At 37.4% G+C, this 144,179-nt stretch overlaps 2 protein-coding genes across 2 annotated transcripts; one reads left to right on the top strand and one right to left on the bottom strand.

The window, feature by feature from the left end:
- Nucleotides 1–3,966: 3,966 nt before the first annotated feature.
- On the bottom strand, nucleotides 3,967–11,344 carry LOC138334330 (max-interacting protein 1-like). The gene is made up of 6 exons (XM_069282979.1): nucleotides 11,178–11,344; nucleotides 10,972–11,059; nucleotides 9,845–9,874; nucleotides 8,895–9,009; nucleotides 8,078–8,258; nucleotides 3,967–7,819 (listed from the first exon to the last, which is right to left on the bottom strand). The coding sequence occupies exons 1-6, from the start codon at nucleotides 11,236–11,238 to the stop codon at nucleotides 7,683–7,685; spliced, it is 612 nt and encodes a 203-aa protein (XP_069139080.1). The 5' UTR covers nucleotides 11,239–11,344; the 3' UTR covers nucleotides 3,967–7,682.
- Nucleotides 11,345–84,293: 72,949 nt separating this feature from the next.
- On the top strand, nucleotides 84,294–143,191 carry LOC138334329 (acid-sensing ion channel 1A-like). Its single transcript, XM_069282978.1, has 12 exons — nucleotides 84,294–84,638; nucleotides 131,894–132,075; nucleotides 132,536–132,750; nucleotides 134,655–134,758; nucleotides 135,069–135,232; nucleotides 135,569–135,688; nucleotides 138,906–139,056; nucleotides 139,726–139,804; nucleotides 140,235–140,292; nucleotides 141,008–141,102; nucleotides 141,604–141,679; nucleotides 142,368–143,191. Exons 1-12 carry the CDS (start codon nucleotides 84,371–84,373, stop codon nucleotides 142,548–142,550), a joined length of 1,695 nt encoding a protein of 564 aa, XP_069139079.1. The 5' UTR covers nucleotides 84,294–84,370; the 3' UTR covers nucleotides 142,551–143,191.
- The last annotated feature ends 988 nt before the right edge of the window (nucleotides 143,192–144,179 follow it).

Raw genomic sequence — 144,179 nt, 5'->3', positions numbered from 1 at the left:
TAATTTAGAATATTATGCTTTAAGACCGATAGATGTTCGTACATGACAAAGCAATAATAATCTCTTAAGTTACAATGATGTGTTCGAGTATAAAATAGACAAAATCTTATTATTATACTACAGTAATATGTGTATGACAAAGCAATACGAATCTTTCTTTTAGAACGATATTTTTCGTGTATTTGATATTGCGTGTGTAGACTACAAGGTCAACTGCCCGGAGTGTCATCTGGCCGAAGGTTATCACTTACCGAATACAATAAACAAAATCTGGATAACTACTACACAATGGCGGTGGTGTTCTGTCCCATAAATATCAAACGAGGTGGGACAGTCTTAGATATTTTTCACGTGTATGTGTACACATTTCTTATATATTTTTGATCACTGGAGCGTATCCATGAGACAGGTGCGTGCACAAATTGGTATTTATGCTCGCCAGCTTGTTTGGGACCATCATTCTGTTCAGATTTGGCAAGGAATCAATCGAACCTGTCATTTACTGATCAGGTATCGATATGTATCAATAGTTGAATGTATGTTCTAGTATAAGCCAGTGTCTGATATATAATCGGTAACCTGGTTAGGTAGTAATCTGGCCCAACACTCGCTGGTACATATTTGTCCCTGATGGTACCGAAAGATTTAAATCACTCATAGCAAATATTGATATCCTTCGTGTATATGGAAACACACGTTCTAAAATGATATAGCATCTGTAACCATCTCCTACTGTTTTAATCAAGCAACAAAGTAATATGACACCGGATATTGTCTTGGAGGCATATGTCAATAAATGTACAAAACCTTCGATCTGTTCTAATCAAAATGATAAAAATATTTGAGTTTCGGTTGTCTAATTACCATCTCTGACGACAGACGGTTTAACTAATACGGTATTCCCGTCCCCAGTTCATGCACATTAACACCCGAACACATTCATGCATGATCACTGGTATCAAAAGATGATGCATTTTAGCAACAATGGTGCTCTTTATTTTAAGAAGAGTTTCCCTGTCGGCCAGAAAGAGTTTGAGAAAGAATAATCTTCAAATTTGTCGACATTGTGATCTAATCGTATGTAAAGACCTGTACTAATTACCGGCTGTCATAATCAGCCTATGACAACGTTACTGCGTGCTTACCAGATTCGATACCTGGATCTAAAATTGAAGGCTAATTGTAATAAAACACATATATAAACACTCCTAGGACTTGTCCCCCTCGATTCGGTGAGGAGATTGGTGAAAATTATGACGTTGACGACAATGTTTGGCCTGTTTCTGTGAAAGTGTTGATTTGTAGAGAATGCACCTTCATACTTTTTTTCTGATCTCATCATATAAATTATGGTATCGCTTCCTGTTTTTTGTTTGTTTCACTCTGTGTTTACTATCCAGTTAATTGGGCGCGAAACGACCAGTGATTCAGTGATCATTACCGTTAGTGCACCGAGGCGCGCGCCAATACCGTCAACCGTGGACAATAGACAAAGGACAAGGGTACGTAAATCTCCTAAAATGTGCTGTGTTCGCGAAAATGAAGCACTGAAAGCTCATCAATTGTCATCTGTTTATAAAATAGAAAACATTTAAATTTTCGTTTAAAATTCATGAACAAAGACGTTAGAACGGGAGAGTAACTGATGATCAACAGTTCGCTGTACAGTTACCTTTTGTCCCGTTATAGAGAGGGGCCGGCCCTTTGTTGGGCGGGCCGAGCAGGCCATATGGACCAGGTGCTCGAAAATAACAGGTTTGGGAGCACCCGCAATACGACCCCAAAACGGCTATTAAGGGAACACATCCAAGCTTGAAATTGATCCTAAGGGGACAATCACTGACCAGTGGAAAGGGCAGTCAATGTCCTGGGGGTGATTCGATGGAAACCCTTTAATTTGAAATGAAAATTTTGAAGTTTTAGAAGTGTTTGTTATTGTTTCATGAATCTCTGGTTGTATAGGCTGCACGCGCGCGTTGTTTGTGGCCCGAAGCAGCTGTTCCCTCCTTAAGGGCCACGTGAGTCCCATTAAAGGGCTATGGTATGGGGTTCGCAAATATTTAAACAAAGTCTTACTTGTGTTCACAATATTTGGTCTAAGGATAAGGTCGCGTGCTGGACTGTCAGGTCATTTTGGACATTGGCTGGTCATTCACCAGACTGTCCAGTGCCCAGGGCTGAGGATGACCAGTCGGCGATGTCACCGAGTGATGGGTGTTAATATGTTTACAACGTGACTCAATACAATCTATGATAAGAATTACAGCATATTGACTATATGCGATGGTTATATACCGCCGGGGATCTGAGGTACAGTCACACTATATCAGATCAGTAGGAATTCAACCCGTCTAGATGCGATAATTCAAGGTCTACTTCTAAGGGATAGTTATTAATATGAATATCTGATTTTAAATGACATTGATATTGGGCACGATTTCAGATTTTTATTCTCCTTGATTAGCCTGTGACGTCATTACATATGATATGAAACTTTTTTATCTGTTCCAATTGAGCGTCCGGCATCAATGAATAGGATTATTTCCAAATTGCACTGACAATGCACATTAAACCTGTGCTATTTAGGAGTAAATCACATTCCTTCTGTACTATTCTCCTTTCCATTTTGGACACTATGTACACTTGTACAGTATACGTAATAACCACCTGTCAGACTGTTGTATCACGGTATAGCCTTCATACCTAAAACCTGCTGCCATTAACTTGAGTAATACTGTTATCAGAGATTTTAGATAAGTCTCTGCTATCATTGCCATGTTTATATAACATTGATGAACAAAGATTTTAACTATTTTGGTCAATGAAGGATCATTAAAAAAAATTAAAGTCAGTGCTAAAGATTGTTACTATATAATGCCATCATCAATACTCCACGGATTGACGTAGTGATAGTAACCCCTGGAGAATCGAGGATGTGATAACGCCGAACTGTACATCTCACTATCGTGTATCGTTTATTAATCTGAAGTCAGAACGACAGGTTGGTAGGCTGGTCAAACTTGGTATCTTCTGACTATTGCTTTCTATACTAATTAAGTGTCGGTATAAAGTCTATACGGTGGAAGGACGATTTCACGAACGGCGTGATCCATGTCAGTAGTAGTTTGTATCTACCGATATTAAATCTTGATTTCAGCACTAGGATTTATCATCCGCGATATTCTAAGTGTTACGATAATTGTCATTATAGATCTCCCTGAAATATGACATAGTGCAAAAACTGAACGCTCTGTATGCGACAACTGATGGGCAGGTGTTTTGGTGTACAATATACATTAAAATAATCTAATAACGGTGCATTGTGGGCCTGAAGTTTGGCGACAATCTCTGCCTCTGCATACCTGTGATTGCCCAGCTTTGTTTTGTTCTGAGCTGCCTACAGTTCTACAATGACATTGTCCAGGGGTTTACAAGGGGTGATAGTAACCCGTTGTATTAACATTAAGCAAATGTATGACAGGTGGACTTCAAAGCTTTTCTGATGATCATAGATTGTAGTCGTGGTTATAAAATGGAGTCAACTTCAAACAAATCTCAATATTAGTTACCGGAACTTAAGATTTCCTCATCTGAGCAATCAAGGTCATACAGGGTAATCCATCAATCTTAGGGATATAAAGTTGTCAATGGTTCAAGTCACGCATAACCACTCATGGTAGTTACATGTATTGTCATTTGGAGGAAGTCACTGTAGTAGCTGGTGGCTAGTGCATGACGCCTAACATGACAGGAGGATATTGGCCACATCTACCGTCAACGTCATTTACAGCATGTAGTAGCTGGAGGCTACATCATCACATGTAGTGTTTTCATGGATTGTAATATACAATGATAAATATCAGTAACCGTTCTTGTATACAGATGTCTGTAGAGGCTCCAGCACTGCTACAAGAATACCATCCTAGCTTGTTACCATATCTCGTTAAATAACACAAAAACGACAGATTAAAATATTCATCACACTTTAATCTCCTTGGAGAGTAGTGAAACAATACTTTGAAGACAGATTTACATCCTAGGTGATCTATCCTCTCACACTGGATAGTGGACCGTGTCCTACCATACAATGAGGACACATGCCAATATAGATTTTTTTTCTCCATTTTGGTTTAACATTTCGTCATTTGTTCCTCTTGCAACAACATTCATGCAAAAATATTAAAACAAGAAAAAATCTCGCTCACTTCTACTTTGTCATAAATAACTTCCATTAGAAACAGTTAAAATTGCATTTACACAAACCTTTGTTAATACAATTATATCTCGGATCACTTTTTCTCCGTGCTTCCAGGGGAAAAAGCAACAAAAAATATTCAGGTATACATTCACAAGGTGAATATTTCCACATATCAAACAGTTGTTAAAAACATATTGGCCTATTTGGAATTATCTCGATTTTTCAGCTATGATGCAAGATTTAAAACTGGATGATGTTATCTTGCTTTATCAATGGAATATTCTTTAACATATCAGCTGTATAAAACAACCTTCAGAAGTAACCATCAAGCATTACTTTCACACCATTATGCTTTGCATATTGTTTTTTTTATGACTTTTAACCCCAACATTTAGACCATTTCAAACTTGCGTGACTGTTTAATGCACCATACAGAAATCTACTCCATTATGTTTTATAGTAGATGCACCGGGAAGTCGATACCGAACATCAAGTTGTCTCTAGTGATGGCAAATTACAGCTGTATCAATAATGTTTTACAGAGAATTCTACAGCTTACCATGCTGATAGTCACAGGAAGCTCGTCATAGTTAGACAATATAAAGCTAACATGTGTTTCTGAGATAAGGAGCAGATCAATCCATGAAATAATTTCATTAAATCAAAGATGTCGGCCCCAGAAAAAGACATTCACATAATATACAAAACTGACACAAACTGTTTTTGATCGACATTTTATACATCAGATCAAGCCAGAGGGCAATGTTAATTAAAAACAGATTTTGATCTTAATTTTCAAAACTTTTTACAAGCCAGGTGGGGCGCTTTCTCCACCTCTTTAAGTAGAACATGACCATTCTGTCACTAATTGACCAGTACCATGGTAATATCAATTTTTCTTGCACTTTTCCGCACATATCACAGATGTAGCTAAACTATAACGCAGTAAAATTACCCTTGTCAACCGAAACACGAACTGCTACTCACAAAATACAATTTCCATTGGAATACATAGCTGCTCCACTTAGTGTTGAAGTTCGTGTCTCAGTTAACAGAAGCAATCAAGGACAGGTTTGGAATAATTTTTCAAAGAAAATATTTTCATAAATTGGCAACGTCATTTACAAAACACCTAAGCATTTTCTAAACATGATGCAAAAGCTAGCCCTACGATTCTCATTTTGTTTACTAGAGAAGCATCAATTCATGTCAATACATTGTTAGGAAACAAGGCACTAGAAAATGACAGGGAAATAGCTGTAGGACGGCTCAACCTATTTTATTGATTAAAGTCTTTAAGTTTCAACAGAAATTGTCTTCCCTTTTATCTCCAAAACAAGTCCTTGACAGTGTGCCTGGGTAATCGTCTCTCAACCTGTGAAAGTTGTCAGCGAGACATTATGCATTATACAAAGGACAAATATTAACACACTATATATTATTTTTTCTTGTAATAAATATATTGGTCCTAAGATAGGATTAATTAAATAAACAAATTAACATAGACTAACAACAGCAAGGGAAAAATTCTATTTCAAATATCTTGCAAAAAATGATGAGAAAACTTTTGGCAATTTGCACGACATTAACACAGGGGTCATACATTTTGCTATATGTCCCAACAATTTGCTAGATAGTGAAGTGACGATGAGCCCCCAAATGTGTAGGCCCTCCCCACCGATATATTAAAACTTCCCCATCACACCAGTGAAATTACTTAAAATTATCTGACCGACTCCTTGTCTCGGGACAGTGTAACATAGTGTGGATTGCACATAAAAATTAATACCAGATTTAATACATATGTAAAATATTTGTGAGATCAGTATATACATTCCTGGTCTTTCATTTTTTTGCCAATTCATCGTCTCTCCCAAAAATGGTAAAAACATGACTTTTCCAACACAGTTCTAGTTCTAATTCACAAATTAGCACTTTTTAAGTCCTGGTAGGCTTCAAAACCTCGGATGTCCCTTGCATTCAATATTTGGTACTTTTAATTTCCAGCAATGGTCTGGTTCCTCTCAGTAACTTTTAGCCCATTGTAAACGTCACAGGTACAAGCCTGCTTCTGGGCAAGGAAAGATACAAAAGGCAACAAAGACCTCCAAAATTTGTACTAATAAAACATCACCAAAACACATTATTTTTAATCCTTGCTTGAAGGAGCTGCCACGGAATCTCTAAAAAATACCCCTTAATATTATCTTTAATTCACATCTATCAGAATGACACGACTAACACACAGTTGGACTTCCTAGGGCATACACATTCCATCAAAATCTCAAACGCAAGTAAGCACTTAACATACATAACTCTTTCTTTGGTTTTATTAAGTGGAATTTTCATTTCAAGACTTTTTTGTAGAATTTCATGACTGTAAATTTACACTGTCTAGTTTTCTATTTTGGGTTTTTATCTTCAGAACTGAATTTCTCCTCCATGAGCTGTTTAATTCACTTAATTGTAATGATGTATCGACAAGTTTATGGCATTTACTGAAAATGAGTATTCTTGGTATTTCTATAATCACATACTATAGCAAGCACTGTTTATGCTGAAAAAATATTTACATTTTTCTATTGTTTCTTTCAAGTAAGAAATTTGGATTATTTCGTACCATGTGACAAAACAATAATATCTTTGTAACATAATTGAGGTTAATAATCACCTTGAGAGGAATTCGGTTAAGATATCTATACAGATTACCATCTGTAGCGTTAAAATTGTATCCCTTAGGCATCCTTCTTAATTTACATATCGTGAAATAATTTTGTGAAAATTCCAAGAAAATAATATCTTCCACTCTTTTTAAGTCAACTTCAAATATCATTCAGATTATAAAGATAATTTCCATGAAAACCTTGTTGAAAATAAAGATATGCTGCCTTTTTAAAAAGATGTTTTTTTGCTTCTTGCTCCAAACAAATTGGTTTTTAAGGTAAAGGAATGATTTTCTCTCAGATATATCCTCAAAATACTAATAGCATTCAGTTTTATACAAATATCCATTTTCTATTAAGTCTATTTACTTGTGAATTGTGTACACATGGAGAATTTTACTCCGATAACTTACTTAGATATTACAACAGGTAAGCCAGTTTCTACCATTTTTTTTTTCATATATTAACACTGGTACTTTTCCATTTTTCTCAATTTCACAAAAAAAAAGAGATATTTTAAAAATTACATGGTATAAGACATCAACAACAGTTAAAATAGGGACACACGCCATTCTCACAAACTAAATTGCATTCCTCTGCAGTCAGAATGTGTCAATCAACATTCAGCAAATTTTCGTAACAGATCTGTGGACAATAATTGGACACTACTTCACTTCCTTTCACAAACAGACTTACAACAAAATTGTTACGACATTCTTTCGCCCATAATTTCTAACACCCAATCAATCCCAGTTAGCAACAATAAGCCTGGTTAACTGTGCAACATTCTCCAGGTCAGTCAACCAAGGCGCCTGTCATTTTCATAGGGATCCGAATGGTGAGGCTGTGTAACCTAGGGGTTTAGAATTAGTATAATAATCGCTGCCACTACTCTCGATACTACTATGGTCATCTGTGTCACTCTGACCACTGCCATAGCCCAAGATGTCAATTTCATCTGAAAATAAACAGGAGAAAATTATTAATCACAAATATCAACATTTTAACAAAGTCACAAAATAAATTGACTTTCATTCTAAATTTGTTACGATAGAAAATGCCATAGTATCAAACCCTATATAAACCTTCAAAGTAAGAACATTCTCTTTGCCTCAAAATGAGTGAAATTTCAAATTTCTTTCAAAAATAAAATCAGAATATGAACTACAAAATAAATAAAACTCGTGAAATACTTGGATGCTATTGGAAAGCTTACCTGACTCTGATGTAGAAGAGGTAGTTGAATTTGTCGATGTGCTGCACTCGCTGATACTCCTTTCCTGTCGCACACGATACTGGCCTTCTAACAAAGCTTCTAAACGACGCTGCAGAAATCTCTTTTCTCTCTTTAATTGTTCTTTTACATGCACCTTTTTCTTTTCACCTTCTTCTAAATTCTGAAAACAAAAAGTTTTCCTACAAGTTGAGACTTAATTTCCCCAAAACCTAAGGGAGATAACTCATGCAGCACTGTATGACTTGATTGAATGTCAACATTGATGCAGTTTTACAAATCAATATCAATCAATTCATTACTTTAACTTAAATTGAATTACCCATATTAATTATGTAATCAATATTATTTTTCATTATTTAAATAAAGGATTTTTTTAATGGTTGGATTAAATCCGAGAATAAAAATATTTAAAGTGTACACATTGTGAACAAAGTTTTGTGATTTGTAAAATATATTAAGATTTTTAATTACCAAAGCTCAGAAATATGGAGGACCATTACTATCAATTAAACAGAGTATGAACACTAATATTTATTGACAGACTGGTCAGTTCATTATCATAACTACATAAACCACATTGTATAAGACAGCAGAGAAGAAGATCGAGAATTCATGACCAATTACAGAGAAATGGCTTTCTCTCTTTTTACCAAATCTTGTTGCAAGAAATCATTTTTGATATCTTACATTTTATGTTTAATTCTTCATCTTATAAATCATAAACAAAACACAATAAGAATTTTCTCCTATGAAAGAATGTATAAGAATTAGTAAAGAAATATGTAGACTTACTCACCCTGATAAAGCATTTGGTTTTTGTTAACAGTCCCAACGTTGTGTGTCGCGATGTATCAGAACCAACAGGAACCACATCTTTTAATTTTTCAAGGCAGTAACGTAATTGGGCTCTCCTGCAATATCAATTAATTCCATGTTAACCATCAAGAAGTTAAATTTAGAAAAGCACTTGAGTTGTAAACAATTTTGAAAAACATTCATATTTTCTTTTTGCATATAATTCCATAAAAATTTATTTTTTTTCAAACGATCACGTTGCTTCATCACATACAAGGTAAGATGTACCTTTTATGTTCCATTTATAAGATACAACAGCAAAATGTATTGTGAATAAGAACAATCTTCTCCACAAGCTTCCTTCTGCATGTTTCTATTCCTGTAATTTTATTCCTGTTCAGAAAGATTATTCAGAATACATATAGCCCTGCCGGTTTGGGCCAGATTCACTGATAGCTTTACTCCTGCAAGCTTCAGTGGGACTGGTTGGTGTGTTGAAAATAAACACATTCCTGGTAACACGCCCACTTGCTGATCGAGGTCAAGTTCAGAGGCTAAACTTATTACACACACATAGCACTGTGTTACACCGTCATGTGACTATCGTAGATACACACTACGGTATGTATACACACAACCTGCCACAGTGTATACATGTACACAATCATGGCCGCCCTGCCCTAATATTACATCGAATATAAAGAAACACATTTACCACTTCCACAAGAAATTATCGAATAAATCACTAAAGGCACAGTGTACGTGAGCGTCCCGTTAAGAATCGATCATCCGCTTTTGTTGTGATTGGGTTCTCCTGCAGAACCTATTACACGGTGCTGTTTCATCCTTCACAAAATCAATACACTCCGCTATTGGTAATGGATTTTTATAATAAGGCGATATATTTGATCCAAGAAAAAAGGAAAAAATATGATGTATAAATCAACTTACCTGTTTTTCTCTAACTCGTTGTGGGTAGATCTGGAAGAGAACAAAAAACATGACTTGACACATTCTCCTTAAGACATTTGTTTACAAATATATCACTATTTCAAATGCAAGCAAATGGAAATAATGCACATTTTTTTCGATTTATTCGCGAAAAACATATTAAATATCGGAATAGAAGATTGTTGGATATTTTATTACAGCTAAATCTTAAATCGAAACAAAGACCTCCGGCGTATACAAAGGTATCCAAGAGTCGACACATGTCTTTTGGCACGGGTTCAGAAATTCATGCCGTTTCCACGTGCACATTTATCTGCCTACTAGGTTCGATACAAGTATTGAGACCAAACAATAAATCAACGAATATATGCTTATCATGAAAAATATTGTGTAGAACCTTGAAAAGTCAAATGTATTCAGGATATATTCCAAATCCATTTCCCACCTAAAATCAACTGAAATTTGCCCGCCTAAAGTCGAAACGATGAACCAACAGGCGTAACAAGTTCAAACCAACGAGATCGACGATTATCGAAAGTAACATTCATTTTTTATTTGAGCAAAAATCAAATTATATATTCTCTGAACATCATAATAAACTGTTTTAGAAATATAAACATTCCTCTTTGAAATTCCTCAGCAAGGCCTACAGGAAGGGGTGGTAGCAAACGCTGCAGAAAATATGAAGACGAAAGAATGCATCGTTTCCAAAATTCGCTTAAATCCTTTTGAATTATGCTAATAAAACAAAATTTATTATGCACTTGCTGCAAACAACAAGATATCATGCAAATTCCTGGTGAATCTTTTCTTTGTTTTGTTTCTAGAATGAGGGTTTCAAAATGGCGGACATTTTTCTGGTCAACCAACCTGCCGCGGCAGAGCCTAGAAAAATTTCTGGTGGTGCTTATCAAAAAGCGATCGACACAAAATAATGGACAAAAATTGCGTGGAAATGTTTGTTTTATCAGAAACCGCAACAATATTTCACTAAACTATTTAAATGATGGAGTATTCAATGAACAAAAAACATCAACAAACCCTGTTGATCAGCTGATTCCAATATGGCCGACATCACGAAGCGACACGTGAAAACAAAATAATCAACAGAACAGAATAAAACGTACCTATTTCCCTGAGATTTCTTGGGTTTGGACTTTTTCTTGCTCAAATATTCAGGCATAGGGGCTGTAGATGCGTAGCCATGTTCAGCTTCTGAAAAATCAAAGGAGAAAATTGATCACTAGTGCAGGTTTCTCAGCTGTCAAAGTCATGCCGTTGCAACGTGGCATAGGAAACGACACAGAAAAAATCTGTATAAAATCAAGATTACCTCTTTCTCTTCTGTCTAAGAACTCAGCAGCTTGGATAAGTTGAGATATGTTAAATGCCATATTAACAGAATAACTAAATATTTGAATTAAAATAAAATCTAAGGTGGGAGCTGCCAACCTAGCACCCCGGCTGTCAAAATTTGTTTTGCCTAGCGCACGTTGAGGCAAGCGGGACAAGGTTTGTTTACCTTGCGTTTGAATCATCGGGTAAACCACGATGATCTGATTGGTCGATTCGATTAGTGACCTAGTATCTCGACTAATGAAAATGCCTGTTACAAACGACTGTTCGGATCGTTCTCGTGTCAATCAAATTTTGTCACGCCCATATGTTGAGTTGTAAACAGCGTACGTGTGTGACACATAGGTCCTAGTTATTTCCACTCAAGAGTGCTTGCGAGGCTATATATTGAAAGTTATGTAAACTTTTGAAGTGCACAATCAAGATAGACTATTTTCTGGAATCACGATTATAAAGAAATATTTCACTATACACAACCCTGACCACAATAAAGCTTATGCAAGGAGTAAAAATAGACAAATGTTGATAACGAAAGCATTTTTATCTTAATCAGATCTCTAAGGCCTATCGAGTATGTTTCGACATCTTTAAACATTTAGAATCAAATACTTATATATCTTGCAACGGTTATCCATATGGTAAGTTAACATAACAATTAACTTCTAAAAAATAAAATAGGATCTATTGAATTAGGCCTATATATCCATAAATAGACAGTGTAGTGTAGACCTACATAATCCATTTAGCTCGGGGTTAAAGCACACAATCTGTCTTCGGATCTCTCTTTGACACATTTATAACCATGCCCTGTACAATTATATGTAATGCTTAAATTGAGCCGAGGATATATGTGATTTTAATTGGAGCAGTTCCTTTAGAAGATGATCGAGATATTTAGGTCAAATTGGCCGATTAAAATGTCCTGTGGGACACAGAAAATGACCCATGGCTATCGCCACATGTCTATAAAATCGCGGTTAATTTGATATTAGCAACACCTTAAAACTATCATTGGATAGTATTAAATACGCGTTATATGTAATTGCATGTAATTTACAAAAATGAAAGGATCCTCCATATTCAATGTAAAGAGTCCTTAAAAGTTCAAGATGAATTCTTTGTAATGATATCAGTTTATACTTGGATATCACTATAAGATATAGTATAAGATATATATGTAGCTTAATCGGAGTTCACTTTATGTGTTATTCAGCCAAGCCGTGCTCAGCTCCAGCCAGACCACCAGGTGCGAGCGGACATCCTCTTTATCAACTATTTAAACATGCTTTATTTTTAAATATTTATTAGAAACAAAACAGTATGAAGTCGTGACAAACGTAGTCCTATTTGAGAAAGTAACACATGCAATCAAACACAAGACACTACATCCTTTAGAGAAGTACATGTACAAGGTTAAAAGAAGGAAACCATTGTCCAGAAATTCCACTGAAGAAATATTTCGAGGATTTTAGCCAAATATTTAATAAGAATTGCACGTGGATGTAATATTAGTATTTATAGCACCATCTCGTCTATCCGCCTACATTAGTACCTTCTCTATAACCATACTCATTTACACCACCCCTTCATACATAAGTTTCCAGTTTTAATTATACGATGTATAGTCACAAGAAAGTAGAATATTTCACGATCTTTACCATAAATAGCCCTATAAAGTTAGTGGCCATGATTAGAAATGTTGTAAATTCTAAGTGATTTAACATTTTTTCGAATAGCTATTTATTATTATATTTACAAGCTAACCGATATTTATATAATAGACTATATGTAATTCATTTTTCGATAATTTGGACATGACGTACAATTTGCGTACCCCTGTGGTTGGGCTGGCTGAGGTGACCAAGATTACGTTTTATTGTCCCGGAATAGCAGTTGAGATGGGATGTTTTTATCTTGCACACACGTTCCTTCCACATACTCATAAACATAAAGCTGTCAAAGCAGAAGTATCTGGATCAAATAGTCGATGAAAAGTTACATAACACCACGATCGAGTGCATCGTGGGTAGTCCGCTAAACCTGCCTATATTATTAGGCTTTTTTAATTAATTTTTTTTGCCTAATATTGGGCAAAAAAAATATTAAAAAAGCCTAATAATATAGGCAGGTTTAGCGGACTACATCGTGGGTAGCGATAGGCATAGGACGTCTCCTTGCAGGCGGTGTATGGAATTTGCAAACTATTGTTTGTCTAGGTGAAATAAATAATTTTGTTTTAATTACTGGTTTACGTAAATAATGAATACGTAAACCCATATTTAAAACGTTTCATATTTTTATTTTACTGTAAACAATATCGATGCTAGTATTGTTTGTGCCATGAGATGATGAGATTATGAAGTTTGGCGTCAAAACGCTTGTTTTCAACGAGAACTAACACCGTATTGATAAATGCCTTCCAAGTGAATATTTGCACTGGGGGAACAGGGACATAAAAAGTTGACTTTCTCCAAAGGTAAGTAAGTTAAAATATATAAATTTTGCTGGAACACTAAAAACACCATTCTGATTTCAGAACGGTTGGATTATGAAGATACCTCAAACAGTATTTTTATGATTATAACCATATATTATGGAAAGCAATTATATGCAATTTCCAAACCAGGCTACATGTCTTTTCGTTACAATTTATTTGATATATGAGCGATTATATCCTCACATTCAATATCGTCGTCCTTTTTCTTCTTGGTCCTAGTAATAAAGCGATAATACAATAAAAGGCGTGTGCATTTGTACGTTTTTTTTCATACGTACGTGTTTCTTTATTTGTATGTGTTCTTCATTTGAATGTGTTCTTTATTTTTATGTGTTTTTTATTTGTATGTGTTCTTTATTTGTATATATTCTTTATTTGTATGTGTTCATTTGTAAGCGTTCTTTATTTGTATGTGTTCTTTATTTGTATGTGTTCTTTATTTGTATGTGTTCATTTGTAAGCGTTATTTATTTGTATGTGTTCTTTATTCGTATGTGTTCTTTATTTGTATGTGTTCTTTATTGTGTTCTTCATTTAGCTTTGTTCATGTTCTATATTTGTATGTGTTCATTTGGTCGTGTTCTTTATTTGTATGTGTTCATTTGGTCGTGTTCTTTATTTGTATGTGTTCATTTGTATGTGTTCTTTATTTGTATGTGTTCTTTATTTGTATGTGTTCTTTATTTGTATGTGTTCTTTATTTGTATGTGTTCTTTATTGCGTTCTTCATTTGGCTTTGTTCATATGTTCATGTTCTATATTTGTATGTGTTCATTTATTACGTATTACGTGTTCTTTATTTGTATGTGTTCATTTGGTCGTGTTCTTTATTTGTATGTGTTCATTTGGTCGTGTTCTATATTTGTATGTGTTCATTTGGTACGTGTTCTTTATTTGTATGTGTTCATTTGGCCGTGTTCTTTATTTGTATGTGTTCTTTATTTGTATGTGTTTATTTGTAAGCGTTCTTTATTTGTATGTGTTCTTTATTTGTATGTATTCTTTATTTGTATGTGTTCTTTATTTGTATGTGTTCTTTATTTGTATGTGTTCTTTATTTGTATGTGTTCTTTATTTGTAAATGTTCTTTATTTTTATGTGTTCATTTGCATTTGTATTTTATTTGCATGTGCTCATTTGTATGTGTTCATTTGGTCGTGTTCTTTATTTGTATGTGTTCATTTGGTCGTGTTCTTTATTTGTATGTGTTCATTTGGTCGTGTTCTTTATTTGTATGTGTTCATTTGGTCGTGTTCTTTATTTGTATGTGTTCATTTGGTCGTGTTCTTTATTTGTATGTGTTCTTTATTTGTATGTGTTCATTTGCATTTGTATTTTATTTGCATGTGCTCATTTGTATGTGTTCATTTGGTCGTGTTCTTTATTTGTATGTGTTCATTTGGTCGTGTTCTTTATTTGTATGTGTTCATTTGGTCGTGTTCTTTATTTGTATGTGTTCATTTGGTCGTGTTCTTTATTTGTATGTGTTCATTTGGTCGTGTTCTTTATTTGTATGTGTTCTTTATTTGTATGTGTTCATTTGCATTTGTATTTTATTTGCATGTGCTCATTTGTATGTGTTCATTTGGTCGTGTTCTTTATTTGTATGTGTTCATTTGGTCGTGTTCTTTATTTGTATGTGTTCATTTGGTCGTGTTCTTTATTTGTATGTGTTCATTTGGTCGTGTTCTTTATTTGTATGTATTCTTTATTTGTATGTGTTCATTTGGTCGTGTTCTTTATTTGTATGTGTTCTTTATTTGTATGTGTTCATTTAATACGTGTTCTTTATTTGTATGTGTTCATTTGGTCGTGTTCTTTATTTGTATGTGTTCATTTGGTCGTGTTCTTTATTTGTATGTGTTCATTTGGTCGTGTTCTTTATTTGTATGTGTTCATTTGGTCGTGTTCTTTATTTGTATGTGTTCATTTGGTCGTGTTCTTTATTTGTATGTGTTCATTTGGTCGTGTTCTTTATTTGTATGTGTTCATTTGGTCGTGTTCTTTATTTGTATGTGTTCATTTGGTCGTGTTCTTTATTTGTATGTGTTCTTTATTTGTATGTGTTCATTTGCATTTGTATTTTATTTGCATGTGCTCATTTGTATGTGTTCATTTGGTCGTGTTCTTTATTTGTATGTGTTCATTTGGTCGTGTTCTTTATTTGTATGTGTTCATTTGGTCGTGTTCTTTATTTGTATGTGTTCATTTGGTCGTGTTCTTTATTTGTATGTGTTCATTTGGTCGTGTTCTTTATTTGTATGTGTTCTTTATTTGTATGTGTTCATTTAATACGTGTTCTTTATTTGTATGTGTTCATTTGGTCGTGTTCTTTATTTGTATGTGTTCTTTATTTGTATGTGTTCTTTATTTGTATGTGTTCATTTAATACGTGTTCTTTATTTGTATGTGTTCATTTGGTCGTGTTCTTTATTTGTATGTGTTCATTTGGTCGTGTTCTTTATTTGTATGTGTTCATTTGGTCGTGTTCTTTATTTGTATGTGTTCATTTGGTCGTGTTCTTTATTTGTATGTGTTCTTTATTTGTATGTGTTTATTTATATGTGTTCTTTATTTGTATGTGTTCATTTGGTCGTGTTCTTTATTTGTATGTGTTCATTTGGTCGTGTTCTTTATTTGTATGTGTTCTTTATTTGTATGTGTTTATTTATATGTGTTCTTTATTCATATATGTTCATTTGTACGCGTTCTTCATTTGTCTTCATTGTACATGTTCTTCATTTCACATTTTACCTCGCACCATAATAATTTCCAGATCAAATAAAAATTCATTTCAATAATTTTTGCTGTATTGTTGATATATTCAAATTACAGTTTATGTAGCAGAAGAAAAGAAAATAAGGAAGGGAATTTCTCTGTGACCATACACTACCTTGGCATTAATGGTAGTTATGGCAATTTGTGCCGTCATTTCCAAAACCGCCTTGTAGCTATGGAAACTGTGCCACTTTCAATTTACACGTATATTTGTGAAATCTGTAGTAGCATTTTTCAGCAACAGGCGATACCTATCAGTACATCACGAGAGAGTTCCATCACACCATGTATATATGTTATAACTAATTGATGTACACGTGTATACTTGGATTTCCATCACACCATGCATATATGTTATAACTAATTGATGTACACGTGTATACTTGGGGATTTCCATCACACCATGTATATATGTTATAACTAATTGATATACACGTGTATACTTGGGGAGTTCCATCACACCATGTATATATGTTATAACTAATTGATGTACACGTGTATACTTTGGGAGTTCCATCACACCATGTATATATGTTATAACTAATTGATGTACACGTGTATACTTGGATTTCCATCACACCATGTATGTATATATGTTATAACTAATTCATATACACGTGTATACTTTGGGAATTCCATCACACCATGTATATATGTTATAACTAATTGATATACACGTGTATACTTTGGGAGTTCCATCACACCATGTATATATATTATAACTAATTGATATACACGTGTATACTTTGGGAGTTCTATCACACCATGTATATATGTTATAACTAATTGATGTACACGTGTATACTTTGGGAGTTCCATCACACCATGTATATATATTATAACTAATTGATATACACGTGTATACTTGGGGAGTTCCATCACACCATGTATATATGTTATAACTAATTAATGTACACGTGTATACTTTGGGAGTTCTATAACACCATGTATATATATTATAACTAATTGATGTACACGTGTATACTTTGGGAGTTCTATCACACCATGTGTATATATTATAACTAATTGATATACACGTGTATACTTGGGGAGTTCCATCACACCAAGTATATATGTTATAACTAATTGATATACACGTGTATACTTTGGGAGTTCCATCACACCAAGTATATATGTTATAACTAATTGATATACACGTGTATACTTTGGGAGTTCCATCACACCATGTATATATGTTATAACTAATTGATATACACGTGTATACTTGGGGTATAACTAATTGATATACGCGTGTATACTTTGGGAGTTCCATCACACCATGTATATATGTTATAACTAATTGATGTACACGTGTATACTTTGGGAGTTCCATCACACCATGTATATATGTTATAACTAATTGATATACACGTGTATACTTGGGGTATAACTAATTGATATACACGTGTATACTTTGGGAGTTCCATCACACCATGTATATATGTTATAACTAATTGATGTACACGTGTATACTTTGGGAGTTCCATCACACCATGTATATATGTTATAACTAATTGATGTACACGTGTATACTTTGGGAGTTCCATCACACCATGTATATATGTTATAACTAATTGATATACACGTGTATACTTGGGGAGTTCCATCACACCATGTATATATATTATAACTAATTGATGTACACGTGTATACTTTGGGAGTTCCATCACACCATGTATATATGTTATAACTAATTGATGTACACGTGTATACTTTGGGAGTTCTATCACACCATGTATATATATTATAACTAATTGATATACACGTGTATACTTGGATTTCCATCACACCATGTATATATGTTATAACTATTTGATATACACGTGTATACTTGGATTTCCATCACACCATGTATATATGTTATAACTAATTGATGTACACGTGTATACTTTGGGAGTTCCATCACACCATGTATATATGTTATAACTAATTGATATACACGTGTATACTTTGGGAGTTCCATCACACCATGTATATATGTTATAACTAATTGATGTACACGTGTATACTTTGGGAGTTCCATCACACCATGTATATATATTATAACTAATTGATATACACGTGTATACTTGGATTTCCATCACACCATGTATATATGTTATAACTAATTGATATACACGTGTATACTTTGGGAGTTCCATCACACCATGTATATATGTTATAACTAATTGATGTACACGTGTATACTTTGGGAGTTCTATCACACCATGTATATATATTATAACTAATTGATGTACACGTGTATACTTTGGGAGTTCTATCACACCATGTATATATGTTATAACTAATTGATATACACGTGTATACTTGGGGTATAACTAATTGATATACACGTGTATACTTTGGGAGTTCCATCACACCATGTATATATATTATAACTAATTGATGTACACGTGTATACTTTGGGAGTTCCATCACACCATGTATATATGTTATAACTAATTGATATACACGTGTATACTTGGGGTATAACTAATTGATATACACGTGTATACTTTGGGAGTTCCATCACACCATGTATATATGTTATAACTAATTGATGTACACGTGTATACTTTGGGAGTTCCATCACACCATGTATATATGTTATAACTAATTGATGTACACGTGTATACTTTGGGAGTTCTATCACACCATATATATATAACTAATTGATATACACGTGTATACTTTGGGAGTTCCATCACACCATGTATATATGTTATAACTAATTGATATTACACGTGTATACTTAACTAATTGATATACACCATGTATATATATTATAACTAATTGATATACACGTGTATACTTTGGGAGTTCCATCACACCATGTATATATATTATAACTAATTGATATACACGTGTATACTTGGGGTATAACTAATTGATATACACGTGTATACTTGGGGAGTTCCATCACACCATGTATATATATTATAACTAATTGATGTACACGTGTATACTTTGGGAGTTCCATCACACCATGTATATATATTATAACTAATTGATGTACACGTGTATACTTTGGGAGTTCCATCACACCAAGTATATATATTATAACTAATTGATATACACGTGTATACTTTGGGAGTTCTATCACACCATGTATATATATATTATAACTAATTGATGTACACGTGTATACTTGGGGAGTTCCATCACACCATGTATATATATTATAACTAATTGATATACACGTGTATACTTGGGGTATAACTAATTGATATACACGTGTATACTTTGGAAGTTCTATCACACCATGTATATATATTATAACTAATTGATGTACACGTGTATACTTTGGGAGTTCCATCACACCATGTATATATATATTATGACTAATTGATGTACACGTGTATACTTGGATTTCCATCTCACCATGTATATATGTTATAACTAATTGATGTACACGTGTATACTTTGGGAGTTCCATCACACCATGTATATATATTATAACTAATTGATGTACACGTGTATACTTTGGGAGTTCCATCACACCATGTATATATGTTATAACTAATTGATGTACACGTGTATACTTTGGGAGTTCCATCACACCATGTATATATATTATAACTAATTGATGTACACGTGTATACTTTGGGAGTTCCATCACACCATGTATATATATTATAACTAATTGATATACACGTGTATACTTTGGGAGTTCCATCACACCATGTATATATATTATAACTAATTGATATACACGTGTATACTTGGGGAGTTCCATCACACCATGTATATATATTATAACTAATTGATGTACACGTGTATACTTTGGGAGTTCCATCACACCATGTATATATGTTATAACTAATTGATATACACGTGTATACTTTGGGAGTTCCATCACACCATGTATATATGTTATAACTAATTGATGTACACGTGTATACTTTGGGAGTTCCATCACACCATGTATATATGTTATAACTAATTGATGTACACGTGTATACTTTGGGAGTTCCATCACACCATGTATATATGTTATAACTAATTGATGTACACGTGTATACTTTGGGAGTTCTATCACACCATGTAGATATATTATAACTAATTGATGTACACGTGTATACTTTGGGAGTTCTATCACACCATGTATATATGTTATAACTAATTGATGTACACGTGTATACTTTGGGAGTTCTATCACACCATGTATATATATTATAACTAATTGATATACACGTGTATACTTTGGGAGTTCCATCACACCATGTATATATGTTATAACTAATTGATATACACGTGTATACTTTGGGAGTTCCATCACACCATGTATATATGTTATAACTAATTGATGTACACGTGTATACTTTGGGAGTTCTATCACACCATGTATATATATTATATAACTAATTGATGTACACGTGTATACTTTGGGAGTTCTATCACACCATGTATATATGTTATAACTAATTGATTACACGTGTATACTTTGGGAGTTCCATCACACCATGTATATATATTATAACTAATTGATATACACGTGTATACTTTGGGAGTTCCATCACACCATGTATATATATTATAACTAATTGATGTACACGTGTATACTTTGGGAGTTCCATCACACCATGTATATATGTTATAACTAATTGATGTACACGTGTATACTTTGGAGTTCCATCACACCATGTATATATGTTATAACTAATTGATGTACACGTGTATACTTTGGGAGTTCCATCACACCATGTATATATATTATAATTAATTGATATACACGTGTATACTTTGGGAGTTCCATCACACCATGTATATATATTATAACTAATTGATTACACGTGTATACTTTGGGAGTTCCATCACACCAAGTTATTTTATAACTAATTGATACACGTGTATACTTTGGGAGTTCCATCACACCATGTGTATATGTTATAACTAATTGATATACACGTGTATACTTTGGGAGTTCCATCACACCATGTATATATGTTATAACTAATTGATATACACGTGTATACTTGGGGTATAACTAATTGATATACACGTGTATACTTTGGGAGTTCCATCACACCATGTATATATGTTATAACTAATTGATATACACGTGTATACGTGGGAAGTTCCACCACAACATGTATTTATGTATGTAATAACACACCACGTACATGAATATAATCACTAATTAAAACGCATGTGTACTTGCGGAGAGCTCCTCCTTGCTACAAGTAAGACATCATAAACTGCGAGTTACCCAGTTCATCTCACAGATGGACATACAACTCCGTTATCAAAATATTTTTTTCTATCCAGTATTTATAAATATATTTTATTGAATTAGTTCCAAACTAGACTAAAATTCTCTTCAGTACACTCCAGTACATGTACTCGAGAAATAATATACTAGCTTTATACCGTTTTTCCTCATTATGAAACATTTTGATGGAATATAGATTATCACCATGTGTAGTATGCGGATAGATTACTGGTCCGTATGATTTATAACAACCAGGCGAAGTGAACGTTTGTCTGCTCGAATTATAGACAGGTAGTAAGCGTACCATTATCAGTGTTAATGTAAATTAGGTCATAGTCCACAATTGTACACACATACATGTACATATCACGAAACTGAAAGTAGAAGTTTGTGTATATTTCATCAGGTGTATTTTTAGATTTTCAGAACTACATGTTTATACATGAATACTACGTGGAGCGTTGCCAATGTCCTTGGTACTGCAGGTGAAGCATAGAAACATAATTAATTAGTGCAGTATTAATTATCCTTATTATGTACATTGCACGTACGTAATACAATGCCATTGAACGTCATAGATCAGCCAGGAAAAAAGGTTTCTTTGATCATATTACCACTGCTACCTAGGGTATCAAAAATAGCACCCTAGGGAGTCACGACCGAAAATAGTTAGCCGAATGTTGGTGGGGGTGGGTGACAGTGGCGGGTCCAGAGGGTTTTGGGACACTTGGGACACCCTCTCCCAGTTCGCAGAAAAAAAGTAATTTTCGCCTTTCTCCTCGAATGTTAAACTCATGAAAACTCCCCCGGGGACATTTGGACCCGACCCCCAGCCCCTCCTCCCCCGCGCCCACCTAATATAGTTCTCTGGATCTGAAACCCAAGTACAGTGTAATAATCACTAAACACCCATATTTATTCCTGCAGGCTGTTATAAACCAATACATTAACATCCTCGATAATTCATGGGTTACTATCACTGTCATTATATCCGCCTTGGAGAAAAACTGATGGCAATACAACATCAACATGTAATTTGGCAAAATAATGTTTAGTCCAGGGATGGATATATGACCGTCAGTGATAGTACCACCCCTGTAGCATCAAGGATGGTAGATTATCTGAGCTTGAAATAGAACACGACGTGCCAATTAACTAACTTCATTTAATAATTGATATCACTTAATTACTAGTTGTACATCATGGATATTATTTCATTGTATTTCATTGTATGAGATATGGACATAGAGGCATGTTACTTGCCTGCGTCCATAAAATATCTTATTTTTTCTGGTTTAACAAATAAACATCACTATATCACACAATAGTTCATGTGAATGTATTTCTCACTATATCAATAACATGTTTTTTTATTCCCATTTTTTTCATGATTGAGTTTATGTATATTATTATATGCGTTTCATCAGCTGTATTTTTAGACGTTCTAAATAATACGCTTCTTACGTTATACGTAGATATAGTTATATCTATGTGCCCTATAAATACAGTCCAGTATGACATATAACAGACTCATACACAGCTGGTGTACGATAAGTCATTTAATATAATATCTACTTCCTAGTTAGAAATGAAGACGAAGTCCATCACGACATAACGCAAAAAATCATATTATACTTCAGACAGGTACCGAGCACTACGGCTTTTCCAATATTTTCTACAACTCCTAAATGATTCTGGCGTTTAGCACAATGTCAAACTGAAACAAAGTTTCTTTCCTCTACAAGTTACCCGGATGTTACAATCATCCTCGTGTATCCAGTGGTTACAGTCACTGACTTTATATCCACCCCTTGACTATAATTATCATAGTAAAACTGGAGACATACCAGGCAAAACAATTAGACTAATCACAGGTTACAGAGACGTTCTTTACAGATTACAGAGAGAAAGCCTGCCCGACATTAAAGCCTTTCAGCTAACCACAGTGTACCATTATTCGATTATTTTGATGTAGATCAAACGACCAAATTATCTGTGTCGTATGTTCCCTTCAGATTCCCTATGACATACTATAACGACAGTGGCATTAATCCCTAGACAATCGAGGATGTGTTACGATATAATTATAGTAACGATCCAGGTTCATGAATATCATGATTTTGTGAACGAATACACCGGGAACAATTTCGGTGACACTTGGCATACATTGCTTGTGTAATTTATCCAAAAGAGCTACATTTTGGAGTGTGACTTGTTTACTATATAACGTTATCTAAGGCATTCGGTTGGCCTCGAGACGGCCAAAGTGTCCTACGATAATACAATAGGTATGTGTCTTTGTTGTGAGATAACGGTCTATTAGTTTGACAGCATGTCCTGACCTTCATCATGTAAAACGCTACAGTCATCAAAATCTATGTCCCTTCTAGATCTACATAACGCTATTAAAACTCATTAGGTTTACACGAATTTTTACAATACTGTTTTATAACATGTATTGACATAATATATTATATAAATAGCTTACGAGTTTTGATGTCTACCACCCCTGATTTGACCTAGTTTTATATGTCGATAGAACATGTGACCCTGATTTGACCTAATGGGTTATGGCGGGTAAGCTGAGAACGCTCACCCTTCCGGAACCCTCTGTACACATTTATTTGCTTAAACCGAGTGCAGTTTAAGTCGTAATTGCATGGGTATCATATAACATCACACCTTGGGTGTTCAATGGAAATAATGATAGATTTTCATCCCGAAAGAAAGATGTTTGGCAGAAGTTTAATATCCTGATTTATCCGATTTACTAGTCATAGTCTCTAATGATATAGCACTATAAAAAAGGCAAGAGTCCCACTATTGCAGGAGGTCATAACACGAATATACCGCAGCCTCCCAAAACATACAGATATTCAAAAACGAAACACATTGCACACAGGAGAGACCGTTCAAAATAATTGTAGCTGTTAATATGACATTTAGCTCGATCAACCAGTCAATCGTAGGGGCTTGTAAAAAAAAACCTTCATATATACACTCAGCAGACTCCCAACTTATGTTACAAGTCCCTGTGTAACCCATGAACAAGATCTGAGAGAGGGGACCTGTTGCTGACTTATCACTACATCAAACACTGTTCTGATACAGCGTTATCGTCACCAGGTGCTTTTTTGTCGTTATCACGTGGCCTTCAGAAGCACGTGCACTCTATAATGTCTAGAGTGTATACGACATCTATTAAAGGTGGTGTTCATTACATGTTGTCTCCTACCGGAGATGTGATCGGTTAATGAAGTGTATGTACATGTAAGTATGTACACATATACATCAAAGTGAGAACGGCACACTTGTGACACTTCCCGACCACATAAAAAAGCTGTTCTCGAAAGATTGGTTAACTTCACTCGCTGTTGTTGACTTGTAATTAATCTAGAAAACAAATTGTGATACTTGTATCAATATATTTTCCAAGAATATCAGAAATTTTGGTGTATTTGCCAGAACTGGGCCCACGTTCACCAACTTAAAATTCATTAATTACTACATTGTATATAGACCAATCGATATCAAATAACCTACAATGTCATTAGCAAACAGCACTGTTTGATAATCTTCATATTGGCATGGTTGATCAAAATGACGACAAAAACTTATCGTGAAACTCCAGCAAAGCTACTTAACCGAATCCATGACCTCACCGGTTTGAGAAGCAAAATTGTCCTCTCCCGCTTTATAATTAAGAACGAATTCACATGAACTTGGTGGCGTTGAAAGGATTTGTGGCGCGAGCATCCACATGTGTACAGTTGCTATTGGCGGTATCGCCGGTCGAGGCCAGAGACCTTTACGGCTGACCGCGCGCGAAATGTGGGTTTCCGACCGTATATGTGATCAATATGCTTTAAATACATGTAATATGCATGTTTTGTAACTATCTCGCTCCAACATGGGTGACAGGATTAAAGATTGCTTTTATCGGTGTCACGACTCTTTCGTGCCACGTCTGTTACAAAGTACTGTATGTGGGTCTTATATTAATTGAGGAGATATTCACATCAGAACCAATAATCCTGCCCTGTATTCACTCCGTTCCCGGTAGAAATCTCCCCCGGATGTCTTCCAGATGAGACTACATATGTAAGTGACCGCAGCCATATTGACAATAAGATATTTATATATTTGGAGTTTGAAAGCGAGCTGTGACTATTTACGCCGGGAATATCCACTCTCAAATTGACACAGGCAACGTGTGACATAGAAACGTGCAATATGAAGAATAAAATATTTCATTTATTTTATAGTAATTAAAATAATATAGTATACATATGTATATTGTTTCCCCTACCCCAGCCCAACAACGTACATCGTAATACGGGCGCATACATAGCGTTAGTAGATTCCTTTTCTCCATTCCACTTCCCTGTGCGTCACCCTCCCAGTGTACAGTTCAGAGAGACAGCACTGTACTCTCCACATTAAGAAGACACATGCAGTAGCCATAGGTTGTTTCAGATTTGGTCACCAAGTTCCCCGACATCAATTCTGCTGGCCGCGATCAGATTCTAGTTTGTCACGAAATGTGGTCTTACACAGAGATGTTCCCATTTATATCCATTAATTGTCTCCCTTTATTTAGCACGGTCACGCATGACTTTTCTGTATAAATTACACATTGTATAGTCTCACCCTGCAATTTTCACGTTTTTCTGTAGCAGACACACGACCCCACCACGCGAAACAGCACGCGATTTTAAAGGCATCGACTCTACACTGCATATCTGAGTACCGCAGGAACGCCATTAATTTTAATGCATTCTTAGGATGTTAATGGAGGTGTTTTGTTACTCATCAAAATTAGCGCATTAATAATTCATTCGATTGGAAAATTCAGTGCTATGTTTAGAAATGCATTGTTTGTTTGGCAAATTTGACTCCTCCGTTAATTTAGGCATTTGAATAACAGAGGTAAGCTTGGCATGCTTGGCGGGTATTTTGTCGGTAATCGATGTTTTGATCAGCGATGAACGTATCGATTGTGATTTATTAACACAATGTATCTAGTCTCCGTTTGTGTTTTGTTTACAGTCTGTTGTCTCTTGTGCCAGAAAAATCGTAGGTGATAAATATTTAATATACAGTTGTCACACGCATAACCACCACACAACCAAGGCGATGCCGGTCGGCTTTGTTACGGTTAGCGTTTTTGTCGGGTTTGAATACTTTCTTTGTAAGGAAGGCGTAAAATCAAATGGCTAACAGTCATTAACTGTTCATAAAAAGTACAAATCACCAGCGTTAGATATCTGTGATCCTGATCGACCAGCTAAAACGGGATATCGATTAAGACTCCCTTTGATCATTTCCCAATCACAACATTTTAAATGTGTTTGATCCATCGAATATACCGTTATATACCTAACATCAAAAGATGACTGTTTTAGAATGAAGCGACGGCAGATGGCAGTATACTCCGAGTGTACCCCGTCCTCGCTACCGCAATTCTAGCAACATGGCGGCGTCCGAATGAGGTGACCTGATGGTATTTATTTTGTTGTACAATTAATTGTTCTACAAGACCTCCAATGAGAGTCTCACCTCGATGTTGTTGTGTAAGATGAACGGCTGTGTTTTGGGAGGCTGCGGTATATTTATATTGTGTTTCCTTGTAATAGTTGAGCTATTGTTTTAACTGATCGAAAAAATACCAGATCACAGGATAACAGTTGTTCCTCGGCCAGGGAACAGAACTCAGAGCCCTCACTACAAGAGAGAGCGCTCAACAAGTCCGAAATCGAGGCGAGACAAGAGAGACTTCGAACAAGTTGTCAATGATCAGTATGCTATTTTTACATCTTCTATGTAGACTTTTGGTAGCGGATATTTCCTGAACTTTAATTTGGATGTTTCCTTTCATAATTTTTGTTAAGGTTACCAGACGAAAAGTTTCAGTTTAAAAAAGAATAATTGATCATTGGACCTTTTGAAGATCAGTCCAATCATTGCGTATAATTACCGACGAAGAATAGTCGGGGAATCCCTCCTGACACTCACTACAATTAATAATTAATAAATCAGTATCTATGTTAACATGTGTTCTGTTACTCTCCCCTACAAAGCCAAGTTTGAGCGACAGGTCCGTGTAATGGCGTGTTCATTTCCCCTGTGTGGTTGTGTGTTACACGGTTCCGAGGTACCCGCCACACTTTAGAGGTCTAGTACTGACAAAACGTGATGGATAAACTGTGTTCCGTGATACCGTATCCTAAACTGTGTATCAACCGTCCCTATCGTATTAGTGTGCTTTTTGTGTTTAGTATTTGCTGGGAGGGATTGTGATGTATTCAGCCTCACCGAGACCATGTCAATGGCTATGCAAACAACAAACACACGAACATTATTTGTAACGTTAAACAATTCTATTGCGAATTAAATTGCAACGAAGTAGCTCAGAATGTTGCAATTGCTAACCAAAGAAATGTTGGTTTACCATCGGTTCGATGCCTTAGAAATGTTGGTTTACCATCGGTTCGATGCCTTAGAAATGTTGGTTTACCATCAGTTCGATGCCTTAGAAATGTTTACTTACCATCGGTTCGATGCCTTAGAAATGTTGGTTTACCATCGGTTCGATGCCTTGGAAATGTTGGCTTACCATCGGTTCGATGCCTTAGAAATGTTGGCTTACCATCGGTTCGATGCCTTAGAAATGTTGGCTTACCATCGGTTCGATGCCTTAGAAATGTTGACTTACCATCGGTTCGATGCCTTAGAAATGTTGACTTACCATCGGTTCGATGCCTTAGAAATGTTGGCTTACCATCGGTTCGATGCCTTAGAAATGTTGGCTTACCATCGGTTCGATGCCTTAGAAATGTTGACTTACCATCGGTTCGATGCCTTAGAAATGTTGACTTACCATCGGTTCGATGTCTTAGAAATATTGACTTACCATCGGTTTGACACCTTAGAAATGTTGACTTACCATCGGTTCGATGCCTTAGAAATGTTGGCTTACCATCGGTTCGATGCCTTGGAAATGTTGGCTTACCATCGGTTCGATGCCTTAGAAATGTTGGCTTACCATCGGTTCGATGCCTTAGAAATGTTGGCTTACCATCGGTTCGATGCCTTAGAAATGTTGGCTTACCATCGGTTCGATGCCTTAGAAATGTTGAAATGTTGGCTTACCATCGTTTTCGATGCCTTGGAAATGTTCGATGCTTACTTACATCGGTTCGATGCCTTAGAAATATGTTGGTTACCATCGGTTCGATGCCTTAAAATTTCTTACCATCGTTCGATGCCTTAGAAATGTTGACTTACCATCGGTTCGATGCCTTAGAAATGTTGGCTTACCATCGGTTCGATGCCTTAGAAATGTTGGCTTACCATCGGTTCGATGCCTTAGAAATGTTGGCTTACCATCGGTTCGATGCCTTAGAAATGTTGGCTTACCATCGGTTCGATGCCTTAGAAATGTTGGCTTACCATCGGTTCGATGCCTTAGAAATGTTGGCTTACCATCGGTTCGATGCCTTAGAAATGTTGGCTTACCATCGGTTCGATGCCTTAGAAATGTTGGCTTACCATCGGTTCGATGCCTTGGAAATGTTGGCTTACCATCGGTTCGATGCCTTAGAAATGTTGGCTTACCATCGGTTCGATGCCTTAGAAATGTTGGCTTACCATCGGTTCGATGCCTTGGAAATGTTGGCTTACCATCGGTTCGATGCCTTGGAAATGTTGGCTTACCATCGCTTCGATGCCTTAGAAATGTTGGCTTACCATCGGTTCGATGCCTTAGAAATGTTGACTTACCACCGATTCGATGCCTTAGAAATCTTGACTTACCATCGGTTCGATACCTTAGAAATGTTGACTTACCATCGGTTCGATGTCTTAGAAATGTTGACTTACCATCGGTTCGATGCCTTAGAAATGTTGGCTTACCATCGGTTCGATGCCTTAGAAATGTTGGCTTACCATCGGTTCGATGCCTTAGAAATGTTGACTTACCATCGGTTCGATGCCTTGGAAATGTTGGCTTACCATCGGTTCGATGCCTTAGAAATGTTGGCTTACCATCGGTTCGATGCCTTAGAAATGTTGACTTACCATCGGTTCGATGCCTTAGAAATGTTGACTTACCATCGGTTCGATGCCTTAGAAATGTTGACTTACCATCGGTTCGATGCCTTAGAAATGTTGGCTTACCATCGGTTCGATGCCATAGAAATGTTGACTTACCATCGGTTCGATGCCTTAGAAATGTTGACTTACCATCGGTTCGATGTCTTAGAAATATTGGCTTACCATCGGTTTGACACCTTAGAAATGTTGACTTACCATCGGTTCGATGCCTTAGAAATGTTGGCTTACCATCGGTTCGATGTCTTAGAAATGTTGGCTTACCATCGGTTCGATGCCTTAGAAATGTTGGCTTACCATCGGTTCGATGTCTTAGAAATGTTGGCTTACCATCGGTTCGATGCCTTAGAAATGTTGGCTTACCATCGGTTCAAACTGATGGTATGCCAATTATTCTGAGCTACAGTGTCGTTGCAATTCAACTCGCAATATGTTGTCTTAGAAATGTTGGCCTATCATCGGTTCGTTTGTCGTACTACGGGGCGCTGGTTGGGACTTTATCTTTTTGTAATCAAAAACAATTTTGTGTACACAAAATTGAATTCTGTCACAACGAAATCATTTTCGTCTTACAAAATTATCGTCCCGCACATAAAATTAATTTTTGTCTAAACAAAATCTATTTCTGTCATGACAAAATTAACTTTTGTGGACGAAACTGAGTTTTGTTAGACAAAAGTAAAAATTGAACACAAAATTCAATTTTGTAACGAATTTTGTGTTACAAAAGTCAATTTTGTCACCGAATCCAAATATGGATATATGCAAATGAACTGTCTCATCACGATTTTGTAACGTGGCCTCTCATTGGATATAGTGACCGTTGGTATGGCACGCGGAACGCCAACATTTTGGATTTACCTGTGGGGTAGTTTGTTGTGACAGTGGTTATAGTCTTTTTCCTAAAAGCAGTCCCAATGCCAACAGGTAAATTTACCTGTAAAAGTTACCTGTGTTGATACTTATCTAAATGTATATTGATTTATTTTTACTTCAATAAGTGTTCAGATTTAATATCAGATACATATATACATAATATATGTTTCTGGTAATATCTATGAAAATATAACAATAGAATCTATGAATGAAATTGAATTAAATTCGCAATGATTTTATTTCAAGAATTTTAAAGATTTCCTTGATATATCTAAAATCTCTGGTATCAATCTCATTAGATTTTCAATAGATTGATACTAAAATCAAGCAAAATTCATTGAAACTTATTTCACATGGAAGTAACTTTCCCATTCAGTAATATCAAAGAAAAAAATCCAAAAAGGAATTATCCTATTTCAACTTAGTTTTACACCAATTCGATTAAAAGTTTGAAATAATATAAGCCTTTGCCAGTTGAAACGTGATATTTTTCAACAAGGTCTTCCATATATGTCTGTTAAGTGACCTTATATAATATAAAGTACATGTAACATCTGCGTTAATTACCTACCAAAGAGTAAGGGAATTTATGTCAAATATGATTTCAAAACTTTAAAAATGTATTACTTGTACTTGACTGACCTTTTTAAGTTAACAGAACATACAATATATTTTGAAAGTTGCATTAGGATGAATAATTTATCATAATTATATAATTTTCCTGCTTTCTTATCCTAAGATGGTATGTCTAGATCAGCGTGATGTTACATTATAATGTAAATGTATGTCATTATAGCATAAGAGCACCCAATAATTAAACTCTTGTCGGTTAACAGTGAAGTAATATTATATATTTTTTGTGCATGTTAGAAATAATTTATAAATTTCTTTCCTATGGTTGATTTTCGGTCAAACATTGTTGCTAGATACAAATTGGTATATGTACTGTAATCTTTAAATAGAAAAAAAAATAAGAAAACTGTTAATTTGGTATTCTGAGCACTAAAAGTTTGCAACATTTCGAGAATTACAAGACTTACAACATTTCGACTTGAAATAATTTTGCCAGTATTGCAACATTATATTAACATCAATAATGTGTATTAAAATGAATATGGTTAAGACCCTAAGTAACAGTCTTCAATTTCATTTCATTTGGTATTTTTATTAAGTTACTTCTAAAAATATTTTGTATCTAAAATACATTTAGCAATGATATATTATTACCAATGTTTATAAAACATCATATATGTGTGTTTGTGTCGGCTTTAATAGATTACCAACTGAAACTATAATAAACAGGTCAAAATTTCCAACAAAATTAATTTAAACTTTTATGATATTGTTTTTCTCCACTCATTTTCAAACCAAATACTTAAAGGTGTATGTCTCTGCGATAAAAGAAATCAACTATGCACGGTCACAAGAAATGAAAGTTGGCTAAGAATGTAGCCCTGGAGAACTCCTATGTCAATACAGAATACTATTACATTAGAATATACATTGATCAAGAAACCTGTTTTTCTGATAAAATTGAGATATGGTTTTTGTAAAAAAATATTTCACCTGGAACTTAAAATGCATTGTTCTTAATAATCCGCATGTAGCTCCTTATTAATTCTTAGCATTTGCAATGTTTATGATTTTATGTATATTAAAGCACCGATTATCTTTAATTAATAGTTTACATTGTATATTGTACAGAATATATTGAAGGAATTATTTTCCAAAATCCACAAATGTTACCTATAATACTGATTGAAATACAGGTAAATCTCAGGTGACTTTACAGGTGAAAACAAAGACAGCTTATATGAAACAGTATATAATTGCCTTCCTATTGTTTCCTAAAACAACACCTACCTATTGTTGATAAATATGTTGGCGTTCAGAGAACACCCCCAGGATATAGTGACCGTTGGTATGGCACGCGCACACGGTGTTTAACCAATGTGTCATTACATAATGGATATACTGCAAGAGCTTTCAAAGCAAATGCAAATTGACATGAATTGTCATAAACGTAATGATTACATACGTATTCAACAAATATTCGTTTACTATCACAACTTCTAAGTCTGATTACCCTTCGCCAAAGATTGAGCGAACTGTAAGACTGGTTCCCTTCCCTTAGTTCTCTACTCTCCGCCAGGCTGCGCTCCGCTCACTAGGGACCGGTAGCGAGTAACCATGATGATTTTTTTGATTGGTCAATCTACATATCCGGTTCGCTGGCATCACTTTTTTTAGGCGTGGGAAACCCCTTTACGCACGAAGCGACGGATTTTAACGTAAAGAATAAATAATTTATCTGAACGATATATAAACAAAAGTAAATAAGATCTTAAGTTTTGAAATCATTTCGTGCAAACAGAGTTTAGAGTGTTCATAGGAACGACGTTAATGACGTTATTTTCTCTTAACGGAAGTAGCCGTCTCCATGATGACATATCATGCGCGGAAATGATGCGCACTACTCTGGAGTTGGAATTCCCACTCAAGATGGCTACTCGCTACCGGTCCTCAGTGAAGCGTACGCAAGGGAGGTAACCCTTCGCCAAAGATTGAGCGAACTGTAAGCGTTTCAACCAATCGGTTAGCAGCTTACAAGTAAAGGTCAAAAATGGACTCATTTACATACTTAACTGACGAAAATGAATTCTGTCGAGACGAAAATGAAATTTGTCCACTGAAAGTTAATTTTTTAACAAAATTTATTTTTGTCATTACGGAAATGAAGCTATTATAAAAAAACCCATTTGTGTTCACAAAAAATTTTGTCTACAAAATTGAATTTTGTCTTGACTTTTGTCCACTGAAAGATTGTTTGTCCACTGAAAGATTGTTTGTATAACAAAAATTATTTTTTGTAATATGTCATAAATTTTGTTAATCTGAACTCATTTCTGTTGAACAAAATTCATTTTTGTCTACACAAAATTGGGTTTCGTGTACAAAATCACAAGTGTCCCATTTGGCGCCCCGTACATGCTGCCCCTCTTGCATTATCGTAAAAGGCGACTAAAGTTAGGATAGTATCTTTTCCTTTTTCCTACAAACACATCCCACCCGGTTACATTGTACAGACAATGTGTATCGGCCAGTAACAGACCTTAAAGACTTCCTCACAGAGTTGAGCACTCAACTGAAGGCTTAAACTGAGCAGTGTCACGGGTGACGTTATGAAGAGGACAGAAGAGAAGATCCGAAATTTAGTCGCCTTTTACGATATCTTTCGTTTGTTTGATTATTTCAACCACAGGTTTACGACGCGCGCAAAAAAAAAATATACTAAAAATACTGAAAGGTTGTTTACTTAGCCCTGTATCGCATTTCCAGAAAATGGGGTAATTAATTTTAAAATGCCCTGAACACCAATCTCCGATTTGATACAGCTCTCTGATTGACTCCTAGGAACGAGAGGACCAATCAGAGAGCTTATAACAAATCGGAGACGACAGACAAAAAATGGCCGAGATCGGTGATCATCTGTTCTGCATGACAATAAATGGAGCGTGGGGATCGTTAAGGGATATTTATGTGCAATTTTTATAAGTAAGTGAGATTATATTGAGGAAATGCACTTCAGGGATTCATTCGTTGAATAGATGGCGATTTTATTCGGTCTGTGCTCATTAGGGAATCGTGACCTGGGGATGTAGCGTGTACTTTTCTGACTAACGATTTTTACACGAATCCTCGTAACTCAACTTTCGATATGAAATAAAATTCGCCCATAATCCCATCATATCATATACCATAGTGACAGTAAGGAATTGTCCTCAATGTAAGCTAAAACATATTCAGATCGGATGATTTTTGTGGTGTTTAGGGCATTTTAAAATTAATGACCCCATTTTCTGGAAATGGGATGCAGGGCTAAGTAAACAACCTTTCAGTATTTTTAGTATTTTTTTTGCGCGTCGTAAACCTGTGGTTTCAACGTCCTATTAACAGCCAGGGTCATGTAAGGACGGCCTTTCATGTATGCGATGTTTAGCGTGTATGAAGTGCGAGGTGCGTGTTTTGGAAGACTGCGGTATGTTCGTGTTATGTGTTCTTGTATAGTGGAACTGTTGTCCTTTATATAGTGCTATATCACTGAAGCATACCGCCGAAGACACCAAGCAATACATCCCATCCTGTTACATTATACTGACAACTGGCGAACCTTCCTTAAAATCCGCAATGCTTTTCTATTGAGAATGTTAAGCTAAGGGATTCCTTAAATGTAAGGAATGTTTATGAAACTCGACCCTGGGAAGTCATTGATTTAAAATTCAGTCGAATTGTTGATGAACTTGATTGTCTCTTTTTCAACTTTCAATGGACATTAACCGCCTCATTCAAATAGTTCCATCACCAGTCAATCAGTGGATTGGTCTATTGTTGTCTTGAACATCGAGATCTGTATATGTGTTTTCAAAAGTTCTGGTTGTACTGACTTCAGATATTTAAGAGAAATTTATGGTATTATGACGGTGTATTGAAAAGATCTGTTTATTCTGACCCGTAAGAGGGCGTTATAATTGTACCCGTATGCTGCTCATGTTGCATGATCGTAAAGAGTGACTGAATTAAGGAGAGTGTCAATGCTCGTATTCTTAACTTGCTTTCTTTGTAACGCCTTCCTTGACACCGCCTCACTTTTGGCCTCTGCTTAGCGTTCGTCCTTGTCAGGAAGGCTCTGGATTCTGTCTCCTGGCCGAGACACACCAAAATTTATAAATGTGGTAGTTTCTGCTCCTGCTTAGCATAAAGGGAGTGGGACGACTGGTTCGCCCGTTATTAGTATGTGACCGAGTGGGGTGTGCTTGTTCGCTGCCCTTTGTGGTATGCTTCATTGAAATTGCACAATAAAAAGGACAAGAGTTCCATAGAATATTACAAGGATACACATCACAAACATACGGCAGCCTCCCAAAACAGTCAGACATCAATACATCGCACACATGGAAGGTCGTCCTTTTGTGCGATCACAGGGGCTGTTATCACGGGTCAAAATTTTCACGAATTGATCTAAAAACACAAAAAATAATATTTAAGCGGTATGAATTATTTCCGTGATCTGGCCGTAGGTTATTTCACGGATCAAATTTTCGCGATTATAGTATCGTCCCGCGAAAATATTATCCCGAGAACATATACAGGTGTACTTTTGGAAGTAGCCGTGTCAGGAAAGAATGTATATATATTGGATATACCTGTTTCTCTAATTGGTCGCGAGTTTTCGTTAGTACATATATTTATACGCCCATAAGATTACCGGAAGTGCCCGAAGGTGGCCGAACTCTATTTGGTTTCTCCCTATGACCTTGCACACACTTTTCGTTGACTTCCGAGTTTGTCTGTCTGTCTGTCGTCATCACAGTATACTAAAATATAGGTTGGTGGACGGGTCGAGTGTACTACACACAACCGTGTCTAATATACTACTAATAGGCAGGGCAGATTATATCAAATATGTATTTAATATTCTATTATTGATCATTGAACGTAAATGTACTATAATATTTTAAGGTCTTTGTTTGTATTTATGAATCTATGTTGTAAAAGATATCTATCTGTAAAGAATTTGCACCTTTTCACATTAATTTGAAATCATAATACACACAAATACAGAATTTAATAAAATAGGTATTAAAACGGAACTTGAAACACAAGAGTACCTAAAATGATCTGAAAATACATTAGTCGGAGTAAATGACAAGACATACTTTTAATATTTAATGGGTTTTGTAGTCTTAAAACATGATGGTTGAGTGAATTGATCAGAAAGTTTTGAGATGCAGGTGACAGTAATGTGAAATTATTTATTAATTGGTATTCTCGAGGGTGACATTGTGCACATAAAATGCCTAGTAAATACTGGATATGTCGGTGAATTAAAATAGTATGTTCAATATTCCTGTAACAAGTCAGCAGTTTACTGCCGATCAGTGTTACACATGGACAGCCAAGCACACCTATATATTGAGATACTGATATCTCATTATACAGGACCAGAGGGCCTGCTAACATCAAATATTTATCAGTTTAGGTGATCGGGTGTCTAGTTGATAAGCCACTTGCTTTTCACCTAGACGGCCGGGGTTCGATCCCCGGCACGGGCGTGAAGAGTTCATGGGTCACTTGCCCGATCACGTGGGTATTCCTAGGGCATCCCCCCACTTTAAGACCCCTCGCGTGCTTTCGTCCGGGGGATCGAAAATTATTTTTATCAGTTGTATACTTTGTTTCCCAATCGATGTAAAATATTTTTTTATGAATTTGACGTCTCCGAATTCCCAGTACTGTATGTTGGCTACTGAAATGAACACTGACCATTCTGCGTTCAATCTTACTTCGTATCCTCCTTTAGTCATTTTCTTTAACTTAAATTTAACTTCTGTGATTGCCGACTCCGTCGACTAAACTTTAGTGCTGGAGAAGAAATACATGAAGATCAAGGAAATGTCGTTTTAGAATCAGGATTAGAAATGTATTATGAAATTATTAAAATAGTCCAACACAATGGAAATAGCACAAAGAAATTATTTTTGTGTTTTATCGCTAGAAAAAGTCTACTTTTACTTTTGCAAAACTATGAGAATTTTCAATATTCCATGGTGGCATTTGGTTAAGGAAGAAATGAAATATCCATGATGTTGCTTGCTTTCTAAATATCAAATCCAATAAATGTTGTTTTTTTTTCATGTGAAAAAAAGTAAAATTGCAAACCTGAGAAGTATTATTTCCACTCAATGTGCGATAAAAGACGTGTTATTCAATGGTAATGAGTTAAACATTGACAAAATAGTCTCTCCTGTGATGCTAAAACGACATTCTTACCACCCTGTAGAAGTCTGCAGTTTTAGTGTTGGTCTATAGAGCACACTACTAAGTCAACGGTCATGGAAGAGAAAGGGAAATGCGATTGATGCGCAACAGCATAGCGATCGGAGCCATACAGTAGGAAATGTATAATTGAATAACAAGGGCATGGTAGATACAGCCCACTTTTGATATTTGTAAACCCCGACAACAAAAAACAGCAACAACAAACAATCACCTCAAGAAACAAACCAAACAAAAGCCAATACAGTGTTCATTAGTCTTTGTACCAGGTTTCGACGGTAAAAAGATAAAACCTTATATGATATTCATTCTAAGTCGTAGTTGATGTAAGAATCTGGCACCTCAGGACAATCGCGATAATTTTCACATAGGCCTTGTTCGACAAACAGCCATTATCAGATATAATATCATGTGTTGGGCACCTGTGAGTATTAAAGCGTATTATTTACCCATCACTTCATACAAGATAGCGCGCTAGGTATCACAAACTTTGTCGCATTGCCATTGCTTATAGAGACCTGATAGGGCATAATCGATGACGTCTGACCGCCCTGCTCATATAAGTGACGTCATTACCATAGTAATAGCCTCGATACACACAAATCGAGATGGTGTACACACACTTGAGGCTAATGAGACGCACAGAATCTCTTTGAGATGTTCTACATTTACCTATTGTTGATTTCTCCCGGCATTATCAATAATAAACTGTATGACGCGGCTCCCTTTATTTAGATCGGCCGTACCGATTGTACCGTTTGGCGTCACGATAAACTTCTTACTGGGGTTTCTCTTTCATCTGTGAAGATAGAAACCTGATTCACGTTCATTTGTCTCCTCGCATGACACGATGTCAAACACTGAGGTTTAAACATGCCTACATGATTGGGTGGTTGATTGCCTTTACCTATGGTCCTCTTAACATCACCAGGATGTTTGTCTGTTTGGTTTTAGAAGGCTGCGGTATTTGGTCCTATTGTGATGGTGGGAACTGTTGCCCATTTCATGATGCTATCTCATTGAAGCACACTCATAAAGTCTTTAAATAACACAACGCACTCGATCACATTATAATTACAACGGACAAACAATTCGTCCCAATCCCTTTCAGGGGATGTAAAACAGAAACAAAAAGTATTACTTTCGTTTTCTGTCCTGTGTCTCCGCCATGGGACAGATTTGTTTGTTTGATTCAATTAATGTCATATTAACAGTCAGCTGTCATGTAAGGACGACCTCCCATGTATGCGGTATGTTGCATGTATGAAGTGCGGGAGTGTGCGGGAATGTGCTTTGGGAGACTGTGGTATATTCGTGTTGTTTCTTCTTGTATAGTGTAACACTTGACCTTTTTGTATTGTTATATTAATGAAGCATGCCGCCGAAGACACCATACTGACGTACCAACCAGTCGTTCCAATCCCTTTATGCTAAAAGCTAGGCATAAAACCGAGCAGAAACTACCACTTTGATTGATTTTTGAGTGTCTCCAGAACATTCCTTACGCAGGGCGAACGTTCAACTCGAGGCCAAAAATGATGAGAATTGCATTAAAACGCATATATAATTATCATCGACTTATGATTTCGGAAGAAGTAAGCATGACCCCCTCGAGGACCTCGAAAGTCAGAAGTACTCTCCGCACCATAGTCGTAGTAAATGGGAGGCCGTCAATATAGCCTCATTATGAACGCAATGACAAGACAAACAGTGGCGTCAAACGGGTGTCGCAGTAGCCATGATAACAAGTCAATGGGCAGGCTTTGTACTCTATTGTCACTTCTCCATCAAAACAAAGAAATGTTTAGTTGAGCGAGTGTTTTAGTTATTAAAGACTCTAACCGAAGTGATAGTCATGCGAGTGTAAGTGCTAATTTCTGGGATTGTTTTCCGTCTGTGAGAAAGACGTTAGGAAGAAGAAAGTTTGTTACGAAGAAAGAAAAGATAATATCCTAAATTTAGTCGCCTCTTACGCTTATGCCATACCTGCCGGGACAAATTAAATATGGTCAGCGTTTTGCAAATTCTGAAATAGCTATATCAGAGATGATTCTATCTGCTAAACCTCGGTCAATTTGTTAAAGGTCACACAAGGTCAAACTGAATCACTTTTAGGAAGGTATAAGGTTTAATGCTAAAAGAACAAAGTGATGATCCCAAGATACACTCATCGAGATATGGACATGAAACAATTAACTATGTTTGCATTGGTTTTAGAAAATGTTTTTTCTTCATAGGCCAATAATCTTATGATCTTGTATGGTACAGTTCTTGATAAGAGTCTTCAATGAACAACACAAACCCTGCTCATAAGAAAGCACCGTGCTTCATAACTGTTAATAACGTACTGCAACAGATGCCCTCTAATTACAGTAATTGATCACGTCGTTTGAATAATGAGATTCTTTTGACCTGATCTTTTTTGGGGAGGAACAATTGTTTTGTACCCTTTCTAGCAACCGAAGGTCACATAAAACATCATTGTCTATATTTGCTAGTCAGAGTCGATCAATTTGGTATGAGATTATTATATTCATATTCATTGGTAAATTCCCTTCATGTTAAATATAATACGTTGATAAAAAAACCCTCATTTGTTGTATTGGCATCACTATCAGATCTAGATGAAAAATTAGAAGAAAGTTTGGCTTATGTGGCAACGATTATAAGAAATAGATTTTTATAACTGTTGTTTAATACAATCATGTTTTCAGATTCTTAAGTATTCATTGAAGAGCAAAAGTACTAGTGTTCCTGTAGCATTCTCGTAAATCGACGTAAGGTAATCTATAAATAGAGTGTTATCTATGTGGTTTATTAGACAAATTATTGACCCTAGGCAGACCTGGGGAAACTTAAAACTTTGATGATGAGTGATTTAATAATGAGTCTGCACTTTCCTAACTATCAAGAGACAATTTGTTTTTTCTCTCTCAAAGTTTTCATTTTCATCTCTTCCCATTTATTATCAATACCTCTAATCAATAATCACTGACGAATCCTCGATTGACGAAAAATTGAATACAATTGATGACTTTTCTTGCGACCACTTGATGTAAACGTTAGTTGTGGTTGGGAAGTGAAGGGATCGGTAACCCTGTTATTTCAGCTTTCATCGAAGTATCAAAGGTGATATACGATGCCATGTTAGCGGCCGAGACAGAACAGACAGAAGACTACCATAAATAGTCGCCGGTAGTTTAGTTCTCAGAAATTAATTTAACCGCGAATAGAGCTTTAATGAAATCTAAAAATAATTGTAGAAATATGTAGATACGTCTAAGTCTGAGGTAAAGCCACGACATACAAACCGTTGATGATTAAAGAAACGTCCGATAATTGATAGCTCATCGCCTTGCTGTAAGGAAAAGCAACATGAAACAAACTTTTGAAGCTTTAGAGAATTGATGAAATATGTTAACTAGCGAACAGGATTTCTCTCCGTGAAAGGCTGTTGATTGTCCCGGGAAGTTTAATAATTCCGCCATCCATAATCTAATTCATCTACGCGGTCAGCATCTCTGCCTAAGATGAGGTCGATGATCGAATCGTAACGAGAAGTCCAGTTCTAAGCCTGTTGCTATGATGCGGGGTTTACACTTAGGCTGCTAAGCGACGCAGTTTATCTATTGCTGTCTTGGAAAGGATGATGCTTTATATGAATGGAACTGTCAGTTGATCGAACAGCAACCAACTGTCGTGACGTCATCGCAAGTATTTCCTTGTCTGTTTACATCCAGGCGAACGCACAAGTTTCTGTGTGTACGTGTGCCACTGATACGGACATAGAAATGGGTCAATATCTACATTTTGGATAGCTATAAATAGAACTGCTGCTACAGAATTACTCGCCTTTATGTTTCTGTAAGAAGGGCTTCCATTGGTCAGACATTTTAATATCAAACATTTCTATTGGTAACCAATTTTCGGATGCACTTTGTACCCCGTAATAACTTATGACGCAAACTATGCAGAGAAAATGCTAATTTAGCTACTATCTGAAGCGGGAGCGAATGCAAATCCAATCGTATAAAAACATGGTTTGTTTTGAACGTGGAACCGTTACTTGACCTTCCTGTTGGATGATGTCCAATCGCATCTGTACCAGAAGATTGTTGATTTAGCTTGTTGGCACACGACATGCAAAGGAATTTCTATTTTTTTATCAGCTGACAATAACACTTTTCGGGTAAACCAGCCCCATATTTACCAATGTTTTCTGCCATCCACACCGAATAGGTACTACTATAAAACAATAATCAGGTCGATATTAAAACAAGTCTGGGGTGTCAAAAGATCCAGGTCAAAGGTCACAAAGGCCTCAATCAAAACCATTTTTTTAAAAAGACAATATAACTTCATGTGTCTTTCACGTGAATCGGAGCTTAAAAGTGAATTTCACTTGAAAATTGTCATATGCATTTCATGTGATTTTTTTCCACGTGAACTTCACGCGAAGAAGTATTGTTTTTGCCAAACACGTCCGGGGTTTTACTTTGGCATTTCGCTTAATTTCTTTTGTTGTTGTTTTTCTTAACTTGGTTGATTGTGTTTATTTTCATTTTGTTGGTATTAGCAGACACTGGATATTGCTAAAACCAAATGGAGATCAGGGTCTACTTTCAAAGTGATATTAATTATCTCAAATTGAAATGCACTCATTTCGATGCATGGTCTTGAAATATCTACAGTGACAAATATTCCTGGGTGCAGGAATATTTCCAGAGGCGATATGCGTCTGGAAACTATAAATAATCCATTTTCTTCGAACATATGTCATCATTTGGAACGCAGTGGCATGTCTCCATCTGGAATGCTTATAACTAATGCTTTACAGCGACAATTTAAGGGACACATTTGATCATTTACACATTTATATATAAGTACATATATCGTACAGATGTAATGAATCTTACCTGCCACTTAGGGTATAAATAATGATTAAAACAGAAAGTAGTGTTCGATGAATTAAATTTTCATTTTTATGGAAACAAATTTATATAAAAATGATTATAAACTGCATAGCTACTTCTCATTTCGTTAAAAATAACATTAGAATTAAGAACTAGTGTAAATTCATGGGATAATCTTATAAAACGTAGGAAGACAATATGTTATTCGAATCCCGAATTGTGCTTTGAGGAATCGGTCGCGTTGTTATTCTGTGGTGTTCCTGACACTAAGTATTGAGTGATGTTACAATGTTTGTGATGTATACTATAACACATACAGCGCTGAACTTCTAACATTACGTAATAGAGATAATAACTAGCGTACAAAGTGCTCAGATACGTCATAAAGATATATATATATATTGTTTGTGTAGTTTAAAGTGTTTACATAATCATTATGTGGGTTATTTTAGCAGTATATATCTCACCATATCCTATACAACTATCTTTGTTACAAATGCTTTTATAAATTAGTTCAATCTAACTCATATTACCTTATTGGACAATACACAAAAATGAGAAGACCAATAATCCTCTCACTGGCCACCTCGCTGCATTAATCAACGAATCAGTATAGTATAAAATAGATATAATTATTAAAATATCCAGAGCAATGCGAGTTACTTGTTATCATTTTCATGTGTGAATCTCAAGGAGCAGAGAAATCATATTTCATGGTTTGAGACAGCGGAGGTGAAAAGTTTATTATTATGTAAAGCTTTGGGGGTTAACATTTCGGAAACTTGTATTTTGGTGATGGGTTTGAAAAAATGGGCTTAGTAAGTCTATTCTTTCCTACGTTCTTTAAAACTTGTATGGAAGGTTTAACATATTCCATTAATCGAGATGAGTTCAGAGAGTGGGGTATGTTTGATGGTTCACAATATGTGTAACGTCCTATTAACATGTAATTATTTTTATGTATTTTTAGTGCGTCTCCAGCAAGCCACTGTTTTATACACGGAACCAGATAATTAGTGTGAAAATTACTTTCTGCATGGAATATAAATGCTACCGGTATATTTCATTTTGGTACCATTTTCTGGCCCCGTGAAAACATAAATCAACTCAAATTAGGCCACGGGTCTCTTTTATTCCATATAGTAATAAGGTAGAATTAGTGCATTTTCCCTTAATAATGCGGGAATGTGATTTTTTTTTAGTTATCAATAACAACGACAAACCATATTAAATCAAAGCTTTTATGCTTGGCTCAATAGAAGAAATTAGGGTGAAAATATCATACATGATATATGAGTTCTTTCATTGGGTTTTGGTTCATTATGATATAAATATATATACATGTGTTGCTGGAAATCAGAAAAAGATAGATTCATGTCTGTAATGATGTTGTTTCGAATTTTTATTGACACATATTTGCTGATGACACCTCATCTTTGGTACAAAGGGGAAACAAATGAACGCCGATTTCGCGAAATGAACACACGTAGAAATAAACATGAAATGTAAACATAGAATGCGAAATTGCCCGAGAATAATAAATGATTTCGGCCATAGTGATGTGGCACACGTGGGGTCAGGAAATCGATTTACCAAAACCACGTTGGTCACCACAGGAATCTCATCGGACCAAACCACGGTAATTTATGTTTACGTTCTATAGTAAGTAAGGTTTAAGTGACCTAGCATTTGTTTTTATGTTTATATTTTGTGAAATAGTCTAGTAGTTATGGCAACGTTGGGTTGTTCTATTTTAGATGGCAGAGTCCATTATAAATAATGTATATAATCAGTTTGTCGATAGAAGCCCGTAGATCGTATCAGCAGAGGAAGATGATGTTCTGACAGAGCGGGGAAGATATATTACACCAAATCTTCTAACCTCTTGTGATTCGGTTAATACGCGCGTGCGGAACAGATTATATTCAATTAAGCAGAATCCCTCTCCAAACAACTTAATATGTCAGTATAGAACACATTGCGTTAATTAACGAGACAGTATATGTGGTGTACCCTGTTTCTTACAAACACAGCTGTTCCTGGACTGATTTTACTCAAGACATGTACCGAAAATAACATGTTTTATGTACATAACATAAAACAAACGGTGGTCGTAGATAATGGCTAGAATGCACCTTGGCGGTTTATTGTTTTCGTAAATAGTTTTCAACAATATCATATTCAGGTCTGTCTTTCGAAGTAAAAAAAAAGCTAACTCGTCCCCAATCATCTGTTTGTCCAAAATCAGATCTGTATTTTGACCTTGTCACAGGGACTCGAGATATCACAGAACAATGAGCGGTATTAACATTAAATTACTGTATCAGAGGCCTTTATCTCACGGCGAAAGGTACATGATAATGGGCCTTACTGTGGAGTATGATCCAGTGATAACGACGATAAACAAGTGATAGTATTGGTACCCATATCATACAGGTCTATCAATCCTACTTACATTTCACAGATAACATATGCTTATCAGATGCATACATTAAAATAGAATTGACACCTTATACGGCATGCATTCACGGAGAATATTGATACGGGTCGATTTATTTATACCATTGGGTGGCGGATTAAGCCTGTGATTTCCTTAGTATACGAAGCACATGCGTACTCACCGAAATATATTCCAGTAATGAATGAGAACGAGTTAATTAAATACAATTATTAAACGAGCACCATGCGCTTCAACACATTGTATGTGTATTCATATGTGAACACATAATGATATTGACAATATAAAAGAAAATCTGAGAGAAGTGTCATAAAAGCGTCACATAAAAAGGATTATAAATGAGTAATAAATATAAAGACAACACAAAGTAAATAGCGTTTGGACTAAGCCAGTGGAAACATTGATCCAGAAATCGATCTGTGTGAAGACCGAGTCAGTACCGGGGGCCCTACAGATGAACACATAACGGCCATAAAGGTGGTACTATTGACTATGATGGTGAGGGCCAGCTCTGATTCTGTTCACTGCCATTTGATTTATTCACAATAAAAGGCATATTTTACTATGCAAAATATTTATGTAAGAGCAGGTCCTCTTTACCGACATGCAAAATACAATTCATGCAAGCGTAATATAAATTCATTAGTTACAGCGCATATACTACCTTGCAAAATGACATAAAACTACTCCTAGATAAATACAATATGGTCAAACTTTCGGAAGACTTTTGTGAACTGATGTGAAGGCTATAAACGTCCAATTATTATGAACATTAAATACATTTCTGATGTCAAAAATGATGAAAAACAACTCTCCATGTACGGCGTGTATGAGACGAAGACCATCCTGCAGGTATCGATAGAACGGTAACTGTACTGTTGCCATTACAAGATGGTAAAAAGAGACTTATGTTGGGATCTTATCTTTTATCTTTTTATAGGCACACTTTTCACAAATTAATAAATTCAAATTGAATAGTTTGATGAAAACATGAAACATATGAAACAATGCAACAGGTTTTTGAACTCACGAGGTTAATTTGAGATGAAGAAACATTTCAAAAACGTTTTTGGAAACCGTTGAATATCATGGGTGGAGTCCCTAACTAATAGTTTAACGATGTATTTATAGTAACAATGCCTCTTCCGAGGGTATTATATAAAGATTAATAACATCTATACAAACATATCGATTATCCATATGCCTCGGCGCCCTTGTGTCAATTTGCCTATTATACGTACAGACGACAATAGGAATGTACCGGACTGGAAATGTCATTACTAAAGTAATTATTTCGATTATGAAACGAGATGTGACACACATTCATCTGAACCTGTGACCATCCTCCGTCACAAGTAGCAGGCGGAACTGGCGATAAATGGGCTGATGGCCTGTAGCTAGTGGGATTCAGAGAAATTGGATCTTCGACATAATTAATCAACTTAGGCAGAACATATACAGATAACACACGCATGCGTAATTTTGCCAGGAGTAATGATACTATTGATTGTGCTCTTATTGCATTGCATCAAAATATAAATAGCACTTGCATTATTAATTTTGATATTGAAAGATAGAACGCATCAATAATTATTAACAATATACATATTATTGGATGAAAAATAGCTTATTGATACAAAAAATGTTTTATTACATAGTCATGTGTTTATTAACTCATATGAAGGAAGGAAGGTTTAAGTTACGTCTTCTGAATCAGCGTTAGACTTAAAACTAATGCTGAATATTTCTACAGTGTGTGGTATCAGGTGTCGGGTGATGTAGACAATGACAGAAATGTACCAGTGGTTACATAGGGTAATTAGCAACAGAATGAGATACTTAACTTGAATGTAAATATTACTAATCATCCAACGATACGAGCATATCATCAATATAATTGTCTACCGTAGGAATGATTCAACAAAAATGTTTATCAATTTATGTGATATATATATGTATAATGCATTAAACATTAGACTGTTTAGGGATTGTCGTTAAAGGTAAACTGGTAACCCGGGAAAATGCCAGTTGTTCAAAATCGATTGTCATCACTGGGAGGTCAAGTGTTCCTGGCGATCGATTAGCTAGGTAACTAAGAAACACAAACAACTACATGTGCTAAGTATGTCGTTAATACTAATATTAGCCTCTCAGCACCTCTAAAAGGACGGATGTTGTTAATTGCTCTGAATTAAAATATTAGCAATTCAAACGTCCAAAGAGTACTTTCTAAACAAAGTAATGAAAATCTTATCCCCGCAACGTCCAGACCTTTTCATTTGCTGGTTAGGTCATTTTAAGGACAGTCTCAAGTATATACGGTGCGCGCCTGCTTTGGGAGACTACAGTATGTGGTACTCTCGCTCTTTTTTGTACTGCTATCATACTGATTCATGCTGCCAAAGACATCAAACAATACATTTTACCCGCTAACATTATACCGAAAATGGACTCACCAGTTCCAGTTGATTTATGTTAAGCGCTAAACAGGAGAAGAAACTGTACACTTTTATTGACTAATATAATCTTTCACCTCCTTTGGGAGGATACGATTCTAAGTTAACTAACGAATATTATTTCATGGGTTGCAGTATCTTGTCTTAGTCTGAAGAGGACGTAGGACTCTCTTTCTCTTACCCTGTGCACCACTTTGTGTCTCGAATAATGACGATTTAATATTTGGTTTGGTTTTTTGCCCAGCAGGTAGGGCTTTATAATTGTATATATTGTCACTATTGCATAATTGTAAAATGCAACTAAATTTAGGATATTATCTATTCTCTTCTTCCAAACCAACTTTGTTCTTCCTAACGTATCCCTTGACACCGCCTCACTTCTGGCCTTCTGTTAAACGCTCGCTCTGTGAGGTAGGGTTTGTTCTGTCCCCTGGCTAAGAAAAGACACACCAAAGTCTATAAAAGTAGTAGTTTCTGCTCCTGTTTAGCGCTCAGTACACAGGGAGGAGGACGATTGGTTCGCCCAACGTCAGTATGATGTGACCGCGTGGCATGTGTTGTTTGTTGTCTTCGTCAGCTTTCGGAGCTTTCTAGACTTATAGACAAAGGCAATAAAAAAACCTAAAAATGTCCAAACACGTTCTATCTACACAAAGTCGACATGTCAACAAAATTGCTTTTTTGCCTGCCCCCGTGGGAGTACTACGTTACGGTGTCACGTGCTAGCACTACATGTACTTATGATGAGATGAACAAAGGTCTCGCCATTTTTCCCCGGAAGCAAAGACGACTACCGCGCGAAAGCCGTATCCGTTTCCATTATTTCATTAGGCAAAACGCTTTTATTCACATTTACAAATAATTCATTTATTCCCAGGTGGGTTCATTGACATATAGTACTCTGTAAAATGATTTACACACAAAACACAACCAATTACCGTTATTGCTAGATACTTTAACGATGTTTCATCAAAATTAAAAATTGATATATTTACACGGACACGGTTTCCATTGTTACCCTGTAACTACGCTGTGTGAGGCCGAGTGCATTGGGCGGTCATCGTTGAACATAAACAAAGGATTTGATGGAGAGTGGAGTCAAGGGAAAAAACTGTCATCAAGAAATACAAATTGATCGAGTTCTGCCTTTCGCGATCATTTGATTTTTACAATATTTACCACACACGGACACTTACCAGTCTTGCAACGCTCCAATATAAATAGTTTCCATGACTCCCTAAAACGACCATACCAAAAATAAACGTTGTATTTCTGAAATATTTTCTACCTTTCCTGATTTATTTTCTACCTTTTTCTGATTTATTTAAACCTCTATTTCTCAAAATAGGAACAAAAAGTATTGTTCTAAATCCAAAACAAGTTCATATATAGTTCTAAAACGAAAATTGAGAAAATCGCATTTTTTAGATTATTTCTCACTTTTCATGCGATGATGTTTATTTTGGCGATCGCCAATTTTGTGATTTGCCGTCAGACGTCTTCTGCTCATATTCAAATTATGGATCTGGTAAGCGAACTTTTTTATTGACCCTGATATTGTTGCTCCTGTTCGAGCACCGGTCAGGTGAGTCTACAGAGGACGGTTAAATCTGATTGAAAAATGACTCATGAAACGCATTTATAGGTATACTCAATACTCGGCATTGTATTTTTTTTTTAATTTTTCAAAGTCTTTGTCGACACGAAAAAAGTTTGCCATTGTCCACATCACTAGCTTTCTGTATACAAATAGTACCACCATTGTCTCGTTGGATACCACAGGTTGGTTATTTTTCAACATCGTTTAACGTCCAGACTTTAAAAGCAGGGTGTATGAAGTGTACCTGCTGCATCTATTGCATAAAATCGTAGGTGACTAAATTTAGGACCGATCGTATGCAAACGTTCAGACACTTGTGGCCCGGACAAAAATCTGTCTTATAATTGGGTCGTGCAAAACGGCTCTTTTATCCTGGATACGCAGTGCCATCGATGTAGAGAACATGCCACCGGTAGAACTACAAAAGAAAAATATGACATATATCGATATATCGTAGTACCTTTGTTTGCTATCCTGTAGCATGAATCTTCTTTTTGTTTGTTTGTTGGTAATAGGAGAATTACTATTATACAACGAACAAACGGATTTATCTTGGTGTTTTTTGTTCAAAGAATTTTCTAATTGATTGTGTCTTGTTAAAATGCGCCATGACCTGGGTCTTGTCATTACAGTAGATTCATGTTGCGCACCGGACAGCAGACGGACATGTCAATCTTATTTACGTCTGAACCGTTTGACCTGACGTTCGGGCCAAAAAAATAAGATCAAGCAGAAAATCCGAGAAGGGACAAAAGATCGTCTTAAGTCAAGTGTTTTGTCTGAAACGTAAGAAAAACGGATTATCATCACACTGAAGGGGATTACGGATTTACAAAGTCAATTTGAAAAGAAAAGTTGGATAATTAATCCTGTGCCATGACCTACACGTCTGGTATTAAAGTGTCTGACCGATAGACTAGTCATATTGTACTGTGAAAATGGACCAAATATCGCCCAAACAGCACAGATACGGAATTATAAATAGAATTCGTTGTTGTTGCCCTTGTTCTTAGCTAATGATCTCATTCTTAAGCTTGTAATGTCTTGAATCCCGAAAACTCCTTCTGTTTTTTAACGACAACATTAACAAATATCGCCCAACTGATAAAAAATGTTGGAACTGTACTTAATAATAAAAATATGTGAAAAGGACATTTAATGATAAATTGGTCAGTACTGTTGTTAAGTTTAGAGTAATTAATAGACATTGTCTCAATTTCTATTACTTAATTATTTTGAAGATCAGACTCATTACATAGCAAGTTAAAGAGATGATCGAAGTTTGAAGTATGCTCACCAAGCGGTATATGCCGATGGTATCGATAATTTGATTATATAAGGAGTGTAGAAACGACTACATCCGTAAGGTAGGGATCTTCCCCATATTTACTCATACAGTTTTCCGTATGTAGGCACCAGTGGAAATTAAATGTAAATTGATACCGCTACGTGGCGCATGTAGTCACGCGACTGGAAATTCTGCTGATCTCAGTCAGTAAAACGCTTGATAATGATTAAGGGAAGAAGATTCAGTTTAATTTGTGAAAAGAGGCTCTAATTTAAACCACATGCTTCCCCGATAAGACTACAGTTAAAATGCTGTGAAGAATCTTCAAAACCTCGTAATGTTTAAGAGAGCGCTTAATGGGTTTTTGAACATTGCACACGTGTGCGAAAATCACAAGACAGACAGTGCCGAGATTTCACTAGATAAAAAAACATGGCGCGTCGTATAGATGATACCTGCTTATAAAGGAAATCTGTCAGCAGTTCTGATGTTTTATAAACAAACACTATATCGAAACAAATATATTCAGAAAATATGTGGTCTTAGAGTTGCAGTAAATTAAAATTGACGTGGAAGAAAGTGGGGTTGTTTGGGTTTTTACGAATAGGATAGTCCAGCCTTATTATTGCCATTGAGAGTATGAAGAGGGGTTTACCTTGGGGGATACCGATACAGGAGGATGTAATGATCGTGTGATGAAATAGTTAAAAAAAATCGGCCACGGATTCCAGGCACAAATATACAGAGGAATAGTAATTCTCAGAATCACAGCTAGGTGATATTCTATTTCAATGCACAAGGAGCACAGGCCATGCATGTATAAACGATCTTGAGTTTGCCCGCTGCGTCCTGTTCAACAGCACAATATTGATATCGATACAAAGCAGGGAAAGTCACAGGAAAGTTACTTCCGGTGCAAGCACAACAACAGCCTAATGGTGCGGGATTGTCTCCGCTCTACTTCCTGTTTGTATGAAACTTCCGATGTCGTCAGCATTTTTGTTAAAGTAATTGCCATTCAATATAAATTAATAAGCAAAGCCATTGGCTAAAGTAACACTGGCCAAAACGAGTTGATTTCATCGGCAAGCATTTATTGTGCTGTCGTACTAGTTCAATAGATCCTATTGATGCATTGCTTTAAATCTTCTGAATTATTGAACGACATCAAACGTGTATTTTATATACATACACTTGTCTACTTTATTTTGATTTTTTCTTCTTCTGAAAATCAGCTGATGTCAAAAATACAAAATTACAGCGTATGTAACATTTTTAAGTGATTATGATTTAAAACGTATATCATTATATTGTGGTCAGTGACAGAAACCGGGGTCAATGACAGGAACCGGACATCAGTCAGCTGATGTGAAGTCACTCTCAGTAATGGGTAACGTGTACTATCCTATATCTAAAATTCATATGATCTAAAACTCATGATCTCAGTCTGTTAAAATCTAAGTCGTATTAGTTTGTCAAACTTTCACGAATTGACTAGAATGCATTGTCACTTCCTCATTTCATTGTTTTCGTGACAATAACCACATCTACGTATCAAAAAGTTTTGTTTTGCACTCTCTAGCAGAGAGCGACAATTACCAGTATGAAATAAGGCAAATATTAGACTATCCAACAAAATCCTTTTATGCTAAAAATGTTTTTTTTTTTTTTTTTTTAAATTCAAAACCGAGAAAAAAAAACACTCTAAAAACTTGATCAGTGACTCATAAACAGCGCGTGGGTGACCTACACAAATTTCGTACATGTGGTTGCGGAAGTTAGTCAAACATAACACAGTAAGCTTCAGAGTGGATATGTAGTATCATGCGTAAGGCTAATTGGTTCATGCGTGCTGGTTCTTTTCATGCAGATTCTATATATGTAACAATTTCTTTGGGAATATATTGTTTCATAAAATATATTTATACACGAATTTCAATAAGCAATTTCTCGTTCGATATTTATCATTTTATCAATAAAACAATATTGCTTATTTCCAATCTTCAAATTATAAATTGTCACAATATTATACTTTAACAGGTTATTTACACCAATATTAATACAAATATTATATAATCTAAAATTTACAAAGGTCATTTAGTTGTGCTATTTTGGGCATATGAAATAATAAATCTGGATAGCATAAGAATGACGTTAGCAGTAATACCGGTATATGTACATTGTACGATAAGTCCTGCCGTACTATGGTATTAAATGTTCCTTATATAGTAACTTACGTATAACGAGACTGTCTTACGGGTACATATTGTTGAACCATTGTTTTTCAGTATTGGAACAAAAGATAGATACTCGATTGATTGATTTCTGACGTCATACAGGTAAACACTTATCACGAGTGTAGAAATTACAGGTATACCAGTTCTTTGGTATACACCCACAGCTGTAAGTGTGAATCATTAGCAGTGTTATATTCAGGGACAGATAACAATATATCTCTGATAAAAATGAAATGAATAATAAATCTTGAAATAAACCCTATGCTGAAAGTTAACAAGAGGCCCAAAGGGCCTGTATCGCTCACCTGTTTTTTTTTTTTTTTTTTTTTAAATCATTCTGTAATTTAGTAATTAGAGATAAAAAAAATCATAAAGACTTAAACAATAAGAAAAAATAGCAAAATTGACCCCAGGATTTGTACAATTTTGAATTCCATATAATAATGCTATAGATATCATACGAATATGCTATCCAATACAGTTTCAGAGAGGAAGTAATTTATATGAAAATTTGAATTTGAGTAATATCCCATGCTTAGCTGCAGAGAAGAAGTCGTTTATATGAACATAGCCTAATTAACATTTTCGGTCCCGCCCCTCAGGCCCCCGGGGGTCAGCCCCATCATTTGTACAATTTTGAATCCCCACCCTATAAGGAAGCTACCATCGCATTATGAGTGCTCTCCCACGCTTAGTTTCTGAGAAGTCGTTGATATGGAAATAGCCTCAAATTGACCCCGCTCCTTAGGCCCCTGGGGGATCAGCCCCATCATTTGTACTATTTTGAATCCCAACCCTCTAAGGATACCATTGCATTATGAGTGCTATCCCATGCTTAGTTTCAGAGAAGAAGTCATTATATGGAAATAGCCAAATTGACCCCTTTTGGCCCCGCCCCCGCTGACTCCCTCAGCCCCATCCTCTGAACAATTTTCAGTCAGTTACCCATATGGATGCTACCAGTTAAATTTTGTTGAATTCTGACCAGCGGTTATGGAGAATAAGTCTATAGTTGACGGACGGACAGACGACGGACGCCGGACGCCACGGTATGGTATAAGCTCATCTTGTTCCTTCGGACCAGGTGAGCTAACAAAAACAATCCATATGATTGTAAGCTGATTTCAGACTTACGTCAGAGCTTAACTTCTCATGTTACTATGTGAACATTTTTGATTTAAGTTAGTTTTAAGTATTTTTCGAGAAATCAGGCCAGGAATATATAATAACTTCGCAAACAAATAAAATTATTATTAATAATCCACAAAATGAAATTCGACGACGCGTCATGGCACTATAACATTAAATGAGTAATCACTTGTTTTTTTGTTATAGTTGCTGTTAATGATGGATTGATTATAAAATGTTAATTTCACTAAAAAACATTTTTATGTAATATAAGAGGTATAAAATGTTTTTTTTTAATGCTAGAAGTATCGACCATATTGTCAATTTAATCATCTGTAGATAATTATATATATATAACAAGCCAATAGTGTAATACACATTAATTAGTTCTCAACCACGTGGATATTTCCTCTTTCAATTTATACTACACTTTACCTTGCCCTCGAGTGGTTTCATGGACTTTATTTTTAAACTAATGGAAAATTTTATACTGTTCTATAAATAGAATCAGTAGGCGTATGGCCAGACGTCGGTAAACCAGGACACATTGATTAAAGTCGCACATTCTCTCTATCAAGGTAAGCCCAGGTATAGTTTCTGTCGGTTGTCATAATCAAGGATCGCCAGTTCGAATCACAGCTAGATACCTTATCCAGACACCAGAAAACTTTTCTGCGACCCCACTTAACGAACACGAACATACCACAGCCTCGTAAGCATAGCCATTCACACAGCACAGCACATGACACGCAGTGGCGAGACCGTCCTTAATTGACCCTCGCTATTAATAGAGGGTTAAACCATACCAATACAGTCGGTACTAAATGGCAGCTCCGTGTGTTTGCTTCAAGTAGTAGAGCATACCTTTAACTACTAGTTTCTGCAAAGTTGTGTTATACATTACCGTTAATGTTTATTATGGCGTCATTATTTTGCAGTTTATAGGGCGTTAGAATAGTACGGTATCAGGCGACTAAATTTAGGATTTTGTCGTTTTGCTTCCACCAAACAAACGTACTCCATCAGGTAACATTATATTGGCAATGGGAAAATCAATCGTCCAACTCTCTTAAGAGATACTAAGAGCTCAGCAGGAGCAGAAATACCAATTTAAATTTTTGTTTGTTTGTTTGTTTGATTTATTAACGTCCTTTAAACAGCTATGGTCATGTAAGGACGGCCTCCCATGTATGCGGTGTGTTGCGTGTATGTTGTGCGAGGTGAGTGTACTGGGAGACTGCGGTATGTTCGTGTTGTGTCTTCTTGTATAGTGGAACTGTTGCCCTTTTTATAGTGCTATATCACTGAAGCATGCCGCCGAAGACACCAAGCAACACACCCCACCCGACCATTTTAAATAGACTATGGTGTTTTCGGCTAGGAAACATTAAATAAAGCCTTCCTGGCTGCTGCGAACTCTTCACTGAAAGCCAAAAGTGAATCGATGTCAAGGATGGTGTTATGAAGAAGTAAGTTGGGAAGAACAGAGAAGATAAAATCCCAAATGTATTCGTCTTTTACGATTTTATTAAACTAACGTCCTATAAACAACCACGGTGATATAAGGCCGTGTGTAGCGCCGTGTGGAAGTCTGTATGTTTTGAGAGATTTTAGTATATTCGTGTTATGTCTACATGTAATGATTTAGTCTTTTTATAGTGCTATCGTATTGAACCATGTCACTAGAGACACCAGGTAGCACACCACACCCGGTCACATCAGGTGACAACGTCCCACTCCCTTTACATTGAGCGCCAAGCAAGACAAAGTATCCAACAACAACGAATGGACGTGATAAATCTAATTCGCAGGTTCTGTAGTAAAATACACATGCATATGTGTTTCTTTAATATGATATTTAAAACTGTCGGCAGCTTACGTAAACCAGTGCATCACAACAGAACGAGGCCAACATAACAATACGGACATGACACAAGATGATAAAAATAACCTACATTTGTACTCCGAATTGTCACAGGTTTTCTGTCAGGTAAACAAGTGGCTGGGTAGAATCCGGCTCACTATTTTGCATAAAAACAACAAAAAACCATGTAATTTATTTAAGATTTTGTAGTTAGGTTTAAATAGAGATTTTCATGTGATTTTGGAAATGTTGTTTGTCTGTGTCAAACACTGACCTTGTGTTTTTGTTGCTTGACCACGAAAAATGCCATTTTCAAAGCACCCGCATCGTGATATAGATAAGTGGACATTGTAATTAGCCTTGTGCTGTAGCCATTACACAGCTCATTTAGTACAAAGTGCGTTAGATAGGTGGCCCTGCACACTTCCGTGACAGCCGCGTACGCATTCCACAGCCGGCAAGCGGCAGTTAAATTGGGTTGGTTAGAATCAAATGTTTGCAATGATATTTCATAAAATTTCACCGTCTCATAGTTAAATAAGTGGATAGTACAATATAGGACGATGTAGTCTTGATTTTTACCGGCAATCAAGGACAAAGTTAGTGGTTTCCCTGGCAATTGTTTGTTTGATTATTTTAACGTCCCATTAACAGCCAAGGTCATGTAAGGACGGCCTCCCATGTATGCAGTGTGTAGCGTGTGTGAAGTGCGTGCTTTGGGAGACTACGGTATGTTCGTGTTGTGTCTTCTTGTATAATGAAACGGTTGCCCCTTTAATAGTGCTATATCACTGAAGCATGCCGCCGAAGACACCAAGCAACACACCCCACCTGGTCACATTATACTGACAACGGGCGAACCAGTCGTCCCACTCCCTATATGCTGAGCGCTAAGCAGGAGTAGACACTACCACATTTATAGACTTTGGTGTGTCTCGGCCAGGGGACAAAACCCAGAGCCTTCCTCACATGGGCGAACGCTCAACTCAAGGCCAAAAGCGAGGCATTAGGAAAGATAATGTCAGTTAGGAAGAAGAGAAAAGATAATATCCTAATTTTAGTCGACTTTTACGATTATGCAATAGGGGCAGCAGGTACATTTCTAACGCCTTCCCTGACAACATTGCCCAAAACAATACATTAAATATCCTCAGTGGATACAAGGATATCTTAAGCACTTGCGTACAAAACAGGGAAATGAAAACTAGTTTTATGATTGATAAAATAAAAATTCGTCTGAATGAAATGAACACCGGAAAGAGATTTGAAGTAGTTTCCTTTTGCTTTCTGGTCGCCCCTCAACGCTAACCCCTGCGGTAAAATTCGCATCTCGAACCTCGTCCATAACACGGTGTGACGACACATCCCTCATGTCATTGGGCAATTGTTTGTTTAATTTACGTCTCACCAACAGCTATGGGTCATGTAAGGACGGCCTCCCAAAAATACAAATACTTCGCACAGGTACTGGATTGTCTTTCCTCACTAGCACTCCTCCAACGAAAAACCACGTGTATGTTGTTTTCGTTATGATTTCCGGTTATGAGACTTATCTTCTTCCGGTTTACACTATTCATCGACTCAATATTTTTTTTTTCATCTCGATTTGCTTTATTATGGTCATCAACAAATTCGTTATAAAATTCAAAATATATTATGTATTATTTATATGTTGCAAATAAAAATAGTACTTAATCCATTGCATAGTTCATTCGCATTTTGTCTGAGTTATGTCCCTTCAAAATCTTTGATTTAATATCTAAAATCACATTTTCTAATGTCATGATATTGCAATGAGACAAAATTAAATTATATATTCAAATACTTCAACTTTATTACAATACGTTTAATAAGAAATAATCTTTGAAGGAAATTACTGGTGACAAATTGATGAAAATATGATTATTATATAAAATTTTTATTTATATACCATTTATATACATGTTGTACATTTTTCTTTCGTAAATAAATTCCTGAAAAAAAAAGTTTGCGAACATATATATGCAAATGTCTATAACGGAGTATAAACTATTATTATCATTTGGACAATAATTGATGTTTAATCATGTGTGTATATATGTCTAAAAAAACACATATAAAATAAAAATAAAAAAGGACGGCCTCCCATGTATGCTGTGTGCTGCATGTATGTTGCGCGCCTTTGGAGACGGTATATTCATGTAGTGTCTTCTTGTATAGTGGACAGCAGGTACAATTCTAACGCCCTACCTGCAGGGCCTTTGGGCAATTGTTCATATAAATGAATTAGGTTGTCTTCAAACAGTATTAAGAGGAAACAAGTTTTGCAACAACTAAATGTTTCGACTAACTATAAAGTGTTTTGCATTTAATTTGAGAGGCTTTGATACACGTCAGACACTGAATAGCACCCAGGATATAACGTCACGCATTTCCTCGCGAAAATATATTGATATTCAAAAGTCATCTGCTTCTATCATACAATGGGGATAGCAGGTGAACAGAACTTAAATTAGAATGTGCTGTTTGTTCTTATCTTTGTTTTTCTTCACAAGTTTTTTTGTCTTAATCATTTTCTTTAGATTGGAGTATATGGTTTACTTTTGGGTACTTCTTGCTGTCTGGTTATTTGTATAAGGTCACAACATACAGCCATCGAAATGTCATACATGACAAGTTCACTGATTGAGGAAGGCTCTGGATTCTGTCCCCATGCTTCAGTGATATAGCACTATAAAAAGGGCAACAGTTCCACTATACAAGGAGACACAACATGAGTATACCGCAGTCTCCCAAAACACGCACCTCGCACAACATACACGCAACACACCGCATACATGGGAGGCCGTCCCTACATAACCATGACTGTTAATAGGACGTTAATTAATCAAACAAACAAACAAACAAGTGTAACAGATGTCATTGTTACTGATAAGTAACGGTAATTTAGTGGAACGCCGTTTCGGTTCCGGCACCTGTCGTAATTTAGTAAAATCCCGGTTTCGTCCTGGTACCCGATCGGTGATTAGTAGCGCCGCGGGGTAATGACGTGTGCAATATTATGGGATGGACGGCATGGCGAAAAGGAAAACAACTACTGGACGCTGAGAAGAGTAAAGATGGAGTTTGATAAGCTTCCTGACTATGGGACATAATTGTTGGTGCACAGGTTATTTGTACCTATAAGGCACAAACTGTTGATAACGTCTAGTAATGAAGTAACACAGGTAGGCTCGTTATATTTGAATATTGATGTCGGTAATGCCCAAGTATTGTTGGCAGCCTGCGGTATGCACTACATGGAATGTGAATTTGTTACGGCAAACTGTTCAATAGATGTGTGCTTTAAGCGTTACATACCTTGTGCGTTATATATATGTTTATAGGTCCACCAAAGTAATTAAATTATTTATTTAAACATAGGTATTTAGCACGCTGATAAGTCAAAGTCCCACTATCGACTAATATATAGAGAAAGGTAAGGAACTCCTCCGTGTTTTTATAACGGAAATTCGTCAATTTTTCAAGTTTCGAGGCTGTTTGTGAAAAAAGTAGACAAGTTCAGTAGGATTTCTTGTTATCATCGTGAAGTGTAACATCTTAACTTTCAATTAAGACCAAAGCCGTTGAAATATCTGGTCTGGATATTTTTTTTACAACACTTTGAACTAAATTACCCAATTTTGCGTCACGGAGGAGTTCCTTACCTTTCTCTATATATTAGTCTATAGTGGGTCTTTGACTTATCAGCGTGCTAAATACCTATGATTTAAAGTTAGGTTTCGACCAACCGAACACATATTTTTTTTTGTAAAACTCGATAAACGGAAGAAAAGATGAAAAACATATTAAAAAATAATTTAAATTTCTGTATAAGTGAACAAATGTATTTTTGTGTACAGAATTGAAGGAAATTGTTGATTTATTACGATGTCATTCCGACTGGATAGTATACAAATAAAGCTGCAAAGGATTGGGTTATCGAAGTTTCCCGCATGCGCTTTGTTGAACGAAGGGTGCGAGTAAAAAAGTTATCTGAATAGGCAACAAAAAGGAGGAAATTAGAATGGAATCGGTAGCACCCTAGGATATCTCTAGGGAATGGAAGTCAGAGATGCCATGTAGCAAAAGGAACAGACAGGAGCCAAATATCATGCGGAATTTGCCCAGATTCTGGTGGACTCGATATCATGCGAAACTTGCCCGGATTCTGGTGGACTCGTGTTGCACGTAGTGAGTTAAATTTCAACACGTATGCTAGCGGACATGCAGTGGCAGACTAATTTCATATATTATTGATGTACATGTACTAAGCTAGCGAGCGCATGTCAGTAACATGAAGTGTTTTAGATTATATGATATGTATTAAAAAATCCATCGCACTTCGAGTTGTCTTTTAACTAAACATACCTTGTCAAGACTGTCGCTGCTATGTGACATCTGTTGCACGCTTCTGTTTGTTGATGATGCCTCCTTATGGAAAAAAACGTCATGTTCTATGTTAAGCTTGACTTCGCTCTATTTTTAGAGGAGCATTTTCCTGGTCAAGCTAGGCAACTGACCACCTGTAATGTTCGCTGTATGCATTGGAAATGATCTGAATATTATATCTATGTACATGATAAATTTCAGTTTCGTAGTTTTTATATTTCATGTGATGAAAACTACCTTTAAACAGCCAAGTTTATTTCAGGACAACATTAGTTAGGTAGACTAGAAAAATAATATACCAAATTTAGTCGCATTTTAGTCTTAGGTAGATCAGAAGATACGCATTTTAGTCTTAGGTAGATCAGAAGATACGATATACCAGATTTTGTCCTGGTGGTGATCGGTGTTAATAGACGTATACTGATTATCGGAATATGTACGTGATCCCAAATTGGAAGTTGTTATATTTTTAGGAAACATAGTGAAAGAACACAGCCTTTCACAAATATAACGATTATTGTTGAATTATCCTTGTGTGCCACAAACAGTTTATTACAACTTAAACCTATCAATATGACAACATAACAAACCAAATCTCCACTTATATACAGTGGACGTTTTATTGGTGACCAACGCCAATACTTAAAAACGAGTCCTTCACAGCGGTAGGTCAAAGGCATTTCTTTAGACCCGATTGAGAAGATAGGAGACTATGAATGAGCCTTATTGCTTTAAATTTTAATGTTACTTCTTTAATGAACCTTTAAGAACACAGTATTCTGTCCTCACTTTTAACGTAGATGTTATCAGTCGGATTTGTACAGAACTTTATAATCTTTTTGATATATTAAAGAATGTACCCTTGGGCCTCACACTGGTCTGGTATAGATAGACCGTCTTCGGTATACAGTATAAAATGAAACAAATTGGCAATGTGATTCATTGTATTTCCTTAATGATTAAACTTAATAACACTAATTAATGTTCTTCACTTCTTTTTACAAAGCAACTAAAAATATCTTACTAATAATGCTTTTAAGGTCATCTGACACGAAGGTTAGGATGAACTATAGTCATCATGTTTCGTCCGTCGTCATGCGCCGTGCGTACATTTTTTTTACATTTTTTTTTTTACTTCTTCTCAAGTTCTACCGGTCCGATTTGGCTGAAACTTGCATGAAATGATCCTGACATGGTCCCAACAAAGTGTTGTTATTTTTCGGGTCGATCTGAAATCCAAGATGGACACCACAGCCGCCATCTTGAAAACACATTTTGAACTTCTTTTCAAGTTCTACCGGTGCGATTTGGCTAAAACTTGCATGAAATGATCCTGACAAGGTCCCGACAAAGAATTGTTATTTTTCGGGTCGATCTGAAATCCAAGATGGACACCACAGCCGCCATCTTGAAAACACATTTTGAACTTCTTCTCAAGTTCTACCGGTGCGATTTGGCTGAAACTTGCATGAAATGATCCTGACATGGTCCCGACAAAGTGTTGTTATTTTTCGGGTCGATCCGAAATCCAAGATGGCCGCCACAGCCGCCATCTTGAAAACACATTTTGAACTTCTTCTCAAGTTCTACCGGTGCGATTTGGCTGAAACTTGCATGAAATGATCCTGACATGGTCCCGACAAAGTGTTGTTATTTTTCGGGTCGATCCGAAATCCAAGATGGCCGCCACAGCCGCCATCTTGAAAACACATTTTGAACTTCTTCTCAAGTTCTACCGGTGCGATTTGGCTGAAACTTGCATGAAATGATCCTGACATGGTCCCGACAAAGTGTTGTTATTTTTCGGGTCGATCCGAAATCCAAGATGGCCGCCACAGCCGCCATCTTGAAAACACATTTTGAACTTCTTCTCAAGTTCTACCGGTGCGATTTGGCTGAAACTTGTGTGAAATGATCCTGACATGGTCCCGACAAAGTGTTGTTATTTTTCGGGTCGATCCGAAATCCAAGATGGCCGCCACAGCCGCCATCTTGAAAACACATTTTGAACTTCTCAAGTTTGCCGGTGCGATTTGGCTGAAACTTGCATGAAATGATCCTGACATGGTCCCGACCAAGTGTTGTTATTTTTCGGGTCGATCTGAAATCCAAGATGGCCGCCACAGCCGCCATCTTGAAAACACATTTTGAACTTTTTCAAGTTTTACCGGTGCGATTTGGCTGAAACTTGCATGAAATGATCCTGACATGGTCCCGACAAGTGTTGTTATTTTTCGGGTCGATCTGAAATCCAAGATGGCCACCACAGCCGCCATCTTGAAAACACATTTTAACTTCTTCTCAAGTTTTACCGGTGCGATTTGGCTGAAACTTGCATGAAATGATCCTGACATGGTCCCGACAAAGTGTTGTTATTTTTCGGGTCGATCTGAAATCCAAGATGGCCGCCACAGCCGCCATCTTGAAAACACATTTTGAACTTCTTCTCAAGTTTTACCGGTGCGATTTGCTGAAACTTGCATGAAATGATCCTGACATGGTCCCGACAAAGTATTGTTATTTTTTTTCGGGTCGATCTGAAATCCAAGATGGCCGCCACAGCCGCCATCTTGAAAACACATTTTGAACTTCTCAAGTTTTACCGGTGCGATTTGGCTGAAACTTGCATGAAATGATCCTGACATGGTCCCGACAAAGTGTTGTTATTTTTCGGGTCGATCCGAAATCCAAGATGGCCGCCACAGCCGCCATCTTGAAAACACATTTTGAACTTCTTCTCAAGTTCTACCGGTGCGATTTGGCTGAAACTTGCATGAAATGATCCTGACATGGTCCCGACAAAGTGTTGTTATTTTTCGGGTCGATCTGAAATCCAAGATGGCCGCCACAGTCACCATCTTGAAAACACATTTTGAACTTCTTCTCAAGTTCTACCGGTGCAATTTGGCTGAAACTTGCATGAAATGATCCTGACATGGTCCCGACAAAGTATTGTTACATCTCTATGACTACCATGACACTATATCTAATTACTTTCCTATATGTTAAGGCCCTTGGGCCTCTTGTTGGAAAGAAAATTTGTTGAAAGAAATTGAAAATGATCCTGACATGATCCTGACAAATTGACACCATATATAATTAATTTTACTATGTCAAGGTAGTCAGATGACCGTTAAGGCCCTTTGGGCCTCTTGTTTTACGTATCAAATCTGTAGGGTCACCTACATGTAAGAATACCTTAGCAAGTTTACAACAAATCTTTTGCATCGAAAACTGTAATAAACGTTTGTTTCATTTCGAGTACTGTTCGCATATAAATTCCAGTTAAATAATCTGTTTTCTGACTATTGGGCATTCGGACTAACGGCCTTAGGACTAATGGACCTTTGGACTAACGGGCCTTCGGACTATTGGTTCGTAGGGATATAAGGCGGTCACCGTTTGATGGCACTTGATTTCTTTAATATTGACTTGATGAAAAGAGATGCCCTGGTAACAGAAGCGGTACCTGTCCTGTGGCAGAAGGTCAGTCACGTTAGTTACTTGTATTGTTCAGGGAACAATGGAATTAAAGGAAGTACTCGGGCGGTATATTAACAGGTTTCGGTACTAAAGTCTTCAGAGTACAAACATAGGATGAAAGGTACTACTAGCCAATCCATTAGGCCCGGTGGTTTATGATCACGATTGGAAACCGTTGACTAACTATATCTCCAATATTTACACAGAAACCTAATCCATGAAACTCACTTTGATAAAACTTGGTACTTATCCACTACAGCTAGCCGATAATTCACCGGAAGTCAATATGATTAGACCGGAAGGACACCCATGTCTCTCCTTACGGGTGGCGTTAACGCGACACGAGCAGATTTTCTGTCAGATTAGTTCTAGCTGATCAATACTTTAGAGCTTTATAACGCGAAGTACATGGCCACTGTCCTACAGTCCTATACATGTTGATACAAGTTTCTATTTTTGAACACGCGTGAGAGTTTGCAGCTAAATTAATATTAAAATTTTGTGACCAAACATCAATAAACTGATGCCTTCTTTTATTTTTGGTCGAGTGATATGTTTTATGTCGATGTAGTGAGTGTGTATTCCATCGTAAATAAAACATTTTTTGTCTCGTACTTAAACACAGCGAAAATTATTTATCCGAATAGAAGTTGTCAAGATCAGATCCACAGACTTTTTTTATGATTCATGGTATTTTAGACCATGCAAGGTTCAAATAAAAGCCAAAAGTAGTGACAACGGAGATGTTATTTATAAATGACAGAAATAATAACTGTAATTGTTATTATCATGGGATAACGAATTAGTTTCCTTATAATTATCTGTTTGTTGTCAATTAATAAAACAGACCATCAAATTGTTATTTAAAATATTGCAATTATTCACTGATTTCAAGAGATACTTAGATGTTGCTCATTTTTAAACTTGTGCAAAGTTTAACATGGTCGAGCGGAACGAATAAACGGTCTGTCTTTATCAGACATCTACGTATACAGCGTAGCCCCATCCAGAGGTCGGCGACCTAGCACTCATTACAATAAAACAGTTAGAGGCAATGTTTTAAAGTGCAATCACATTGTCCGTTGCTTTTCACAGTAACCTGTTACAAGTGTTTATAAAGATCATGGTGATAAAGTAGAAGGTTGGTAACCTACAACATCCCGTAAATTATAAATAGACTTATTTTTCTATACTCATCATCAGTTATTATATCCCTGTGGTAGATGTAGGGTCCCGAGAGAATGATTTTCGCGCGGAACTGATGAGTGATTACCCCATGTGTGGGCTAACGTCGCAGGATTTTAGTATCAATTTTACACCGTGTCTACCCAACGTCGGCGAAATTAATGATGCTTGAAAAAAACATCACTGAGTTTGGTCCAGGTAGTTCAATATGAATGATAACGAGAGAGTTTTTACATAAATTTTAGTTGTAATTTATTTCCTTAAACAAACTAGCTCTAAATCTATCTATCTTTAAACAGTCTTTTTTTCTGAATCAAAATAAGAGAAAGAACATACCTAATTTCAAATCAAAACGAAAATGCAATATCGCTGAAAGATTTCTCCATCGTATGCAATTGTAACATCGCATATACAGATAAGAGAAGATTTTGGGTCCTGCACTGCAGGTAGGGATTTAGAATTGTACCTGCACGGCCCTGCAGATAGGGTTTAAGAATTATACCTGCAACCCGTATTGAATGATCGTAAAAGGAGACTACATTAAGGATCATATCTTTTCTCTTCTTCCTGACGTCTCCCTTGACACCGCTTAACTTTTGTCCTTTTGTAGAGTGATTGCCCCTGTGAGGAAGGCTCTGGGTTCTGTCATCTTGCCGAGACTCTTCAAAGTCTATAAAAGTGGTAGTTTCTGCTCCTGCTTAGCGCTCAGCATACCGGGAGTGGAACGCCTGGTTCGCCCGTTGTCAGTATAATGTGACCGGGTGGGGTGTGTTGCTTGGTGTGTTCGGCGGCATGCTTCAGTGATATAGCACTATAAAAAGAACAAAAGTTCCACTATACAAGAAGACGCAACACAAATATACCGCATTTTCCCAAAATGCGGTATCGCGCATTTCATACACGCAATACACCGCATACATGTAGGCCGTCCTTGCATGACCCTAGCTGTTAAAAGGACGTTAATTGAATCAAACAAACGATTTTGTGTCTATCTTTTGTTTTCTTTCAAAATACATTGTGTTCTTCCGAATGTATGACACCACTTTTAGTTTATTTGTCGTGATATGTCGACATACATAGACATACTGTGCACAAACGTAATAAGGCTATAATCCTATTCCGATTGTGTCTTGGAAGGTAACTTAAGGAATTTGAACAATAGACATCGCTTTTATAAGAATCGTATTTGAAAACAACCTCGCCAAAAAGTGACATTACACACTGTAAAAAGTAAAATAATTCTAAACTGTCTGATAAATATAGCCTGTAAAGAAGACAGATAGTTGTGCAGTTGACACGAGTAGCGTTAAGTGCGTCGCACTTTGGCCGTTATGTTACTGTACCGGCTACATTTAATCTTTGCTCGCGGTCAAGCAAGCGTTTGATCTTTATAGGAAGTATGTTAATCGTTGGCAGCTAGCTAATACATTTTATAGCTATTTTCTTAATGTTGTGCTAGTGCATATAACTGTAATACCCAAAGTCCAATGAACTTTCATTACTCTCAATTTTCACATCACATGATCTCTGTGGACGATTAAAGCATTAAAACCATGCCGCTAGCTGTTTTAACCCACGTCTATGCGGTCAGTGTACTTAACGTGATATTTTAGCCCAGTGACCTCACCAAAGTGGATCATTATAGGAATTTAGCATTTCATTGCTCTGCATGCCTCATGTCTAATACTAATAATAGATCTTTGGACTTAGATTGATTTTTGAATGGAACTAACGGTCATTTACGAAAATCCTTAAAATCATGCCACGGTGCTCTACCTAGCAGGTAGGGCGTTAGAATTGTACCTGCTGTCTCTATCTCTATTCTTCCTATTCGTCCTCTGACACCGGCTCACTTTTAGCTTCTGTTGATTTTGTTTGTTTGATGATTAATTAACGTCCTATTAACAACCATGGTCAGTTTAGGAGGGCCTCCCATGTATGCGGTGTGTAGGGTGTATGAGTGCGAGGTGCGTGTCTTTGGAGACTGCGGTATGTTCGTGTTGTGTCTTCTTGATAGTGGAACTATTGCGATTTTATAGTGCTATATCACTGAAACATGCCGCCGAAGACACCAAGCAACACACCCCATGACCACCCGATCACATTACACTGACAACGGGCCAACCAGTCGTCCCACTCCCTTTATGCTGAGCGCCAAGCAAGAGCAGAAGCTACCACTTTCATAGACTATGGTGTGTCTCGGCTAGTGGAGAGAACCCAAATTAAAGCCTTCCTCGCAGGGGCGGGCGCTCTACCGAAGGCCAAAAGTGGGGTGGTGTCAAGGGAAACCTTAGGAAGAAGAAAATAAGTCGCCTTTTACGAGCATGCATAGGGACAGCAGATACAATTCTAACGCCCTACCTGAGTCCTATTGCTTGGTGTCTTCGGCGGTATGCTTCAGTAAATAGCACTATATTTGTTTGCTTGTTTGTTTGATTTATTAACGTCCTATTAACAGCTTTGGTCATGTAAGGACGGCCTGTAATGTATGCGATCATTGCGTGTATGTTGTGCGAGGTAAAAAGGGCAGGAATTCCACTATACAAGAAGACAACACGAATATAACGCAGTCTCCCAAATTGTTTGTTTGTTTGATTATTTTAAAGTCCTATTAACAACCAGGATCTTGTAAGGACGGCCTCCCATAATGTAGTTTGTAGCGTGTATGAAGTGCGAGGTACGTGTTTTGGGAGACTGCGGTATTTTCGTGTTGTGTCTACTTGTTATAGTGGAATATTGCTCTTTTTATAGTGCTATATCACAAGACACAATGTACACTACATATATGGTAGCCCGTCCTTACATGACCCTGGCTGTTAATAACTAAATTAATTAAAAATAATAATTCTGAGTTCAGACTGTGCTGCACGTGGGCTAGTTCCAAATATGAGGGGGTTCTGTATCTATCTGTATACCTGACTCACCAATACATGCTGTGATATTTAGTATGATTAGTCAATCTCAGTCTATAACTTAGGTCAAAGAATGTCCGGGTGATAATTGTGCTTCGTGACCTTGAAAATTCAATATATTCCGCCTCCAACCTCCGTTCGACGAAGGTATACATGTCGCCTTTCTATTGTTATTTATTCGTGTGCCTTGATAAAGGGGAGGCCTGCCATCTGTAAATCTTGTATAATTTGATACGATTTTTCTCTCGAATTCTATTGCTAGAATAATACCAGTAATCTTTACCGGACCGGAATTGGAACACGTTAACTCAACTTACAGTAACAATACCTTATAAGGAAATCAACACACATAGCTTTTTCATCCGGTGAATGAGAAGCAAGCCAACCAAGATCGTTGTTACAATCCGGACTTTCAGGGTGACGCAATATCTCAGCGCGACCTGTACAATACCTCTCTATGATAGATATAATATATACATAATTATGTATAACGTGTAGGAAGAATAAAGGATATGAACCGAACCCACATGCATGGGTCCGGAAGGTCGTACGGTATTACGACGGAATAGCGTGTTCCTATAAACGGAATAGCGTGTTCCTATAAATTTACGCGTGATGCAATAATCACTATTGGTGACTTCTTAAAATAAAACTATCTACAAGTAATTATAGATTTGTTTTAACCAACCAGTTGGGATGATGAGCTGGTGAAGGTCAAACACCGACATCATCCAATGGAATTTTTCCAATACGTGTCCATCGACAAGGACAAAAAATGTTTGATTACACGAGTCACCGTGAACGTACGCACGTCGTGCCGACCTAACCACAAAAATCCTGTCGAGTTGTAAACGTGGTCTATTTATAAACACCCCCAACCGCAATCGTTCGGTCTAAATACACACATTAGCTAATAGTATCTAAAGTGCTTGATCTTAAAGTAAATTAGGTATTTATATAGTGACGTATAGCCAATCGTGTGTTCACTTGTATGAAAACTGAAAACAAGACTAGTTAAGGCCAATATTTGGAATGAATGAGCTGTAAAGTTTTGGTATTACATAGAATGGTTGTAGCTAGTCTGCAACACTACATGATCGGCGTCACTATATACTGACCGCTCCCTGACAAGGACACGATCACAATCACGTACATACCGAGAGGATAAAAGTAAACATGGCTAAGTACAGATGGTGACATGTAAGATAAAAACTGAAAGTATGACACATGTAACGACATTTCAAAAGCATTGTCATTTAAATCCTGGATTACTGTTACAAGTCTTTGTAGATACTGAACGCACGGTATGGGTGATGCAAGATATATCTAACCCACATGGGACCCACGTGCTATCGGTCTGATCACGTTTATAAACAATCGTGTGAGATACACATAATAATCGATTCTATGGTACATATAAGCTTCATTTTTAGTGTAAATCCCGTAATGTTATACATACTGAAGTGACTGTCATTTGTGACCCTGTGAACTGGGCCGCGGTCCTAACCTCGCGCGTGCGATTGTTAAATAAAAAAGTTCCGTTTTTGATCGTCAAGCAGCGTTCTGTTGTTTTTGGCCATTGGTGCCAAAACGGACCCACGAAGACGGTAACTCGTCGCCGAGGAATAACAATACCAATAAATACCATAACAATGTGCAGCTCGTATATATCACATATTTGGTACCAAAAGATCATAAAATAATGCACACTTGTATATATAGCAGGTACCATTTGTTTAACTTGACTTTTTTCAACTGCATCAACTGTTCAAATGAAATTTATTTGCATGAAAATATTACTTGGTTTACATATTACATGGACCTTACTTACGTAATATGAATAGTTTCCAATAACGAGTTGCAAGATTGTACTTCGGTTGAAGATACATAAGTATTAATAAGTTCTGTCAAAATAGAGTTATATGGTGAGGACATTTGCAGATATTGATACGATGGGCGATATTAGCCTGGCAAAAACGTGTATCACAATTTTGAGACGTTTTGTCAGGAGTTTATCGGCCATCGTCTTTAATTTTGTTTAGTTTACACATAGTTTATACAATTGGTATTGTCTGTGCCTGCTTATCCCTCGGCATAAAGGAAGTCGGATGGACGACTGCTTTGCTTCAGTGAGATAGCACTATAAAATCGCAAAAGTACCACTCGACACAATATTGATATACCGCAGCCTACCAAAACATTGATACATCCACTCACCGTAAAACGTTGTCCACACGGGAGGCCGTCCTAAAATAAAACTGGGACGTTAGACCTAATCAAAACACAAAACCATCATTACAAGGAGACACCATTCCAACATACCACAGTCTCCCAAAAAACAATTAAACATTCCACACATTGATTTGTTTGTTTAACGTCCTATTAACCAGGGTTATACAAAGTGACGATCTGCCATATATGTGGTGTGTAGCGTGTATATAGTGCGAGTTGCGTGTTTTGGGAGACTGCGGTATTTTCGTGTTGTGTCTTGTATAGTGGGTCTCTTGTCCTTTTTATAGTGCTTTGTCACTGACTCATGCCAACGAAGACATCAAATAACATCCCCACCTTGTCACAGAATACTGACAATATTTTGAATATGAAATTGAATTACAGATATAGCGCTAGGTTCGATTTGTTGTCGATTTGCATGCTCGTCTAAGTTTGTAATATTTCCCACTTATTACTAGAAACACAACGCAATCATACCACACTCCCCAAACATCCACGCCCCCTCGCAACACATACCATGGTAGACGGGACGTCATAAAATGGCTTTAGCTATTGGTAGACTGTGAAGCAATGGAAATCAAAAACAAAGTGAATGTTCTTTGTATATATGTACATGACAAGCCCTTGTGCTTCTATAACAAACATGATGCAAGATGCACCGAATCACCTCCGACATTATACAAAGTTTTGTTTATGTGTTTGTTAGCTTGGTGGCTCACGTCATGAACCTTAGTTCCTATGAAAATTATACAAACGCAAACAAAAATATTTATTGATTTTCCTACAAATTACAGATTAATATTTCGTGTAAATTATGGTGATAATTTTGAAGCTTTTCATAAATGAAACAAAAACTGAATAATGCATTTCTTTGAAGCTGACGAAACCATGAACGTACAATAGACAATCGATAGGTTATACACTATGTAGATGCACATGTATAATTTATATATACATATATAGTTAGTCAAAGTAGAGGTAAGGCGCCAGTGTTTCTGATTGATACGTATACAGAACAACTTTAGATAAAATACTTACAGTACTGGGACAATAACAATAATTAAGATAATTGAACATCATCTTCTATAACCTTTTCATTTTATAGTTTGAAAGAATGTTGTTATCTAAAAGTGATTATTTAAATGTTTTGTTGCGATATGACTTTACTTTATTATGACCCCACAATTTATTCTGAAAGAAACCGATTCACCGCGTCACTTATGTAACACTTTTGATTGCTATCTTATAATATGCCTTAAAATACAAACTTAAAAGTATTAAAGCTTACACAATTCTTAGAAATATTTCTAGAACCATGAATAGATGAAAAAGACATCCCCCCCAAAAAAAAATCCGCTCAAATATATATATTGCATAGTGCTTTTGGACACGACAACACTTATATATAGCATTTTACCTGAGTGATCATTTCATATGAAGTTTTATGAAACGAGTCTAAGAAGTTCATATTTTTGTGAGCCTTTGCGAGCAAATATTAAGACTTCGAGACGAGTATATGTATCATAAAATCTCCTATGAATTGAAAACAAATTTAAGATACTTTTTATCAGAAAAACCTACATTACAAAGAATTTAACGTCAAAATGTATTCCGAAATTCCAACATACACCGCCATTTTGTCCCGCCGTCCTCGTTATCCTGACGTCACGTCATTTTTCCATCCAATGAAAATCGCTCAAGGTTATATCACACTTATATACAAAAATGTTACACAGGCGAAATTACGGGATATCAGGCGGATTATATGATGAAATAATATTCGCGCTGATAATGTCATGTACAGTATCGGTGTGGATGTCTGACGCGGACGTTTCCCCATACCATGAGATGTACAGTATCGGTGTGGATGTCTGACGCGGACATTTCCCCATACCATGAGATGTACAGTATCGGTGTGGATGTCTGACGCGGACATTTCCCCATACCATGAGATGTACAGTATCGGTGTGGATGTCTGACGCGGACATTTCCCCATACCATGAGATGTACAGTATCGGTGTGGATGTCTGACGCGGACATTTCCCCATACCATGAGATGTACAGTATCGGTGTGGATGTCTGACGCGGACATTTCCCCTTACCATGAGATGTACAGTATCGGTGTGGATGTCTGACGCGGACATTTCCCCATACCATGAGATGTACAGTATCGGTGTGGATGTCTGACGCGGACATTTCCCCATTACCATGAGATGTACAGTATCGGTGTGGATGTCTGACGCGGACATTTCCCCTTACCATGAGATGTACAGTATCGGTGTGGATGTCTGACGCGGACATTTCCCCATACCATGAGATGTACAGTATCGGTGTGGATGTCTGACGCGGACATTTCCCATTACCATGAGATGTACAGTATTGGTGTGGATGTCTGACGCGGACATTTCCCCATACCATGAGATGTACAGTATCGGTGTGGATGTCTGACGCGGACATTTCCCCATACCATGAGATGTACAGTATCGGTGTGGATGTCTGACGCGGACATTTCCCCTACCATGAGATGTACAGTATCGGTGTGGATGTCTGACGCGGACATTTCCCCATACCATGAGATGTACAGTATTGGTGTGGATGTCTGACGCGGACATTTCCCCATACCATGAGATGTACAGTATCGGTGTGGATGTCTGACGCGGACATTTCCCCATACCACGAGATGTACAGTATCGGTGTGGATGTCTGACGCGGACATTTCCCCATACCATGAGATGTACAGTATCGGTGTGGATGTCTGACGCGGACATTTCCCCATAGTTCATGTGTGATGAGATGTATCGGTGTGGATGTCTGACGCGGACATTTCCCCATACCATGAGATGTACAGTATCGGTGTGGATGTCTGACGCGGACATTTCCCCATACCATGAGATGTACAGTATCGGTGTGGATGTCTGACGCGGACATTTCCCCATACCATGAGATGTACAGTATCGGTGTGGATGTCTGACGCGGACATTTCCCCATACCATGAGATGTACAGTATCGGTGTGGATGTCTGACGCGGACATTTCCCCTACCATGAGATGTACAGTATCGGTGTGGATGTCTGACGCGGACATTTCCCCATACCATGAGATGTACAGTATCGGTGTGGATGTCTGACGCGGACATTTCCCCATACCATGAGATGTACAGTATCGGTGTGGATGTCTGACGCGGACATTTCCCCATACCATGAGATGTACAGTATCGGTGTGGATGTCTGACGCGGACATTTCCCCATACCATGAGATGTACAGTATCGGTGTGGATGTCTGACGCGGACATTTCCCCTTACCATGAGATGTACAGTATCGGTGTGGATGTCTGACGCGGACATTTCCCCATACCATGAGACGTCAATGCAAGTGATGTCACAAAGAAAAAGTAACCATTCCATTTCTATTCATTGATAATGCAAACTGGACATGGACGTCACAAACATAGTGACGATATTGATGTTTGACACATGCATGTTTCCATACATTGATACAGAAAACTTCTGCATGAGTGTATGGCACGGCGGAGCTTCTATTCACCATGATACGAGCAACGTAACAATGACGTCATAAAGATAACGTCGACAGAGAAAAGTTTCCATGCCGTAGAGCGCCGGAGCATGACCTTGTCTTGTTCCATTTTCCGTACAATGACATAACGAAATGCACCGAAAGTAACAGTGTTTTATTGAGTTTCGTTACAAAATAATCAATTATTAATTTTAATTTGTATACTGGCTGCATTAGCACGTAAAAGACTCGCCTATTCGTTATTAAGTGACAGCATATATTATTGTTGCTGTGAAGTCCCTTTGATTGGTGTACAAACAGAATTAATTACAGTATTTACTCAAGGGCCACACCAATTTCAACATATTGCGACCTCACACAATACCATAGAAACGATTGTCTGAACACAAAAAGATACCGCATCAAGTCAGTCATTTAACCGTGACATCATACTGACGAAGTCAATATTTCCTCACTTAAGCATACACTGATGAGCACATATTATGTTATAATCGTTTGAAATTTTAATGGTATTTGGTATTCCTTTTAAATGTGTTTTAGAATGCAGTTTGCAGTATTCTATTTACAATACAATCAATTAATGGTCCGGCAAGTTAATTGATTACGTCTTTTTCTCGCCATGACTTGTCAAATTAACATTCAATAGTTGTCTGCTGTGTTCAAATACGCACTTCAGACAATTATTGGCATTTTAAAAATCGACAGTCTTTCAGACCTGTACGTTGAGATTGATATAGTTTTAATTTTCAACGTGTACATTTAACAGATTATTGTAATTAAAACCGACAATCGAACATGAACATCCAAAATTACGTCACGTTATTGATCACTACTCACCTACGCATTTGTACATAAATATATGGATTTATCAAAAAACACCTAATCTCCCAATACATGTAAGTTAATAAATATTCTTTCTTCCACTAACACACGTTGATCGCTTTTACTGATTTTTCCTTGATTACAATCCACACTTAGATATTCAATACTAAACACTATACAAGTTTTATACAAGCGATATTTGCAAAAAAAAATCGAATATCAAGAAATAAATCATAATCCAACAAAGAGTGAGATACAGTAGGATTATTCATGTTACTAGTAAATACCAATCGGCTAAAGGAGGACGTATTGGCTACATAGGAGACTGAGAACTATTCAGAGACCAGAAGCGGGTTGTTAGAGAGAACAAAAACATTTGATCTGCAGAAAGGTTTATATAAGCAAGGAGAAATACAGAGACAAGTAAAAGGAGAAAGAAAACAAATCATGAACAACAAAAAACAGAGTCTACAAACAAATAGTGGTATGACCTAAACAAAAATGTATATCATAGGATGAAGGACATAATGAGTGATATTTTAGAACAATGGGGGTCGAAATTTTAGTGAAGAATTGAAAATTGAAAAGTTCTGGTTCCAGAACTTGTTATCAATAAAAAACGATGTAGAAAACTCACTTAGAAACATCCCTCAGAAAAAGTGAATAAAGTGTCATCAAGCCTATATTTGACCTGTTTCTTTACTTACTTAGAGTGGGACGACTGGTTTGCCCGTTGTCAGTATGGAACCGGGTTAATGTGTGCTTGTTTTGTGTCGCTAGCAGTACGCTTCAGTGAGATACACTATAAAAAGAGTACGAGGATGCGGTATCCGAAGACATATGTCACAAACCTATACACGCGAGGCCGTCCTTAAAGGACCCTGGCCGTTAATAGGACGTTACACACACAACACATCACATACACGCGAGGTCGTCCTTAAATGACCCTGGCTGTTATTAGGACGTTACACACACAACACATCACATACAGGGGGACGTCCTTAAATGACCCTGGCTGTTAATAGGATGTTACACACACAATACATCACATACAGGGGGGACGTCCTTAAACGACCCTGACTGTTAATAGGACGTTACACACACAACACATCAGATACACGGAAGACCGTCCTTTAAGGACCCTGGCCGTTAATAGGACGTTACACACACAACACATCACATACACGCGAGGTCGTCCTTAAATGACCCTGGCTGTTATTAGGACGTTACACACACAACACATCACATACAGGGGGACGTCCTTAAATGACCCTGGCTGTTAATAGGATGTTACACACACAATACATCACATACAGGGGGGACGTCCTTAAACGACCCTGACTGTTAATAGGACGTTACACACACAACACATCAGATACACGGAAGACCGTCCTTTAAGGACCCTGGCCGTTAATAGGACGTTACACACACAACACATCACATACACGCGAGGTCGTCCTTAAATGACCCTGGCTGTTATTAGGACGTTACACACACAACACATCACATACACGCGAGGTCGTCCTTAAATGACCCTGGCTGTTATTAGGACGTTACACACACACACACATCACATACACGGGATGCCGTCCTTAAATGACCCTGGCTGTTATTAGGACGTTACACACACAACACATCACATACACGCGAGGTCGTCCTTAAATGACCCTGGCTGTTATTAGGACGTTACACACACACACACACACATCACATACACGTGAGCCCGTCCTTAAATGACCCTGGCCGTTAATAGGACGTTACACACACACACACATCACATACACGGGAGGCCGTCCTTAAATGACCCTGGCCGTTAATAGGACGTTACACACACACACATCACATACAGGGGGGACGTCCTTAAATGACCCTGGCCGTTAATAGGACGTTACACACACACACATCACATACAGGGGGGGACGTCCTTAAATGACCCTGGCCGTTAATAGGATGTTACACGCACACACATCACATACAGGGGGGGACGTCCTTAAATGACCCTGGCCGTTAATAGGACGTTACACACACAACACATCACATACAGGGGGGGACGTCCTTAATGACCCTGGCCGTTAATAGGACGTTAAACACACACACATCACATACACGGGATGCCGTCCTTATTTGACCCTGGCCGTTAATAGGACGTTACACACACACACATCACATACAGGGGGGACGTCCTTAAATGACCCTGGCCGTTAATAGGACGTTACACACACACACATCACATACAGGGGGGGACGTCCTTAAATGACCCTGGCCGTTAATAGGACGTTACACACACACACATCACATACAGGGGGGGCGTCCTTAAATGACCCTGGCCGTTAATAGGACGTTACACACACAACAATCACATACAGGGGGGACGTCCTTAAATGACCCTGGCCGTTAATAGGACGTTACACACACACACATCACATACACGGGATGGCGTCCTTAAATGACCCTGGCCGTTAATAGGACGTTACACACACACACATCACATACACGGGATGCCGTCCTTAAATGACCCTGGCCGTTAATAGGACGTTACACACACACACATCACATACACGGGATGCCGTCCTTAAATGACCCTGGCCGTTAATAGGACGTTACACACACACACATCACATACAGGGGGGACGTCCTTAAATGACCCTGGCCGTTAATAGGACGTTACACACACACACACATCACATACAGGGGGGGACGTCCTTAAATGACCCTGGCCGTTAATAGGACGTTACACACACACACACATCACATACAGGGGGGGGACGTCCTTAAATGACCCTGGCCGTTAATAGGACGTTACACACACACACATCACATACAGGGGGGACGTCCTTAAATGACCCTGGCCGTTAATAGGACGTTACACACACACACATCACATACACGGGATGCCGTCCTTAAATGACCCTGGCCGTTAATAGGACGTTACACACACACACATCACATACACGGGATGCCGTCCTTAAATGACTTTGACTGTCAATAGGACGTTACACACACACACATCACATACATTGGATGCCGTCCTTAAATGATCCTGACTGTTAATAGGACGTTACACACACAACACATCACATACACGGGATGCCGTCCTTATTTGACCCTGGCGGTTAATAGGACGTTACACACACAACACACCACATACACGGGATGCCGTCCTTATTTGACCCTGGCGGTTAATAGGACGTTACACACACACACACATCACATACACGGGATGCCGTCCTTATTTGACCCTGACTGTTAATAGGACGTTACACACACACACATCACATACACGGGATGCCGTCCTTAAATGACCCTGACTGTTAATAGGACGTTACACACACAACACATCACATACACGGGATGCCGTCCTTAAATGACCCTGACTGTTAATAGACGTTACACACACAACACATCACATACACGGGACCGTCCTTAATGACCCTGGCTGTTAATAGGACGTTACACACACAACACATCACATACACGGGATGCCGTCCTTAAATGACCCTGGCGGTTAATAGGACGTTACACACACAACACATCACATACACGGGATGCCGTCCTTAAATGACCCTGGCTGTTAATAGGACGTTACACACACAACACATCACATACACGGGATGCCGTCCTTAAATGACCCTGGCTGTTAATAGGACGTTACACACACAACACATCACATACACGGGATGCCGTCCTTAAATGACCCTGGCGGTTAATAGGACGTTACACACACAACACATCACATACACGGGATGCCGTCCTTAAATGACCTGGCGTTAATAGGACGTTACACACACACACATCACATACACGGATGGCCGTCCTTTAATGATCTGACTGTTAATAGGACGTTACACACACACACACATCACATACACGGGATGCCGTCCTTAAATAACCCTGACTGTTAATAGGACGTTACACACACAACACATCACATACACGGGATGCCGTCCTTAAATGACCCTGGCTGTTAATAGGACGTTACACACACACACATCACATACACACGGGAGCCGTCCTTAAATGACCCTGGCTGTTAATAGGACGTTACACACACAACACACATCACATACACGGGATGCCGTCCTTAAACGACCCTGACTGTTAATAGGACGTTACACACACACAACACATCACATACACGGGATGCCGTCCTTAAATGACCCTGGCTGTTAATAGGACGTTACACACACAACACATCACATACACGGGATGCCGTCCTTAAATAACCCTGGCTGTTAATAGGACGTTACACACACAACACATCACATACACGGGATGCCGTCCTTAAATAACCCTGGCTGTTAATAGGACGTTACACACACAACACATCACATACACGGGATGCCGTCCTTAAATAACCCTGGCTGTTACACACACAACACATCACATACACGGGAGGCCGTCCTTAATGACCCTGGCTGTTAATAGGACGTTACACACACAACACATCACATACACGGGAGGCCGTCCTTAAATGACCCTGGCGGTTAATAGGACGTTAAGCTAAACAACCAACTGACAAAATGTTACAGTCGCGATAAAAATCACAAAAATAGGAAACATATGGCCTTGTAACACGTTAGGTATAACATGCAGTCAATATGATAAATAACAAAATATTGCATTTTCCTTGAAATTGGTTGGCCTAAGCTACTAAAGAGAAAACTCACCTATCTAGGGCAGATGGCCCCAGATAGGTTTTTTCTGGTTGCCCTATTCTACTAAAGAGCGGTTTATCCAACTTTAACAAGAGGCCCATGGGCCTTAACGGTCACCCGAGTTAGAATATATAATGAAACAAATAATGAAACAAATTAAAGACATATAAACACTATATGCTGGGCCTTGAAGTTGGTAAGTGATTTATAAATTTGACTTTTTAGACTATGAAGAGTATTTGCTTCCATCAAACCTGTGAACTTAAAAGTATTTTTTGAAATCTTAATCATTTTGACCCTGTTAGGTCCTGCCCCTCTGGTCCCCGAGGGGGTCATCGAGAACTGTTAAACTGAGGATGTTAAAATGCTATATCTTAGACTAATAATTCTAATCAAATTTGACTAATTTCCCATGAAAATTGGGCAAATTATGTTCACAAATAAGTTTTTCCTATATAAACCAAAGCAAACTTGACCCCTTCCCAGGGTCATATAATTCACAATTTTTATAAAAAATATTAAGACGTTTCCATCTATAATAATATGTTTCTACTATTTCCAGAATTTTAGAAGATTTTTTACGTTTTAGCATATTTGTCCCTTTTTTAGCCCCGCCCCTTTGCCCCCAGGGGGTCGGCCAGGACCAATATGGATATGATATTGAAATTCTATCTCAGGCTAAAAATTCTTACCAAGTTGGACTCATTTCCAATGAAAATTGAGCAAAAAATGCTCATTAATGTGGTTTTCCTATATAAACTATAGTAAATTTGACCCCCTCCCCAAGGGGAAATGTGAGACCCAAGGGTCATATAATTCACAATTTTTGTAAAGGACATCAAGACCTTTCTATCTATGAAGAGTATGTGATTCTACCACATCTGTGAGTAGAGAAGGAAATTTTTGAAATTTTACTCAATTTTACCCCTTTTGGCCCCTCCCACAGCCCCCTGGGGGGTGGGGACTATATAATTCACAATTTTTATTGGCCTTATGCCGTAGAAGGTTTGTGCAAAATTTCATTGAAATTGTTTCAGCAGTTTTGGAGAAGAAGTCGAAAATGTAAATTGTTTACGAACTTACGACGGACGACGCACGACGACGGACAAAAGGCGATTAGAAAAGGTCACTTGAGATTTCGTCTCAGGTGACCTAAAAAGTATTTGATTCTACCATTTCCAACAAATCACACCTTCAAAGACGAGTTGCAAACGATAACTCTAAAATTGGATAGAATTCGACACCTTCACAACTACTTATAAAGAAGTGAGGTGTCATGCAGACACAAAGGAAATTGTGTAAGGATTCGTAACCTGGATTATTCTATACAGAAATCGAACGTGACTTTATATTGAAATCACTGATTCGATCTCCAAACAAAAACATTTTGGATTTGTACTAAGTGTTCATTGTCCTTAAAGAATCATTTAGAACATATGTCAAAGGAATATTGATTAATGAATTGATTTTTTTTGCAAAGTTATTTTTTCAATATCTATACGTGCATGTAAAAGTGTTGTATATTTTACCATTGTAAAATGAACATTTGTTTCATAGTCTTTTATTGATCACAGTGCTGAAAAATCATACATCTATCACTAGATTAGCTGCAATATTGTAGCTCAAAAGACTTTTTGACAGAAAATGGTGTCGTCTTTAGAGCTACAATTGGTGCCTATTACTGCTAATGGAGCAAAGTAATGATTATGCAAACCATTATAAAACGTTTGTTTGCATTTGTATTGTACTTGTTTGATATCGCTTACCTTCTAGGCAATAAAACTGAACCACATAAAATATCAAATTCTCATCGAGGCATTATTTTTTTTTTACATAATACATATGAAGGTCTTTCTGAAGAGAATTTATACGGCAAGTCCACATATTGTGAATTTGACATCTTGTGAGCGGTAAGGTAGATATTAAGAATGGTAGTTATGTTTGTTTTGGACAAAAATCATTTGTAAATGCATGTATACGCATAAAATAATTGGAAACCTACAGAAAGTAAAGAAAACGATGCCCGAGTGATTTCCGGAGGCAGTGCTCCACAACGACACATAGGTACAAATTCGTACCCGGCCGAAAGGTATAGTAGGCCGGGTACGTATATTCGTTCTATATGACTATTAGGCTGTTAGTGGGACGTTCATCCAACCAACCAACTGGTCACAATGGATTGTTGGATTCATTGTGCCTGAAGAATCATTTAGAACACATAAACGGGACGAAGGAATATTTATTAATTGGTTTTTTTTTCAAAAGTTATTTTTGGATATTTGACTAACCAACGGTATTACTGTTGATTAGTACATCACGTGACAGAATACTGGATTCGGATTGGCTACACACATGGCTACTATTTGCAATAGTGCCCGGGCAAGCGGGCACTATTGAAGTGGCGCGAAATTGAACGTGAATGTATTGTGACGTCACCATTACATGACGTTGCGCTTCGACCAAGACGTCAAGACGGCGGACAGGCTGTTGTGTACGGGGATGGAAGCAAATGATGTTTTTCTACAGAAGACAGTTCAGTCATGTTCTATATTGATCTACTTTCAATCTTCATGAAGCTGAATCCCGTTCACAGATTTCTGCGACAATTCATATGTTGTACTTTTAATGTAACAACGTGGTGTGGAAATGAAAATAGCGTTGCGAGATGTCGCCTGACGTGCTTCTGTTACGATGACATGAAAACGGGTCTCATGTTGGATGATGTACTAAACCCATTATGGCCTGGTTGAGAGGGCACTATTGCCTCATAGTATTGTCTCGTGATGAAATAGTGCCCGAGCCGAAGGCTCGGGCACTATTCCATCCCTCGACAATACTATGACGCAATAGTGCCCTCTCAACCAGGCCATAATAGATAAATAGTAAACTAACCATCATTGGATAGTGAAACTCTACACCTGTTGTACACAATGGATGACGTCACAGGAATTTTTAAGCATATATAAACAAACTACCCTATTCCTTTGAAACCCTTCGTGTTGCGTACAATATTTTTTTTTGCTGTTTTCTGTCTCGTGATTTTCCACCGTAAAATTCCAATCTTGAATTCAAATGTGAAAATTGTGTTAAATTAATTAGCTTGAGTAATGAAACATGTTATGCTACGTGTAATTGTAATTTTAATTTGAAGTAAAACGTGCGAGTAAGCCACATATTACGTAAAGGTGATCTCTAATAAAAGAGTTAGTTGACCTAGAATTTTCTAGGTCGATTGATTGAATTGATTTTTACCAGTGCGATAGTAAACGCAGTGTGCCTGCTGTTTTGACACCAGTACAGTGATAAATTGCTCTTTGATTTCAGTTCCATGTGTTAACGATGTACATAAAACAATGTAATGACCTTGGTTTTTTTACAATCAATAACTAAATACCTATATGACAATTACCAATAAAAAGTGAACGGGTAAGAAGCATGTCATGTTTTATTTATAGAACAGAAAAGGTATGCGGATAAATAATGCAGAGTATATACTGCAGGTTTCTTTTATTTCTCAGGACAGATCGATTCCTATATTCCTTTTAATTCTGCTCTGCAATTTATAAAGTTTTAAAGAAATATAAGAGACATATTTTATTTGCTGCTGTGCACTTTTTCTACATGGACTACTTCCCTTTTGTTCTAGCCCCTTTATCACTTCACTTCATTTCTACCGCACTTCTTCTGTTGTTGGACATTTCACACATTGTCTCTATCAAATATTGTTTCCAAAGGGTAAAGATGACCTATAATCATCATATACTGTCCGTCATCGAGCGCCGTGTGTAAACTTCATTCAAGCAACTTCTGAAATTAACCGAAAGGCCCAGGGTACTGATATTTGTCCTGTACCGTACTGGGATGAAGGGCTACCAAGTTTGTTCAAATGAATGACGTTGACCTTCATTCTAGGTCACAAGGGTCAAATAGGCTACAAGCTGCCCCTATTGCATTATCGTAAAAGGCGACTAAATTTAGGACCTTATCTTTTCTCTTCTTCCTAACTGACTTTATGTTTCCTAATGTCTCCCTTGGCACCACCTCACTTTCGGCCTTGAGTTGAGCGTTCGCCCTTGTTAGGAAGGCTCTGAGTTCTGTCCCCTGGCGAAGACACACCAAAGTCTATAATAATGGTAGTTTATGCGCCTGCTTAGCGCGCACACCAAACAGAGAGTGGGCGACTGGTTCGCCCGTTGTCAGTATAATGTGACCGGGTGGAGTGTGTTGCTTGGTGTCTTCGGCGGCATTCTACTATAAAAAGGGCATCAGTTCCACTATACAAGAAGACACAACACGAGCATACCGCAGTCTCCAAAAGCGCGCACCTCGCTCTTCACACACGCTACACACTGCATTCATGGGAAGCCGTCCTTACATGACCCTGGCTGTTAATAGGACGTTAAAATAATCAATAAAAAACAAACAATCTTAAACGACTGCTTATCAAGAACCAAAACTCATATTGGGCCTGCGGCATGTTGTGATAAAGGGCCATCAGGTTTGTTCAAATAAATGATCTTGACCTTCATTCAAGGTAAGAGGGGTTAAATAGTTAAACTACTTGTTGTGAATAACTAAGAGGCCTAGAGACCTGAAATCGGGTCGATGGCATGCTGAGATGAAGGGCTACCAAGTTTGTTCAAATATATGACCATGACCTGCATTCAAAGTCTCAGGGGTCAAATAGGCTGAAATCTTTAATAGACTTCTTGTGAATAACTAAGACACCAAGAGACTTGATATTGAGCCTGTGACATGCCTGGACGAATGGCTACTAAGTTTGTTCAGGTGAATTAAATAGGCTCAAATCTTTAAACGACGTCTTGTAAATAACTAAGAAAACTAGAGACTGGATATTGGATTTGTAGTATGGTGGGGATTAAGAACCTTCATTCATGGTTTAAATCATCAAGTATATCAGAACCTGAACTTATTCAATGAAAAGAGTTCTTTTGTATGTCTATTTGAGGTGTTGTATTTTGCCAATAGTCAGATGACCGTTCAGGCCCATGGGCCTCTTGTTTATTCCTTTACACCCACTATAGCTACGTCGTGTACCTGTGCGCCACCCTCTATTAGCTTGTTCCAGCAGTCTCCTGTCCTCGTTTATTAAAGAAATTGCTTTTATATCTATCGTGTAACTGTTATGATTTAGCGACATCACCATTAACGGTAAGCTACCAATGAAAATTGAGGCGTACCGTTGTTGTGACTAGTTGCGTCACTGTATGTGAGTATCGACCAAGGACTACTGGCGAACGTACATGACCCCAATACCGAATAACCTGATCGAACGATAACCAAGTAACAATATCTGGAAACAGGTTTCAGGTAGATAAAAATAATGCTGATCTCACTGACAGAGAATGTATTAGTGACTTTAAAGCTCAGCCAGCTTGGCGAGTGGCATTGATATTGTTATACTAATGTTGTTTACCTTTATATTTGTGGTGTGATGCACGGGTGCAGGAAATGTATATCCTTGTTGGTGATGGCTGTTGTTGTTAAAGAAATTATTTCATAAGTGTTGCACATTATGTTTGTTGTAGGTCCCACTTGAACTAGCGATATCATGGGTTTACCGTCACGTTGAGCCGTGTCAACAGATACAATACTATGCTTATGGAAAAGAAAAATGTTTCCTCAAATAGAGAATACGGAGGCATAGGTAAAATAGCATAAGGAGTTTGTCGAAGCGTTTTTATGGCAGTGCGATATTCCTTCATCAACTCTCTAGACATCAATAGGATAACTGTGCTAAAGCTGAACGTTAATTATAATTCTGTTACATATTTACTTCCTCAATTTAGGTTCACGACAGTAATTATTATGACATTTCCAAAAGTCTATTACAATATCGAATACGAAACTGAAAGTAAGAGATGCCATACTAGCAAGACTAGTATTGACGGAGGAGAAAAGTCGGAGTTCCCGAAGGATCTGGGCCATACACAGAGAAGATCAAAAGATAGTAGGTGAAATATAATTCCACAGATGACTATTGTGGATACTTTGAACAATTTCATCTTTAAGATTATTTATGATATTGCTAATTTGAATCATAACAAAAAGTACAATTTTCAAGCCCCATAAACAAGTTAATATTAAGACCAATTGGTCCGTGTCAAAATTGGGTAAAAGTTGTTATAATAGTATTTATTTTCGTTGATTTATAGTAGACGTGTGAATGCTTTTTAACATATTTAACTTAATTACCATAGAAGGGGAGGTAATAAGATAATGTACAGATATGCCAGTATCATAAAATAGTCTTAGACTTTAGATTATGAAGATTATGAAAATTATAATTATTTACAAGTATATATTGAAGTTCATTATTTTCACACCAATGCCCTTTCGTTACAAAGATATCACGTGTAAGTTTGCTATACCTTCTATCATTAAAGCTGACAGAGGACAGACTTACTTTTTTACGTTACACCACGGCATGTATTTATATAACGTTGTTGACCAGTGGTCGGATCCAAACCGGACACTGACATATAAAACTAAGTATCTGACCTCTATCTGGCCCTCTTTGAGTCGACAAGATTCTAAATTTAAAACGGGTATATTGTTTGATAGCGCAAGCGTCCTCTTTACTGGTCAGTTACGTTATCGCATTGAATGGGTCAGTAGAGTGGTCATCGGCGGTCGATGACACTTCGTGACTGACCACCATTTAACCTATGTCCACTGAAACTGACCACCACACTCTTACCTATGTTACATGCCTGATAAACCATTTGTATGCTAAAAGTAGCTGACCAGATTAGCTTCTTGAACCGCTGACCTCGCACAGTAACGAAGCTACTAAAAGGAACATTCTCTGGCGCTGAACTACAAACCTGACAGGGAACGATGTCTTCTAATACTTGTCTCGTATATTACAACGAGAAAATAAATGAGTCTATTCCAAGATAGCATATTTTATTTTGTTGTACATGAAGGATCAAACGGAGTATCCGGCACTGTGCCATTAGTGTTGTGTATAGCATACTTACTCCACCAGAAACATACAACATAGGTACATATCTAATGCTGTTAAAACAAAGATTTTACTCCTTTTATTATTCTATTATTAAGATAATAATTTAAAAGCCTATCTAATCGTCGAACTAATGACAGTGAAGATTTGTCACAAGTAGAATAGTCGCCAATATCTGTATAATTGTCTTCCGAATTCTATAATGACGCGATTTGTCCTCATCCAACCCTCACCAGAGTTCGCGCTATCTAGGTTAGGGTCACACAAGTACACCATTCGTCAGCAGACTTCCTTTTCTATACACATTGTGGTATTTACTAACGAAAAGAACTGAATGATTTTGTTTGCTTTTTTGTTGAATTCCGTTTAATATTTAGGTATGAATTATTGATATAACTTACGCAAGTTCTGGAGGAAAGCACCTCGTGAGTTCTCTGAGAAAAATCATTCTGTATAGGTCGTATCCTAATTCTGGCTTCAAACACTCGATCTAGGGGTGACAAGTAGGGGCAAATATGTCGGGCACACTAACCACTTAGCCAATGACCCAGATTTCCAGCAAGGGAACAAATGTGAGATCACATCAGAGGCCAAAGGACACCAACCGGAGATAGACAACTTTTGAATGTGACCATCAAGGACATTTCACTGATGGAAGACTAAAGTGATGTTAGCAGCTAAGAGGGCGTTAATTAATCAAACAATTATTAATAAATGTCGCGATAATAAAACCTGGTCAATTTTATGATTACATGTGGCATATTATAAATGGTGCGGTAGAATGTTGATCAAACTGGTGCTTTCAATTTCCAAATTGTCGACATCAGCAGAAACGTTGTGCACTGGTTTTTTTATTGCTTACGCTTCAATATGGCGAATTCAAAAGAGTGATTAAGATTCAATTTTCAGAACATCACATATACCTAATAAGGGTAAAAAATACTTTACATGTCATATTAAGAAGACGGCTCGTTCAGTTGACATATTTGTTTTTGCATGTCCTATTATAAAGAGAATAGCGCATCCTCATGTTGATCTCCGCATGGTAGTATACACTGCTTTTTGTATCTCTGGAAGTGGGCCCAGAAGGATATCGTGAGACCACAAACCTCCGAAACGTTAATACCTAATGTAGATTACCTACAGAACTAAATTGTTTTCCATTAGGAACTCGTCTGCCTCATTCATTGTGCTGTAACAACAGTTTTATGCCGCTTCTGTGAGTTCTATCATGTTCTGTCGGTTGTGTTAGAATACCTATCGCATAATCGGCAAAGGCGACTAAATTTAGGATGTTGATAAATTATCTTCTCTTTTTTCTAACCTCCATTATTCTTCCTAACCTCTCCCAGTGGTACTGCCTCACTTTTAGTCTTCATTTACCACCCAAAACATAGTCACATATGCAATCGAATACATTGTATACCAGGGAGACTATTCTTTAAGAATACATGTCAGTGGCGTAGGAAGATGAAACGTCATGGGGGAGGCAAAGGTCCTCATTATTTTGTAACTCCCCCCCCCCCGCCACACCTACAGGAGGAGATTAATTCAACTCCCAACCATATAATATATGCTTTATGTACATTTTTCATATATCACTAAATTTAATCCTTGTACACATTTATAGACAGTGGGGTCGCTAAAAGGAAATTAACGAATACGCAAATTGACCAAATTAGCGTGTGAGCGTCGAAGGCGCGAGATTTTTGTGTTTTATTAGGGGTCTGAGGGTGACCCCGGGATGAGTTTTATGTATTTAGATGATTTTGCGATCGCCCGAAAGCGCGAGATTTTGGTGTTTGGGGGGTCCGGGGGTCTCCCCCGGGAAAAAATTATGATTTAGAATGGCTTAGATGAGTTTTACGATGCATTTTGATGAATTTGCGAGCGCCCAAAGGCGCGAGAATTTGGTGTTAGGGGGTCCGGGGGTCTCCCCCGGGAAAAAATTACGATTTAGAATGGCTGAGATGAGTTTTACGATAAAGTTTGATGATTATAAAACGTTCTTAACATGGTAATTTTTCGATTTAAAGCTACCTGCATTTAGGAATGATAATTGCGTCGTAATAACATTATGCAACCCTACTCGATCTGAATATACCGGCTTCACACCATCGGCACATTGTTGTGTAACATAAAAAAATGAATTAATTGTCTCGCTAAGACATATAAACAAATTGAGCTTTTAAGAGACATTTTTTAAAATAGTACATAGAATTCCTTGATGGACATTTTTAGTCTAGTTTGTGTGTATTGAATTTTTACTATTTAAGGTTTGACATTATGTGCTTGAACGTTTTAGGAAATGCGCCGCGCAGCGCAGCGGAAAATTTTCTAGAATGAAGTACGAAAAATGTGCCGGAGGACCATTTTTTCTTTCATAAAGCATTTTTAGAAAATTTCAGTCGGCGAAAATGGGGGAGCAAAAAGACATGTTTGCCCCCCCGTCCTGGGGAACGGGGGGCAGTTGCCCCCCTGGGCAGTTGCCCCCCCCCCCCCCCCCCCGCTTCCTACGCCCCTGCATGTCAATCGGACTAATTACATGTGTATGCCGTATAATACTTTATACACTACATAAAGTATACACAATATATATTTTACGGTGAAGGCTGACCAATAACGGCAAATGTAGGTCAAGACCATTCGAAGTTGTCCTGACGGATATTCATCATAATGTATTCCTATGATGATAACAACTGATTTCGCTAGAAACAGAATAAAAAAACCGAGTGCGTTTATGAAAACATGACTGCGGTAACCCGAGTCTGAGCTGACACGTGACAGATGCCATATTAGTTCTGGAGCGCGGACAAGTGGATCATGTCGGATCACTGTCTCCTGATGGCAGGAGAACTGAGAGGTGCGTGTACTTACACGTCAGATCTCCACACTACATATAATACATCTGGACCCTTAAACCTCAGATCTCAACACTACATATAATACATCTGGACCCTTACACGTCAGATCTCAACACTACATATAATACATCTGGACCCTTACACGTCAGATCTCCACACTACATATAATACATCTGGACCCTTAAACCTCAGATCTCAACACTACATATAATACATCTGGACCCTTACACGTCAGATCTCAACACTACATATAATACATCTGGACCCTTACACGTCAGATCTCCACACTACATAAAATACATCTGGACCCTTACACGTCAGATCTCCACACTACATATAATACATCTGGACCCTTACACGTCAGATCTCCACACTACATATAATACATCTGGACCCTTACACGTCAGATCTCAACACTACATATAATACATCTGGACCCTTACACGTCAGATCTCCACACTACATATAATACATCTGGACCCTTAAACCTCAGATCTGAACACTACATATAATACATCTGGACCCTTACACGTCAGATCTCCACACTACATATAATACATCTGGACCCTTAAACTCAGATCTCAACACTACATATAATACATCTGGACCCTTACACGTCAGATCTCAACACTACATATAATACATCTGGACCTTACACTTCAGATCTCAACACTACATATAATACATCTGGACCCTTACACGTCAGATCTCAACACTACATATAATACATCTGGACCCTTACACGTCAGATCTCCACACTACATATAATACATCTGGACCCTTACACGTCAGATCTCAACACTACATATAATACATCTGGACCCTTACACGTCAGATCTCAACACTACTATAATACATCTGGACCCTTACACGTCAGATCTCAACACTACATATAATACATCTGGACCCTTACACGTCAGATCTCAACACTACATATAATACATCTGGACCCTTACACGTCAGATCTCAACACTACATATAATACATCTGGACCCTTACACGTCAGATCTCAACACTACATATAATACATCTGGACCCTTACACGTCAGATCTCAACACTACATATAATACATCTGGACCCTTACACGTCAGATCTCAACACTACATATAATACATCTGGACCCTTACACGTCAGATCTCAACACTACATATAATACATCTGGACCCTTACACGTCAGATCTCAACACTACATATAATACATCTGGACCCTTACACGTCAGATCTCCACACTACATATAATACATCTGGACCCTTACACGTCAGATCTCAACACTACATATAATACATCTGGACCCTTACACGTCAGATCTCCACACTACATATAATACATCTGGACCCTTACACGTCAGATCTCACACACTACATATAATACATCTGGACCCTTACACGTCAGATCTCAACACTACATATAATACATCTGGACCCTTACACGTCAGATCTCCACACTACATATAATACATCTGGACCCTTACACGTCAGATCTCCACACTACATATAATACATCTGGACCCTTACACGTCAGATCTCCAACACTACATATAATACATCTGGACCCTTACACGTCAGATCTCCACACTACATATAATACATCTGGACCCTTACACGTCAGATCTCCAACACTACATATAATACATCTGGACCCTTACACGTCAGATCTCAACCACATACTAATATAATACATCTGGACCCTTACACGTCAGATCTCAACACTACATATAATACATCTGGACCCTTACACGTCAGATCTCAACACTATATATAATACATCTGGACCCTTACACGTCAGATCTCCACACTACATATAATACATCTGGACCCTTACACGTCAGATCTCCACACTACATATAATACATCTGGACCCTTACACGTCAGATCTCCACACTACATATAATACATCTGGACCCTTACACGTCAGATCTCCACACTATCATATATACATCTGGACCCTTACACGTCAGATCTCAACACTACATATAATACATCTGGACCCTTACACGTCAGATCTCAACACTACATATAATACATCTGGACCCTTACACGTCAGATCTCAACACTACATATAATACATCTGGACCCTTACACGTCAGATCTCAACACTACATATAATACATCTGGACCCTTACACGTCAGATCTCCACACTACATATAATACATCTGGACCCTTACACGTCAGATCTCAACACTACATATAATACATCTGGACCCTTACACGTCAGATCTCCAACACTACATATAAATACATCTGGACCCTTACACGTCAGATCTCAACACTACATATAATACATCTGGACCCTTACACGTCAGATCTCAACACTACATATAATACATCTGGACCCTTACACGTCAGATCTCCACACTATAATACATCTGGACCCTTACACGTCAGATCTCAACACTTACATATATACATCTGGACTGGACCCTTACACGTCAGATCTCAACGTCACTACATATATAATACATCTGGACCCTTACACGTCAGATCTCAACACTACATATAATACATCTGGACCCTTACACGTCAGATCTCAACACTACATATAATACATCTGGACCCTTACACGTCAGATCTCCACACTACATATAATACATCTGGACCCTTACACGTCAGATCTCAACACTCATATAATACATGGACCCTTAAACCCTCAGATCTCAACACTACATATAATACATCTGGACCCTTACACGTCAGATCTCAACACTTCATATATAATACATCTGGACCCTTACACGTCAGATCTCAACACTACATATAATACATCTGGACCCTTACACGTCAGATCTCACACTACATATAATACATCTGGACCCTTACACGTCAGATCTCAACACTACTACATATAATACATCTGGACCCTTACACGTCAGATCTCCACACTACATATAATACATCTGGACCCTTACACGTCAGATCTCCACACTACATATAATACATCTGGACCCTTACACGTCAGATCTCAACACTACATATAATACATCTGGACCCTTACACGTCAGATCTCCACACTATATATAATACATCTGGACCCTTACACGTCAGATCTCCACACTACATATAATACATCTGGACCCTTACACGTCAGATCTCCACACTACATATAATACATCTGGACCCTTACACGTCAGATCTCCACACTACATATAATACATCTGGACCCTTACACGTCAGATCTCCACACTACATATAATACATCTGGACCCTTACACGTCAGATCTCCACACTACATATAATACATCTGGACCCTTACACGTCAGATCTCAACACTATACATAATACATCTGGACCCTTACACGTCAGATCTCCACACTAACATATAATACATCTGGACCCTTACACGTCAGATCTCCACACTACATATAATACATCTGGACCCTTACACGTCAGATCTCCAACACTACATATAATACATCTGGACCCTTACACGTCAGATCATCATCTGGACCTTAACACTAATACATATAATACATCTGGACCCTTACACGTCAGATCTCCAACACTACATATAATACATCTGGACCCTTACACGTCAGATCTCCACACTACATATAATACATCTGGACCCTTACACGTCAGATCTCAACACTACATATAATACATCTGGACCCTTACACGTCAGATCTCAACACTACATATAATACATCTGGACCCTTACACGTCAGATCTCAACACTACATATAATACATCTGGACCCTTACACGTCAGATCTCAACACTACATATAATACATCTGGACCCTTACACGTCAGATCTCAACACTACATATAATACATCTGGACCCTTACACGTCAGATCTCCACACTTCATATAATACATCTGGACCCTTACACGTCAGATCTGAACACTACATATAATACATCTGGACCCTTACACGTCAGATCTCCACACTTCATATAATACATCTGGACCCTTACACGTCAGATCTCAACACTACATATAATACATCTGGACCCTTACACGTCAGATCTCAACACTACATATAATACATCTGGACCCTTACACGTCAGATCTCAACACTACATATAATACATCTGGACCCTTACACGTCAGATCTCAACACTACATATAATACATCTGGACCCTTACACGTCAGATCTCAACACTACATATAATACATCTGGACCCTTACACGTCAGATCTCACACTACATATAATACATCTGGACCCTTACACGTCAGATCTCAACACTACATATAAATACATCTGGACCCTTACACGTCAGATGGACCTTACATATATACACTGGACCTTACACGTCAGATCTCAACACTACATATAATACATCTGGACCCTTACACGTCAGATCTCCACACTACATATAATACATCTGGACCCTTACACGTCAGATCTACACTCATATAATACATTTACACGTCAGATCTCAACACTATATATAATACATCTGGACCCTTACACGTCAGATCTCAACACTATATAAATACATCTGGACCCTTACACGTCAGATCTCACACTACATATAATACATCTGGACCCTTACACGTCAGATCTCAACACTACATATAATACATCTGGACCCTTACACGTCAGATCTCAACACTACATATAATACATCTGGACCCTTACACGTCAGATCTCAACACTACATATAATACATCTGGACCCTTACACGTCAGATCTCAACACTACTACATATATAACACATATAATACATCTGGACCCTTACACGTCAGATCTCCACACTACATATAATACATCTGGACCCTTACACGTCAGATCTCAACACTACATATAATAACATCTGGACCCTTACACGTCAGATCTCCACACTACATATAATACATCTGGACCCTTACACGTCAGATCTCCACACTACATATAATACATCTGGACCCTTACACGTCAGATCTCAACACTACATATAATACATCTGGACCCTTACACGTCAGATCTCAACACTATATATATATACATCTGGACCCTTACACGTCAGATCTCCACACTACATATAATACATCTGGACCCTTAACACGTCAGATCTCCACACTACATATAATACATCTGGACCCTTACACGTCAGATCTCCACACTACATATAATACATCTGGACCCTTACACGTCAGATCTCAACACTACATATAATACATCTGGACCCTTACACGTCAGATCTCCACACTACATATAATACATCTGGACCCTTACACGTCAGATCTCAACACACTAATATAATACATCTGGACCCTTACACGTCAGATCTCACACTACAATACATCTGGACCTTACACGTCAGATCTCAACACTATATATAATACATCTGGACCCTTACACGTCAGATCTCCACACTACATATAATACATCTGGACCCTTACACGTCAGATCTCAACACTACATATAATACATCTGGACCCTTACACGTCAGATCTCCAACACTACATATAATACATCTGGACCCTTACACGTCAGATCTCAACACTACATATAATACATCTGGACCCTTACACGTCAGATCTCAACACTACATATAATACATCTGGACCCTTACACGTCAGATCTCAACACTACATATAATACATCTGGACCCTTACACGTCAGATCTCAACACTACATATAATACATCTGGACCCTTACACGTCAGATCTCAACACTACATATAATACATCTGGACCCTTACACGTCAGATCTCAACACTACATATAATACATCTGGACCCTTACACGTCAGATCTCAACACTACAATAATACATCTGGACCCTTACACGTCAGATCTCAACACTACATATAATACATCTGGACCTTACACGTCAGATCTCAACACTACATATAATACATCTGGACCCTTACACGTCAGATCTCAACACTACATATAATACATCTGGACCCTTACACGTCAGATCTCAACACTACATATAATACATCTGGACCCTTACACGTCAGATCTCAACACTACATATAATACATCTGGACCCTTACACGTCAGATCTCAACACTACATATAATACATCTGGACCCTTACACGTCAGATCTCAACACTACATATAATACATCTGGACCCTTACACGTCAGATCTCAACACTACATATAATACATCTGGACCCTTACACGTCAGATCTCAACACTACATATAATACATCTGGACCCTTACACGTCAGATCTCAACACTACATATAATACATCTGGACCCTTACACGTCAGATCTCAACACTACATATAATACATCTGGACCCTTACACGTCAGATCTCCACACTACATATAATACATCTGGACCCTTACACGTCAGATCTCCACACTACATATAATACATCTGGACCCTTACACGTCAGATCTCACCACTACATATAATACATCTGGACCCTTACACGTCAGATCTCAACACTACATATAATACATCTGGACCCTTACACGTCAGATCTCCACACTTCATATAATACATCTGGACCCTTACACGTCAGATCTCCACACTACATATAATACATCTGGACCCTTACACGTCAGATCTCAACACTACATATAATACATCTGGACCCTTACACGTCAGATCTCAACACTACATATAATACATCTGGACCCTTACACGTCAGATCTCAACACTACATATAATACATCTGGACCCTTACACGTCAGATCTCCACACTACATATAATACATCTGGACCCTTACACGTCAGATCTCAACACTACATATAATACATCTGGACCCTTACACGTCAGATCTCAACACTACATATAATACATCTGGACCCTTACACGTCAGATCTCAACACTACATATAATACATCTGGACCCTTACACGTCAGATCTCAACACTACATATAATACATCTGGACCCTTACACGTCAGATCTCCACACTACATATAATACATCTGGACCCTTACACGTCAGATCTCAACACTACATATAATACATCTGGACCCTTACACGTCAGATCTCAACACTACATATAATACATAAATACATTCTGGACCCTTACACGTCAGATCTCAACACTACATATAATACATCTGGACCCTTACACGTCAGATCTCCACACTACATATACATACATCTGGACCCTTACACGTCAGATCTCAACACTACATATAATACATCTGGACCCTTACACGTCAGATCTCAACACTACATATAATACATCTGGACCCTTACACGTCAGATCTCAACACTACATATAATACATCTGGACCCTCTCAGATCTCAACACTACATATAATACATCTGGACCCTTACACGTCAGATCTCCACACTACATATAATACATCTGGACCCTTACACGTCAGATCTCCACACTACATATAATACATCTGGACCCTTACACGTCAGATCTCCACACTATATATAATACATCTGGACCCTTACACGTCAGATCTCCACACTTCATATAATACATCTGGACCCTTACACGTCAGATCTCAACACTACATATAATACATCTGGACCCTTACACGTCAGATCTCAACACTACATATAATACATCTGGACCCTTACACGTCAGATCTCAACACTACATATAATACATCTGGACCCTTACACGCCAGATCTCCACACTACTTATAATACATCTGGAACCTTACACGTCAGATCTCAACACTACATATAATACATCTGGACCCTTACACGTCAGATCTCAGCACTATATATAATACATCTTGACCCTTGCACGTCAGATCTCAACACTACATATTATAAGTATGGATATTCTACCCGAGGGTCAAAAAATGTAGTAAAACCCGAGGCTTGCCGAGGGTTTTGCAACATTTTGTGATCCCGAGGGTAGAATATCCCTACCCTTCATATCAACTTATGAAAGAGTATTTTTCTTTCATATCGACGTTTTATTGCAATTTTACAATTATAATATCCAGCCATTTTGAAATAAATTGGAAGAAATCCAGGACTGAAAGTTATTTTTTCAATACGTGAAAAATTACTTGATATTTTCAACACAAATTCCCTTGATAGAATCTTTTATAGTAAAACCAGTCGAATTTGTGAAAAAATGTTAAAAATTTTACCGAGGAAATTGAAATTTTGTTGACGCCGTGACGTCACGAGGCTTTATTGCGTGGGTAGCCATGAAGTACAGCCTCAGGCGACATGAGTGTATTGCCCTAGATCAGCCAGTATTCCACCCGTAGGTATGAAAGAAAATTACATCTGGACCCTTACACGATAATTAAGAGAAACATCCCCTGTTAACTTTGGTGGTATGCGGAGTTTATTTACTATTACAATGCTACACCGGCAACATTTCTTCTCGCGAAAACAATTCACATGAATTTCACATGAACTGCACGTGATATTCATAGGAATCGTTTTCACGTGGAGGAAATATTCACGTTGGCAAAAAATCACGTGGAAAAATATTGCCTGTGTGTATGGTCAGTTTCAACAAATTGCTTCATGTACGATAAAAGTACAGATTTATTCGTTGAGTCATGTTAGTGACACAGGCGGCATATTAATATAATAATACAATAATGATACACTGGCAAAAAATCTAACCTAAAATTAGGCAGAATTTCAATTCAAGAAATGTTGACCTAAAATTGACCATAATTGCAGGTGAATTTAAGGTAAAAAATTCTTAAGCTGAATTCTACCCTCGGGAAATAGCTGAAAAGCTAGGATATATTATATGACTATAGCAGACGTCTTACGAGTGCTGATTAAAACAATTACACAATATTGTTATACCTAAGTCTGAAATAATCATGTCATGTTAGATATTAAGTTTGCTGACAACGTTAACGGAAGGCAGCTGCCATCAACCCGTCCGCAGCTTCAGCGATTAAGCGCTGGTATTTGTTGTCAAAAACAAACCTCTGGAAGTTACTGTCATTTGGATCAAAGTGATATGTTCTGTAATCTTCATACATAAAAATCAAGATCTTTTAACATGTCATTCGGCATAAAAAGGCACCATATCATACCCACAACATTACAATATTCACGATAGGTATGTTTGAATTCAAAAAAGGCAAAACGTAAAATAAAGTTCGACTGAGTTGTCAAACATAATGATGTTCACGTCTACTGTGCGGTTGAATGAGTACAAAGTCAAACCAAGAAGCGGGAACATTCGCAATTTCAATGTTTAAGAGTGTTCAAAGTAATTATAAAGTTTACTTAATGAGAACATACAAAGAACATCTGAAGGAGAGGTTTTTGTATTATTTAAAGTCGTTATTGTTGCTTAACCAGTGTGTTACACAAGTGTCTCATTGATTTTTAATCCAAAATTGTGGTTTTCACTAGATTTCTGATGAGGTTGAACAGATTAACTTCTTATTGAAACCCAAACAACAGGTCAATTGTCATAAAGAATTGTACCTGCTGCCCCTATTGCATGATCGTGGCGACAAAATTTAGGATATTATCTTTTCAATCTTCCTTACTTTGTTCTTTCTAACGTCTCTCCTGACAACGCCTCAATTTTGACCTATGTCTGGTAGGTAGGTTCTGAGTTCTGTTCCCTGGCCGAGACACACCAGATTCTATAAAAGTGGTAGTTTCTGCTCCTACTTAGCGCTCAGCATATTGGTTCGCCCGTTGTCAGTATAATGTGATAGGATGGGATTTGTTGCTCGGTGCCTTCGGCTGCATGCTTCAGTGATAGAGCACTATAAACGTGCACATCGGATATATGTGAGGCCGTCCTTACATTTTCTGGCTGTTGATAAGTCCCAATATCCGTACCTAACTTATTTTTTCCACGATTTAGAAGAATTTTGAAAAAGAAATCATGTTGTAAATAATGCAGAGATAGGACTGAATCGAAGTCAAGATGAGCGATAATGATCCAAGAACTTTTGAAAAAAACTCAAATAAATATTGAATATCGGTAGGTTGGTCCCATTTACTCATAGTCCAGCGGATTCGTGCAGAAATTTGGTCAAATTGTATATAACATGTATTTGATAAAAGCATGAAACTTGGCACATATCAAGAACACAACCAAGGGAAAATTTTTTAGGACCCGGGCCTTTTCCAAAAATAGCCTATGACGTCATTGCGGCCATTTTCCAATATGGCCGCCACACATATTAATCATATTCCAAAAACATCATGTCATAGTTATCAAAATTTATTTCAGATTGAAAAATAATTTATTTGATTTGACATCAAGAACGCAACCAAAGGAAATTTTTAAGGACTCCGGCCATTTCCAAAAATAGCCTATGACGTCATGGCGGCCATTTTCAACATGGCCGCCACACACATTTTCACTTATTGCATATCTTCATATTAAGTTAAAGTAATCAAAATTCATTAAGATTTAAATATAATTAATTTAATTTGACATCAAGAATACAACCAAAGGAAACTTATTAGGACCCGGGCCACTTCAAAAAATTACCTATGACGTCATGGCGGTCATTTTCCAATATGGCCGCCACACATATAACTTATTACTGTACATTCCAATAGCATTTTATCAAAGTTATCAAAATTAATTGAAAATTTAAATATTTAATTTTGATTTGACATCAAGAATACAATCAAATAAAACTTTTTAGAATCTAAGCCATTTCCGAAAATAGCATATGACGTCATATCGGTCATTTTCCAATATGGCCGCCACACTCATATTTTGCTTATCTAATATGGCCGCCACACTTATTACTTATTACTGTATATTCCAACAGCATCAAGTTATAGTTATCAAAATTTATTTAAAGATGTAATTATTATTAATTTGCTTTTACATCAAGAATACAAACAAAGGAATTTTTTTAGGACCTGGGTCATTTTCCAAAAATTGCCTTTGACGTCATGGTGGCCATTTTCCAATATGGCCGGCCCATATATTACTTATTACAGGAGTATCAGAACTCATTTATGATATGTGAATAGTTAATCTAACTCATATTAGCTTTTAATTCTTACTATAATTCAAATTTGCTTTTAATATTTAATACATTTATCTATTAAAATATGTCATTATTTAGGCAAGTGTTGTTTCTTCTTTGAAGGAAGACTCATTATCAAAAAGTTATTCTCAGCGCATTGCCTTCCTAACTGAAAAAAAGCTTACACTACCTACTGTGTAGATAAGCAATGCAACCTTTCATATTATAAGAGAAAGTGATGATTTCCTTGATTACTTCAGGAATCAAACTTCCAAACTTATGATTCAACCATTGTCAATAAAAATGATATTTCTGCTCTTGCTTAGCACACAGCATAAAGTGAATGGGACGACTGGTTTGCCCATTTGCAGTTTATGGGTCTTTGGCAGCATATTTCAGTGAAGAAAAATTCAGACAAGAAAATTTAGAATGAAGACATAACAATGGCTATTATATGCTATATTCGTCTATCAGGCTCATTACAAATACCTAGTAGTTATAACATTACCTTAAGGGAAAGGCAGTTGGTCAAATTGTATATAACATGTATATTAATTTAAAAACTGAGAAAGACCAAAAATCCGACGACAAGACAACACATTATTGGCTTTTCTACTGATGAGATGTCAAGGCAGGTGTGATCTGTGGTATGGATAATCCATTTTCAGGTTTCCAATGCCCTGTGCGTATTTCGTAATGGTAAGATGTATCGGCAGAGGGATCAAAGTTCGATACCAGATACCAGTTCCAAATAGGAACACAAAGAAGGTTTAGGTACCTTATCACTGGTAGAGCTTCTTACCAAAGGAATGATGATAAATGGTTTCAGTACATACTATGACGCAGACATGGCCCTGCATGTAGGGCGCTAGAATTGTACCTGCTGCCCTTATTGCATGACCGTAAAAGGCGACTCAATTTAGGATCATATCTTTTTTCTTCCTAACCTCTCCCTTAACACTGCCTCACTTTTGGCCTTCTGTTGAGCGCCCGCCCCTATGAGGTAGGCTATGGGTTCTGTCCCCTGGCCGAGACACGCAAAAGTCTATAAACGTGGTAGTTTCTACTCCTGCTTAGCACTCAGCATTAAGGGAGTGGGACGACTGGTTCGCCCTTTGTCAGTATAATAAGGAGTACCTGTGCCGTCCTACATACATGCAACGCACTACATACATGAGAGGCCGTCATTACATGACCAAAGCTGTTAATAGGATGTTAATTAATCAAACAAACAAATAAACGACACAGACACAAGCATACTAGACAGTGTTGTTGTCCTTAACATACTCTGTACTGGCCGACTATGCAGAAATGGTTTCCCATCCCTTTGTATCATTTTGAAGCATCAAATACCGAACAATGGTGATGAGGCAGACACAAGGAGGCTTTATCGAAGAACAAAATTGATGTCATTCAATACAAGAATTATGGATGGCATTTTGTATAGAGGGATATTTTAACCTTTGTCAAGGTCCGTTGTTCTGAAAGATTACCATTAAATGGGGAGTGTGGTAGAACTTTGGCCACACCCTCGGCATTTTGTGCTTGTTACAATTGCTGCATATTGCTTTAAAGATGCCCCACCGCCGACAAATGGTATATTTTTACTATCAAAAACAGGAGCAGACGATTTAGTATTTTTCTTCAGTTACAAAAGTTACTTACTTTACACCATTACCAACATTGAAAAGTTTGAGCTTGTAATTTTACTTTAAGTTAAAAATATGAAAAATAATTAATTGCATCCCGAAAAAATTCCGTGGCACTATATCCTATATGGAATGAAGTAATGATTGCGCATGCACCAAAGGCAAAATAAATTATTTTATATTACTTTTTGTGTTAATTAGACACACACACACACACACACATATATATATATATATATATATATATATAAACACGATATTACACCAATTATTGTTCAAATAATGAATATCATTTATGCTATGTCGAAGGTGGAGCATCTTTAAAAGAGATTTTTATAGTGGTTAAATCAGCTTATATAGAAAAACTGCTAGCTCAGAAAGTCCATGTTAATCTAGAAGGTTCGATCGATGGGGACTTCCTGATACATTCACCTTAAACACACATATAGCGAATTGTGTTTCATGTGGGAGATCAAACAAGCCGAAGTAAGCAGACATTTAACGTCGTTGCCAAGAACGTCATGTGACTACCGTAACTACTTAACGTCTGTCCGAACTTTCCCGAAAACGGGTCAAGAACTTTCCGACCTCCGTTCGGCAATAATCGAAGCTTCTATGGCGACCATTTTAAAACTTTCAACAACTGCTGTACCAAATTTATTAAGAAATCATCACATATATTTCTGATTTAACTTAATTTCAACTACGTCTACAAATACTAAGAATAACGGGGTCGAAAATGACTTTACTTTTTGTTGATAGTTGCATAGTGTGGTTTAAATAAAACAAATAAACAACATGTCAAGGGTACCTACTAATCATGGACAGAGAACCTAACAGTATCCCGAGAAATACCTACTTAAGTAAATTTATAGTTTACAGTATCCAATCAACTTTATAGAAACTGACTAATCCCGTCAGGATACAAACAATAGGTACTTCTAAACATCAGCTGAGACACGCGGTGTTCAGCGTTTGAACCAGACCCTTTGGAAACCGCCCAACGTGAAGTGTTCTGTTTCATTACAACACCAGATCGTACGATAGACACCAAGCAATTAGTACCTTTTTAAGTGTTTTAAGTTTTTCATTAGATACGACTATAGGATGAACAAAGAACGACTGATACATTTAGTTCGATAGAAAATTAATTTAGAAACTGTTTTTTGTTTAATTTGATATCCTGGTGATAATTAAGATAATTTGACTCTATTGTCCATGGATGATAAAACGGTTTTGTTACGTCCTTCCACATGAATCCATGTAAGGATTTGACATATGATTTAACCAAGAATTGCACTTCTGTTTCGATAAATCGGACCAAGATTAGCTTTTATGTTTTCACTATTGGCTTGAAAGGCGACTGGATTTGGGATATTATCTTTTCTATTCTTCCTCACCTTTACATTGCACTTCATACACATGTATCTTTATTTTTTCTATTAAAAGAAGACAACGCAAATATACCACATACAACCAAAACATATTAATTGCACACACGCAGCAGGATTTAAACATGAAACTATCCCTGTTGCTAATAGGACATTGATCTTAATCTCTATAAAAAAACAATTATTAAACATGTAGTAATTTAACCCCTTGATGACACTAACGGTCAATGTCACAAGATATTACCATCAACATCTTAGATGAGAGAAACCATCATTCTCCCAGACTTAATATAGTGTCGATCGTTCCCATTACGGGCCCTAACTGTAACATATCAGGGTATTACGGCTGGCAATGCGTATGTACAATGTAGGTAATCAATATTCCTTTGAAGTCTATAATTAAATGGTGATTGTCCGGAACGTGCAGGATTCTATACGCTTGGTCAATGTCCGGTCATAGCCGATCACGTGATGCAGTGGTCAATACATGCTTAGATAATTAGCAGTAGTGGTCAGTGACACGAATGTGTATTTGATACCATGACGTATATGACAGGTTACCTAGCGTTGGACAGAGAAATTGTTTTTTCTGCCAAGAAAAACCGCTGACCAGACACTTGGCATGTATAGCCATCATATGGACCCAATTATGCTTGAATTCTATTATTAGATACTGTCATACCTGTAGAGGGGACGTTACTAGGTACTGTAAAAAATACAAACAAATAAAAGGTATCTCTATACGTGTTCAAACGTAAAATCTTACTGAAAATTTGTATGTGGTTATCAATGCTCAGTTTGAATATAAGGACCAGAATATGACTTATATTCGATGTTAGTTAAAGAATAGATCTGATTGACAGGCCTATAGATACTAACTGCGTTTGGTATTTGATGGTGTGTTTTTTTTTTTTTTTTTTTTTTTTGGGGGGGGGGGGGGGGGGGGGGGTACGGTACGGTATACTGTTTTCAATTAGTGGTAATCTCGGATAACTGACCCGGTCAAAACTTCGTATTTGCATAATTTATGCATGTTTACTATTTAGGAGGGTTACAATATATCATAACAAGTACATCTGCAATATTGCACAGCACGTATGACAAATGAATCGGAGCTTTACTTAATATTGGGAATTACATGTTAGATAACTAATTATGGTTTGGTATGGTCTGTTAGATTTTAGCCACAGTGACGTAAAGACGACCTTCTATTTCGTGGCTGTGTGTCCAAATCATCGTCCTACAGTCGTCTTTATTAATGAGTACAGCAGGTCAGTTTTCTATTAGAAGACACAGCACGAATACTGCAGTTTCCCAAAACACACTTCACTCATGCCAGATAAATGATCCTGGTTGTTAATAGGACATTAATAAAATAAACCAAAAGGAGCCAAGGGGCCATTCTAACGTGTTACATCAAGGTCACGTGATAAAGACTATATCTATAACACATAGTCACTCTAAAACTAATATTGATGTCACACACACAACAAAAGGTTTTCTTTAGTGATGTAAATCTGTTGAATTGATTTTGTATTGACCTCGGTTATTTTGGCTTACCATGGTAATTTTATATTCAAGGGTGTACACCTTTCGCTCCTAATGATGTAACTTAGTGAACTATATAGTGTCATATGACACGGCGTTATAGATTTGAAAAATATGTACTTTAATACATGTACATTATGAAACACCAAGTAAAAGTCTCTGCTACCCACATTTCATAAAAACAATCCTCATGTAGATAACAAATTGTCAATATATAGACAATAAAGTCTTGATGGTACACACCTTCCGCTCCTAATGTTGTAACTTAGTGTTGTGTTGGTGGTGTACACCTTCCTCTCCTAATGTTGTAACTTAGTGTTGTGTTGGTGGTGTACACCTTCCGCTCCTAATGTTGTAACTTAGTGTTGTGTTGGTGGTGTACACCTTCCTCTCCTAATATTGTAACTTAGTGTTGTGTTGGTGTGTGTACACCTTCCGCTCCTAATGTTGTAACTTAGTGTTGTGTTGTGGTGTACACCTTCCTCCTAATATTGTAACTTAGTGTTGTGTTGGTGGTGTACACCTTCCGCTCCTAATGTTGTAACTTAGTGTTGTGTTGGTGGTGTACACCTTCCGCTCCTAATGTTGTAACTTAGTGTTGTGTTGGTGGTGTACACCTTCCGCTCCTAATGTTGTAACTTAGTGTTGTGTTGGTGGTGTACACCTTCCGCTCCTAATGTTGTAACTTAGTGTTGTGTTGGTGGTGTACACCTTCCGCTCCTAATGTTGTAACTTAGTGTTGTGTTGGTGGTGTACACCTTCCGCTCCTAATGTTGTAACTTAGTGTTGTGTTGGATGGTGTACACCTTCCGCTCCTAATGTTGTAACTTAGTGTTGTGTTGGTGGTGTACACCTTCCCCGCTCCTAATGTAATGTTGTAACTTAGTGTTGTGTTGATGGTGTGTACACCTTCCGCTCCTAATGTTGTAACTTAGTGTTGTGTTGATGGTGTACACCTTCCGCTCCTAATGTGTAACTTAGTGTTGTGTTGATGGTGTACACCTTCCGCTCCTAATGTTGTAACTTAGTGTTGTGTTGGTGGTGTACACCTTCTTAGTGTTTGTTTGGTGGTGTACTCCTAATGTTGTAACTTAGTGTTGTGTTGATGGTGTACACCTTCCGCTCCTAATGTTGTAACTTAGTGTTGTGTTGGTGGTGTACACCTTCCGCTCCTAATGTTGTAACTTAGTGTTGTGTTGGTGGTGTACACCTTCCGCTCCTAATGTTGTAACTTAGTGTTGTGTTGGTGGTGTACACCTTCCGCTCCTAATGTTGTAACTTAGTGTTGTGTTGGTGGTGTACACCTTCCGCTCCTAATGTTGTAACTTAGTGTTGTGTTGGTGGTGTACACCTTCCGCTCCTAATGTTGTAACTTAGTGTTGTGTTGGTGGTGTACACCTTCCGCTCCTAATGTTGTAACTTAGTGTTGTGTTGGTGGTGTACACCTTCCGCTCCTAATGTTGTAACTTAGTGTTGTGTTGATGGTGTACACCTTCCTCTCCTAATGTTGTAACTTAGTGTTGTGTTGATGGTGTACACCTTCCGCTCCTAATGTTGTAACTTAGTGTTGTGTTGATGGTGTACACCTTCCGCTCCTAATGTTGTAACTTAGTGTTGTGTTGGTGGTGTACACCTTCCTCTCCTAATGTTGTAACTTAGTGTTGTGTTGGTGGTGTACACCTTCCGCTCCTAATGTTGTAACTTAGTGTTGTGTTGGTGGTGTACACCTTCCGCTCCTAATGTTGTAACTTAGTGTTGTGTTGGTGGTGTACACCTTCCGCTCCTAATGTTGTAACTTAGTGTTGTGTTGATGGTGTACACCTTCCGCTCCTAATGTTGTAACTTAGTGTTGTGTTGGTGGTGTACACCTTCCGCTCCTAAAATTGTAACTTAGTGTTGTGTTGGTGGTGTACACCTTCCGCTCCTAATGTTGTAACTTAGTGTTGTGTTGGTGGTGTACACCTTCCGCTCCTAATGTTGTAACTTAGTGTTGTGTTGGTGGTGTACACCTTCCAATCCTAATGTTGTAACTTAGTGTTGTGTTGGTGGTATACACCTTCCGCTCCTAATGTTGTAACTTAGTGTTGTGTTGGTGGTGTACACCTTCCGCTCCTAATGTTGTAACTTAGTGTTGTGTTGGTGGTGTACACCTTCCGCTCCTAAAATTGTAACTTAGTGTTGTGTTGGTGGTGTACACCTTCCGCTCCTAATGTTGTAACTTAGTGTTGTGTTGGTGGTATACACCTTCCGCTCCTAATGTTGTAACTTAGTGTTGTGTTGGTGGTGTACACCTTCCGCTCCTAATGTTGTAACTTAGTGTTGTGTTGGTGGTGTACACCTTCCGCTCCTAATGTTGTAACTTAGTGTTGTGTTGGTGGTGTACACCTTCCGCTCCTAATGTTGTAACTTAGTGTTGTGTTGGTGGTGTACACCTTCCGCTCCTAATGTTGTAACTTAGTGTTGTGTTGATGGTGTACACCTTCCGCTCCTAATGTTGTAACTTAGTGTTGTGTTGATGGTATGTACACCTTCCTCTCCTAATGTTGTAACTTAGTGTTGTGTTGGTGGTGTACACCTTCCGCTCCTAATGTTGTAACTTAGTGTTGTGTTGGTGGTGTACACCTTCCGCTCCTAATGTTGTAACTTAGTGTTGTTTGATGGTGTTGAAATGTTTGTAACTTAGTGTTGTGTTGATGGTGTACACCTTCCGTCCTAATGTTGTAACTTAGTGTTGTGTTGATGGTGTACACCTTCCGCTCCTAATGTTGTAACTTAGTGTTGTGTTGGTGGTGTACACCTTCCGCTCCTAATGTTGTAACTTAGTGTTGTGTTGGTGGTGTACACCTTCCGCTCCTAATGTTGTAACTTAGTGTTGTGTTGATGGTGTACACCTTCCGCTCCTAATGTTGTAACTTAGTGTTGTGTTGATGGTGTACACCTTCCGCTCCTAATGTTGTAACTTAGTGTTGTGTTGATGGTGTACACCTTCCGCTCCTAATGTTGTAACTTAGTGTTGTGTTGGTGGTGTACACCTTCCGCTCCTAATGTTGTAACTTAGTGTTGTGTTGGTGGTGTACACCTTCCTCTCCTAATGTTGTAACTTAGTGTTGTGTTGATGATGGTGTACACCTTCCGCTCCTAATGTTGTAACTTAGTGTTGTGTTGATGGTGTACACCTTCCGCTCCTAATGTTGTAACTTAGTGTTGTGTTGATGGTGTACACCTTCCGCTCCTAATGTTGTAACTTAGTGTTGTGTTGATGGTGTACACCTTCCGCTCCTAATGTTGTAACTTAGTGTTGTGTTGGTGGTGTACACCTTCCTCTCCTAATGTTGTAACTTAGTGTTGTGTTGATGGTGTACACCTTCCTCTCCTAATATTGTAACTTAGTGTTGTGTTGATGGTGTACACCTTCCGCTCCTAATGTTGTAACTTAGTGTTGTGTTGGTGGGTGTACACCTTCCTCTCCTAATGTTGTAACTTAGTGTTGTGTTGGTGGTGTACACCTTCCGCTCCTAATGTTGTAACTTAGTGTTGTGTTGATGGTGTACACCTTCCTTCCTAATGTTGTAACTTAGTGTTGTGTTGATGGTGTACACCTTCCGCTCCTAATGTTGTAACACCTTAGTGTTGTGTTGGTGGTGTACACCTTCCGCTCCTAATGTTGTAACTTAGTGTTGTGTTGATGGTGTACACCTTCCGCTCCTAATGTTTGTAACTTAGTGTTGTGTTGGTGGTGTACACCTTCCGCTCCTAATATTGTAACTTAGTGTTGTGTTGATGGTGTACACCTTCCGCTCCTAATGTTGTAACTTAGTGTTGTGTTGGTGGTGTACACTTCCGCTCCTAATGTTGTAACTTAGTGTTGTGTTGTTGGTGGTGTACACCTTCCAATCCTAATGTTGTAACTTAGTGTTGTGTTGGTGGTGTACACCTTCCGCTCCTAATGTTGTAACTTAGTGTTGTGTTGATGGTGTACACCTTCCGCTCCTAATGTTGTAACTTAGTGTTGTGTTGGTGGTGTACACCTTCCGCTCCTAATGTTGTAACTTAGTGTTGTGTTGGTGGTGTACACCTTCCGCTCCTAATGTTGTAACTTAGTGTTGTGTTGATGGTGTACACCTTCCGCTCCTAATGTTGTAACTTAGTGTTGTGTTGGTGGTGTACACCTTCCGCTCCTAATGTTGTAACTTAGTGTTGTGTTGGTGGTGTACACCTTCCGCTCCTAATGTTGTAACTTAGTGTTGTGTTGTGTGGTGTACACCTTCCGCTCCTAATGTTGTAACTTAGTGTTGTGTTGGTGGTGTACACCTTCCGCTCCTAATGTTGTAACTTAGTGTTGTGTTGATGGTGTACACCTTCCGCTCCTAATGTTGTAACTTAGTGTTGTGTTGATGGTGTACACCTTCCGCTCCTAATGTTGTAACTTAGTGTTGTGTTGATGGTGTACACCTTCCGCTCCTAATGTTGTAACTTAGTGTTGTGTTGATGGTGTACACCTTCCGCTCCTAATGTTGTAACTAACTTAGTGTTGTGTTGTGTGTGGTGGTGGTGACACCTTCCGCTCCTAATGTTGTAACTTAGTGTTGTGTTGATGGTGTACACCTTCCGCTCCTAATGTTGTAACTTAGTGTTGTGTTGGTGGTGTACACCTTCCGCTCCTAATGTTGTAACTTAGTGTTGTGTTGATGGTGTACACCTTCCGCTCCTAATGTTGTAACATAGTGTTGTGTTGGTGGTGTACACCTTCCGCTCCTAATGTTGTAACTTAGTGTTGTGTTGATGGTGTACACCTTCCGCTCCTAATGTTGTAACTTAGTGTAGTGTTGTGTTGTGTTGTGGTTGTACACCTTCCGCTCCTAATGTTGTAACTTAGTGTTGTGTTGATGGTGTACACCTTCCGCTCCTAATGTTGTAACTTAGTGTTGTGTTGATGGTGTACACCTTCCGCTCCTAATGTTGTAACTTTGTGTGTTGTGTACCCCTGCTCCTAATGTTGTAACTTAGTGTGGTGTTGTGGTGTACACCTTCCTCTCCTAATATTGTAACTTAGTGTTGTGTTGATGGTGTACACCTTCCGCTCCTAATGTTGTAACTTAGTGTTGTGTTGGTGGTGTACACCTTCCGCTCCTAATGTTGTAACTTAGTGTTGTGTTGATGGTGTACACCTTCCGCTCCTAATGTTGTAACTTAGTGTTGTGTTGGTGGTGTACACCTTCCGCTCCTAATGTTGTAACTTAGTGTTGTGTTGATGGTGTACACCTTCCGCTCCTAATGTTGTAACTTAGTGTTGTGTTGATAATGTACACCTTCCGCTCCTAATGTTGTAACTTAGTGTTGTGTTGATGGTGTACACCTTCCGCTCCTAATGTTGTAACTTAGTGTTGTGTTGGTGGTGTACACCTTCCGCTCCTAATGTTGTAACTTAGTGTTGTGTTGATGGTGTACACCTTCCGCTCCTAATGTTGTAACTTAGTGTTGTGTTGATGGTGTACACGTTTCGCTCCTAATGTTTCAACTTGTTGATGGTGCACATCACTAACGTTGTACGTTGTCGTCCTAATGTTGTAATTTAGTGTTGTCTTGATAGTGCACATTAATTAGAAGTTGGCTGGTTGATCAGACTTAACGTCATATTAACAGCTACATGTAAGTACGACTTTACTCGTATGCATTTTATTGCATGTGAATTGATTTGGTTTGTTTCCTTATATTTACGTCCTTATAACAGCCAGGGTTATTTAAAGACGGTATCCTGAGGACGTAGTATATTGCAAAAGCGAAGTGCGAGATGCGTGTTTAGGGAGACTGCAGTATATTCGTGTTGTATATTGTATACTACCGTTTTCATAGAGCTCTATCACTGAAGCATGCCGCAGAAGACGCCAAGCAACACACCACATCCTGTCACATTATACTAACCATAACCAGTCGTCTCACTCCCATAATGCTTGGCGGAGCAGAAACTACCAATTTTATAGACTATGGTAATCTCGGCCAGGGCAGGGGACAGAACAAAGAGCCCTTCTGACAGAGGCGAGCGCCCAACAGAAGGCCAATAGTGATGCGATGTCAACGAAGACATTAGGAAGGAGAAAGTAAGATTGAGGTAAGAATGTATGGTATCTTGAGTGGATGTAGTGTATGTGTAGTGGATGTGGACCATGTTGTGTCACTATGTGATAGCGAAACTCTTGCCTTTTTATAGTGCTATATCGTGGAAGCATGATACGAAACACTTTAGGGGCAGACCCAGAGCATTTCTCACAGCGAACGCTCAACGTACTGCCAAAACAATTAATTTGTGTAAAGGTGCTCAAAGGTGAACTATCTATTTCGAACAAAAGTTAATACTATTCATGTACCTGTCCGTAAATTCGATACGAGATTTGCTGTATCTTTGATACCCATTTCATTAAAGATTTATTAAAAATTGATTTCTCTTGTTTTTATCTTTCGTCATGGACTGGCTCGCAGAGAAACACAATCTATTCAATATTAGTCGAATTCATTTTGTAAAATTTACTTGATGAAAACCAGATGAAAATAAAAGATGTTATTTTGAAAATGTTTGTTTGATTAATTAACGCCCTATTCACAGTTATGGTCATGAAAGGACAGCCTCCCATGTATGCAGTGTGTTGCGCGTATGTTATGCGGGGTATGGGTTTTGGGAGACTGCGGTATATTCATGTTGTGTCTTCTTGTATAGTGGAACTGTTGCCCTTTTTATAGTGCTATAACACTGAAAATGCTGCCGAAAACACTAAGAAACAAACCCCACCCGTTCACATTATACTGACAACGGGCCAACCAGTCGTCCCTGTATGCTAAGCGCTAAGCAGGAGCAGAAACTACAACTTTTATAGACTTTGGTGTATCTTGGCCAGGGGACAGAACCCACAGCCTTCCTCACAGAGGCGAACGCTCAACTCAAGGCCAAAAGTGAGGCGGTGCCAAGGGAGGCATTAGGAAAGATAAAGTCAGTAGGAAGAAGAGAAAAGATAAGATCCTAAATTTAGTCGCCTTTTACGATCATGTAATAGATTTATATAGTTGATGTGTAAACACCGAATCATTATCTAATTAATCACAGCAGAGTTTTATTTTTCTGCTGAACTATAACAATTTTTCTCATGTTCAGCGTCGTACTCAAAAAAACGTAGATATCATTTACGGATAAAGGGAAATAACTCTTCAAAAAAAAGTCCAAAAGCATCAGATTTGATGTTTAATAACGCAAGAGTTATGCCCCTTACGTACATTTTGACAAAATGCAAGAAAGAACAAATTGATGGTTGGTAACTGATTTTATATTGGTTGTTAATTGTTTTCATTTTTAAAGTATCAATAAAACCTGTCCCTATTGCATGATTGTAAAAGGCGACTAAATTTTACGTCTTTTCTCTACTTCCTAACTTACTGTCTTCTCACTAACGTCTTCCTTGTGGCATCGCTTGAACTTTGGTCTAGAGTTTAGCGCTCGCCTTTGTAAGGGGGGGATCTGTGTTGATTTCTCTGTCCAAAACACATTATAGTCTATAAAAGTGATATAGTTGTCCCATTTAAGGATGGTTTCTTCTGTATGTGATATGTTTTTGTGAATGTGTGTATAGTTTTGAGGGCTACGGTATCTTTGTGTTGTGTTTTTTTTTGTGAATGTGTGTATAGTATTTGGTGCTGCAGTATTTTTTGTGTTGTGTCCCTTTGCAACAGTGGAAACTATTATCCATTTTATAGTGCTATTTCACTGGAGCATACCGGCTCCCATAAGAGACTGGACAACACACCACAAGTGGTCACATTATAAACGACAACGTACAAATCGGTTGTCCCACTCATTATGCTGAACGTTAAGCAGACTGGTGTTTCTTGGCCGGAAGACAATCCAGAGCTTTCCTCACAAGTCCGAACGCTCCATTGAACGCCAACAGTGAGGCGATGTCAGGGTTGACGTTATGAAAAGGAAAGTCAGTAAGAAAGAAAGGCTGAGATGATATCCTAAATTAAGTCACTTTTACAACCATGCAATAGGGGTAGTAGGTACAATTCTAACGCCGTGCCTGCAGGACTGCCCTGTTAACAGTGAGTCCCTTAGTTTCCCAGATACTCCCTTTGGGGTTGTCCCTGACGTACATCATGAAGAATTCCTTGGAGTGAATATAGGATAGTCCTCCAAGATTTTGACCTTGAGGAAGTACTTGACTTGTGGTGCTTGTATATCCATGCGGTGGAATAGGTGTTGGATATCCTGGTGGGATGGAGGCGTGGGTAGCCATATTTTGGGTACATACCTGCCAGTATCCACAGGGAACATCTGGTATCCAATGAGAGTACACTGCCTGTGGTTGTGACATGTATGTGTTCATATACACGCCATTATGCCTGCACACTCAATGGGTCAGTCGGGTACATGCCATTTCCAGGTGGAACTTGATGAAAGTGCTGTCCCTGTGGCATAATTCCCTGTGGCATATATCCCTGGTTACCGCTGTAAGTGCCTGGGTATATAGATGTTGGCTGCTGAGGAGTTGCCATTAATGGATAGCTACGCACCGGTATGGGCCTATGGGTGATGTTGATAAGTGCGAGACCTTTGTGGTATAACAGTAAACCTGGTATACCTCGCACCATCCATCTCATTATCATAGTCATGATTGGGCTCAAAGTCCACAAGCTCCATAATTTACTTTGCTTTTGTCAAACAATACATCACAAACATAGCCAGAAATCATCCTCATACAGGCAATAAACATACATAACATCGCAGTCAATACAAGTCATAGTCAATGACAATACTAAATATATATGTAATTAACGTGTTTACTTGGCTGTGCTGGAATCAAGACTAGCGAGATTTGTCAACTACCTAACGGACGCACACAGATACCCAATATCCCCGAATACCAGCGAGTCAATCCAGATAATTGAAGACAACTCGACAATACCCTGTTTCTTTTGATGGCTACGGTATCTTTGTATTGTTTTTTTTGTGAAAGTGTTTGTATAGTATATGGGTGGCAGCAGAATTTTGATGTTGTTGTCCCTTTGGCAGGTGGAAACTATTATCCATTTTATAGTAGCTATTTCACTGGACATACCGTCCTCCAAAAGAGACAGACAACCCACCACAAGAGTAAACTGCGTCAATAACGTGTCGGTGTTGAATAAATCGTCTTAACTTCCTTATTTCAGGAGTTATTGAGATACTTTTTAAAAGTTGAATTGTTTAATAAAGTGAACGGGATCGAGTCCCTTTCTTTATCCTTTGAAAATGAAATAGTAATTTTGAATAGGTTTCTGGTATGTTTTTAATCGACAGGTTATGAGTTACTTTACAAATGAGGTTTGTTTGTTTGTTTGATTATTTTAACGTCCTATTAACAGCCAGAGTCATGTTAGGACGGCCTCCCATGTATGAAGCGTGTGCGAATTGCGAGATACGTGTTTTGGGAGACTGCGGTATTTTCGTGATGTTTCTTGCATAGTGGAACTGTTGCTATTTTTTAGTGCTATATCACTGAAACATGCCGCCGAAGACACACAGCAACACACCCAACCCGGTCACATTGTACCGACAACGGGCGAACCAGTCGTCCCATTCCCTGTTTGCTGAGCCCTTAGCAGGAGCAGAAACAACCATTAGTATAGATTTTGGTGTGTCTTGGCCAGGGGACAAAACCCAGAGCCTTCCTCACAGGGACGAGCGATAAACTCAAGGCCAAAAGTGAGGCGGTGCCAAAGGAGGCATAAGGAAACATGAAGTCAGTTAGGAAAAAGAGAAAAGATGAAATCCTAAATTTAGTCGCATTTTACGATCATGCACTAGGGGCAGCAGGTACAATTCTAACGCCCTACCTGCAGTGCCATACAAATGAGGAACTGAAGGAAACAGAGAATGTCCTAGAATGTATCCTTATTTTACACCTAATCGAAACAGAGAATAATTACCACAAGTGTGAATGCAATAAAATTAATCCAGCTATTTGACACAAAGTTCATGTTTATATACACATTCTCTGACAGTCTCGATCCCAATCATAATGCGATTACTAGATAATAAAATATAAATTGTTATTGCAAGTCATTAGGGGAAGGCCTAATACACGAATATTACACTAAATATAACTCTAAATGTTATAATGTTTTGTCCCCAATACCGACATGGATACAGTAACAGTATTAGAGGATCCAATTATTTGATCTTCCTTGAACTTTTCTTCAAAATTCAATATTGATAAGAGAACGGTGTAATAGATATGGCCAAGAACAGGTGTATTTTTTGTCGTTCAGATATTTCCGCTGAGGACTCTCCTCGGGATAAACTGAGACACTTCGCAGACAGGTGTTACATGCATGGACCGTCCGCCATTGCTCGGTCTACTAACTTCTTTCGGCTATCACTCTGGATTCTCTTCTTTATTGGGGGATGGGGTAAGTGACAAGACAAAAGAATTTGGTAATAATTATCTGCTTAATGTAACTTGAAAAATGAGTTGTATATGTTGATAAAATTTATGAAGATACCCATTCCTTCATCAGTGAGTAACAGGAGAACTTTTTCTTTATGACTTCATGGATAACAGTTTCGCACGAAGCAATTTTATTAAAGCAAATTGTTATCAGCTACAACTTACAGTTTTTTACTGAAACATGTAATGCAAGGTGTTTTTTTTATCCAAAACCGTATCAAAATAGTAATTTATATCATAAATAAACTATAATTATCTGCATAATATGATCATAATTGGCAGGGAAAGTAACAAATGTAATTGCAGCTATATTTTGCGGGTCCAGACTGAACAAACTTAAAGAGCATTTGTGGGTTAAATTTTAATGTTATAATATGCAACAGTGGTCGATATTAAAAAGCCAGGTATACATGAAAATGTCTTGCAGATAGGGCGTTAGAATTGAACCTGCTGCCCCTATTGCATGATCATAAAAGGTGACTAAATTTAGGATATTATCTTTTCTCTTCTTCCTAACTGACTTTATCTTTCCTAATACCTCCCTTGGCACCGCCTCACTTTTGGCCTTGAGTTGAGCGTTCGCCCCTGTGAGGAAGGCTCAGGGTTCTGTCCCCTGGCCGAGACAGACTAAAGTCTATAAAAGTGGTAGTTTCTGCTCCTGCTTAGCGCTCAGCATACAGGGTGTGGGACGACTGGTTCGCCCGTGAACGGGTTGGGTGTGTTGCTTGGTGTCTTCGGCGGCATGCTTCAGTGATATCGCACTATAAAAAGGGCAACAGTTCCACTATACAAGAGGACGCAACATGAATATACTGCAGTCTCCCAGTACACTCACCTCGCACAACATACACGCAACACATCGCATACATGGAAGGCCGTCCTTACATGACCATAGCGGTTAATAGGACGTTAATTGATCAAACAAAACAAACAAAACATGAAAATGTGAGGCACGAAAAGTTTTTGTTTGTTTGTTTGATTTATTTAGTCGCCTTTTACGATCAGGCAATAGGGGCAGCAGGTACAATTCTAACGCCCTACCTGCACGAAAAGTAAAAAATATACACATAATGGAAACATTGTGACAAGGAATTAACGTTTCGATTTTTAGTACTCTTGGTTCTTGTTATAAATGATAACCAATTATAGCATTTAGTTATACTGGTATACATCACCGAAAGGAATTATCGCATTCTCATTTAAAAAGTTAAGCCTAAAAAGTGACTAGTTTCAAAGAAAAACAATAACCACAGCATCGACATAGGGGAACTTGCCAACCCCCCCCCCCCCCCCCCAAAAAAAAAAAAAAAAAAAAAAAAAAAACACGACATTTTAATTATTTGCTCTCCACTTTAGGGTTAGTTAAATCACAGTTCAAGATATTGCTGTTTCTCTATCATATTTATATACAAAAGTCAACTATCAGATTGGTACAGAAACGTCTACAATCATATACATACAGAAACGTCAAGTATCATATTGGTACAGAAACGTCAAGTATCATATTGGTACAGAAACGTCAAATATCATATTTATACAGAAACGTCAAGTATCATATTGGTACAGAAACGTCAAGTATCATATTGGTACAGAAACGTCAAGTATCATATTGGTACAGAAACGTCAAGTATCATATTTATACAGAAACGTCAAGTATCATATTGGTACAGAAACGTCAACTATCATATTTATACAGAAAGTCAAGTATCATATTGGCACAGAAACGTCAAGTATCATATTGGTACAGAAACGTCAACTATCATATTGGTACAGAAACGTCAAGTATCATATTGGTACAGAAACGTCAAGTATCATATTTATACAGAAAGTCAAGTATCATATTGGGACAGAAACGTCAACTATCATATTGGTACAGAAACGTCAAGTACCATATTGGTACAGAAACGTCAAGTATCATATTGGTACAGAAACGTCAAGTATCATATTGGTACAGAAACGTCAAGTATCATATTGGTACAGAAACGTCAAGTATCATATTGGTACGGAAACGTCAAGTATCATATTTATACAGAAAGTCAAGTATCATATTGGGACAGAAACGTGAAGTACCATATTGGTACAGAAACGTCAAGTATCATATTGGTACAGAAACGTCAAGTATCATATTGGTACAGAAACGTCAAGTATCATATTTATACAGAAAGTCAAGTATCATATTGGGACAGAAACGTCAAGTATCATATTGGTACAGAAACGTCAAGTATCATATTGGTACAGAAACGTCAAGTATCATATTGGTACAGAAACGTCAAGTATCATATTTATACAGAAAGTCAAGTATCATATTGGTACAGAAACGTCAAGTATCATATTGGTACAGAAACGTCAAGTATCATATTGGTACAGAAACGTCAAGTATCATATTTATACAGAAAGTCAAGTATCATATTGGTACAGAAACGTCAAGTATCATATTGGTACAGAAACGTCAAGTATCATATTGGTACAGAAACGTCAAGTATCATATTGGTACAGAAACGTCAAGTATCATATTTATACAGAAAGTCAAGTATCATATTGGTACAGAAACGTCAAGTATCATATTGGTACAGAAACGTCAACTATCATATTGGTACAGAAACGTCAACAATCAGAGTTATCAATCATATTGAGCCCTATCCTAGCCTTCCCGTGGTATCCGTTCATAGTGTCGAATCCTTGAATATAAGCAATTTGCTTAATGTGGTGCATTTGTTTAAGGTTTTTGTTATTGAATATTATACATTGCTGTTGATGCAGAAAATGTTTTAGATTTAGCTTTCTCTCGTATATTGATATAGAAGACACAATATTTCCAATGTTATTTTAGTACTGATACGGTATTCACTCTGCTGTGCATACTTAACCCACACTTCCTTCAATGCCATTAATTTAAACAATGTTATATTGTCAATAAATATATCAATAAGCTGGATGATAAAATAAACGCCTAACGTTTAGTAGTAAAGTGTTTGACAAGATTTAGTATAACCATTAGACTTTCTCTTAAATGATGTTTATTTTCATATTGATTATCATACGTAGAGCCAATATCTGGTACGTGTTCTGTCAGTTATTGAGTTTAATTATTAGGCAATACAAATATTTCTATAGAAATGGATCTCACGTACACATATTTACTGAACTTTTATTAGGTCCAACTAGTAAAACTACTTCTGAATGTTACTTTTCAGTTGAGACAAGGTTTGTGTTTAATTTAACATCTCACTATTGTTTTCTCAGTTAATAAAGTCCTCTTGTCAATTTATCACCAGGATTCCCAGTGTTCTGAAGGATACACAAAAAATCTTTGAACTTCAATATTTATTCTGCAATCGTTGCGTCCAGACTGAACCGCAGATTAACATTCAATTTACATATTCACATATCACAAAAGTCATAACAAATTGACAATAAAATGTATAGCGCTAATATGATACAAAAACAATAAAATAAATTTAATAAGGATCTAATTTGTATTCCATATTAGTCAAGTTGATTACTGAACAGAATGAGAAGAAAAAAAATCTAACATCAAATTTAAAACTTTACATGAACGTTTAACTCTGTTTCCGAAAGTTCGACGAATCAGAATTACTTGACTGTACTCTTCTAAAGGATACATACTAACTTCTTTAAGTTTCCAATGTTTATTCTGTTATCGTTGTGTCCAGACTGACGCTGCTTGCACTTTGGAAACCTTGTTTACCCTAAATGATAAGATTAGCGACGGAACAATCAAATATATTCATTAATTATCATTTACCGATAAAAATGGATATTTGTTTTCAGGCTAGTTAGCCTGATAAACAGATGTCCAAACTTTTCCTGTTTTACGCAATACCTATATGAACCCTGATTTTCCGTTAACGAACTACAGGGTAGCCTGAACAGCCCACGCCTGTAGAATTTATTTATACGAAGTTACTTATGATACACATGAATATTAATCTAAACAGATGTTCATTGCGTACCACTGTCCACTGTTGGTCCTAACTCATTTATTATGGATAAAATGTTACTCTTGGCATGTGGTCTACCTGATTATTAAGGTTTCCCTGACTACTAAACTAATCGTTAAGCCTCTATTCTCTCAATCTGTTACTAATAATCCAACTGTATGATTTATGACAATAAATGGTTTCTGCTTGCGCCAAGAATACGTACCTTTCTGCCGTATTTTTACTTCAAAATACAAATGTTAAATATTCCGTTTGCCTTGTATTACAATATAAAATTTTGCATCACTTAAGTTCTAAATAAATTATTTTAACTTTATATATTTAAAAATGCATGTTAAATGGCGTGACAGGATACAGAATGAATATTATGAACTATAATTCAAAGTCCATCAGTTACTTTAGTGTTTGTTTGGTAGATATTTCCCGGTAGTAGTAAGGTGTTCTATACAGTTGGCGAAATCTGCCACTAAAACATTTTAAATGTTATGAAAATATCTCAACATCTTCACAAATATACATGACGTTTATTGTTTATCGTTTATTGTTACATGGCGTTTATTGTTTGCTTATATGTTCTCATTATAAAAATCATAATTACGTCCGCCCAACTTTGAGAATGGATGTTTTCGTCCTGTAAATGGGTGCAAAACCCTCTAAATATTCATTTTGGCGATTTTATAAAGTGTAAACTTATTGATATTTTATGAGAATTATCTGCCACAGTTAAAAGAACAAAACCGATATATTTATTTCTACAAAAGATAAAGTCAAACCCTTCGATGTCTCCGGTGTATGCTATTGGTAATACTTCTTTTCATATCATAGAGTCCCTATAGTGTAACAGTTGTTATCCACATTTACTTTACCTTACAATAGACCGGTAGAAATAACATATTTATCTTACAGATAAGAGTAAATTATATGAGATCACACACGAGATAGAAAGGGTCGTTCATGTGTGTTCTTCTAAAGGGTGATTAACTACAAGTGTGACGATAGATTTAAATACTCTGAAACGCTATTGTTAAACTATAAAGAGGGTCGGTATGTAAGGATTTGGTTCACTCACCCGGCTTCCTCGTAAAGTGTTAGAAATGGCCCTCACGCTTTTTGTCTGTACACCTGACACTTGCACCCTTTATACATTTCACCATGCCGTTATGTATCTCATCCTTTTCTGTTTAGAAACGTTCGTTATCTCAAAATCAAAAAGCTATGGTAGTACGTAAACAATCATAAGTCTTAACCTAACGAGCTACGACAGAAAGCCAATAGTTAGTGTCATCTGTATCTCTTACTGGAGACCATGGCGATAAAATATGTTATTGGTATTCCTCACTGGAGACCATGGTGATAATTCATGTCATTGGTATTCCTTACTGGAGACCATGGCGATAATTCATGTCATTGGTGTGCCTTACTGGAGACCATGGCGATAATTAATGTCATTGGTATTCCTTACTGGAGACCATGGCGATAATTCATGTCATTGGTGTTCCTTACTGGAGACCATGGCGATAATTAATGTCATTGGTATTCCTTACTGGAGACCACGGCGATAATTAATGTCATTGGTATTCCTTACTGGAGACCACGGCGATAATTAATGTCATTGGTATTCCTTACTGGAGACCACGGCGATAATTCATGTCATTGGTATTCCTTACTGAAGACCACGGCGATAATTAATGTCATTGGTATTCCTTACTGGAGACCACGGCGATAATTAATGTCATTGGTATTCCTTACTGGAGACCATTGCGATAATTAATGTCATTGGTATTCCTTACTGGAGACCACGGCGATAATTAATGTCATTGGTATTCCTTACTGGAGACCATGGCGATAATTAATGTCATTGGTATTCCTTACTGGAGACCATTGCGATAATTAATGTCATTGGTATTCCTTACTGGAGACCATTGAGATAATTCATGTCATTGGTATTCCTTACTGGAGACCACGGCGATAATTAATGTCATTGGTATTCCTTACTGGAGACCATTGCGATAATTAATGTCATTGGTATTCCTTACTGAAGACAATGGCGATAATTAATGTCATTGGTATTCCTTACTGAAGACCATTGAGATAATTAATGTCATTGGTATTCCTTACTGGAGACCATGGCGATAATTAATGTCATTGGTATTCCTTACTGGAGACCACGGCGATAATTTATGTCATTGGTATTCCTTACTGAAGACCATTGAGATAATTTATGTCATTGGTATCCCTTACTGGAGACCACGGCGATAATTAATGTCATTGGTATTCCTTACTGAAGACCACGGCGATAACACATGTCATTGGTATTCCTTACTGAAGACCACGGCGATAATTAATGTCATTGGTATTCCTTACTGAAGACCACGGCGATAATTAATGTCATAGGTATTCCTTACTGGAGACCATGGCGATAATTCATGTCATTGGTATTCCTTACTGGAGAACACGGCGACAATTAATGTCATTGGTATTCCTTACTGGAGACCATGGCGATAATTAATGTCATTGGTATTCCTTACTAAAGACCACGGTGATAATTAATGTCATTGGTATTCCTTACTGAAGACCATGGCGATAATTAATGTCATTGGTGTCCCTTACTGGAGACCATGGTGATAATTAATGTCATTGGTATTCCTTACTGGAGACCACGGCGATAATTAATGTCATTGGTATTCCTTACTGGAGACCACGGCGATAATTAATGTCATTGGTATTCCTTACTGGAGACCACGGCGATAATTCATGTCATTGGTATTCCTTACTGAAGACCACGGCGATAATTAATGTCATTGGTATTCCTTACTGGAGACCACGGCGATAATTAATGTCATTGGTATTCCCTACTGGAGACCACGGCGATAATTAATGTCATTGGTATTCCTTACTGAAGACCACGGCGATAATTAATGTCATTGGTATTCCTTACTGGAGACCACGGCGATAATTAATGTCATTGATATTCCTTACTGAAGACCACGGCGATAATTAATGTCATTGGTATTCCTTACTGAAGACCATTGCGATAATTAATGTCATTGGTATTCCTTACTGGAGACCATGGCGATAATTAATGTCATTGGTATTCCTTACTGGAGACCACGGCGATAATTCATGTCATTGGTGTTCCTTACTGGAGACCACGGCGATAATTTATGTCATTGGTATTCCTTACTGGAGACCACGGCGATAATTAATGTCATTGGTATTCCTTACTGGAGACCACGGCGATAATTAATGTCATTAGTATTCCTTACTGGAGACCACGGCGATAATTCATGTCATTGGTATTCCTTACTGGAGACCATTGCGATAATTAATGTCATTGGTATTCCTTACTGGAGACCACGGCGATAATTTATGTCATTGGTATTCCTTACTGAAGACCACGGCGATAATTAATGTCATTGGTATTCCTTACTGAAGACCACGGCGATAATTAATGTCATTGGTATTCCTTACTGGAGACCACGGCGATAATTAATGTCATTGGTATTCCTTACTGGAGACCACGGCGATAATTCATGTCATTGGTATTCCTTACTGGAGACCACGGCGATAATTCATGTCATTGGTATTCCTTACTGGAGACCATTGCGATAATTAATGTCATTGGTATTCCTTACTGGAGACCACGGTGATAATTTATGTCATAGGTATTCCTTACTGAAGACCACGGCGATAATTAATGTCATTGGTATTCCTTACTGAAGACCACGGCGATAATTAATGTCATTGGTATTCCTTACTGGAGACCACGGCGATAATTAATGTCATTGGTATTCCTTACTGGAGACCATTGAGATAATTAATGTCACTGGTATTCCTTACTGGAGACCATTGAGATAATTAATGTCACTGGTATCACTTACTGAAGACCACGGCGATAATTTATGTCATTGGTATTCCTTACTGGAGACCATGGCGATAATTCATGTCACTGGTATTCCTTACTGGCGACAACGGCGATAATTAATATCATTGGTATTCCTTACTGGAGACCATTGCGATAATTCATGTCACTGGTAAACCTTACTGGAGACCACGGCGATAATTTATGTCATTGGTATTCCTTACTGGAGACCATTGCGATAATTCATGTCACTGGTATTCCTTACTGGAGACCACGGCGATAATTTATGTCATTGGTATTCCTTACTGGAGACCATTGCGATAATTAATGTCACTGGTATCCCTTACTGGAGACCACGGCGATAATTTATGTCATTGGTATTCCTTACTGGAGACCATTGCGATAATTAATGTCACTGGTATCCCTTACTGGAGACCATTGCGATAATTTATGTCATTGGTATTCCTTACTGGAGACCATTGCGATAATTCATGTCACTGGTATTCCTTACTGGAGACCACGGCGATAATTTATGTCATTGGTATTCCTTACTGGAGACCATTGCGATAATTAATGTCACTGGTATCCCTTACTGGAGACCATTGCGATAATTTATGTCATTGGTATTCCTTACTGGAGACCATTGAGATAATTAATGTCACTGGTATCCCTTACTGAAGATCATTGTGATAACTCATGTTTTAGTATTTCTTACTGAAGACCACGGCGATAATTTATGTCATTGGTATTCCTTACTGGAGACCATTGAGATAATTAATGTCACTGGTATTCCTTACTGGAGACCATTGAGATAATTAATGTCACTGGTATCCCTTACTGGAGACCACGGCGATAATTTATGTCATTGGTATTCCTTACTGGAGACCACGGCGATAATTAATGTCATTGGTATTCCTTACTGGAGACCACGCCGATAATTTATGTCATTGGTATTCCTTACTGAAGACCATGGCGATAATTAATGTCATTGGTATTCCTTACTGAAGACCATGGCGATAATTAATGTCATTGGTATTCCTTACTGAAGACCATTGAGATAATTAATGTCACTGGTATTCCTTACTGGAGACCATGGCGATAATTAATGTCATTGGTATTCCTTACTGGAGACCATGGCGATAATTAATGTCATCGGTATCTCTTACTGGAGACCATGGCGATAAAATATGTTATTGGTATTCCTTACTAGAGACAGTGGTGATAATCAATGTCACTGGTATCCCTTACTGAAGACCATTGTGAAAACTCATGTTTTGGTATTCCTTACTGAAGACCACGGCGATAATTAATGTCATTGGTATTACTTACGGAAAACCACGGCGATAATTAATGTCATTGGTATTCCTTACTGGAGACCATTGAGATAATTAATGTCACTGGTATTCCTTACTGGAGACCATTGAGATAATTAATGTCACTGGTATCACTTACTGAAGACCACGGCGATAATTTATGTCATTGGTATTCCTTACTGGAGACCATGGCGATAATTCATGTCACTGGTATTCCTTACTGGCGACAACGGCGATAATTAATATCATTGGTATTCCTTACTGGAGACCATTGCGATAATTCATGTCACTGGTAAACCTTACTGGAGACCACGGCGATAATTTATGTCATTGGTATTCCTTACTGGAGACCATTGCGATAATTCATGTCACTGGTATTCCTTACTGGAGACCACGGCGATAATTTATGTCATTGGTATTCCTTACTGGAGACCATTGCGATAATTAATGTCACTGGTATCCCTTACTGGAGACCACGGCGATAATTTATGTCATTGGTATTCCTTACTGGAGACCATTGCGATAATTAATGTCACTGGTATCCCTTACTGGAGACCATTGCGATAATTTATGTCATTGGTATTCCTTACTGGAGACCATTGAGATAATTAATGTCATTGGTATTCCTTACTGGAGACCATTGAGATAATTAATGTCATTGGTATTCCTTACTGGAGACCATTGAGATAATTAATGTCATTGGTATTCCTTACTGGAGACCATTGAGATAATTAATGTCATTGGTATTCCTTACTGGAGACCATTGAGATAATTAATGTCACTGGTATCCCTTACTGAAGATCATTGTGATAACTCATGTTTTAGTATTTCTTACTGAAGACCACGGCGATAATTTATGTCATTGGTATTCCTTACTGGAGACCATTGAGATAATTAATGTCACTGGTATTCCTTACTGGAGACCATTGAGATAATTAATGTCACTGGTATCCCTTACTGGAGACCACGGCGATAATTTATGTCATTGGTATTCCTTACTGGAGACCATGGCGATAATTAATGTCATTGGTATTCCTTACTGGAGACCATTGCGATAATTCATGTCATTGGTATTCCTTACTGGAGACCATTGCGATAATTCATGTCATTGGTATTCCTTACTGAAGACCACGGCGATAATTCATGTCATTGGTATTCCTTACTGAAGACCATTGAGATAATTAATGTCACTGGTATTCCTTACTGGAGACCATGGCGATAATTAATGTCATTGGTATTCCTTACTGGAGACCATGGCGATAATTAATGTCATCGGTATCTCTTACTGGAGACCATGGCGATAAAATATGTTATTGGTATTCCTTACTAGAGACAGTGGTGATAATCAATGTCACTGGTATCCCTTACTGAAGACCATTGTGAAAACTCATGTCATTGGTATTCCTTACTGGAGACCACGGCGATAATTCATGTCATTGGTATTCCTTACTGGAGACCACGGCGATAATTCATGTCATTGGTATTCCTTACTGGAGACCATTGCGATAATTCATGTCATTGGTATTCCTTACTGAAGACCATGGCGATAATTAATGTCATTGGTGTGCCTTACTGAAGACCATTGTGATAACTCATGTTTTAGTATTCCTTACTGAAGACCATGGCGATAACACATGTCATTGGTGTCCCTTACATGTCATGTGTGAATCTAGACATTCATGTGTTGCAACAATTGCCAAGATTGAACAGTTGATCCGTAAACTATTGAATCATTGAACATTTTACGTAATTAGATACATCTAATACGTTTACTGAAAATAACAATACATACAACGCGAGTTTAGTGCCGGACACTGGACTAGAAAATGAACAGTTATATTATCAGTTTCTTTCTTACATATTTTAAATGTCACTGTGTTTTTCTGATAATGGTATGATAATTTTACCAGTTTAGCAAGCTACCAAGTTATATTTAGGGTATTCTAGACTCAATAGCCATATATAGCGGGTAAGGACCCTGAGTGAAATAAAAAGAATTGTATGTCTGTAGTCTTTTAGAAGATACCATAGCGTCCTGCAGTTTTTTTTACAATATAACTTCTCAACTGTTTTTCTGTAAAAGTTCTTCCATGTTGTTCGCGAAGGACAAAATCAATCGAACACGTAGTCCACCAACAGGGATGAGATGTTGAGTTTTCCCGCAATGATGAATATATCGTGAACAAATAGACATTAAAATTTGCTGACAATTTATCTTTGAGGAAACCTCTAAACAACCTTATAATGAGTAAGAGAAGATAAATAAGTTGATAAATACTATATAATGATGCCTGTATCAGAAAGATTTACGTATTTCTTTACTTAATGTTTATTTATATAAATACACGTGAAGCAGAACTTTGGGAGGGCAAGTAAAACTTAATCTGCAATTTCTAAGGTTGGGGGATTTTTTTTGTGTGAAATTGTAAGGTAGTTCGATTAACATGTTGCCTGAATTTGTGCACATTGTTATATAAATAAGAACTCCTGTATTGTTTGATAAAAATGCGTACTGTGTTTATTAATGAATTTCTTATGGGGGTTGTCGACACGATGTCATTATAAAAAATCTAAAACGTGCTGACCCTGTTGTTCACGCCCTACACTGGAGTAAAAAGTAAAAATGATATATTAACTAACTATGACATATACCCGTACCGACCGGCCTTTCACTGTAGTTTATTTCTATAGCTATGATATACATAGTATTGTTCCTCTGTAAATACTTATCGGTTCATATGAATACTCGTCTCAACTCCCATGCCAATTGTACGTATTTATACCGAGAAACACCTAATTGATTCGCTGAGGTTCAAGTGGCATACGTTTTCCGAATATTCTGCCTTACCAGCAATCTCACAACGTAAATTCCTCTTGAAAGCCCATTTATTAAATATCTTTTACTTTTGTAATACTCAGTATCTCTCTGCTAAAGTTCTTTACCACACGAATCACGAATGGTTTTGTTCGATGGTGTATTTTTAATCACGCGTTCCCCCTAGACAAGATGCCTTTGAAGTTCGTTTAGCATGGGAATCATCGATATAAATATATTTTGTTGTTTTATCACGAAAACAAAATACGCCTGTCGTTTATTGATGTATCTTTTCAAAAGGGACACTATATATGCTTATAGTAACATACTTTATTAGCAGATAAGAAAGACCGTAAAATCTCGTGTTAAATGAGAGAAAACTAACTCGTAAATGACGTCAAAATTTCTAACATTATCTTTTCTCTTTTTGCTAACTAACCCTTTTCTTCCTAACGTCTCTCTTGACCCCGTCCCACTTTTGGCCTTGTTGAGCGCTCGCCCCTATGAGGTAGGCTCTGGGTGCTATTTCTTGGTCGAGACACCAGCAAAGTCTATAAAAGTGGTTGTTTCTGCTCCTACTTAGTGCTCAGCACACAGGGAGTGGGGCGACTGGTTCGCTCGTTATTAGTATAATGTGACCGGATGTGGTGTTTCTTGGTGTCTTCGGCTGCATGATTCAGTGATTCAACTATACAATAAAACATAACACGAATATACCGCAGTCTCCCAAAATAATCACTATGCATTTCATACGCGAAACATATCGCATACAATGGAAACCGTCTCTACATGACCCTGGCTATTGATAGGACAATTAAACGAACAAATTGTTTTGTTTCAACAAAAGATCAATGTTCGAGTACGTCTAAATCATTTTTCGATGTACAGATCAACTCCTGGCTGACAGATGAAGGTAGACCAATGTATTTTCTTTTTTAAGCCATCGACGGTGTTAAACACTATAAACATAAAACTACGTTAATTTTTTTAAGCCACAAACGGAATTTTGAACTACCTTAGCTGATGTTAATTGTGAATCAAGCATTGCTTTCAAAGTAACTTCCCAACTTACACTAAAGGTTTTTAAAATTGGCATTGTGGTAAATTGAGTATTTTGATTTCTAACGTTTGAAAAAAGGTTTCTTGTCATTTTCACCTGAAATGAAATATATTGATTAATACCCGGGACGATATAAAACAAATAGCTGTAGGCCGTTTCTATATGTTGTTTACCAATATCATTTAGGTATCGCGTTGGATAATTGAACAGCGTCGATGCGTGGCACCATTTATAGCGGTTAGAATATATACCGGTTACAGTCGATACAATGTGTACCTCCCATATACACGTGGAATCGCCGAAAAAAGGGCAATGATTTTTGTGTGTGTGATGGATTCTTGTATCTAAGACATGTGAGGAATAGATGAAAATGACCAAGAAATCGTGTAAGAATTGCCCTGGGAGCTTTTCTTTAGATGTATCCGCTAAAGACTCTCCAAAACAGAAATTTAGACAATATGCCGACACTTGCTACATGCATGGCCCGTCCGCCATTGCTCGTTCCGTAAACACGGTACGGATGACAGTCTGGATATTAGTGTTTCTTTGTGGATGGGGTAGGTACCAGATAACGGTTTTTATCTAAAAAGGAAAATAATAGAATTATCGTCAATTAACGCAACTATTCTGCATTCTGTAAAAAAAAACTAAACAAATAAACCAGAAACCTGCCTATATATGACGGAATGGAGAACCTGTGAATGATTTATCAGCTCGTTTACATCTGCCATATTACATAATTATGTACAGTTTTAATTATCTACTCTATGAAGAATGTATCGTAACGTCAATAATTTATGAGAAAAATACACTGTATTTTATCAATTTATAATAAATCACTACATACACACGCGTTCAAATATTTATGTGAAATAAGGAAATAAATATGTTAATTAAACTGATGATGAATTACACATGTCTGAACTATTTATGAAGAATAGAATTAAGATATCTTTAAAAAGTGATTTTGTATAGAGCGGTTCTAAAACCATAAGTATGATTAGTCCTAATAATATATCTTTTACGTGATAAATACGTACACTGCCAAAACAAGTTAGGCATTTTGATTTACTAAAACCTTATTTGTCTTTCTTTATAACAAGAAACATGCTGACATAATTTAATGCATGTTTCAGATACAGGTTGGGTGAATTAACATAGAGTATGATTCAGATATTATTTATGCCTTACCCTTTGATGATTAATATTTTCTTTGCTTTGTTGAAACTATTATTGTTAACTTTGTTTAAATGCACTGTTGTAATAATTACCTATATTTTCATTGCTATGGGGTATTTGTTTTATCTTTGATGCGGTACCTCCATAACTTCAGAAATGGCGATTGCTTCTATTGCTATTAGATAATTGTTGTACTGACGATTGATTGCAGTACTCCGGACCATCTCTACATTTGATGGAGACATTTTATCATTTCTAGGGGATGACAATTGAATCTATTGTTCTGTTACGTTTACTATACTTTTAATTAATTAGTTATTGCTTCTCTGAGTACTATGATTTATTCAGATAGTTTTTAATATTCAAAAGTAATTAAACCTGGAAATGTTTCTGCTTAAAAAATGATAAAACATTATCACAGAATGACACGAGCTGTACTAGTTAGGAAGGGAAAATAAATAATCACATCTACTTCGCAAACATCTACTCGACCTGAAATTGAATACACTGCGGATAATGGTTGTATCATTATTGATTTTGCAGTCTTAGATTGCCTGTCTAAACTAGGTCCCTGAACAAATGGACTTAGGGTAGCTTTCTCGTACTTTAAATCGGTATCGAAAATCATTTCGCCCGGTAGATTAATATTTAGCTTTTGGCTTATCCTAAGAATGCATGATGTTTGTACTGTTTGGTAAACGTGAACGTTCTGTGTTCTGAATCTTTTATATGCGATCGGATAGGTCTATATTAAATTATTTGTTATTATAGTCACACAATCATTCATTCATTAACTCTCCTGTTTTCATTTTCTAACTAAAACATCATCTAAATCTCATTGTATACACGGCAATGACTGACGGATAAAAATGGTGTAAAGTTAATCCCTGATGCCAAATATATAAATTTCCTATGTTATCAAAGTGTCGGTATAGAATATAGAATGTAAAATTCTATGTCGTCAAAGTGTCCGTACAGGATATAGAATGTAAAATCCTATGTCGTTAGTGTCCGTACAGGATATAGAATGTAAAATCCTATGTCGTTAAAGTGTCCGTACAGGATACAGAATGTAAAATCCTATGTCGTCAAAGTGTCCGTACAGAATACAGAATGTAAAAATCCTATGTCGTCAAAGTGTCCGTACAGGATACAGAATGTAAAATCCTATGTCGTCAAAGTGTCCGTACAGGATATAGAATGTAAAATCCTATGTCGTCAAAGTGTCCGTACAGGATATAGAATGTAAAATCCTATGTCGTCAAAGTGTCCGTACAGGATATAGAATGTAAAATCCTATGTCGTCAAAGTGTCCGTACAGGATACAGAATGTAAAATCCTATGTCGTCAAAGTCCATGTGAAATCAAAGTGTCCGTACAGGATAAGAATGTAAAATCCTATGTCGTCAAAGTGTCCGTACAGGATATAGAATGTAAAATCCTATGTCGTCAAAGTGTCCGTATAGGTAATAGATGAATATAGCAAGTAAAATCCTATGTCGTCAAAGTGTCCGTACAGGATATAGAATGTAAAATCCTATGTCGTCAAAGTGTCCGTACAGGATATAGAATGTAAAAATCCTATGTCGTCAAAGTGTCCGTACAGGATACAGAATGTAAAATCCTATGTCGTCAAAGTGTCCGTACAGGATACAGAATGTAAAATCCTATGTCGTCAAAGTCCATGTGAAATCCGTTTAGTTGTCCGTATAGATATGATATAGCAAGTAAAATCCTGTGTCGTCAAAGTATCCGTATATAATTTAGAATGTAAAATCCTATGTTATCACAGTGTCCGTATAGAATTTAGAATGTAAAATCATCTTGTCAAAGTGTCCGTAAAGAATATAGAATGTAAAATCCTATGTATCAAAGTGTCCATATAGAATTTAGAATGTAAAATCCTATGTTGTCAATGTGAATGTATAGAATATAGAATGTAAAATCCTATGTCGTCAAATTGTCCGTATGGAATATAGAATCAAGGATTTATAAGTGAGAAGGATTCGTCACTATCCCTTTACACCACTAAGCACCATGCGAGGCATCCATAAATCGGAAATAAACACGTTTTTCTCATCAGATATTTGTCTGATCGAGTCAAACGAAACAGCAACGTAATGTTAATAAAATTTCACAATGTTTACAGACTTGCTTTAGGACGGAAGATTTATTGAAAAATGTTTAAATTTTCAAAAATACAACTGCTCATGAAATAACAACACGCTTCAGAAAGTAAGACAGTAACCCTCGCACCGGCAAGCTACATCAAAAGCTGCGCTGGCGGATAAGAAAGGGAAATCAGTCGTCGACCAGCGTCACGGTCAGTTCACAAACACAAAAGCTCCTACAACGTACTTGCCCAAAACACAGTGTGAATTATCCTTCTCATATACGTCCTTGATAAAATTTAAAATCCTATGTTGTCAAATGTCCGAATAGAATATAGAATGTAAAATCCTCTTGTCAAAGTATCAATATTGATTATAGAATGTAAAATCCTCTTGTCAAAATGTCCGCATAGAATAAAGAATGTAAATTCCTCTTGCCAAAAAGTTCGTATGGATTTTAGAATGTTTTGATTTGATTTGATTAGTTTAACGTCCTATTAACAGCCAGGGTCATTTAAGGACATGCCAGATTTGTTGGTGGAGGAAAGCCGGAGTACCCGGAGAAAAACCACCGACCAGCGGTCAGTACGTATACCTGGCAACTGCCCCACATGGGTTTCGAACTCGCGACCCAGAGATGGAGGGCATGTGGTAATATGTCGGTACATCTTAACCACTCGGCCACCGCGGCCCCTTTTTTAGAATGTAAAATCCTTAGTCGTCAAAGGGTCAATATATACCATAGAATGTAAAATTCCATATTGTCAAAGTGTCCGTATAAAATATAGAATGCAAAAACATCTTTGTCAAAGCGTCCTCATAGAATATAGAATGTAAAATCCTCCAGTCAAAGTGTCCGTATGGAATATAGAATGCAAAATCCGATGCTGTCAAAGTGTCCGTATATATTATAGAATGTTAATTCCTCTTGTCAAAATGTCCGTATAGAATATGGAGTGCAAAATCCTCCTGTAAAAGTATTCGTACATAATAAAGAATGAAGAACCCTATGTTTTCAAAGTGTCCGTATATAATATAGAATGTAGAATCATATGTTTTTAAAGTAACCGTATAGAATAGAGAATGTAAAAGCATATATTGTTAAAATGTCCGTAAATAAAATGAGTAAGAAATAAATGAATTTAAGAATAGAAGTACTGATAAAACTGTAGATACTGCTGATTGATTATTAAGGTATTGTTTTCCAGGAATGACAGTCTGGCAGCTGACAGAATTGATTAAGAAGTTTTATACCTATCCGACCACCACAAACCTTATTTTAAACTCCAATGGCAGTATGATATTTCCGGCAGTGACTTTCTGTAACAGCAATCCCGTCAAGAAGAGTCTTCTCAACTACACTGGTGCAGATATTCAAAATATAATAACAGTAGGTGACGATTTTTTCTTGTATCCTCTTCTATTTAAAGTATACACTGTTTCGTCGTAGTGGCATTCACCCAGAATGTTTTTATAAACACGGAAATTACTGTTCCTATGTCAAATGACACACATTTGTGTTTTCGCAGTTTGTTTGACCAAGTGGTGAAGGTTTCCGGCATTAATCACCTAATTCTTATTTTTTTTTTGCATGAGATGCCCACATAGAACATTAACATGTTTTGGCAAAAGGCAGGTGGTTTTCTTCGGGCACTCCCACCTTCTGACGTGTCTGCATTGACGCTGCCAAAACATAATTTCATTAATGTTTGAAAATTGGGATTAAAATAAGCAATGGACCAAAATATACAGTTGTCATCTTAGGTTTTTTTAAGACCCTACCTACATAACTAAATTTATTCATGATTATGGTATCAATTCTTTGACTGTTCATTGTCTGACTGTTTTAGGCTGCCGACACTACACCAGCTCCCAAAGTTCGGGATTGGAACTCTGTGGATCAGAATGAAACATTCTACGATTCTTTCGATGACGACACAACTGTAAACTTGGAATTTTCTCGGGAATACGCAGCTCTTGATGATTCTATAAAGACGGCAGCTGGACACCAGATAGAGGACATGTTAGTGTCGTGTACCTTCAAAGGCAGATCATGCTCACCTTCGTAAGTAAACAAACACAATTGATATTATCATTTTAACCTTCTTTTGGTACTGAATTGATACATTTACTGAAAGCTTTGTACGTTTTCAAATTATTGTTTTCTTAAAGATGATTTTATTGTTTATACCAACAGTTTTCAGCATCTTTTACGTCTTTATAAAATCGAGACTTTGTCTTCCTGATTTCAATTTCAACCAAATTTTAGTTCAATTAAATTGAAAAGGAATAAAACAACCTATGCAAGGTCTATCCCTGGTAGCAAAATATAAATACAAATGAAGTGAAAGAATATTTTTAAACGGTATAATTTAAAGCCAGAACATTAATATAGAAAATATTTTAAGTAATGACAATACCAGATGTTACATAAATGTAAGGATAGTTATTTTGTTTTTTCCAAGAAGTATAATGATAAATAAAGAGGAACACAGCAACCACGTAGGATTTACCTTTTCTCACAGAATACAGACCATACACTGAAACGATTTCTCGAAACCTAAGTGCAGACTTAAGTCAAAACTTAAGTTTTTCTCCTTATGTAGCTGATATGATTTTTTTTTACTTAAGTCAGTTTTTGACTTCAGTTTGATTCGAGAAATCGGGGCCAGAAAGTCTATTAAGCCGATGGTTACCACCAATGGGATTCAGTAATTCTCACTCTTGCATTCATCTTTATGGCTGATAATGATTTATCTTTGCAAAAAAGTAAAATATTTGATCCAAATTTACACTTTATTATATGACTGGTCAAGCCGAACAGTTGAAAACAAACTATAGAAGGCTGAATATTGGAACAGCCGATACGATACGTATTGACAATACACTGAAACGATACACGATACGTATTTACGATACACTTAAACGATACACGATACGTATTGACAATACTCTGAAACGATACATGATACAATCTTATGTACGTATTGACAATACACTGAAACGATACACGATACGTATTGACAATACACTGAAACGATACACGATGCGTATTGACGATACACTGAAACGATACACGATACGTATTGACAATACACTGAAACGATACACGATGCGTATTGACGATACACTGAAACGATACACGATGCGTATTGACGATACACTGAAACGATACACGATACCTATTGACGATACACTGAAACGATACACGATACGTATTGACAATACACTGAAACGATACACGATACGTATTGACGATACACTGAAACGATACACGATGCGTATTGACGATACACTGAAACGATACACGATACGTATTGACGATACACTGAAACGATACACGATACGTATTGACGATACACTGAAACGATATATTTGAAGAGAATAGTTGTTTGCGCGTCTTGCAAAACGTCATGTGCTCTGCTAGGTTGTATTCATGATTACGCAAAAGCATTTCCGGTACATCTAAGTGGCATGGAAGCTTGATCCTTCCTATTAATCGAATATGCTACAGAAATCCTTTGATCGGATGATATATTAAATGAGCTTGAACGGATATTTTTTGTCAAAAGGAGTGAACAATGGTAATTTTAATATTTGAACGATACAGCGATACAACAGCATGTTTCCTTATCGGGAACGGATACGTTGTTAAGTACCGCTTCAAACCGGTATACCGTTCCAGTCCTACTGAGTCTTCTATCAACTGATACACTTGAATGTTTCGATAGCTCAGTTATATATATTGGAATTTTGTTGTCAGTGCGTTCTTAAGGTTTAAACAATAAAAGTTCAAACTTGTTAAAACATCAAAAAATAAAATAATTGCCGTCATATATTTGTGAGTTATCTATTATATGGTGTCATTTACATATATATGTAAGGGTTTTCGGCAGGTTGTTTGTCTAGGATAGGACACTTATCATTATTGGAAGGTATTTTGAAATTGTGATGATTTGGTCGTTTCAGAAATTTCTCCCACTTTGTACACTACAAGTACGGGAACTGTTACACCTTTAATTCTGGCTTAAATCTCACAGTGGCTGAAACAGAGAAAACAGGACCTTTATATGGTAGGTGTGGACATTCGTAGTCAATAGATGTTTAATCCAGGGAGGATTTCGAAAAGTGTTTAGTCCCCTTACAGTATAGGTATTATTAAACATAATCTTTCGCATTATGGATACATTTATGCAATGAAATGAAAAGATTATGCACGTCTCTGCGTGCTAATATTCTTATAAAAAGAAGGCAATATTATATATATTGCAAGCATTACACATAGCGTTCATATTCCATATTTATTGTATGATGTAATGTAAAGGATAAATGTAAAAAATAAAACGTGGACACATACTTGACTTGATGTATTTCCAATTGCAGGTCTTACCATGGAATTGTACCTAGAACAGGATGAGTATGTGGGGAGTCTGGCCCCAGACGCTGGGATACGTCTGACCATACACAACCAAACCGCAATGCCATTCCCGGAGGAGAATGGTATCAATCTGGCCCCGGGATTTAAAACGGGGATAGCATTGAAACTTGTAAGTATAGAATAAGATTATTCTTATAAATCTGTCAACACCATAAATGTACAGTACAGATGTCTAATTTCGAGGGGAGGAAAGTTCGCGATTTGCTTTTAATACTTACTTGCGGGGATATTTGTTCGCGCATTGCCAGCTTATAAAAGTAATAAGCTATATTGTTATCTTTCTTTTCTTTTTTATTCGTTGGTTTTTAAATTCGTGGAATTTATCTTGACCGCGAATGAAGCAAATAGTCTCTAGCGAATGAAAGCAATTGCACAGTATTTTCAACCACTTCATAACGTTTTAAATCATAGTTACACTTACCTTTATAAAACTATCTACTTACAGACTGAAATAATTCGATCTAAACCACCGCATGGTGAATGCAAAGATTACACTCAAGCCGAAAACCTGATCAACAACGCTTGGGCAGAAGAGGGTGAACTTAGAGTACAATATTCCTTCGTGGTAAGCCATGGTTATTGTTACTTGCACACTATACACGTTCATTTCTGTAACCATTCATCAATCGCGGGATAATACAGCGTAGACGAAGTCCGTGGAAAACAGTTCTACATAAAAGCTCATATTACAAACACTACACGATGTCTTGTTTATAAAAGAGGCATTTTCGGCCCCTGCTTAGCCCTCAGGATAAATGAAGTGAGACGACTGGCTTGCCCGTTGTCAGTATAATGTGACCGGATAAAAACGTGCTTGTTCGATGTCGTCGGTGGTATGCTTCAGTGAAATAGCACTATAAAAAGGTAAAGAGTTCCACTATTAAAAACATACTGACATCCACACACTGCACTCACGGGAGCGTCCTTAAATAACTCTGGCTGTAAATAGTATATTTCACCTCAGAAACCAAACCAAAATATAACATCGCAATATGCTTTATATATATGAAAATTATATTCTAGAGCGTTAGTTCCCCTTCTTTAAATAATGCGTTTGATCTTCTATGAGAGGCGTGCTAGAAGACATGTTACCAGAAGAGCCTGATCCAGTACTGTGGATGTTGTAGTCTGGACTAGCCGTGTACTGATGCAGCCTTTACCAAAGTTTTATTTTCCTATGACAGGCGTGTCAGAAGACATGTTACCAGAAGAGCCTGATCCAGTACTGTGGATGTTGTAGTCTGGACTACCCATGTACTGGTGAAGCCTTTACTAAAGTTTTATTTTCCTATGACAGGCGTGTCAGAAGACGACATGTTTCCAGAAGAGCCTGGTCCAGTACTGTGGATGTTGTAGTCTGGACTACCCGTGTACTGATGCAGCCTTTACTAAAGTTTTATTTTCCTATGACAGGCGTGTCAAAAGACATTTTACCAGAAGAGCCTGGTCCAGTACTGTGTATGTTGTAGTCTGGACTACCCATGTACTGATGCAGCCTTTACTAAAGTTTTATTTTCTTATGACAGGCGTGTCAGAAGACATGTTTACCAGAAGAGCCTGGTCCAGTACTGTGGATGTTGTAGTCTGGACTAGCCGTGTACTGATGCAGCCTTTACTAAAGTTTTATTTTCTTATGACAGGCGTGTCAGAAGACATGTTACCAGAAGAGCCTGGTCCAGTACTGTGGATATTGTAGTCTGGACTAGCCGTGTACTGATGCAGCCTTTACTAAAGTTTTATTTTCTTATGACAGGCGTGTCAGGAGACATGTTACCAGAAGAGCCTGGTCCAGTACTGTGGATGTTGTAGTCTGGACTAGCCGTGTACTGATGCAGCCTTTACTAAAGTTTTATTTTCTTATGACAAGCGTGTTAGAAGACATGTTACCAGAAGAGCCTGGTCCAGTACTGTGGATATTGTAGTCTGGACTACCCATGTACTGATACAGCCTTTACTAAAGTTTTATTTTCCTATGACAAGCGTGTCAGAAGACATGTTACCAGAAGAGCCTGGTCCAGTACTGTGGATGTTGTAGTCTGGACTAGCCGTGTACTGATGCAGCCTTTACTAAAGTTTTATTTTCTTATGACAAGCGTGTCAGAAGACATGTTACCAGAAGAGCCTGGTCCAGTACTGTGGATGTTGTAGTCTGGACTAGCCGTGTACTGATGCAGCCTTTACTAAAGTTTTATTTTCTTATGACAGGCGTGTCAGAAGACATGTTACCAGTAGAGCCTGGTCCATTACTGTGGATGTTGTAGTCTGGACTAGCCGTGTACTGATGCAGCCTTTACTAAAGTTTTATTTTCTTATGACAGGCGTGTCAGAAGACATGTTACCAGAAGAGCCTGGTCCAGTACTGTGGATGTTGTAGTCTGGACTAGCCGTGTACTGATGCAGCCTTTACTAAAGTTTTATTTTCCTATGACAGGCAGTCAGAAGACATGTTACCAGAAGAGCCTGATCTAGTACTGTGGATGTTGTAGTCTGGACTAGCCGTGTACTGATGCAGCCTTTACAAAGTTTTATTTTCCTATTACAGGCGTGTCAGAAGACATGTTTCAGAAGGGCCTGATCCAGTACTGTGGATGTTGTAGTCTAGACTACCCATGTTCTGATGCAACCTTTACTAAAGTTTTATTTTCCTATGACAGGAGTGTCAGAAGACATGTTACCAGAAGAGCCTGGTCCAGTACTGTGGGTGTTATAGTCTGGACTAGCCGTGTACTGATGCAGCCTTTACTAAAGTTTTATTTTCCTATGACAGGCGTGTCAGAAGACATGTTACCAGAAGAGCCTGATCCAGTACTGTGGATATTGTAGTCTGGACTACCCATGTACTGATACAGCCTTTACTAAAGTTTTATTTTCCTATGACAGGCGTGTCAGAAGACATGTTACCAGAAGGGCCTGATCCAGTACTGTGGATGTTGTAGTCTGGACTACCCGTGTACTGATGCAGCCTTTACTAAAGTTTTATTTTCTTATGACAGGCGTGTCAGAAGACATGTTTCCAGAAGGGCCTGATCCAGTACTGTGGATGTTGTAGTCTGGACTAGCCGTGTACTGATGCAGCCTTTACTAAAGTTTTATTTTCCTATGACATGCGTGTTAGAAGACATGTTACCAGAAGAGCCTTTTCCAGTACTGTGGATGTTGTAGTCTGGACTAGCCGTGTACTGATGCAGCCTTTACTAAAGTTTTATTTTCCTATGACAGGCGTGTCAGAAGACATGTTTCCAGAAGAGCCTGGTCCAGTACTGTGGATGTTGTAGTCTGGACTAGCCGTGTACTGATGCAGCCTTTACTAAAGTTTTATTTTCCTATGACAGGCGTGTCAGAAGACATGTTTCCAGAAGAGCCTGGTCCAGTACTGTGGATGTTGTAATCTGGACTAGCCGTGTACTGATACAGCCTTTACTAAAGTTTTTTTCCTATGACAGGCGTGTCAGAAGACATGTTTCCAGAAGAGCCCGGTCCAGTACTGTGGATGTTGTAGTCTGGACTACCCGTGTACTGATGCAGCCTTTACTAAAGTTTTATTTTCTTATGACAGGCGTGTCAGAAGACATGTTACCAGAAGAGCCTGGTCCAGTACTGTGGATGTTGTAGTCTGGACTACCCATGTACTGATGCAGCCTTTACTAAAGTTTTATTTTCCTATGACAGGCGTGTCAGAAGACATGTTTCCAGAAGAGCCTGGCCCAGTACTGTGGATGTTGTAGTCTGGACTAGCCGTGTACTGATGCAGCCTTTACCAAAGTTTTATTTTCCTATGACAGGCGTGTCAGAAGACATGTTACCAGAAGAGCCTGATCCAGTACTGTGGATGTTGTAGTCTGGACTACCCATGTACTGGTGAAGCCTTTACTACAGTCTTGTCAGCATACCCGGACGGAGTGGATTGGTGTCTGTATTCAAACGATACACAAAGTTAGTGAATTACTTTTTTTCCGTCTTATCCCTTTCCTTGATTTGTACTGAACACAGCGATGAAATGACATTGATGTAAATTGTTTTCACATTTGTGAGCAGTATACAATCATGTGCCAAATAGACGATACAACACTATCTCAATTCACTTCATGCAAATAAATAAAAATCTTTTATGTAGTTTGTTGACAACTGACTACCAGTATATCAATTTAAGCAAAATATAACTCCATCGCTGCTCCACCTAAGTCTACCAGAGTCCAAAATGCAGGGTTTTTATATATGTATCCACTATAGTTGAACATCTATTTGCCGAAAATTAATATAGCACATCATACAAAGTGACAGCTTCCATTGTTTAATTCAACAGCTGTTGTCATATATAATATGGCAGAAACCGCATACTAAATTACATTATATTTAATCATAATCTACTGTGATATTTTATATACAATGGGATTGGGCACAAGTTTCATACAACTGATAATAAAGTTGTATGAAGTTCTCTCTTAACAGAGATATCATTACCAATGTGAGACCTAATTAATGACTTATGTACCGCAATGTCATGTGTATAAACGTATCGTCAAAGAAACACGATCATGTTTCATAGTTAAATGCTATTTAACGCTTATATAGTTTATAATTAGTGTCGTTTTGTTTTTGCAGTTGAGTGTGAAGCAGCAGTTTTGCTCAAGTATGAAAAGAGTGAGCTTCCATGTTCATCTTCATGTGTACCACCCTGCGAGTACGTAAAGATTTAATTTCTTTCGAGTATTTTTCCATTAAGCATACATCATGTATACATGTATGTTGTAAAAAGTTCACATTGAAGTGCAACGTTGTATCTGAAGTAGGTTTACATCTTTTGCTACCAACAATAATAATTATTTTGTCTCGATACGGATTACAGAAAAATGTTCTCGTTTCTAAAAAAAGTCTGAGATGCAATGCGTTGGCTTTTCTGTCGTTAAAGCATTTTAATTTCCTTTCTAGTACCCTTCCAATTATAAATATCAGGTACATGTACATTACTTTTTAGAACCATTATTTGTTTAAGTGATGACCGACAAAATATGCGAATAGGTAATATTGTAGTACTGACATTAATGGTATAGGAAACGACTTACTAATGAAGTAATATGCAATGTATTCATATTTGTACAAATTAATTTCAGTGAGACAGAATTCACAACGGAGGTTTCTATGTCAGCCTGGCCGTCTAATGAATACTTGGTGAGTGTCATTTCTGTGTGACAAGGTTAATACATACCACATATGTTATAAAAACATTATTACATAATAGATTTTACTTGATTTAACATTTGTGAAGGTCAAAGAATAATAAGCAACAAAGCGAAACACCATGAATGGTATAGAGGAATTACGAACTTGGCAAAGAAACGCTATGTCTTTAAAAACTACCCATACGTGTGTGTTTGTGCCTTCGGAGATTACTTTATAATATATTATTAGTGTACATACATAAAACGATGACTGGTTTAGCTAGTGACAATATATTGCTACCAGTTTCTTAAGTTATAGAAGTTTTATAGGGGAACATGCTTTGTATAATTTTATACATGAGACAAGCTTGGTCTAAATTGTATGTATGGGAGCATGTATTGTCAAACTTACCTGTTGCTGGGGTGGGTGGCATCTTCTGACAATCTGACAAAGTTATCTGTAACAAGAAATGCACTCAGCTACTTTGTGGTGTTTTTTTATCAATCCCACACATCCAGGTCGTGATACAAGTTTAGATTTTGTGAGACATCATAAAATGTTGACATCAAGATTTACTCTTGCAGATTGTATTAACTCATTATATGTGAAAAACATAGAAAAAGTTAAAAAGTATCAATTAAATAATATCTACATAATAACATAACTAATTAACTTATCTTAAATAAACTGATAGATATTGTAAACCACGTGTAATCCTCTACAGGATCCAGCTATTAACCATTTCCGGTCATCCTCGAGCGCTCTGTTCACGTCCATATCCACTGCACAGACGAAATCAGCCAAGAGGGAGTTCATGGAGTAAGTCAACTGCTTAATGTTGGTGTTTTTATAACATATGTCGCTAATTAACCATCTTAGTGAAGTATTAATTGTCAGAGTAAGCCGCCACGTACAACACCTGAGAGAAACAGATTGGAAATCTAACTGTACGATAAAACTAATATAATCTTTTGTTATGTAGACGGGATATATAATATCCGATTATCACTGTCCAAATGACAGACATCATTTTTGTGTAATGAGTAAAACGATGAAATTTCAGTTATTTAAAACCAGTTTCACTGCGCCATCACCACAAAAACGTTAAAATAAAGACGTTATCGATAAATTACACTGGATGCAGTGATGGTATCACATACTCGTTTAGCGCGTGAAGACAGAGTTAACTTTTCCCTAACAACAAGTAACAAGATAATTGTTGGTGAGTAGGTTTGACAAATCTGTACAATACACTCAGTTAGTATTACGTGTTATACAAAGTAAAGGTAACTCATTCAATTACTATTGTTTTTGTTTAAGTGAGAATGGTATTAAAGTTGAAGTATATTACCGGTACCTCAACTACGAGGTGATTCATACCGAAGCATCGTATGAGGTAAGCTTATTATTAATCTCTTGACATTGTTGCTTAGCTAGTGATTCTATATTATTTAATGCAGATATTAGGCACAGCCCTCTCCTATGATATTGTTTTGCACTCTCTATTATGAAATAACAAATAATTAAAATCGATATGAATCGACAATAGATATTCACGAGGTCATTGTTACAATAGTCTTGCCGCATTAATTATTGATGTCGGAGCATAAATTATTCAATAATAATCATATGCAAGGTTTATTTAAGCATTGAACTGCCTACGTCAGTACATTTCCAACATTTTAATCAATATGTACCCATATTTAGGATATTCAACATTGTAAATTCAAAACTACAATTATTGTTGCGAATGACAATTAAGGTTTTTATTTCGGTAGCACGCAAACGCACAAACATGCGCATTACGTCATGACGTTAGTCGGAACGACGTCACAAAACATTTTATACATATCACTACACCAACGGGAGTTATAGGAGAAAAATGTGGTCTCATAAATTTTCTTTTTTTGGTTTTGGTTAGGTTACAGTGTTAGTTCCGAGCAAATAGAAGTATTTTATTTTCAATATTATTCATAATTGAGTTGCCCTCTCCTCTTTTCTCAATCATGATAATAGAGTCATATCCAATGGAAGTCTGGTAATGGAGCTGTCTCCCTTTAAACACATTTTTTCTTGTGTTGTAGGTAGAGAACCTGCTGTCTGATATCGGTGGTCAGCTCGGACTCTGGATTGGACTGTCCATCGTGTCCTTGTTCGAGATCATAGAGATCATATCCGATCTGATAATGATCGCATTCCTAAAGTTGTGTAGAAAAAAGAATGATGTTAATACAATTAAAATTGACGGTGAAATCAATGTGAAATAAAAGCAAACCGGTGATGAATATCATTACCATGGTAACAGTGTAAGGCGGCCCAAGAATAGTTTTTAATGACACATCAATGTACATCTTTACGTGATAAATATTGTCTATACATATGAAATGATTATTGGTTATATTTTCGTAACCCGTATCTTATTTGAATAAGTACATGCCAATAAATTGTTACTCGTTTTCATGACAACGCTGTGATAACATTACTATTGATACGCAGTAAAATCCAGTAGATTTAGAACCAGTGTAACCATCCTCTGGTATGCTATTGGTAAGGCCTAAATTATATATGTCGTGGGTTTAAGGTTTTCATATCATAGTTTAAATATTTGTTACTCTGTTTTGTTAGATATTGGTGATATGTGAAATTAGTGTTATGTTTGTCAGAAGAAATTAATTTTTATTTCATTCCATGCAGACTTATATGGTGCAATGCCATATGTATAATGTATATCAAATTGAGTTTTATGTATTTACATGACTTTTTGATACAGTATGCACAAACGACTTATTCTTCCACATATTGTATTCTTAATGAAGAAAGCCGCTAACATCATTATTAACTGAGCGGCTAGCTTCCTTTGTTTTACACAGCAAGGCAAATAACTTCTTCCTTATGATGTCGGCAATATAAATTAGACATTTTTTAGTTACAATATAATTGAAATGTTCATTTTTGATATCTGAACATTGTATCTGTATAAGGTGTTTCTGTGGACTGATAATAATAATTAACTGTTTTCCTGATTTATTGCCTCATGTGTAAATGACATAAGATTGTTTATGCTTCACGGTGGTCAGTTATACTATTTTCAATAAAACCTTGATATTCGTTGATTCTTGATTTGTTCTGATTACATCTGGATCTGCTGACACATCATTAACTCAGCCGCCGAGGTGGTATAGCGTCAAATAGATAACGCATACATTATATTGATTTCTGAAGCCTTATAATAAAAAGCTGTTGACATGTAAATATAAGAAATAATTATTTTTTGTTGTTCACTGGCGTATGTAATGCATAGTTGGTCAGATATTTCAATATACATTTCGCACCACATTTTAAATATTTTTTTTAAAAAGCCATTCACACACGAGTGAGTGAACAACAAAACATACTAGTTATTTCTTAACTAATATCATGTCAGGTAATCCTACCATTAATGTTTAATTTCTAGCTGTTCTTAGAACTTTACAATCCTAGTTAACCCCGGCCGAACAGTTACTCACAAGCTTATAACATCACTGATATTTACTCATATTCGTCACTAACTTTCCCGACTGAGTCTTAGGATCTTCTAATGTGATGCAGGTAAATAGCATTGAACACTGAATCATGAAGTATAAAAAATTTCGGCACATATGAGTTTTGATACCGTAGCAGTCATTTTTTTTCTATTACTAACAAGTTTTTATATAGATTTTTGGAAATTAAATATTTTTTTTTTTAAATGGGAGTTAATATCAAGGTTGAAAATGAAATAAAAACAACATGATTGTTTGTTTGATTTTTGTAGGATTGTGAATCAAAGATAGCTATTTGACGTTAGTTCATTCTCGGTATTCCAGAGGCTACTTTCACTGTCGTCATATCCACCCCTGTATGATCTCATATAAAAC

The sequence above is a fragment of the Argopecten irradians genome, chromosome 11 (assembly GCF_041381155.1).
Source record: "Argopecten irradians isolate NY chromosome 11, Ai_NY, whole genome shotgun sequence".
Taxonomy (NCBI): Eukaryota; Metazoa; Mollusca; class Bivalvia; order Pectinida; family Pectinidae; genus Argopecten; species Argopecten irradians.
Note: the sequence above shows the minus strand (reverse complement) of the source record. Positions and strands in the feature narration are given on the sequence as shown.

Bases quoted from the DNA above. Each gene is read 5' to 3' on its own strand.
- LOC138334330 (XM_069282979.1), bottom strand. From the start codon at position 11,238: ATGGCATTTAACATATCTCAACTTATCCAAGCTGCTGAGTTCTTAGAC. The intron at 9,875-10,971 runs GTACGTTTTATT...GTTCTCTTCCAG, and splicing joins AAGAAATCTCAGGGAAATAG to ATCTACCCACAACGAGTTAG. The intron at 7,820-8,077 runs GTAAGCTTTCCA...GTTTATTTTCAG, and splicing joins CTCTTCTACATCAGAGTCAG to ATGAAATTGACATCTTGGGC.
- LOC138334329 (XM_069282978.1), top strand. From the start codon at position 84,371: ATGGCAGTGCGATATTCCTTCATCAACTCTCTAGACATCAATAGGATA. The intron at 134,759-135,068 runs GTAGGTGTGGAC...TTCCAATTGCAG, and splicing joins GAAAACAGGACCTTTATATG to GTCTTACCATGGAATTGTAC. The intron at 139,057-139,725 runs GTTAGTGAATTA...TTGTTTTTGCAG, and splicing joins GTATTCAAACGATACACAAA to TTGAGTGTGAAGCAGCAGTT.